This window comes from Boleophthalmus pectinirostris, unplaced genomic scaffold (genome assembly GCF_026225935.1).
Source record: "Boleophthalmus pectinirostris isolate CB_2022bp ecotype Guang Dong unplaced genomic scaffold, ASM2622593v1 HiC_scaffold_14, whole genome shotgun sequence".
NCBI classification, from domain to species: Eukaryota; Metazoa; Chordata; class Actinopteri; order Gobiiformes; family Gobiidae; genus Boleophthalmus; species Boleophthalmus pectinirostris.
In genome coordinates, this window is record NW_026571047.1 from 11,849,233 (window position 1) to 11,993,411 (window position 144,179).

General features: G+C 39.7%; 8 protein-coding genes across 8 annotated transcripts in view; 2 read left to right on the forward strand and 6 right to left on the reverse strand.

Annotated features, from left to right (window-relative positions):
* Nucleotides 1-993: 993 nt before the first annotated feature.
* On the reverse strand, nt 994-3,230 carry dlx3b (distal-less homeobox 3b). Its single transcript, XM_020924215.2, has 3 exons — nt 2,814-3,230; nt 2,213-2,397; nt 994-1,798 (listed from the first exon to the last, which is right to left on the reverse strand). The coding sequence occupies exons 1-3, from the start codon at nt 3,139-3,141 to the stop codon at nt 1,466-1,468; spliced, it is 846 nt and encodes a 281-aa protein (XP_020779874.1). The 5' UTR covers nt 3,142-3,230; the 3' UTR covers nt 994-1,465.
* An 18,823-nt stretch (nt 3,231-22,053) lies between these two features.
* itga3b (integrin, alpha 3b) lies at nt 22,054-57,472 on the forward strand. Its single transcript, XM_055150475.1, has 26 exons — nt 22,054-22,458; nt 43,564-43,691; nt 44,033-44,118; nt 44,220-44,469; nt 45,011-45,112; nt 45,195-45,399; nt 46,206-46,399; nt 47,323-47,411; nt 48,192-48,325; nt 48,428-48,511; nt 48,605-48,672; nt 48,747-48,892; nt 49,318-49,464; nt 49,554-49,651; nt 50,223-50,391; nt 50,497-50,571; nt 50,647-50,726; nt 51,815-51,892; nt 51,967-52,069; nt 53,119-53,295; nt 54,098-54,226; nt 54,321-54,434; nt 54,856-54,954; nt 55,031-55,156; nt 55,329-55,477; nt 56,384-57,472. The coding sequence occupies exons 1-25, from the start codon at nt 22,289-22,291 to the stop codon at nt 55,437-55,439; spliced, it is 3,162 nt and encodes a 1,053-aa protein (XP_055006450.1). The 5' UTR covers nt 22,054-22,288; the 3' UTR covers nt 55,440-55,477; nt 56,384-57,472.
* A 266-nt stretch (nt 57,473-57,738) lies between these two features.
* ace (angiotensin I converting enzyme (peptidyl-dipeptidase A) 1) lies at nt 57,739-73,788 on the reverse strand. The gene is made up of 24 exons (XM_020924184.2): nt 73,472-73,788; nt 70,147-70,402; nt 69,058-69,201; nt 68,785-68,976; nt 68,619-68,716; nt 68,372-68,541; nt 67,652-67,875; nt 67,140-67,284; nt 66,704-66,802; nt 66,253-66,375; nt 65,981-66,186; nt 65,245-65,381; nt 64,822-64,980; nt 64,069-64,156; nt 63,851-63,994; nt 62,592-62,783; nt 61,913-62,010; nt 61,555-61,724; nt 60,894-61,117; nt 60,660-60,804; nt 59,666-59,764; nt 59,422-59,544; nt 59,125-59,318; nt 57,739-58,253 (listed from the first exon to the last, which is right to left on the reverse strand). The coding sequence occupies exons 1-24, from the start codon at nt 73,706-73,708 to the stop codon at nt 58,063-58,065; spliced, it is 3,858 nt and encodes a 1,285-aa protein (XP_020779843.1). The 5' UTR covers nt 73,709-73,788; the 3' UTR covers nt 57,739-58,062.
* An 8,453-nt stretch (nt 73,789-82,241) lies between these two features.
* abi3b (ABI family, member 3b) lies at nt 82,242-84,829 on the forward strand. The gene is made up of 5 exons (XM_020924370.2): nt 82,242-82,449; nt 82,705-82,872; nt 82,937-83,116; nt 83,195-83,265; nt 83,336-84,829. The coding sequence occupies exons 1-5, from the start codon at nt 82,306-82,308 to the stop codon at nt 83,958-83,960; spliced, it is 1,188 nt and encodes a 395-aa protein (XP_020780029.2). The 5' UTR covers nt 82,242-82,305; the 3' UTR covers nt 83,961-84,829.
* Nucleotides 84,830-90,924: 6,095 nt separating this feature from the next.
* On the reverse strand, nt 90,925-119,227 carry mpp2b (MAGUK p55 scaffold protein 2b). Its single transcript, XM_020924108.2, has 12 exons — nt 119,140-119,227; nt 109,194-109,294; nt 102,906-103,058; nt 101,895-102,050; nt 100,592-100,819; nt 97,120-97,251; nt 96,921-97,023; nt 96,054-96,122; nt 93,892-94,053; nt 93,606-93,808; nt 92,570-92,698; nt 90,925-91,918 (listed from the first exon to the last, which is right to left on the reverse strand). Exons 1-12 carry the CDS (start codon nt 119,225-119,227, stop codon nt 91,742-91,744), a joined length of 1,701 nt encoding a protein of 566 aa, XP_020779767.2. The 3' UTR covers nt 90,925-91,741.
* Nucleotides 119,228-129,644: 10,417 nt separating this feature from the next.
* On the reverse strand, nt 129,645-130,922 carry LOC110159647 (peptide Y-like). Its single transcript, XM_020924236.2, has 4 exons — nt 130,902-130,922; nt 130,643-130,830; nt 130,100-130,177; nt 129,645-129,669 (listed from the first exon to the last, which is right to left on the reverse strand). The coding sequence occupies exons 2-4, from the start codon at nt 130,828-130,830 to the stop codon at nt 129,645-129,647; spliced, it is 291 nt and encodes a 96-aa protein (XP_020779895.1). The 5' UTR covers nt 130,902-130,922.
* Nucleotides 130,923-136,233: 5,311 nt separating this feature from the next.
* Nucleotides 136,234-141,468, reverse strand: tut1 (terminal uridylyl transferase 1, U6 snRNA-specific). Its single transcript, XM_020924280.2, has 10 exons — nt 141,236-141,468; nt 140,734-140,924; nt 140,454-140,660; nt 140,211-140,325; nt 140,014-140,141; nt 139,705-139,931; nt 139,527-139,636; nt 138,892-139,014; nt 137,814-137,906; nt 136,234-137,729 (listed from the first exon to the last, which is right to left on the reverse strand). The coding sequence occupies exons 1-10, from the start codon at nt 141,315-141,317 to the stop codon at nt 136,648-136,650; spliced, it is 2,358 nt and encodes a 785-aa protein (XP_020779939.2). The 5' UTR covers nt 141,318-141,468; the 3' UTR covers nt 136,234-136,647.
* Nucleotides 141,469-141,604: 136 nt separating this feature from the next.
* Nucleotides 141,605-144,179, reverse strand: part of mki67 (marker of proliferation Ki-67) — an 8,022-nt gene continuing 5,447 nt past the window's right edge. Inside the window, exons 14-15 of the mRNA XM_020924202.2 lie at nt 143,790-144,179; nt 141,605-143,705 (exon numbers count right to left, since the gene is read on the reverse strand). The exon at nt 143,790-144,179 is cut by the window's right edge and continues 183 nt beyond it. Coding sequence (XP_020779861.1) covers nt 141,985-143,705; nt 143,790-144,179 — 2,111 coding nt within the window. The 3' untranslated portion in view covers nt 141,605-141,984. The remainder of the gene's footprint in view (nt 143,706-143,789) is intronic.

A 144,179-nucleotide genomic window follows, 5' to 3' on the forward strand; every position in this document is an offset into this window, starting at 1 on the left:
CACTACATTTGTTACAAATTCTCAGAATTTGCGCATATTTTGTTTAAGAGACGTGACCGACTTAACACATAAGCTCTCAACATACGCACGCCTTAAAGTTTCTTTCATCCAAAGATTCTCCTTAAACCTGTGTACAACCTGCGTCATCCCTTGGACTGGGTGAAGGTAATAACCTGCTCTTCTGGAATTTAGATCGTTTCAGTTGGATCATCTTGCCAACCCCAACAAAGTGTTAACAACATCCAAAAACCAACCAAAAATCACAAGGGTCGTTTTCAATAGTTTAGACTTCTGGCAACTTTTTATTCATATGTCCTTCTGTGTGCGTACACGCACCCCATTTTGGCTGTGCGCTCCTCTCCGCCCTTTCTCTCTCTCTCGCTCTCTCTCCCTTGTTATCTGGCAACAGAATAGTAATAAAAGAGAGTGACTCCAACATGTCTACATGTCTGCGAGTGTGTCGCCTCCTACTGCAGTGCTTTGCACGCAGCTCAGAGCGCCCACACACGCATGCACACATGCCTTTACTCGGGTAGTCCTGAAATGCACCCTTAACTAGGATAAATTAAAAGAAAAAATAATAATAATAAACTGGGAAGTGAATCTGTATATGGCAAGTGATTAAAATATTTTCACACAAAAGGTAGGCCTAAGTTGTTTGACCATAACTTAAACTTTTAGACAAATATATAGCCTATGCGAAATCAAATGAAAGAGCAGCGTGTGTGTTTTTAAATGAAAGATGTATGCATTTTGAATTATTTGGTGCATACGGAATAAGATTTGAAGAAAAAATGCGTATAGGAAGCAAAATGTCTTTATGCGCACGTTTACAGTTTGAACTAAAAGGTCTTTTGAGGTACAGCAGTAGGCCTATTATCTGACCTACATTCAGTTGTAACTAATAAAATCGAACATTTGGTTATGATGTTTATTGGAGTTACGTTGCGCCAGACGGTTGATCAGGTTAAAGAAAGCGCTAGACACACAACATCTAATTAACAGCTTTATTCAGTTGACAGAAAGGCAACAAGTGGACTAATTACATGAATATAAAAGGAAGCACCACGGTGCTCAAACGAATAAGATCATAGTGGTTCTCATATAAACACATATTTACAACCTTCGACGTTATCTTTGTACAAATCCATACAGTATAAATAGACCTGAGTTTTTATGATGCCTCGTCACAACCCCTTATGTAGGACTTGAATTAATTTCATACACTGGTAAAACTGCTTAAAAAAAGAATACAACAGAACATAAGCGATAAATAATTTAATAAACCACGCCATTGTCCTTTAAATACGCTGCCACGAGCAACAAAATCACGTATGTGCTTTTCAACCCAGTTCTGAAACAACGAGCCCAGATGATCCAAAATCAAAGGCGATGTTTCATGTTTGAGGCTTGTCCCGCTTCCTCTTAGAGTCTCTACGGCAAAAGCACATATCTGTTGAGTCCCTCAGTATACGGCCCCTACACTCTGCTGCGGCACGGCGTGGTGCACGGTGCCTGGGTGCTGTAGGTGCGTGGATCCCTGTTGGTACCAGTGGCTGCTATAGTCCTCCATGTAAGGCGGCGAAGGGCTGCTGTGCGTGGGCTGGGGCGCTACGGGGGCTCGGCTCAGCGCGGTGCTTTGGGGCGTGCTGCTGCTGCTGCTGTCCCACACAGCGGGAGAAGGGGGAGAGTTACACGCCATGGAATCGCTGGCATTGGGGCTGTGTTCCAGGGGAACCTCGCCGTTTTTGTACAGCTTCTTGAACTTGGACCGGCGGTTCTGGAACCAAATCTTCACCTGAGAACAATGAGACAGGGTGCACATTAGTATAGCTGAAATATAACTTTCATTTGGTCAGGGACGAAAATTGTTGGAACACTAATTAATAAAGGTTAGTTAATTTTAGCTTATTTCATTATTGAATGATACTGCATTGCATGTTCTATGCACAAAATACATTCAGTGGCAAAATAATAGAATAATTAATTGTCCTTCTCTATCCACACCTTTTTATATTGTGCTTTTGCCATGACACTATGCTCTTTATTAATAACACAGTTTAATGTGCACAAATCCAATTGATAATAATAATGATTGCATTTGAACTGTCCGCGTAATTACGCGCGTGGCTTAGGACACATATGTCTTTATATGAATTGTATTTAAAGGATAAAACAATGGGGACTTGTGAAAGAGAGAATGTCCTGTTACCTGTGTCTGGGTTAGGCCCAACTGGGCTGCAAGCTCCGCTCTCTCGGGCAGCGCGAGGTACTGCGCCTTTTGGAAGCGTCTCTGCAGAGCGGCGAGCTGGTAGCTGGAGTAGATCGTCCTTGGCTTGCGAATCTTTTTTGGTTTTCCGTTCACCATTCGTACTTCTGGCTCTGGCTCCTCTTTAACTACAATGAAATAATAACCACATCATTTATTATAGTTTGATATATGCGCAAACTCTGACAGTATGTAAATACATCGTGGTGTTCAGAGAGACGTGATATTTCCCATATTGTTAAAATGTGGTAAAAATAAAACGTATCAAAACAAAGGTTTTCAAATTTAGCAGCATGCCTCTAAAGTTCACCCCGGAGAAAATTATCATTTCAACTCATCTCATTATTGTTTTATGACCTGGTGCTAATGATCAGAGGTGTTAAAGTAAAAACATTAAAACTGATACATATCTGTGTGCGTACACAGTAAAGAACGCACAACATCTTAAATTCGCATTCTCATATTTTATGCACTTACATAGTCATGGCTAAGATAGAGATTTTGTTCACAAAGCTGGAACCTTAGGTTTAAGGTGAATTCTTACCTGAGATTGGAGGCGAAGCCTGGAGGTGGTCTCTGTTGTAATGTCCATACTGTCTGTAGCTGTTCGTGTATGGATATTCTGATTTAGTGGGGTAGGCTCCGGCAGCCCCCATCCCGTTCAAGTTAAACTGATGGTGGTATGAGTTGATGGGCTGCCCGTACGCCTGACCCTGGTAGTACTCGTGGTGGCCGTTGTAGTAGCCCATATCCGTTACGGAGGACTCGGGCAGAGTTGGGGAGTCCTTGGAGCTTGGATGGCAACCCATAGATCCAGGTAGATCTGTCAGAATGCTAGAGATCTTCTTCTCGTAGGTTTGTGCGGCGCTCATGGTGAAAGCAGCCCTTCCAAAAACACAACTCCACTGGTAGCTCTTAACGCGCTGTGCTGGTGTATATTCCAAAGTAACTCTCCTAAGCTGCAGTGACTCGGTTGTGGCATTGCTCGGTTCTTGTGACACAGTTATAGAGCGCTGGGCTGCACGCTGCCTTCTCATTGGCTGTTGGCTTCACCCCTCCTTCTGGCGCTCCAGGCAAGGTTCGTGGTAAAAGCCAGCCTTCAGCGAAGAGCCAATGCACGCATACTTTACCATCACTGACTTGTTTCTACGCACCACATTTGCATTTACCTGTCCAGCAGACTTGTATACCGTACCTCATCTCTACTCTAACTGTATGTAGGCCTAAACACAAAATGTCCTTGTACTTGTACTTGTACACATAAAAATCCAGTTGGTTTTCAGCCTAAGTTTTACATAATAAGTCTTTAATCCTGGAGCCAGACCGTCTCCTTACGTTTTTTATGCAATGTTTTCTTAAGACCAGGCGCAGACTACACCGTATTGAGCCCATTCAAAGACCTCCCACTGTCTTCCATTGTGATTCAATAGGTGTTGGCGGACAGTGAACTTTAGGTGAAAGAGATGGGCAGATAGAAGATCCTGTGCGCCCGGGGGCTGTTGCGTGTGTCAGTGCAATGCTAATGTAAACACACGTTTTGCAAACAAGAGTATTTATTTTTCCAATTACCACGGTTAAGGATGAAACAGCGAGTGGTTATCAAAATGGAAGATGTAGTCCTGTTTGATATGATCAAGAACTCACTGACATGAAAGACATGGTGAACAGCGCCACCTACTGCACTCAATCTATAACAACGCGCGTGTATCTCTTTTGCTTGGAAAAAGTTGAAATACCCCGTTTCAAAATCATAAAAAATGTGTTTTATATTTAATTTAATAGTGGCCCACTCTTCACCTGACCTGAGTCAAAGGAACGTGAAGACTCAACTGTGACATGAGAAATGAAGTCCAAACATACAACTCTACTGCCCTCTTTGGACATGCTTTTGTATCACAACTTTTTTTTCCCTTTTTAATCTGGGGTGCATGCAGAGGCCATATACAATTTGCCTCGTTCCTCATGTAGAAGCTCAGAACCTCCAGAATTCACTCACTGAACAGCAGAGGCTGCACTAGCACTGATTATGAATTGGCTGATTAATAGGTGAGACTCAATCTGCTTTGTCTGAATCAAAACACCAAATTATAACATGACCAACGCGCCCATCATGCCCAATGTTTTTGTAACTAAGAATAAATGAGCATTAGTATTGTTATCACTATAAACTACATTTATATCTATATTTGCATGTGTGGACACCGTTAGGTCAAATTTATGGCGTTTAAAATAAAAATCTTACATACAGTACTCATACAGTTACTTTAGGGATACTCCATGCTGGCCTTACTGTTTAAATACTCACATACTACATGGCTGTCGACTTCTCACGTGATCCCATTTAGCTGCTTGGTTGTTGACAAGTTTGGTTGTAGACAATTACGCAGTTATGTCCTTTAAAGTTTAAACTTTTTAGTACATAGTAAAATGTGTCATGGCTTTCTCTTGATTTAATTAAAACGCCACATTGTTGCACTACATTGAGGCGCCACGAGGCGGGGAGTCACGTTCCAAGTCCAAAAAAGTGCAAATTTAAATGAATGCACAAGAATGTCACAAGTGCTGCAAGCGAAGGTATGTCACAAGTTACTTTTAGGTGCTTTCGTTTATACAGATGTACAGACGTTTATACAGATACAAACAGGACGTAAAAGTGAGCATCTTATTTCTTTACACCTTTGAAACTTCTAAACTCCTTTAGCATAATCATGATTATGCCTAAATTAAGGGAACAAGTCCAGGCACGTGTATACAAGTACGAGTTCCCACTAATCACCACGAGATGGCAGTATTGCTCCAAAAAAGACTAAAGTTTGCCTTTACGTCCACATAAAAACATAGTAGCCATCTCAAAATGCAATAGATGATTTTACATGTAGATTCTAACATCATATGCTACGTGATTTGGTTTTATTGTGAAATATTGTACAATATAAGGGTTCGTACTGTAGTTGCAATAGTTGCAATAGTTTCCGCAGCAGAGGATAGCAGTATTCTGTTTGTAACACTATATATACACACCTACACTGCAGGATGTTTGGACTTGAATCATATGGGACAGGGCCGCAACAACAAAGAGCTCCCCTGCCTCTCCCTTGGTCAGACCCTTTTCCACAGTTCCATGGGTCTTTGTAAAGTCCAGATAAAGAGTAGTACAGAGTGAGATAGAGATGGTCTGTGTGCTAAAGCAATACATCTGTTCTTTTGTAGTTCATTTTAAGTAGTAGTAGTAGTTTTTCAGTTTGTTCACTTTTATGCAATACTTGAACCTGAACTGAGACATTTACAGGCATGTTTTAGTACATTTCTGATGGATTTGTATAAAATTGTCAAAATTATGAAAGAATCTCAAGATACCTATACAAATACTAAGATACCTATATAAGTATTTGCTTGTCAGTTCTCTAATTTAGGACCTGTGTCATCATTAAAGGTCCTATATTTCACAAAATTGAGTCTTGTGAGCTTTCAGCCATGTCACAATTTTGTTATCTCATCAAAAGCATAACTGGTGTTATGTTTTGTTTCATTCACACATATTTGAGTAATCCTTTATTATTAGTCTGTCTGTGTGTAACATAACGTTTTTTGTTTTTTTTTACAGAAATTACAGACTTGTGAACTCTTAGTAATGTCACCCTTTTGTTGTACCAGGCTGCTCCACTGGGTCAGCTTTGCTCAGATGTGAACAGCTCTCGACTCCAGGTACTTCGCCGAGGGTCCACCCACAGCTGCCAAAGCGTTTACAAGCTAATGGGACACACATGCTCACAGATGCTAAAGGCCATGGGCTCACTGGCACCTACACACATGTTAATACACACATGTAAATACACAGGAGGAAGACATAGTGAAGCTCGATGGTCCCCTGCAGCTCAGAGAGAGCAAGAGAGAGAGTGTAATGGCCCCGGTAATGACACTGCTCTAACTGATGTCATGCTCTGTAGTTATAAATGGTGTAGTGTGGCAGGCCTGCTGTGACACTCTCCTAACACTCTGTTACATTAGACATCTGGAAAAGACTTCAGAGTCACTTGTAAGTATTTAACCAGGCTGCAAATGTTCTGTTCTCACTGAGTTACACAGTACAATGTCTGGTGTTTGTCAAGGAAATAGCTACATCAGGTTAGTTAATATGAAAAGAGCAGAGGTCCATTAAGGCATTTGCCCTATCTCGCAATTGTCAACATTTAGTACCCTAACTTGGACATCACACAACAATAACATAGTCAAGCATTTTTTAAGTTCCTATTACACAGAATTGACTCTTGTGAGCTTTAAGCCATATTATAATGTTGTAAGTGTATCAAAGACATGCCTGGAGTTGTATTTTGTTTCATTCACATGTTTGAGTAAGTAGTAGTCTGTTTACATCTCTAAAGCTCAAAATGCTTACTTCTACCTTGTGATGTCACGAAGTGGTAGTTTTCAAGTAAACAGCTATCTTTTACTTTTTGTTCAGTATAGATTAACAATTTCAGGTCTGAAATTATCCAACTGATTCTAGTGAAGGTGTATGAAGTTTTAAAACAAAGTGGAGCATTCTCTGCATTACCACATGACATCACAAGGTGGAACAAAGAGTTTATGTTTGAAAGAAGAACTCAGCCTAAATTTGCAAGGTTTATGTGTTAAACATGTGTGAAGGAAACAAAACAACTCTACTCTGGGTATTTTTTTGTGATGAGTAAACAACATTATAACATAGATCAGAAAATAGTGTAATATGGACCCTTTAATATATCAAACATATTACAATTTTGAAAATGATGTAAGTTGTCTAACTAGTAAGAGAATATGCAAAATGGTTGTGCAAGTGTGCGCATGCATAATGGGCGCTTGATGATAATAATGTGCTTATTACGGAGATATTAAGCACTGGATTGTGGGTAATTGGACTAATGTAGTGATGTAAATGCCAAACCAGGAAACAGAGAGATGGCTATCTGTTATGAAGACAATGTTTCTACACATCCTAACTTTTGTTCATTTGTTTGGTAATAAGGCAACAACAAAAAAGCATGTGCAGAAATTACTCACATTTGATGTTAAATGTGGTGCATTATGTAACTTTACTGGGGAAAGTCTACTACCGGCCTGTCTCCATGGAGATGTCATTGCTTTGTCTGGATGGCTGGTTTCACAGTTTGGCATTAAATGTATCTATGTCTATGGAAACAAGCTAATGGCACCGGCTTCATCCCTTTGAGATCCTGGTTTTATTCATATACTTTGCAGCTGATGTCATCAACATTTCCTGGGGGTGTGTTGCTAACTGGAGGCACTGCTCTGTCTGAAACTCTGTTCCTCAAGGTAAGATTTATTTTAACATAATTTGACCACAGAGAAAGCACTTAGTTAGAGACAGTGGTGTAGAAGGGATTTTTTTAAGGTGCCAGCCCAGTAAAATCAGTAATATTTGATGTTTTTACTCAAAATGATACGGAATCATGTTATAAACATTATCGCCTTTCATAATCATCTACAGAACATAAATTATAGGCTACAACACGTGCACAGACCTGAACCAGGACTAAAACAGGACTAAATCAGGTCTAAACCAGAACTGAACCAGGACGAAACCCAGATTAAACCAGGTTTATACCAGGACTAAACCAGGACAAAACCATGACTAATCTTAGACTTGACAAAAACGCTGAGCTCATGGAGCAGGGTGTCTGTAAAGCACGATCGGGCTGCAGCTGCGCTTATCCCCGTGGAGCGGCGAGCTCTCTGCCGGTCCTTTCTCCTGTGGTCACCCGACGATCTACAGGGGCGCATCTCCGGGCCCGTCCCAACACTCAGGCCTGGTTCAGTTCTGGTATGTTCCTAATTTAGTCCTGGTTCAGTCCTGGGTTCAGTGGGTGGATGGCCTACCCCTGCATACCACACCCACTACACCCCTGGTTTGAGCTGAAATAGTCTTTGTGCTGTTATACAAGTCTTTCTCAAATACATCTGAATATATTCCTGTAAATTTCTCTTCAAGCTAACTTCTACTCTCTTAATCTATGCAGTCTGAGGAATAGTTTATTTAATGCAGTCTGTATCTTGTCCTATTGTGAACCACTCTCACTCAATCCTCAGAACCTGGCAACCCTGCTCTCCATACAAGATTGCAGCTCCTCTGCATTAGTGCAGTGCTGGCAGTAGCCAGCTCATGCTCCCAGCTGTTCAGCCTGATCAAAAGAAACTCCAGATCTTCTTTGATTACTTCCTGCTCTCAAAAAACACAAAGAAACAAGCTTGTACTATGATTGAGATAAACTATTTGCACTGATTACAAAAAGACAGACAAACACGCATACAAATTTTGCCTGATGTTGTTTTACTTAAGTGTATCTGTTGTCATGGAAACAGATTAGAGTAAACGCATTGTGCTGAGATGTCCTCTTTCACTCCCAGGATTCATCACGAGCAGGAAGCCCCACCCTGATCTGAACGTGTTTGTATTGGCCCACAGTGCAACTTTGGCAGACAAGATGAAATTGGGCCCTTCCATCATCACTGCATGTGGAGAAGACAATGCTCTCTCTTCAGCCAAACTGGTATTTCCTTACACTTTCGTTAAAAAATACAATAAACTCTAACTTACCACTTCAGAAACTTGAAATATTTCAACAAAGACATATCTTTTAATATATCTTTTAATTTAATTGTTTGATTTTGAAGACCAACATTTTGAAGTCTGTGAGTGGCCTAAACTGATTTCCTTGAGTAGAAATTTGGAAAAAAAAAAAAAAACTAAAAAGACAGATTTGTTCAGTATTAAACTCACTTACCTTATGCATTCAGAGCATCCTAATTATTCACCACTACAAGTTTATAAGCACTTTTCACAACTCTCTAGTGACCAGTGTGGAGTTTTGTTGTGATGGAAATCAACAACTAGCATGTTAACACACACTTCCTAAATTAAATACTTTTTAATTAGCTGCAGACAGCATGCAGCATGTAGGATTAACTCCAAAATAAAGGAAAAAAATCAAGTACAGGACTTTAACAAAACTTTACAAAGCTGAGTGGATCTGGAGTCATATCATGTTTTCCCAATTTCAGAGGGCGTGATTGACAGGCAGATTAACCAATCAGAGAAATGCATACACACAAATTCAGTAATTAGAATTTGAATTTACTACAATATGTATGTTTTGATTACAATTCATTCCTTATTGCACTGTCTCAACTCAACTCCCTCATGATTTGGTACACTGTATATATTGTCTTCTTTGAGCTTACAGACACAGTCGTATTTCACAAACCACTATCATAAAGCATTTAAACACATTATCCAAATTGACTTCACTTCTCTGAGCCTCTGTTGGGTAAAAGCACTTAAAACCGCTGCAGTCTTGTCTCACTGTAGTACACCTGGTCATTAGGTGGGCTTGTTCACACAAAACACTGAGCTGCGTAGATCTAACATGTCTGAGCAGGGCCTTGTGTGGGAGTTTACAAGCCTTATACCAATCCAACCCACTGTCACTGCCTTATGCGTGTTATTGTGAATGTGAGGTAAAGTCAATGCAAAGTGACTCAGATACATGTTAGGGCCAAGTACAGCGCACTTTATTAAGTACTGCATAAATATTTGGCCTGGGGTGGTGAGTTTCTCCTCCCTCTCTACCCTGTGTCTCATCAGGGCTTTTGTTCTGGATGTGGTTTCCTTGGAGAGCTGATGGCACAGCAAAATGTAGCACAGTAAACTCTAGAATACATTAGATAAACGTAAGTGTCCTATATTATACAACATGGATTCTTGTGAGTTTTAAGCCATGTTTTAATGCTGTTACTGACAATATTTTACATTGAGTAGCATTTTGTTTCATTCACACATGTTTGAGTAACCCTTTAGTCTGTCTTCATCTGAAATGCTCAAAATGCTTTGTTCTACCTTGGGATGTCATGAAGCTGTAGTTTTCAAGTTAATAGCTATCTACCTTTTGTTCAGTGGAGACTGGCAATTCCAGGGCTGAAATTGTCCAAATGAAGTTTGGTGTTTTCTTTTTGTTGTCTTCACGGCCTTACAGGCTTGTCAAAGCCTGATCTTGTCAGATCTCTGAAGCTAAACAAGGCCGGGCCTGGTTAGTACTTGGATGGAAGATCGCTGGGTATTCCAGGTGCCACAGTGGGGCGCCAGTGGCAAAAACTGCCATTGTGTCCTTAGGCAAGGTACTTCACCCACATTGACTGGTATGAAAGTGGTGTGTGCGTAAGTGAATGGTGGTGGTCGGAGGGGCCGATGGCACAGATGGACAGCCTTGCTTCTGTCCGTCTGTGGCAACTATAATAGCTTACCTTAACCAAGTGTGGAGTGAATGAATAATGCTCTACAAAGAGTCTTTGAGTGTTCAAAATGTGATACATAAAACTGATCCACTATTGTCTTTGCTAATGTTTGCCTTGTATTCCCATGGTAACACCTTCACATTCTTCCACAGACATACATGCAGAACACCCCCGGTGTGATGTCACTGATGACCCCATGCTTTCAAATCATGGTTCCCCATTGGCTAACAGCAGGAAAGTTTATATAACATTCTATGAATCTGAACTGCTTCTTTAAACAGCACTACAGTCCATTATACACTCCATTATTCATGTAGTTCCTATCTCAGGTGCTTCAGTCCAGTGCCACCCACCACGGACCATAGCCCCCTTTGTGAATGAGTCAGGCCCCCTCTCCAGGCCTCTCAGTGCACCCCTAGTCCCCTGCACTGTCCCTCACTAATGAATGGACTTTTAATGATCTGAGGGCTCTATTCAATTGAGTGGAAAACGCACAGGTCCGGAGAGTGCAGCTCCTCTTGTGGTGGGGAAACAAAAGAGCAGGCCTTTATATTCACATAACAGAGAGGAGAGGCGCAGGCTGAGAGGACGTATTCACACACTCGAGCACCACCACTTGTAAACAGAGTCTGTAATTCACTTGCTATTGTCCACTAAAAAGTAATTAAAGTCTTTAGATCATTACGTTGTTTGATCTTAAGCTTTATATTCTATTTTATTAACCAAATTTTAGCTGGAGGAATTGTTCAGAGGAAATTACATACACAGGGAGAACATGCAAACTCCACACAGAAAGGCCCTGTCTGGTCCAGGAATGAAAACCATGTGCCTTCGTACCTTCATACTGATAATTAAGGGTGTGCAAAAATATTGAAATATCTTAATGCTAAATATAGTGATATTTTATCATTATTGTGAGCTGCTGTATCAATATATCACTAAGAGTATTTTGGAATCCTATAGCATTTTTTGTGACAACACTACAATTTTGTTGCTTATTTAGTCAAAGGAAACTTGTTTATGCAATACACTGTTTTGATGATTAAAATAGATGTATTTCATATAAAGTTAGAATTATTGGTAGTTGAATACAGAAATATTGTGGCCAAAATGTATTTAGTTCTTAAAAAACAACAATATATCACAGAGTATCATGTACAATATATTGATTATCGCATGTATCACCATATCTTGATAATATTGTATTGTGAAGCCATGAATCGTATTGAATTGTGAGGGACCCAGTGATTCCCAGCCCTACTGATGATAATATTGTAACTATTTGACTGGACGTAAAACATGTTAAAGTCATTGAATTAATTAATGTAAAAGAGTTCAGTACAATCACTACATAGGCCGTCTCTGGATTAAGTCTAAGTCTTAAGTCTTTTCAGTAGCATTCAAGTACATCCTGTTATCTGCTGTCTTTATCAGTTTCTTTTAGATACGTAGGTTGCTAAAATTGTCCCTATCTCGCAATGGCACTCAGTACGTGTAGTACTCAGTTACATTTACTCAAGTATACTTATCTCAAGTAACTAATACAATAATACTAGTACAGTTGTCTGAAAATAGTTTTTATACACCATACGTTTACTCATACTTTAGTAATATATTTTGTACCTGAGTAAGAGTTGTGGTTACTCTTCCCTCTGTAAGTAGTGTACAGATGACAAAGCTTTGGATTGAAGATTTGATATTAATTGAAAATTTGTATTTCCTTCCAGTTTCATTGACTTCAAATTATAAATCAAATGTTATGATCCTTTTTTGAGTATATATGTTTTTTACTCTTATTTAAATCATTTCTTGGACTAGTATTTTTTTTGTTGGCTACTCTACCTGGCCAAAGCTCCCAACTCTTAAAACACAACTTCACCTACTATATTCAGTCATTATAATTCAGTCATAACATTAATCCCACTGATTCTCTACCAACGTATTATCCTCACCACAACAGATTTAATCCAATTATCTCAAACAAAACAAACAATATGCCCACATGTTTTGACTGCTCTAAACCAACACACCTGTGTCTCATACTGCTCCTTCTTTTCATCTCCTTGTATTTATTTGCAGGACACACATGTTGCGTCATAAACAAAATAGCCCCTTGTGGTTCCCGGGGACCCACTGCAAACTCCCGATCAAAAGAGCCATTGGAAAAGACATTACTGAGACTGTTTACATGAAGGATGAGTGGAGAGGTTAGCCTATAGGTCAAGGGTCCACTCCGAGCGGGCAGGAAAGAGCTGTCCGAAGACAGTTATAAATTAGAACGGAGGAGGGAGGAGGACAGAAGATGTGGGAGAGGAATCACACAGCGTTTTACTGCGGTCATCTCCAGATTGTGTCATCATTCAGCGCCTGTCTGGGAGATTGCATTATAGGCCCGGGCTCCTCTCCCAACATCAGCTTTATATTAGCCTATTATGTCACAAAGAATAGCAAGGACAGCAACAATCAGATCATGGAGATGCAGCTAGAACTGTAATCATGTGTGTGTTCTAATGAGACTTGTATCAATGGATGTATAATGCTGTTTAAAATGGTATGAATTTAAAGCAGGGCTATGTAACTTTTCTGAAGGGTATGCCACCTGCTTGTCTTCATGGAGATGTTATTGCTTATCATTTATCAGTTATCTGTCTCCATGGAGGTAAGCAAGTGATGACACCAGGCCAAGTTAGTAGTAAGATCTGTGGAGAGGTGACAGTTGTTCACAGTAAAAATGTAATGCAACATAGATTACTTAATTGACATACTTTGGAACATTCTTGGCAAAGTAATAACATCTCCATGGAGACAAGCAGTTGGTAAACCCTCCACCAGAAAACCAGAGCTTCTTTAAAGTATGAAAAAGAACAGTTATTGGACATATATGGATGTATGCATCACTGGAAGTTTATTTAAAGCTGGCCCTGCAATGTATACATAGAAAAAACATTCCCCACATCGTTTACATTAGTTCTTAATCACTTTTTACCATGGATGCCCTTTCATAAACCCTTCACATATTTGGCCATCTGATGAACACACACAATGCAATCTTCTCCACCACAACCAACCAAAATGTAACTGAAACCAAGATCAAAAATATCTTTCTAACATAAAATAGCTAGTGATATGATTAGAAGTTAAAACAGAAAATTGTTGCTTAAAGGTGCACTGTGTAACTTTTCTGGTGTCTCTTGCTTGTCTGCTTGGAGATGTTGTTGCTTTGTCTGGAATGTCCCTATATAGCATTAAATGTATCCATCTTGCATTTACTCAGTAGCATGGGTTTTTATTGATTTGCATTCTTACTCTGAGGGCTCGACTCTGTAACTGGTCTTATGACACTACTTGTTGTTTTGGTAGAGATAAATAAGTGTAGCATTCCAGGAAACATCTCCATGGAGAGAAGCAGGTGACGGACCCACTGCTAGAAAAGTTACACAGTGCACTTTTAAGTTTACAAGTTCCCATATACATAGAAGACAAAGATTTCTTATTGAGCTCTAAACGTATAGTCGTTGAATCCTATGCATTTCAAAGCACTGTCAGAATGCCCGTAAAACCTCTGTGTGAAAGACTCTTGTGTTTAGACCCAGCCAGCACACTGACCGCTGCCCCTTAGGTAAACATGACCATCAAGTGAGTGTGCGGGCTTCACAGGGTTGTTAAGTATCACAGTTAATAAGTCCCTAAGGAGGAGGAGGAGAGAGGGAGGAAGAGTGGAGGAGAGGAGGGCACAGGGCTGACCGTTTCAAGCCAATCGCAGCGTGGTCTGTGTAAAAACAGACCTAGGCCTGGTGCACTCTTTGGAGACATATTTCACATAGTATAACAAGTAGACTTTATATTTGAGCTATTGTTCAAGCAGTAGTGGGAGAGTGCTTCTGTGCAGGCTTATATCTCCCTGGGCACAGAGCCAGGGCAGGCTTCAGAGTGGTCCTCCTGTGCACACGGTTACAGTGAACAAAGCTCCGGCCGGGCAGAGGAATGTGTCTCATGCATACTCCCTCTAAGTCTTAAGCGAGGAGTACAGCCAGGATATTTCACTTTCCTTTTATCAGGAGTTTATTAAAATGCTTTTAAACTTAGACAAACTTTACTGCTCCACAAGGGAAATGATCTGGACGCAGTAGCTCACATGTCACAATATATCATAATAACAAATGTGACTCAACAATTATAAATGGTAATACTAAATTCTCTAAGTAGCAAAAGAGCGAGAGACTAATGTCAAATAAGGGATAATTATATCAATGTATATGTACAAGTAAAAATAAAATATAGAAGTAATACAAGATATATCTGGGCTATAGACATAAGATCGTGAGAAGAAATAAAAATGAAACAGTGACTGACATGGCATAAGAATCTGTGCATCATTTGTTCATTCATTTTTCAATATAAAACCAACAATAAGACAATGAAAAAGCAACTATTTTCGTCATTATTTGTCTTCAAAACCAAAATGAAAAAAAAACAAACAAAAAAAACGGATAACGATTCTGTTTTTTGTTTTTTGTTTTTTTTCTCCAGTTTCCAATTTTGTGTTTAAATGAATAATGGAAAAAATGGATAACGGCAGTTTCCCGTTTCTGTGACTTTTACATAATCAGAGGTGTAATACTCCCTACGATAGAAACAAAGCTGGACTATACTGAAATAGACAATTCTATCACAGTGTCTTGAGGGTTCATGCCAGTACGGATGATAAATAAACGTTTCCTGCATTAGAACTCCAGCACCATGTCTACTTTAACACGGATATTTTAACGTGCATTCATCCTTTCACTTCCTTTTTTGGTCCTGGTTTGGGCCCTGTTTTAATCCTAAAGGCTTGATTCTGTTTGTCTTGGATTAGTGCTGGTCTAGTCCAGGTTTATTTCTGGGTCAAGATCCAGTTTATGTGTGGCGTATGAAAATGTACTATATACATACATACATACATACAAGCATTTTTAGCTGCAGAATTTGTCTTACAAAATAATAATAATAATAATAATTTCACATTTTTAAATCTATACCTTTCAGGTAGTTAACGTGAATAATCTACTTAATCTTTATATGATTTTGTGCTGTATTACTGTTCAGTCAGTTGTTGTAAAATTGAGCAATTTATTTATTTATTTTCATTTGTATTCATTTTTTTCATTAAAAAATTTAGTTTTTATTTAGTTTTATTTACTTATTTATTTAGTCTGCTCTCCAAATCTCCATGTTCCCTGATAACAATACCTCATGTTCCCAGTTGTTCCGGCATTCCTGTATGTTTCACTGTTCTTAGCAGTGTATTTGTGTGTATGTGTGGAGCAGCTGTTGGGCCCCTGTGCGTATGGGCCCCTACAGCTCTGAGCACACAAACAGGTGCCACGGGACAGTGCTGAGAGAGTGAGGGGCCACGCCTTCACCTCTACCTCCTCGGGCCATACATTCCTCTGCACACAACAAGACCAGAGCAGGCTTCAAAACAGACGACAGCTCAAACTTATGTGGTCAGAAAAATCATGTAACCACATCTTTTTGCTTGTACTGTGAGGATAGATTAAAGGTGCACTATGGAACTTTTCTGGTGGAGAGTGTGCCCCCCACTTGTCTCCTGAGTTCCAGATTACATCACAACATTCATTAGACCAAAATTTAAAGGTCCTATATTACGCAAAATGGATTCTTGTTTTAGCCATGTTATAATGTTGTTGCCTGCTCAAAAACATTCCTGGAGTTGTGTTTTGTTTCATTCACACATGTCTGAGCAACCCTTTATTTTTAGTCCGTCTACATCTCTAAAGCTCAAAATGCTCTGTTCCACCTTGTGATGTCATTAAGCAGTAGTTTTCAAGTAACAGCTACCTTTTAGTTTTAGTTCAGTAGAGATTGGCAACTGAAGGGCTGAAATGATCCAAATGACATCACAAAATAGTCAGATATGGGCTAAACAATAACACCTCCATCTTTAGATGCAGAGAGATAGAAAATATTCTTGATATGGAAAAACTTAAAGCCACAAGTGCAAATTAAATGTCTCTAATTTAACTGTTTCACTTCTGTTTAATCTTTTGCTCAGAGAACGAGAGAGTATATTCAAATGTGACTCTCCCTTCTTCTCCATATGTGTTAACCAATGATGCATGCATGAGTACTTCTGCAGAGAATAAGTAAACAGGAACTAAAATGTGCATTCATATACATTGCCTCTATTCATATATTTTGAGAAATAAGTCAACATCTTATAACATTTATAGTTAATTAAACTTCTAATTAGGAGTCCACTTTTTAAGTTTGGACACAACTGCAAGCATTTTATTGTGTGGTTGATCCTACAAGTTGCATTCACGTGACACCACAACTTTGTAGAATAACTATAATTTAAATTTGAGCTGGAGGACAGGTCACAGTTCTGTAGTAGAATTTGCTGTATGTTTGCCAGGCTGCAGATTTATTGTTCTGTTTTATGGCTAAAATTTCTATAATTACCAAACCTATCCAGTGAAACAAAAACTGGCGCAAAGTTTGTCTTCTCTGTCAGCATGAATAAAAATTATTTTGCCAATTATTTTTTTTACTATAGCACTTTGAGCCACAATATTAATATAGCAGGTTTATGGCACCAATCAGGTATACGTACAACAGATATAAGTAAGGTTCAGGATATTTGTCTGTCATCTGGAGATTTTTTCGAAAGGATTGTATAGGCTCCTGCCCTCTATTTGAAATTAGAAAAAAGCAGTAGTGTTGCAGTGCTTTGGTGGTCCCCTCATAATCATTCTACTATGCAAGATAACACTTAAAAACGATGACTATTATGATAATGAGGACACATATCTTGTCTGTCATCTGGGCCCAGCCTGCCCTCTTTCTCTGCAGATGCTCCACTGGTCGACATAGCAGCTCCCGGCGTCATGGCAACGGCTGCTGTGTCTCCGTCATGCTCCACGTCCCCATGTGAGAGAGCTGTGTTCAGAGCCTTGGCCTCATGTGTGTTGTGGAACAGAAGAGATTCATATTCAGGGAAACTCAACAACACCAGCTTATGTGGTCACAGCTCTTCCATGACATAGGTTTTTTACCAGAATGGATTTAACAAGTGTTTCCTCTGACAAGGCGGGCGTTCTTTACATCTTACAATTGTTAGAATCAAAATTTAAAAGACAACATAGTATGTTTTTTGGTATTTAGTTTTACACTTTGACATGTATTTCATGTGTGTACATAAATTATTTACATTTTGTTCTTTGTAAACTGCAATATTGATATGAAATGGTCTATAAATGTAATAGGTCCTTTGATTTCCTGTCAACCAGGAAGTCCAAGCACACATGTCCTGTGCTCAATTTTCTGCACTGGCTTCCTGTGGCTCAAAGAATAGACTCTCTGTTGCACCTTTGTTTGTGTACAAGTCTCTCTATGGCTGAGCACCAAAGTACATCTGTGACATGTCAGTGCCATATAAACCATCTCAGACTCTGAGGAGGTCAGGGACCAGCCTCCTGCTGGTGCCCAGAGTCAGCACTAAACATGGGGAGTCAGCGTGTCAGTTTTATACAGCTACAATCTTCCCGAACATAAGAGACAGGCCTCTGTGTTTGTTTAAATCCAGGCTCAAAACTCTTCTGTTTAGCTGTGTGTGTGTGTGTGACTGAAAGTTTTTTTTATTCTGACAGAACAGTCAGCAGAGATAAGAGATAGAAACTTACTTTCAAACTGAATTTAACCTTTTCTGTGTCCTCAAACCTCAAAAGTGGGACAATCCAAAACAAAAACAAAAGAGTCAAACATGCATGAATCAATCAAAACACAGCTGTGAAGAGGTAACACCATTAAAACATGATTAGAAGAAAAAAGTCAGTGAATGGAAACAGTTGATAACTGGTGTCATTGGTGGGGTCTTGGGGTTTGTGAGAGAGGGATTTCCCAACTGAAATAAAGTTATAAATATATTCAGATTCACATAGTTCTCCAAGGTCATTTTGACTCCTCACATCTGGAATCTATGCCTCCCACGGGCTCTAAACATTGTCCGAATGCTTTAATAATGTATGATGCTATTTGGGCTTAAAGAGTTTTGTGAAATTGATATGAAGAACCATAATGAATTGAGGAGTGCAGTGGTGGGAGTACAGTAGTGGTTAGTGGAGGAAGAGGAAATGGTGAGATAAATAACTAATTAGGTTCCTGGTGTATGTTGTGTGGGCTGGGGTTTGGGGCTGCAGTCTCCGGGGGCAGTGAGAAGTGCAGCTGGGCCTTTGTCCTGTTTCCATGCACTGGTGTTGGCTTACACTCCAGTACAGGGAATAGGCTTCTGAGGCTGCAGATCTGCTTTCTACTGTACTGATGGGAGGGGCCACACGTGAACTCACTGCTCCTAAATACGCATATACTCGCAATAGTCGCAATATCTAGATGCATCTATAGCTAAACATCTGACGACCTAATTGATTAAATACTGCTCAGTCTTTTCAGGAGCTGAGGCCTGTTACAATGATGTAATGGCCAGAGGTGGTCTACAGTCTATAGTGTAGTATAGTTTGTATCGAGACCAGGGTAAAGACACAAAATGTAAAGATTAATCTGCATTCATTCATTATTGTACTATAGTGTCTTAAGAACAGGCCACTGTTTTTATTATACCTGTAAACACGCCCACCAGACTGTAAGTCAGGACGAGGGGGCATAGCCTCTCTCTCACACCTGGGATACAGTTCTAAAGAAGTCAGACTGCAGGTGGCGCTGTCGCCACCTGCAGTTAATGCTATGCACCTGCAGTTTAACTTCAAGTAGCAAGACAGTGGCAAAAATGTTTAAATCAGCTGATCAGAGACACCCCATATCACAGCACTCAACAGAGTGCAGTCAAAACTGTTAAAGTATGAGTTTCCCAAGGCACAATAGTACGACTATATCAGAGCGAGCCTCATCAAAACACCATTCATCATGTCTATGGTGGGACTAAGGGGACAATGTAAGCTCCTTTAGATCCAGTACTATTCTGCACATTGTTTTTGCAATAACATGGATACAATTTTTATTTGTATAACTAGCCCTACTGCAATATCATTAGCATGTATTCACAACTTTTGTCTGTTATGTTCTACTAAATAAGTGTGAGTGGGAGTATGAGTTTTAAATGTGTTTGTGACAGAAGAGGCACCTATCAGTTATCCCTTTTCTCAGAGTGTCCGTCTTTGACATGTCAGGGTGGGTCTCACCCCCAGAGGCTCAGGATCAGGTAGTCCTCTGTCTCCTGCACACATCATGGGAATCCTGCACAGACCAGAGGGACTTTAGCTTGTGCGCCGCTGTGGCCTGTGAAGATACTGTGTGTAATGTTTTTGCTAAGGACATCCATCTTAAGCCGAGTTAAGCCTGGTCTTTATTTAGGATCTCTGCTGAGCATCAGTGCAGCACTGCAGTCGTGTTGATAAGGCAACAATGGAGGGGCGCCTCTGTTGTCGTTGTACACTCACCTCCAGAACCACTGACCTTAAAAGTTCAACAGGATTAGCTCTGTCTTAATGCATCTCATTCACCTCACACTTGAGATTTCTCTGTAAAAGGAAGCCGCACAAATATACATACATATATACATACGTATACATTCTATATATGGAGATAAGAAACTGAGATTTTACGGGGCTACAGGCAGTGTTGGGGTGTGGCTCTGGAAAGACCCTAACCACAAATAACCACCACCCCCTCCTCCAGTACTTGAAGAGTAATTGCTTCCACTGTAAAAGATGGTGCTGATTTTTGTCTGTTAGTAAGATAACAGTTTTTGGCATATTCTGCACCATATATTACAGTATAGGGTTTATTATAGGGTTATTAACTTTGGCTATACAGAACAAGTAAATAATGACAAACAGTTCTTCTGTAGCTTCTAAGTCTTCTCTATAACTATAGATTTTGGCATTAAAGGGGCCCATATTACGCTATTTTTGGATCTATGCTATAATGTATAATGTCCTTGTTAAAAACATACCTGGAGTTGTTTTATTCACACATGTTAAACACACCAACCCTGCACATTTAGGCTCTGTTCAGTCAAATGAAAAACTCTGTTCCACCTTGTGATGTCATGTGGTAATACAAGAAGTGCTCCACTGTGTTCTCCATACACCTTCACTAGAATCATTTGAATAATTTCAGCCCTGGAATTGACAATCTCTACTAAACAAAAGGTAAAAGCTGAAAACTACAGCTTCATAATATCACAAGGTGGAATGGTGCATTTTGATCTTTGGAGACGTAGACTGACTAATAATCCAGGATTATTCATGTGTGAGTAAAACAAAACACAACTTCAGGTATGTTTTTGAGGAGGTAACAGTATTATAACATGTCTTTAATTACTGTGACCATGTACCCTGATCTAGAAAAATTCTATGAACAAGTAGGTATGGTCTATATGTACAATATCCATTCTATATTCTCTTTCTTCATGTTTATTATCTTAAACATGTGTGAATGAGCCATAATCTTTGAACAACTGCTGTGTTTTAGCCTGTGGAATGTGCTAGTTCAATTGTAACGCATTATTTGACCAAAGGTTATGGTCACGATTAGCTCTGGGTGAGAGAACCTCCTGGAGAAAGTGGAGATGAGAGGCAGGAGTCGGCTTGTCAATTAAACCAGGTCAACTGTGCAGGAACCTGGGCACAAGAGTCAGCCAATAGATCCAACACAATGAAAAATACCATGCAGATACAGGCTAAAAGAGAGAGGATGGAGCAGCAGTTGGTCCCTATATGCACTTGAGGGGGTTTTCAGTGAGGAACAAAACAAGGGGAAAGGGCGGGTGGAGAAAGGATACTTTAAAAAACCTACTAAAGGGATTAGGGGTTTAATGAAGTGGGCATTGGAAGGCAGAGGCTGGACGATCTGTAGTGAGGGAGGGGGGACTTGTATTAGCTGCTGTGGTTGAGTTTGTTTTCCTTTCACACAAAACACTGCCCTTGCACCATGTTTAGTAAAGTATACAGAGGCAGAACTCTTACTAAGAAAACTTTTAATTTTGAGGATTAAGTTCGAGGATTGTTAGAGGAAAAATCCAGAGCATGTGACAGCTCTGGTGGCTTTAGTGATGTGGAGAAATCATATGCATTCTTTTAAGTGGGGTCGATTTAATCTGGACAATGTGACTCTGGTGACTGGATATATTATATGTTTTTATGATGTTGGGTGGCCCAGTTGAGAATAGAGAGAGAGAGAGAGATTATTACCTAGGCTACTATACTTGTATTTAATTTTCAACTGGACTTATAAATGTATCATAAATAGTCAATAGGCTATAGTTTTGCACGTAAACTCTCAGCTGTTGAGCCGGCTATTATGCTGTGTAACCTCATATTTTTGGTAATAGCAGTGTAAACAAAGCAACAGCTCCTTGATTATTCAGGAAGCGGAAAACACGGGTCACGCGCACTGCCGTTTGTCAGTGTATATATATATACTTAATTTTGTCTTGTGAAACCTCAGTCACTAGGTCGAGGTGCACTTGTTGAGAGGATGTGTGAGTCCACAGGAAGAAAGGGGCGGGGCTGGAGTGAGGCGGGGAGGCGCACTGACACCTAGGCAGTGAGCGCGGAGAGCTCGGTGCGTGCGTTTCTTCTATGGAGAGCTGTGCGTAAAGGTGCCGCGGCTGCTAGGCTACCTGTTGGACTTGGGACTTCCGCGGAGCTGCAGCGGGAGGGAAGGGACAGAAGGACGGCCTCTGCTCTCGAGGGACTAGGAATCTTTAAAATGTCCCTCAAACTATTGACTGTAGTAGCGCTCTATCACGGGACGCTCCTGTGCTGTGGATTTAATATAGATGAACGCTTCCCCGTCATCAAAAAGGGCTTCACTAAAGGCAGCTTTTTTGGTTTTTCGGTGGCTCTGCATGAACAAACGCTGGGCACACGAAAATACCTGTGAGTAGCATTTTAAACCTTTTTACCCTCCACCTGTTAGTGCGTAAAAGAACAGCCATGTCGCAAATCTCGGTCCAGTAACTGCTAAACCGCTAACACCGTAAATTCGCCTCCTGCTTGGCTCCGAGGCACCTGTTGCATGAATATAAACTGATTTACGCAGTTGTTAAGCGGTTCCAGCGGTTCTTTCTCCATCCCTCACTTCTCTAAAGCTCTGTCTCTGTTTCGACACCTGTTAACGGGAGAGAGCAGAGTCCATTTTTAGACTTTGCACACGTACGGCAGCCTGCACTGATTCTTTCTGCTGCAAGAAATACTTTGTTGAGGCATACCTGATCATAACAGTAGACCTAGTGGGAACTGTTGACGTAGGTGCTTTCACAAAAACTGTAAAAAGCAGTGTGGTCTTTTGAATGAACAGTTGTGCAGTGGGTTTAAGCAGCTTCCTGTTATTCCTGTAATTAGTTCATCATTGCCAAGCTTGCCTTTTTGTTTTAACTAGTAATATTAACTAGCAAGTGAAAATAAATGTCGTATATTCAAAAAAAAAGTACTCTTACAGGCCACTGCTATCCACTCATGCATATTTGTGTAGACTGCACTATACAGTTAATCAATAAGTACAATACACCTATCTTACTACGAAAAGCAACTTGAATTATACAAAACTTAATATTACTTTCTTTATTATCTCAGCTGCCCTCTACAAAGTTCTACAACATTTGGACAGGATGTAGTTGTTGTCTCTGTAATAAGTAAAACACTAAGTCTTCTATAGTTTGATATATTTAGGTAATTGTCATCTGCGCTCCATAATTTGTGCAATTCATTCATTCCATCTTTCTAGCCTCCTTAATGAGAGATCTCAAAGTGTATCATTGTTTAGTGTAGGATTTCCCTCCGTCAATTACAGAGCCCCCCAATCCTTCCGCCTGCATGATCACACAGTGTGTTCAAAATGTGCTCTTATCTCTGTCCCCTTCTCGCTTTGAAGAATAAACCAGGGAGAAAAAAAACTGTAAACTAGCCCAAGTAAGTCTCAGCAGTCTCCCCAGCCACCGCAATAGATAGCGGTGTACAGATGACACAAGATCAATGGCCCATATTATCTTGTCCCGTGAGGGCTAGTGTCTCCTGTCCCAAATGCAACTCAAGAAGGGGGCTGGACTGGACATGGTAATGGTACAGAAGCCCACTGGGACAAAATGCTTCAGACTTTTTGATGATTTAAATGGGTTTATGTGGGATTGGAGAGATTATGAGATGTATAAGTCAGGCTGATGAGAGCTGAGAGGGGAGACGGTGCATTGATTTGCTTGTAGCGACATGCCACAGTCAATTAAAAAGGCAAAGGAGTCAGCCAGATGCTATGGAGGCTTTACTTTGGAGGATTTGAAGCTTCATGGAGTACTGGAGGTGTGAATTATGAAAATAAAAGGTTGTGTTTATGAAGTCGTAATACAGTGAAGTAAAGATACAACTTACATACTTGAGATCAGTCAATGTCTGATCTCTAACATTAAAGGATAGTTCAAATCCAAAAGTTACATATCAAAAGTGTATGCTATTCATGTGTCCCTGGGCAAGACACTTCAGCTACATTGCTCACACCAGTCACAAATTTGATAGAGAAGTTTGTTAAAGGTCAAAATGAACACAGCATGCCAATGCCAAGTTACCAATAGATAAGATAGTAGCTCACTGTAGCACAGTGAGACAAAATTTTTTTGATGCAAATATCTAAACTTAAACCAGGATTTATGTTTAAAGAGACAATGTTCTTTTATGGTTAGACAGTGCATGAATATTAGTGGATTTGGATGTAAACTAATCTTTTTGTCATAGTTTCTTGTATTTCTTAAAGGCCCAATCCAATCTTGGTTGATGAAATTGAGCAAAGTCTACTTGCCTCAGTACAGATATATTGTATAAGCAGCTGTTGAGGTCAAAATATGTCTGTGTGTCTGTGATGTGCTGCCTTCATCTGATTATAAAATGTGTTGTTGTCCTATAATCAGGAAGTTCACATTAGCATGCCAATTGTTGTTAACTTTACTTCCCCTTTGGTATCTTAAAGTTGTGGAAAGTTCTTATAAACTATGTGTACTGAGTATCAGAAAGTACAACTTTGAGAGCACATAGACTAGTATATGCCCATGGCATCTACCATACATTACACAGACTACACAGATATAAGACCACTTGGGAATGTTAAAAAAAAAGGTGCCAGGTCAGGGGTACCTTTTGACCACTGCAAGCTGTTAACAATGAACTAGTTCTGCTTCCAATGTTAATAAGACATTAAAATCAGGTACAGGACCTTTACATTTTATAGCTTTATATTGCGTTATAATCTTGTGTAGACAGTTTGCACAGGCTGGCAGCAGTAGCCCTTCAGTATCTGTGAGAATCTCCCTGTGTCCTGATGATACAGTAGAAGAATGCACCTATGTGCTCTCCATGTTTGCTCTGGAACCCTTTTACAGTCTCTGCAGTTCGCTCTATTGTGGTCATACATTTGTCTCCCTGTACCATAAAAACCTCTTTATTATTGGACTCTTGGGAGTGTGAATATTTGAGAAATGCCAGTACTAAGCCTGTACGTGACATGTTTAAAGTGGCCACACTTTGTACATATATGACTCAGAGAGACAGAGGATGAAAAGTGGAGTTTTCCATTCCCAGCAATAAAAGCAACTCAATAAAGCTCGTGCTCAGATGCTTAAGACTGTTATCCAATTAGACTAAATTTGAACTTTCATACTGAGACCTATGAAGGCTTTAGCAACAGAGGTTGGTAGTACTCACATTACTTTACATTTACTTGAGTAACTTTAACTTTTTCAAAAATGTATTACTAAAATAACTACTTTTCTGGTATCATACTTTTACTCTTACTTGAGTAATATATTTTTCAGTGTAACAATACTCTTCCCACTGTGAGTCTACATGTGACAAAAAGCTTTATGTTGATGAAATGATCTGAACTTTTGTGTTGTCCTTAAAATACGATTTGTATGATTGTATAATTTTTATGTCTGTCCTTTGAAAACCAGATTTTTTGCATTATTTAATACTTTGTCATTCAGATTACATTAACTTCAAATTATAAATCAGATATTACGTCCCGACAGTTACTCTTGAAGTTACTTTTCTCAAATACTTTGGACCACTACTTTGTACTACATTATTACTTTGAAGTAATGCTACTCTTAGTTTAGTAAATCTTTTGGCTCCTCTACTCACTTCTGCTTAGCGATCAGTATTGCTTCTTGGAAACAGCTGTACCCCCTAATCTGCTAACCTACCCTACCTGAGGCCAATTTGTACAGTCTATTTACCTCCTCGCCCCCCTCCGGTGGCAATTAGCACTCAGGGTCTGGCAGATATTTCTTCACAGAGGGCTTTTTTTGTCCCATCTTGGAGCACGGCTAGGTGGATGAGGAGAAGGGGTGACGGTGGGATGGGGGTGGGGGGTCCTGGGACTGTCAGCTGGCCACCTATTGGCTCTTCCAGTCCCCTGACCTCACGGTATGCCTGGAATGCACCGGTCTGCTCTGCACAATCACAACCTGCCAGGCTTCAGGTCGAGACAAGACAGGAGTCGCAGTGATGATGATCTAAGGGACCATTGAGGAAGGAACACACGCATTTACAGCACTACTATTGAAACCTCTCTAGTTCTAGTTTTGGTTGGGAGTCCATCACCTGCTTGTTTCTATGGATATGCCATTGCTCTGCCTGGAATGTTCCACAATATTACATTGAACAGCTCTACCTTACATTTATTCAATTACAGGTGGTTTTATAGCTCTAAAATACCTACAAAAACAGACATTCTGATTGTGAACGGATTGCCTCTTCACAGATCTGACCTGTAACTTGATCTGGTTTGGTCTCCAAGAAGATAGAAAGGTTATGAAAGTAATAACGTCACGGAGAAATGCATATGGCAGACCCTCAATCAGAAAAGTTACAGTTGCAAAAGTTGTACCTTTAAAGAGGGCATACTGTGCAAAATTATGAACTTTTAACCATGCATGTTATAACTGTGTTGTTGTATTTAGATTCATGCATGTTTCAATAATCTTGTATTATCTGTATTTAAGGCTTGAGTGCTCAGAAAATGTCTGTTTCACCTAACCCCTACATCCTCCCGCTTCCCTATAATCACTTACTATTACTCAAAATCTGACTCCAGTACTTGTATAAAGTTCAAAATGTTGTGTAGCCATTTTTCATCAATAAAAACTCGTAAACATAAATTAAAAATACATTTCTTGCAAGGGTGAATTGAAACAAACTTCTCGATTAGTAAATGGTTCCTGTTCATTTTGTAGTTTACAATTAACAAAATGTAAAATAATGATCCATGTACGTTGTAATTTATTACTAAGTACTTGAAATAAAGCATAATATGTCTTTAACATTATGAGACACACTTTCACAGCTCTTCTTCTTCTTCCTCAGCAGTGTAATTTGCGTGGGCCCTCCTCCTCTGAGCTATAGGTGTGCATCATGGAGGGGAGCAGTCCGAACATGCACAAAAACATGCCTTAGATGTTATGACGGAATATTGCTCCCGAAGCCATAAAAATGGCTGCACGAGGTGAAATAGAAGTAGAAATTATTTAGAGCTTCAGCTTAATCACATAATTGAGGATAATTGTTGCTAGGTTGGTGGTGTGGTGGATGAAAGGCTAGCGCTGACAAGTCTCCCTGAGTCATTGTTGAAGGATGGGTCAAATGCATTTAATATTCACTCATGTCTTATTGTTAGTGATATGTTTGTTCAGTTGAGATCTCAAGAGTCAATCCTCTGTCAGTAAATGTATGTACAGAAAGATTATTTTAGCTCAGATGTAAATGATTCAAAGTTTGTAGTGTTTATGTTCACAAAATTAATATTAAATCCGCTTAATTTGCTTCGTCTACCTTAAAGGGCCTCTTCCATGATTTTCTGATCTGTGTTATTGTTGTTTCCTCATCAGGAACATATCTATAGCTGTGTTTTGTTTCATTCACACATGTTTAACACACAAACCCTGCATATATTTAGGCTATTTAAGTTCTTCTCTCAAACAGAAAACACTCAATTCCAGCTTGTGATGTCATGTGGTGATACAGAAAATGCTCCACTGTACTCTTAAACTCCATACATCAGGGGTCTCCAACCTGTTTTCCAAGTAGCTCCCCAAGAGATTTATGAATTTTATGTATTGCGTATAATAAGTTAAATTTGATTAATCACCATTGCAAATGTATCAGTTTGATGCCTAACTTTGTGCACCGATAAATGGATAATGGTTTGTGTTATATAAGCATCCAACTGTTCCCTATCTAAGGCTCGCCGTGGCTCTTATATTTACTCAGTTTCTTTGGGGCTGCTGAAATTGGTAGCTCTCTGGCATTTTTGTTTTGTAAAGGTAGCTCACTGGAGAAAAATGTTTGGAGACCCTTTCGATACACCTTCACTAGACTCATTTGGATTATTTCAGTCCTGGAACTGCCAATCTCTACTGAACAAAATGCAAAAGGCAGCTTCAAAACTACCACTTTATGACATCGCAAGGTGGAACAGAGCATTGAGCTTTAGAGATGTAGACAGACTAATAATAAAGGATTACTCAAACATGTGTGAATGAAAGAAAACATAACTCCAGGTATGGCTTTGATGAGATAACAACATTCTGTCATGACTTAAAACTCACAAGAGTCAATTTTGCGTAATATAGAAGCTTTAAACAACATATTAATCATGCATTACTTACATGCATTTTACTGCAGTGGCATGTTTGAAGATTTATGGTACAGATACTATGGAGTGACACAATAGAAAATGCTGTATTGAGTATCATGTTGAGTGGATGACCTAATGTGCTCTGTGACTGTAGAGAGCTGAGCTAGTGTAAAAGGTGCAGGTGGGCTCGCCCGCATTGGCCCTGCTCCAACATTCCTCTGACAGAAACAGTGTCTGAGGTGCTGTGCTGTCTCTGCACTAGTGTCTCTGCTCACTTAGATCACAAGCCCCAGTCCATTAAGAGCCACATAGAGCGATACATGAGAGGGCCAGGAAGTAGTCAGATACTTCTCCTTCTGATAAACGCCACAGCAAATTGCGTTTGACATTTGAGCTGTAGACAGTGACTCCGTGAACCTGATGCCGATATTTTTCCTTTTTTTAACTATATATTGTCTTGCTGTTGTGGATGATGATCAAAATTTACCAGTTAAGCCCACCCATAAAGTAAAAGTAAAATTATGATTTCATTTGGTAATGTTAGGGTATTTTAAAGGCACACTGTGTTAACTTTTCTTGTGGAAGTTCCTCTAACTGCTTGTCTCCATGGAGCTGTTATTGCTTTGCCCGGAATGTTCCGCAGTAAAGCATTAAACTCAACGATGTACACGAAGATAAGCAGAAATGAAACTAGGCCAAGATGCAGGTCAGACTTGTGGAGAGGCATCTGAGTGTATCATGAAAATGTCTGTTTTACCTGGTATTTTAAGCAAGAAAAACATTTGTAATTGAATAGATGCAACAAAGCATCACCATGGAGACAAGCAGCTGGACCCTCTATCAGAAAAAGTTACACAGATCACCTTTAACCATTGTGCTTAAAAAACTAAAAACAAAAAAACAATCACTGCATTCTGTATATATTTTTGGCCCCTGTATAGCACTAAGACTAAATGGGTACATTCTTAAACTTTTTTTTTTTTTCAGTCAACATCACAGACTTACATATCTTAAGGAAGTAAAACTGCCTTGTTGAATTTGAACTTAACTGAACCTGCAAATGTCAAGCGCTTCTAGTGACGGGCCCTAATCTTTGTGTTCTTTATAACCTGTATCCAATCATTTCGCAACGGCAGGATTTTCATTTAGTGTCCAGTCTCCAAGAATGACAGCTTCTAATAACTCGCTGAAATAGATCCCTGTGGGTCTCCGGGCCCCCTGCTAATCTGCACACTGGCCCCCTCGCTGCTGGGCCTTTCACTGGAGGTACCTGCAGAGAGGAGTGTCACTGCGCTTACGCTAATGTAACAGATCCGGCTCTTGGCTCTTGTTCTAGCACAGCGGGGCTAGCGGGCTGTGGGGCTAGTGGGCTAATAAGGTCACCTGTGGCCTGAAAAACTAGACGCCTCAATAGCTTTCATGTCATTTTTGAACTTAGCATGAGAAATGAACTTGGTTATACATTGTGCGGTGTCGGGTTCCCATTGTTGTCTATCTGCAGGAGGACATGATGTATAGACTTACATAGACGACCAGCCATCCTGCTTTTAGACCGCCACCAAGGCATTGATTTTATCTTGCTATGCATACAAGCTCCATAAAGATCAGTGGATTTAAAAAAATGCATAATTAATTCAGCACGTTTCTCATTTTAATTCACCGTTCCATCAGCTTTACTTAACGTTTTAAGCATGATATATTGCTTCAGCGACATACTCCGATACTATAAATGACAATATTGAAACTACTGTATGCCACTGACACAATAACAATAATGTAAAATAATCTCAGTAAATCATTTTTAAATACAACGTCATTTAAAGGTATGAGTTGCAATGAATAAACAGCCAAATTAACCAATAATTAGCCATAGAAGTGACTTATTCAATCCCCTACAGCTCAGATCTTATTGTATTATAACAGAAATTCTCCCGTACACATGATAAACAGTGAGCCCCAAAATATACTGTTCCAGCTTTCATATATAAGATAAGTCAATGAAGTAATAAGTCGACGTATCATTCCAGGCCGTCCTTATTATCAGTAGTGTCTTGCTCAACAGCAGCTTGTTCTGGGAAGAATGAGAATTGAACCTATGTGGCCCGTATACTATCAACAATCAAAAAATTTTAATGTTGACTGTAAATAAAGGTATGATGTTACCATTTTGTTCACTGAAAACAACAATTTACAGTACTGTTTGTTAATCCACTTAAAATTGTTACTTTGAGTTCACTTAAAAAATTGATGTACAAATATGACATAATTTATCTGTGTAAAGCCAACATCTTTTTAGTGTAGATAGATTTGGATTCACAGATTAAGCAAAACAACTTAAAGATTGTATGAGGAACTAGAAGCAGTAATCAGTAACTTTTGTCCCATGTTATTTTCGGTAACTCCACATCCACTCATCCACACCTGCTTCTCTGTCCTGGTGACTGATGTTCCAGTGAAAGCCAGGCACGCTAACCCCGTGTCAGCCGTTTTTATTATCGCTCTCAGGCATGTCCACCTGTGATCCCTCTCCTCATCTTTGTACTTCTCCGGGGGTCCTATAGTATTCATGGAAACAGTGGGAGTGATGCTAGTGTTGTAATTGTACTATGACTGTATCAGAACATGCCCGGTCTTAAACTAGCTGTGTAATCGCTTTTCAAGACATGTGTTTTTATAGCTATTTTTTTGTAATTTTGCTTTATGGAACGATAGCAAAATAGTTTTTAGTTTTAGTTATAGAATGCCCATTGCAAAGAACTATGAGTCTTTTTATAGATGTTGCTGTACGTGTACTTTAGACTTTTATAAACATATTTGTGAGATTCTGTGTCCCCTGTTCCAGCAGATTTGTCCAAAACCACTGATTTGTCTCAGTTTTATACCGGAATTGTCCAAAGTGTCTGTATTTTGATCTGATATGTATCGGTCAAAATATATTGTGATTTGTTTAGCTATAAAACAAAAAACATTGCTTGAAAATGACCATAAGGCAAAAAAAATGCACAGAAGTTGCTCAGATCATGTCCGGCAGAAGCACATTATTGCTTTAATGGTATTGTAAAAGGGGGTGGGGGCAAATCAGTGTTTGCTTCTCTCCACTCCTTTTCGGAATGATTGATTTTATTTTTTTTTTTTTATATATATTTGTGATTAGTAATGTAAAATAACTGCCTTTATATCTGTTGATTACTGTTGGGACATAATGCAGTTTATCATTTATGAAATGTCTGAATAAATGTATTATTATTATGACTGACCCACAAGTGAGTCGAGAATGAACAATGTTATGCTCTCTTTTCACATTTTTATTTATGCCATCCAGCCCGGGTGTGTCCCAGTTTTAAATGTTGAAATTCTGGTCACCCTGTTCTTGTTTTAGTTTATCAGTTCATATTTCTTCTCTCAAATGTTAATGCGTTTGGGCAAGTTTACAATGTGTACTCTAAACTGTATTTTTTTTCTTCAAATATATATCGCATTTGTTTTCCTTAAAATCATGCAGTCTGTTTTTACACTGTTTACGGCATGCTCAACCCATGGTAAACTGTGGGTGGGCAAAAATCCAAACAAGTGCTAGCCTTAAGTTGTCACATAGGGGTTAGGTCAGTGTAAATAAAAAGCAAGTTAGCCTCCATGTTTGAGCTGCCACACAGGGCTAAATGAGTTTGCTGTGTGCTTACTGTGTCACTGTTGGCAGATGGTGGTCCACAGACAGGATGTTTGTCCAGCTGAGATGCCCGCTGGAGTGGACGCAGCACACCGGCATGGGCACTTATCATCATTAGACTTGAGTAATACTAATCAGAAAGACAACGCAGTTTGCTGGTGTGGCATAGATTTCTGTCATTGTTAGATCTGGGCTTTGAAATGTGATCAGAAAGGAGCTATTGTGGAGTAATGATGAAGTGAAGACATTTCCTGAGCATGTGATCGAGGTAAAAAGGTGAAGACAACAAAGCTTTCACCTTCAGCGACTGTGAATGGACTTTGGAGTCAGGCAGTTGGATTTTATTCTGAGCAATATAATGGAAATACACTGTGTTTTATGCATACTTGGTGTAAAAAAATTGACTTTAGGGTTTAAACATAGATTGTGAATGGACATAGCGAACCTGCTTGTCGCCACTTTCCAAATAGGATGTGCACTTCTGGTTCCATCGACTCTGGCTCCAAATCACTTTGTATGGAAAAACCACCTCCTGTCTCTCCATAGCTGCTGTCAGGTTCCTCATTTGGATCTTAAAATGTTTGTATTAACCTGCCCTACATGATCTTGGTGTTTTTACTTTGTTATTTTGTCTGTAAATCAATTCCTTTTCCTAATATTGAACTTGACTTCAAATTCACCCCATAACTGTATGTTTCATTTATTCAATTAACAGTGTTTAATAGCATATTCTTGATTTGGGGGAGTCATATGTTGGTCTTACATACTTAGTAGGGATGTAACAATAACCAAATTATCGTAATATCGTATCGTCAGAGGTCTCTCAGTAATATCGTGGGCTGTCACAGTATATCAGATTATAAGTTCCTTTGCTTAAATGCATTGTTCTTTAGTAGAAACACCAGCTAATAAACATAGGGAACTACGTGTCCCATGATTCATTTCAGCGCAGACAACATGAAGAACTGTTTTTTTTACTTGAATTCTTGAGATTCTGACAGTAATAATTCGCACCACAATCAAAAAAGTGTCCTATCTAGAATTATATTTGCCTCTCCAAAATATTGCAATAAATATCGTACCGTGAGCTGCATATCTTGATAATACCGCGCCAAGAGATTTGGATATCATTACATCCCTAATACCTAGCACTTTACCACTTTAAAGTTTTGAAGCGACCCATTAGTGTGTAAGGACTTGAGATTAGCCTGCTTGTGTTTTTATCCAAACGTATTTTAATTTCTTTATTTTCAAATGAGGAAACTAAGCCCGTCCTTTGCAACATTTCGACAAAGCACCTGTACAGTATCTTGCTGTCGCTCGATAACTCAATAACCCAGAATCCCACTTCCTTTCTCTTGCCTGACACAATGGTTGTGTTAATCATTACCAGCACTTGGCAGTTATTCTAAAGAGTCCAGGTGAACCGGGACACTGCTCATAAAACTGTGCGTTAACCTTTACATGAATCAGTCTTCTAGCGCGATGTTTTTGAAGTATTTATTTGATGGCTTTTCTTCATTATTATTATTTAAAACTATCTTATTAAAGTAGCATTCATTCTGTCTGGCAGGTTAACCATCACACAGCCGACTCACGCTTTAACCACGCTCTACACTTAACACCTTGAAAATGTGTTAACAGTTAAGCGTGTTTCAGCGACAAGGCCAATACCAAAGTATGTGCTCATAGTCACACAGTACAATAAAAAAGAATCCTGAAACTAGACATACATTGCAAGAAACAGTGCACTTATCTGTATTCGACATGCTGTGGTTCCTTAAAAAGCCTATATAGGTCTGTGGTTACAGAGAAGTGACATCATGGCAGGATCTGAGCTTGTTCCTGTGTCTAATCGAATATGAAAATTGAGTTGCCATTCAATATGATATGCATGCAGTACTTAGTGGTCTTTTCTACCATCAAAAATACCTGGATTCAGACATTTTTAACATATATTAACATGAGTTGACAATGCATGTGTAATGAAATACATTTTAAAAACAAAACTTAAAAAAAGTTTGTGTCACTAACTGTCAGTGTAACTAAAATGTGCTATACTTGTACCCACATTAAAGGGCGTGTAGTCATTTTTCCTATGTATTTGAGAGAAAGATCTGTTTTGCCTCAGTACAGATTTGTAAAAGCAGCTTTTAAGGTCAAATACATCCACTGTATTCTCTCTGCATTAAATTATATAGCGTTTTATTGTCTGAGATGCAGATACCATGACAGCAAAACTCTGCTCTGGTCTCTCTAGGTTGTGAAATACTTTGATAAACTCATTGCGGTGAATAATTAGAATGTAAGTGAGGAAAAACTGCAAATATTTTAATGACCTAGTTCTGTTTTTCATGTTCTTAAGACAGTAAAAATCAGACACAGCCCCTTTTACAGCTACAGATAAAGCCAAGAGCAATAAATAAATACATAACTGTTACATCCTGAATTGGTTTATTTGTAATTTTGTATTTTAATCTCCTCCTTGTCTCAAAAACTCCTCTCTTCAACCCCTTTACATTTTCAATCCATTCTATACCTTGTGACCAGGGGGTTGTGCATGTCTGTGCTTGTTACCGATCATTTTGAAGAAGTGGCCTGAAGCTGTGCATTTTCAGCATCATAAAAGCCACACAGCAATGAAGGTGCACTATAATTACCCCAGCATGTAGCAAAGGCTTGTATGTTGATATTGAGATAAAGGAGAAACTACTCTTGAGTTTCCTATTGGGGTGTATATATTGCCTGACTGTAAGCTTAACTGCAGTGGAGTGTTTTGTGTAGCCCGGGGCCAGAGCCACACCTTTGGGACAAACACTTTATCAGGGCCTATCAGGATAGTTGATCCATCACACTCTGTTTTGCTTTGTGTTGTTCCTCTGCACACTTGCGACAGCTGGATACAAGCATGCACTCAAAATAACTCCCTTAGTGTTAAATGGCCCATATTACCCTACTTTGAGATCTGTTATATCTAGGGATGTAACAATAACCGAAATATCATGATATCGTATGATCAAAATTCTCACTAATATCGTGGACCATCACAATATTTTGAATTACAAGCCTCTTTGCTTAAATAAAGAGTTATGGTGCAGCAATAGCTAAAAAAAAAGACAGAGAGAACTATATAGACCATGATCCTTTGCTCCATTTCAGATAGAATACATGAAGAAATAACAGTTCTAAGCACTTTTAAATCTTAGTTCTTTGGATTAAGTCTTGTCAAGGCATTTTAAGAGGAAAAAGTAGCATATTAACAGTTTTGTTAGCCTCCACAAAATATCACAATAAATATTGTACCGTGAGATGTATATTGTGACATTGTACTGAGAGATTTGGATATTGTTTCATCCCTAACTGTGAGCCTCCCCACCATATCGTGAGCTTTCCCACGATATCGCACTATATATCATACCGTGAGGTTCATACGGTGACAATATCATATCGTGAGACCTGGATATTGTTACACCCTTAGTTATAGCATTGTTTCCTTGTCATAAAACATACCTGGAGTTGTGTTTTGTTTCATTCACACATTCACAAACCCTGTATATTTAGACTGAGTTCTTCTGTCTTCTCCCTTTCACTAAAATAATTTGGATTCTATTCTATTAAATTTCAGCTCTTGAATTGTCACTCTTCACTAAATAAAAGGGAAAATGTTAACTGTCTGTTAACTTGAAAACTACCGCTGCAGCTTTGGGGCTTTGGAGACATAGATAGAGCAGCCAAAAATTGCAGGATTATTCAAACATGTGTGAATGAAACAAAACACAACTCCAGGTATGTTTACGAGGAGGTCAAGTTTATATAATATAAGACCTTCAAACCACCATATGTCCTCATTATCACTTATCCCACTTACATTTTTAAATATTTACCTCATTCCATTTTAAACAAGGTCCAAAGACTGAAAGGGCCTTTCCGATTAGTCATGTGCTTCATCATGTTCCAGCTAGCCCCTTATATGAAAATAGATACATGCGAAATGGCACTTCTTCATTCTCACTTTAAACATGCCTGACGAGCTGCGTACTTTGCCTGTTTGTGCATGTTTGGGTCTGTCCAAGGCTTTTAAGAAAGAGAAAAATGTCTAGCTTTCTCTAATGAAGGTGTGATTTGTAGAGTTGTGTTGAGTCTACCGGTTTAGGAGTGTAAAGAGTAATTATGATGATGCTGTTGTAGCCAATGTCTGACTGACAAACCCAGCAGACCCAGACTGTGAGGAAGGGAGCGGCTTCTCTTTCATCTGCACCACATGGACTCTTTTTATGACACTTGAGTCTTCATCGCTAATGCACCTTTCTCAGCAGTGATAAGCTCCATGCTGTGTACGTGGGTGACGAGACTCAGTACATGTTATGATAGCAAAAGCACTTCTCTGTAGTTTTGATGTGAAGCAAAGTCAGCGATTTACTGCAAAAACTAAAATCTAGCCAAGAGGAGATTACTTGATTTAAGAAAGTTTTATCATAATTTGAGTACATGTCACAAGTAAAATGATCTACCAATGGAAGCAGGCTTTTTGTACTTAAAATGTACTTTTTGTACTTAAAGGTGCACTATGTAACTTCAAAGGGGGAGGGTCCGCAGTATACATTAAACATATCTGTGTCATGTAGAAACAGAAGGAGGACCCAAAATGCAGGATTGCTTTAAAGTATTTAATAACAAATCCATAAATCCAAAAAATCCAAAACTCAAAACTAAATTGCTGTGACACGAGACAAGATGAAACTCTGACATAGACAATGGACCAACAAAGGGCAAAGGAGAACACAGGGTATAAACGCACACAGACACAGGTGAAACACATTAGGGCGAGGCAAACAGTCAAGGCAAGTAAAACTCAAAACTACAAGCAGACACGACAAATGTCAAAATAAAACACCAAAATGAGCAAATACAACCAAGACAAACATGAACCATGACAATGTATTTGTTCAGTTACAGGTATTTTATTCAGCAGGCTGGCGCCACCTAGTGCTTCCGCTCAATTTAATTTCTCTCCATCGACTAGGTCAGCAATCGGAATACACTAGATCAGACATGTCCAAACTATGGCACAAATTTTTCTTGGCCCTCAGGCTTCCAGGTGAATTGGCCCAAATTACCTTGCATCTATTAAAAAATATTTTTTACTGCAAGTTTTTTGAAAATCTACCTTAATAAAGCAAATGTTTAATATTTAATTTGTGGTTTTAAGGATCTTGGCATGAATAAAGACTGATAGCTCATTCTAACGTGTTAAACATGCACATATTTCAATTATTCACTGTACTGAGCTCCAGTCTATAACCCTCGATCGGCCCTTTGCTTCATCTGTGTTTAGAGATGTGGCCCTTGATGAAAAAAGTTTGGGCACCCCTGCACTAGATGGTTCGCGAAGTGCAAGTTCAAGCACCAGCCAATCAGCGAAGAGCCATATATTCTGTGTTATCAACGATTCCCGAGATTGAGGATTTAAAGCCGGAACAAAGAGAATATTTGGTGAATTTTATCAAGGGGAAAGACGTTATTGCCCTTTTTCCTATGGGATTTGGAAAAAGCTTAATATGCCATTTAGCCCCGTTAGCGGCGCATTACATACGTCACGACTAGGGATGGGCATGATTAATCGATAATTGATCATTAAGAATTTCATCGATTACGTTAATTTTAATCGACAAACCGAATGTAGGTTGCTGTGCGTAGCGTGACCAAACAGGGGTCTGTACATGTGTCTCTCTGCACTCAGAAGGAGCGAACAAACACAAACAGTCGGTCAGTCTGCAGCGTACCGAAGCACAAAGGTGTATTTAACGATGATTTGTACAAGAAATTCCATGTTTTCCGTTGCGTTCGGGACAAGTGTGAGGCCATGTGCACAGTTTACAAAGCAGGAACATGTGTTTCGGTGTCCAGTGGGAAAAAGTTTTGCCAGGTGAGAGTCGCTCAATGTCGATGACGAGTCCCCACCTCCCTCCCCCCGTACGGTGTCCTGGTTTTGTCAAACGCAAATCTGGTCACACTAACCTGTATTCCACTGAGTCATGTCTTTTAATCCGACAGAAGTTGACCGCATCAGCGACACAAGAGCTGTAGTTTTATCTTCGCTGAGTTTATGCAAATTAGCGATGCGGTTTTAAGTTTCGTTTTTGTGAGAGTTGCGCAAAACTGAATTAAACACATTATAATTTCAAACGGATTGATGTGGCTCTAGAGTCGTTTCGGTTTATATGTCGTAAAGTTGAATTTATTTATGCAGATTAGTAGTGCAGATAGTAATAATAATGATGATCATTTTAATATAAAAACGTTAATGACTAATCGATAATCGATCGTTAATTCTTGCAACGATCGATTAAGAAAATTTCATCGAATGCCCATCCCTAGTCACGACCAATTGCAGCGATTGGTTAAATGAAAAAAAGCACCCACCTACCATCGAGCGAACAAATTCTAACTCTTCGAGATCAGATGGTTTCTACGAAGTGAAACCAACTAATGAATCAGGCTAGTGTTTTATAGCTTGAAACACATGAATTCTTACTATGTGCAGGCTTGCTTCTCCATAGATCTGACCATTAACTTGCCTCCATTATGATAATCAAGTTTATTTCCATACTTTCAGATAATCAAGGCGAAGCATCTCCATCTCCATAGAGACAAGCAGGTAGCGGACTCTCTACCAGAAAAGTTACACAGTGCACCTTTAAAATAAGAAAAAAGAACAACTCTTAAAATAAGAAACTAAATTTAATGTTGTTTCAAGTAAGAAAACACTCATTGGTAGATAATTGTACTTGTCAAGTTGAATCTACTCAAATAAAGTCAAATGTTCTTAATTTAAATCATTTTAACTTACCTAGATATTGTTTTTAGCTGTCTTCAAATAAAACAAAATTCAAAGAAAACTCAACTGGGGCTACAAATCAAATTGATGAGTTCTCTAGTTCTAGGAGCAGTGGACAACCATCGTGACTGACCTAACTACAAATCCTGAGCTATTATTGTCGCTTTTGCTTTACTGAAGAATTGCTCGAGATTAGCAAACTCAGCACAGAAAGGCCCCATGCTGACCTTTTAACTTTTCAACATTTTATACTAACATTTCAAATTCTATTTCGATAGCAAAAGAAAATTCATTTCTATTCAGTTTTCCTAACTGGATGACTGAGGGAACACACAGACATCTATTTTTATACAAAATAATGAATAGGCTCCATACTTCATACCAACTTTGAAACCACAATAATAAACTCTCTTTTTAAACAAAAGAGTGTGTGTAATTTTGAACTCCAAGTATTAGCGGGCCAAATGTACGTGTGTATGGATCTTTCACTTCCAACTCCCCTGTCAGAGTAACAAGTAACACAGCCTCATGACTCTAGTTTGTTTAGCCTATCCTACTATTATAACTTTACAGCGGCCTATTTTCCATTTCCTTACAGTGCACTCTCCTGTCACTCTGAGATCAGTCAAAGGGCCAGAGGGGGCAAATTTCAACATGTCCCGAGAGCAGGAATGCAGCAGTCTCCCATCTCTGTCCTCTCCTCTGTTGTCTCTGTGGAGTGGTTATGAGGAGGTGATGAGGACACAGAGGCAGAGGACATGGGACAGTGGTTGTGGGAATGGGACAGGATATGAACTGCGTTGTCAGTGCTGAGTCAATCTGTGTAGAACATATGTGGAGCATTCTTGGCATATTTGAATGCTTTTGGGTATATTTCAAATTAAATAGCTTTCAGAGTATTTAGATAGTGGGTCATGTCATTTGTTTGGGCTTATGAGCACAGTTTTGTCCTGATAATTTGAAACACCCTTGGGCCTTATTGTGTATAATACAGAAATTCAGGGGCCCAGGGCAAGAAGCCTCACATGGCCCCTCTCTAATATTAATTAATTGGCAGAGGTTCCAATTCTGAGGTTCCAAAGATCCTGGGTCCTGGGACAACAGACCTCACCACTGTTGACTGCTCTGCTTTTAACCTGTGAATACCAAGACATACATTGGCAGACAGTGATGCATAGACTGCTGGTAATTTCGATGATCCATTCTGAATGAAGTTTAATTTAAAGGGGCTCAGTGCCATCTGCTTGTCTTCCTGATGTTACTGCTTTACCTGGAATGATCTACAATATGGCATTAAACTTGTCTATCTTCATGGACACAAGAAGGAGACTCCACCAGAATTAAAGTTACAGGTCAGATCTGTGGAGAGGCAAGCCCACTTACAGCACAGATGTCAGATTATGGAGCATTCCAGCCAACGCAATAACATGCCCATGGAATAAGAATAAAGAATAAAATATGTCTACTTAAGCACATTGTGGGAAGAACTACGAGACCTACTTGATGAGAACATGAGTTGTAAAATTGTGGAAGTCTGAAGACTACCATTGTTGCATGTTTTATTCTTGTTCAACATTTTTTGCTACTTTAAATCTGCAGCTGGTATAATCAAAAGACAAATAGTGGTCTGCTTGTAATCTCCTAGTAGCTAACTGAGGCCATTATGAAATGCTACGTTATGGCTTTCATTTCAAATTTCCAGCACCTGGTTTTGCAATAATAAAATACCAGAGTGCTGCTCACATTGGCCCGTGTCATTGCTATTTGTCAGTACTAATGCCATCTATCAGCAAAAGAACATTTCCACAACAAACAGTGAGATACACGTGGGTCACAGAGACACACAGATCAGGCCAGTGTTTACTACCGCACAGAGCTGACAGCAGTACTACAAGTCTACTGCACACATACACAAGACTGTTTTGAATACTCTATAGAACATGGTATGAATGCTTAGGAAAAATATCTTTGGAATTACTGAGTTTATTGACATGAAACAAAAATGGGCAGAAAGTTCAGTGTTTTTTCTGTAGTATTGTCATGATACTAACATTTGAACTTGATTTTGAAATAGACTTGATTCTAGTTTCTATTCTGATGCCATGATGATAACTAAAAACACATTTTCAAATTCATTTTCAACATTAAGTAATAGTACTTTATTTTATATTGCCATGTGGTCTTATATTTGTGTAATCCATCAGTGGTCCAGGTAGGTTCCATAGCGATCCATGGGCGTGTGCTAGTCTGTGTGCTCTTGTACTTGTTCTGATACAGCTCAAGATCATTCTAAAGCTATTCAGGAAAGGTTCATTTCTGTCCTGTGAATCTGACTTTTTTGTATCAGTACCTGCTCAAATGTAGTTTTTACACTGATTAGTATCTGATTTTCCCTACGTCTCTGTCAGCTTGACATAAACTAGGTCCAAACATCAGCAAACTCAAATAGGCTCTAAAATAAGACATCAAACACCACACACCAGCACTGTGACCTTTCTACTTACCTTTAACTAGTAACACTACTAATACTACTAACTACTATACTACTACTAATTACTACTACTAATTACTACTACTAGGCCTACTACTTATAATGCTGCATTGGATTGTATACTATATCAAGAATATGTCCATATAAATATGCTATTACCTTATCACTGATTCCTCACCTCTTCAACCCAGTCAAGTGGAAACTGCAGCCTCTGGGCAGCCATGTTGGCTCCTCTCACTTGTCATCAGTCTGTCAGCTAATTGCCCCAGTGCTGATAATGTCTTTGGCAGAGGAAAGAAGAGATCATTTCACTTGAGAAATGTAAATGATGCAGACATAGGGTGGAGTGAAGGGTCAGTTTGAGACCAGCGTGTCTCATACTAACAAGGTAACCTGATAAAGCCCACAGGAAACTAATCACATGACTTGAACAGATCATAGCTGGGACCTATGGGTTTGGGGAGACATCAAAGTCCTCCTCCTGAGATATTTTGATTAGATTGTCTTGGATTGTCTGCTGTGTAGACATTTGGTATGAGGAGATTGTGTGAATTAAACTGGGAATGAATGGAAAGAAGTGTAGCAAGTGTAGCTTTTTAAAAATCTAGTTCGAGACAACCCTTTTTTTGTCAATTATATGCTTGGATCTTTTTAATCGTATTGTAATCCTCTGTCTCAGTAAGAGCATGTGATTTGGAGCAGAGTTCAGACTTTGGAGGATAATTTCTTAGTTTATGATGATATGTTTATGTTCATGAAATTCAACGAGAAAATCATGATTAATAATTCTTTACGTATCACCCAGCCCTACTTAGCAGTTGTCCAAGTTTAATTTATGAATGAATGAAAACATGCTAATACAAAACCTTAGTCACAAATTTGACCTTCCTGTGTGAATGACTTCTGTCTGAACAATGTGATGACTCATGTTTGATTTGACCACAGTTGTGCCTGGTCATATCCACACCTATGAAGTATTTGCTCTTACTTATCAGTGCTTAAAGGTAGCTGCCCACAAGATGACTAATTTCTTAACTCCTCTCTCTTCACTTTCCCAAAATGTCAACCATCATCCTGCATTTGAACGCTTCCACAGACGTTTTACCATTCTTTCTCCCTCCCTTTCTCTGACCATCCCACCAGGGCTTTTGTTTCATTGCACAATACTGACGTGCACGGGTGGCGCGCACTGTAAACACGCCTGTCTGCACCTTCCTCCTACAAAGTGGAGCTAATAAATCTTGTGCTGACAGTAAACAGTGTCCCGGTGCAACGCTGTGGCCAAGGGGTCTAATCCTCCTCTTCAAAGTGTGACTGTGGGAGCTGCTGATGTGAGGAGGACGCCTGAGTGGGCAAAAGGGCTGCTCCATCACCAGCTCTGCTCTGTCACTTAGTCTGTGTAGTCCAGACTTGTCACAGGTCCAGATCTGACCACACATTTCTTACTATGTTTATCTTCTTCAGTGTTAAAATTTATTCTTGTGAGCTTTTTACCATTATAATGTTGTTACCTCATCAAAAACATACCTGGCTTTGTGTATATTTCATTCACGTTTCATTCATGTTTGAGTAAACCTTTATTACCAGCCTGTCTACATCTACAATGCTCAAAATGCAACAGCTCCTTTTACCTTTTGTTCAGTAGAGAGAGGTAATTTTCCAAAGGATTCTAGTGAAGGTGTATGGAGTTTTAAAACACAGTGGAGGATTTCCTGTATTACCACATAACATGAGTTTTCTGTTTGAGAGAAGAACACAGCCTAAATATGCAGGGTTTGTGTGTCTAACATGTGTGAATGAAATAAAACACAACTCTAGGTATGTTTGTGATGAGGAAACAACATTATAACATAGATAAGAAAAGAGCTTAAATAGTTTAATCAACAAAAGCACCTCTAATGTAATGGTAATAATAACTGACTGTAATAACTGATGACTAAATCAGTAGCAGCTAAATCAGTAGCCAAGATAAACAGTTAAGGTTGCTGACTAATGTTTGTATGTATCAACCATAGATGTAGTCATTGGTTTAATGTGTAATGTTAGGTAGAAACTAAGAGATTTGTTGGCCATTGTTTTGGTTGGCTGGGAACTTTTCCCTATTCAACAGAAACAATATGTAGATTTAAGTTGTTATTTACCAAGGCAACAATCCAAATTTTCATCAATCTGAAACCCATGGATATATACCTAGGTTTAAAGTACATTTTGGTTCTAGGAGCTGGTACATGTTCGATTCGATGCTCGATCCCATTAGACAAGTCTGCTGCTGCACAAACAACACCACAGTTTCTTTTCTTGAGGCTTTATCTCTATAGACTCTTGTTTTGTCTTGCAAACATATCATGTCATATCTGCTTTCTGCCCAGACTTCTGGCTGGAGCTCCGAAAGAGAAGGCCCCATCCCTCCCCAATGTGAACGAAACTGGAGCAGTGTACTCCTGCCCCATCACCACAGACATCAATGACTGCATCCCCATGGACCTCCTCACCTCAAGTAAGCAGCGGATTTGAATATTTGACTTTCATACAACCAGAGTTAGCAGATCAAATATTAAAAGTTGACTCAAGATTCAATTCAAGAAAAAAAGAACCCAGAGAAACACTGAAAGCACCGTTCGTCTTTAGATGTAAATAGTGCCGTGCCTGCCCAGATTTAGTCACAGGGCTCACACTGGGATACTCTTCTCCCCTAATCTGGATTATAATCTGGTTTCATTGGGTAGACTACATAAATCATTTCAAGTAACAGCATGTATGTATCACCATGTCCATTTGTCGTTGATAACCCATATTATTGAATCACTGACAAATATTTTATCATTTGAATCGTTCCAGCTGACCCTTCTTTAGAAATGGTGGAGGGAATGTGGCTAGGAGTGACTGTGGCAACACAACGGGATCAACAGCCCAGCCGCATACTGGTAGGATGACGAAAACATTCAAATACTCTTTTTTTTTTTTTTTCCCCAAATGCATATTATTCACTGTTGCCCTGTTTTTCTTTATTTTCCTTGTTTTTCAGGCATGCGGTCACCGTTACGTGAAGATCATTCCCGGTGGCACAGAGGAGCAGTGGCGCATGATTGGCAAATGCTTCGTCAGAGGGAACGACCTGACCTATGACAATTCAGACGACTGGCAGTATCGCAGCTACGAGATGTGCGACCCCAACAGGGACTTTCAGATGGAGGGCATGTGCAATATGGGCATCTCAGGGGGCATGACTGACACGGAAGTATATCTCGGAGCAACTGGAAGCTATACGTGGCAAGGTAAGGTTTTTTCAATATACAAAAGTTTAAAATTGGATACAGTTAAAAATACATTACATAACAAAAAATAATACTCAGTGTTATATTTCTATTGTTCGTCCCGGTCCTATTTCTGTTATTAAGCAAGCCATGCACAAATTGGCCTGTAAGTCATTGCACTAGGACTTATTTTTACTGTAGAATAATGAGTCATCAGAAGCATTAACAAAACTTTAGCCTCATCGTGTAATTGCTAAGATTTTCAAGGAAATACAAAACAGCCTAGATCAAAAAGATGACTAGAGAGGTTAGTGTTTTTTTGTTTTTTTGTTTTTGGATGTAAACATTTTTCTGATTGGCCAAATGTATTTGGCCAAATGAATTTATTGCAGCTATGAGACCCCCAAAAGTAGAAATCAAAATTGAATTAAAGTTTTGTACTTAATATGTGAATTCAGTCTGATACTGGTATAATAGTATAAACAATCACTAATACAACACAATATTCCCTGTTCATCAATACAACTGTCACCAACAGTTTTATTATTGTGTTTTTACGTAGGAGATGTTCACATAAGATGGACAAATCCTAGCGAATCTATGCACTGGGACACCGCAGACAAAAAACTTGGACAGTTGCTACGATACAGACAAAGCTATATTGGTAACTATTTTCTCGAGCTCTTTCTAAAACCCTGGAGCTGTAACAATTAACATTTAACTAACGTTGAACTTTCTTCATTCAGGTTATTCAGTGCTAGAGGAGAAAAAGCTGCTGACTCTTGACGACTACACAGTGGTGTCAGGGGCTCCCAGGGACGAGTCCAGGGGTTCGGTTCTGTTTATAAAGAAGTTGGACACTTCCACAGAGATAGTTCTGGTCATCCCTGGGGAACAAATTGGCTCTTACTTTGGGAACAGTCTTGCAGTGACTGACCTCAACAATGATGAGTAAGTTTTAACCACTAAAAATGTAAAGCTAGTGTGTTTTGTTCTTTCATGTCAGTTAATAATGAGAAGAGAGAAAAAATACATTCCAGTGTAAGACAGACTTCATACAATTTACCAAATAAATAGCCTTCAACAGTTATGTAACAGAAGTTGCGCAGTAGTTTTTCAGTAACGTAGTAGTGTTTTTTTATAGTGAAAACTACTTCATAGCAGCCATTCAGATTTATTTTTATAACACATTCCTAACATCCGAGTTACTCAAAGCGAATGATGTATAACTTTCAGAGGCCAGAGCAGGGTTTTGCTGCTTGGATAATGGTAACAACAACTAGCATGCTAACAGTGCATCAGCCTTACTTCCTGGTTCACAGACAATAAAAAAAGCTTTATAATTAGATACAGACAGTACATAAGCACCGTGGCAAGACGTAATACATTAAAAAAAAATGGGTACAGCAACTTTTAAAAAAGTAGTATAAAGAAAATGTACACATGATAAATATTTACCCCCAAAAATACTGTTCCATCATCATATTGAACAATAAGTAAATATAGTATATATTATGACAAGCCTAGTCTATATATTGATGTTGTGATTCTTGTGAAATCAGTGTCCTTGGATTTTATCAGTGGAATAAAACTACTTAATGCTTGGATGCTCCGTTACTGTAATCTTGTGAGGAGAATGCGGTGATGAATGATAGAAACCACTCCTCTCTTACCAACTCAGATAATCTTTTCATCATGAGTTTTTATCTTGCTGTGAGTGAAATGCCTGGACTAATGTTGCTTGTACATTTTTCCAGCTGGAACGACCTGATAGTGGGTGCCCCCTTTTACTTTGACCGGATGAAGGAGCGAGGTGGAGCCGTGTACATCTATATGAACGAGAACGGCTCTTTCCAGAAGACCCCCACCCTGGTCCTGACTGGTCCTGCCGCCTCTGGGTTTGGCTTTGCCCTGGCTGCTATTGGGGACATAAATCAAGATGGCTTTCAAGGTATTACTGATGCAAAAAGTTCCATTTAAGTATGCGTACTCTACATAACGAAAACAATCAACAAATGTGTAAAAGGAATTAAACTATGTCATTTCCCATTAACTTTTAATATTGTAATGCTGTCACTCTTCTTCAGTATTTAACTTAACAACAGACTACAAGTACAGTGCAGTAGTAATCAATACCTTGATAGTGCTGCCATCTAGAGGGCAAATGTAGTATTGATAAGAACAAGAACCTTTTATTCTCACACAATTGGGGATATCTCAGTGTTGCAACGCAAAGTACATGAAGAGCAGGAGAACTAAAGTAACGTGTGAGCTTTAAGCCATGTTATAATCTTGTTTCTTCATCAAAAACATCCCCGGAGTTGTGTTTCGCTTCATTCATACTTTGAGTAATCCTTTATCATTAGTCTGTCCACATCTCCAGAGCTCAAAATGTTCCACATTGTGATGATCTTGTAGTGGCAGACTTCAAATTAACAGCTACCTTTTACCTTTAGTTCAGTAGAAATTGACAATCCCAGGTCTGAAATTTTCCAAATGATTCTAGTGCATGTGTATGAAGTTTAAAAACACAGTGGAGCACTTCCTGTATTACCACATGACATCACAATATGGAACAGAAGGACTCGGCCTAAATATGCAGGGTTTGTGTATTAAAAATGTGTGAGTGAAACGAAAAAACTCCAGCTATGTTTTGATGAGGAAACAACATTATATTTTTGTTCATAATCAAAAAGAAAAACTAAATAAAATGTGCAACAGCAGATAAAGTGACTGCATTGTTAGTAACTGTGGTGATTCACACAATGATAAAGTAGTGAACGTGATTCTACAAGCAGGTGACACATGTACAGAACTAGCAGTGTCCATTGTATTGAATTCACATCTGATCAGTAATAATTCTTTTCTGAATAGATTTTGCTGTGGGTGCGCCATTCCATGCGACAGGCCAGTTGTACATCTGGACTGGGAGTAAACAGGGGATCTCAGAGAAACCCAGTCAGGTAATATGATGGCAAACAAGAGTGAATGAGGTCTGTCGCGATACTTATACTATACTTATACTTACTACTATATCAACTTGTCCTCCATAAATGGAATGGAATCATTTTTGGGGACAATATTGATCGTGTGTCATTTTTCTTTGCAATATGATAAGATTTGAGCAATAGAAGGTTGAATTATGAACTAAAATTACATAAATTACTTATAGGTGCATTGTGTAACTTTTTGGTTGGGGGTCCGTCACCGTTTCTATGAATATGTCATTGCTCTGTCTGAAATGTTCTGCAGTATGACATTAATCAGCTCTATCTTACATGTATTCAATTACAGGTGGTTTTATAGCTCAAAAACAGGCATTCTGACTGTGAATGGGGTTGCCTCTCCACAGATCTGACTTGTAACTTGGTCTGGTTTGGTCTCCATGAAGACAGAAAGGTTTTATACCATTCCGTTAAACATTCCAGACAAAGCAATAAGCAATGAGTTACACAATGCACCTTTAAGTGTTGCATTCTTCTATTTATTTTAGATGAGGTGTTATGCAAAAAGGTAATGTGGTGATCTAAATATGTTATGTGTTAGTAGTTAATATCCCGTAGAATTAAAATACCTCCTCTGTAACAGTTTTGTACTTTTTAATGTACTTTTTCATGAATAAATCTGGTTTGGTTTTAATATTATGGGTTATCAGCTATATTCAGCAATATATGCACTTCAAAATGTATGTGAAAGGCCTATTTAGTTTGTGATAAATCATTAGTCTTTGTCTCCCCCTGCAGGTGATTGAAGGTAAATCCATTGGAACTGGCTTTACAACGTTTGGTTACTCCATCAGCGGGGGCATGGACATGGATGAGAACAGTTATCCAGATATTTTAGTGGGTTCTCTTGATGACCACATTGCTTTATTAAGGTACAGTAAGATAATAACAATACAATAACAATTTTGCTTCAACATTGTGATTTTTTTTTTTTTTTTTCATTAAATGCTAAAGCTTTGTTTTTCTTTTTCTAGATCAAGACCTGTTATCCATTTAACAAAAGACGTAACAGTGGAGCCAAAAATTGTTGACCCTAATCAGTGTTTAAACCAACCATGGTAAGTAGTCTGGTCATTTCTTTGTTAAAAGGAAATGACAAAAACAAATGTAACTTTTTACTGACTCTAAAATAATATTTCTGAATTTTACAGCATTACCGCCACTGTCTGCATGTCTTTTACACTGAGCAACGGTAACAAAAACTTCAAGAGAACTATCAGTAAGTAAAAAGCATGTGAGATGAAACCATACACTGTAATATTGGTACTAACTATTTTTGCTTGTTTTCTGCAGATGTGAATTACATGATTGAAGCGGACATGGACACAAGGAAGAGCGCCCGTGTGCTGTTCCAGGACAATAATTTAGACACCTACACTGGCGTCCTAGCTTTAACTGCTTCACAAACACAATGTCAAACTTTGAAGCTCTCTGTGGTGGTAAGATACTTATACTTACAGTGGGACAAAACAGTTTTTAAATAGAGCTGTTAAACTAGGCAATGAAGGACTAAAGAAGAGAGTGAGGGGGAGGAACAATGTGATTGGTCTAACACGTATCCATACTTCAAATTCTAGGTGTTTGTATCAGAAATAACTGGTTGCAAGCAGGGCAGATCTGTGGGTTGTCACCAAGTACCTGAAACTGCAGTCCCACTGGAGCTAGAACATGCCCATTTTTGACCACAAACCTTGTTTTTTGCACTAAAAATTACTAAAACAGAGTCAAACACCACATATACACTTTAGTGTAAAAAGTGTAAAGTGTAGATATAGAGTTTAGATCCATTTTATTATAATACTTGATGTAATATCTTTATTTATTTTCATAAATGAAAGGCAAATGACAATTACGTTTTTAACAGGCTCCACTACGAGACAAACTTGAGCCAGTGGTCTTCTCTCTGAACGTTTCCATAAGTGAGCAAAAGCCAAAAGTAAGGCGTTCCTTACAGAACTTGGATGCATACCCAATATTCAGCCAGGAGCAGAAACTCACACAGAGAACGGAGGTACAACATTATATCATAGATTCAAAATGTACATAATGTAGGTCCTTTAGAGACAATACATCGAATTATACTTAATTTTTTTGTTGTAGATTAACTTTCTGAAAGAGTGTGGCGCAGACAACACATGCTCCAGTAACCTGCAGCTGACAGCTCAGTATGTGGATGACAAGGAGACCCCCTACCCCAGGTAATCTAACCCTGTCATTAGATTAACTGTAATTTTGTGCAAATTTTTATTGAAAGTATTATTTTTATATATTTTAAATGATTAAGTGGCAGTGCTGCAAGTTGTTTATGCAAGAGACTTGACTTACCCACTGTTTTGATGATTAAAATGGTGTATTTCATATTAACTTTGAGCAGTTGGCAAAGTGGTTTTAACACAGAAATTGTGGTATTAAAATGCTTTTGGTCTTAATAAACTGTGAGATATCATGAGAAATGTTGATTATGATTCAGTGTTTGCTAGAATGATATATATTTTGGGGTTCAATATTTATTGTGTGCATTTTTTTGTTGCAGTGGTGGGGAAGCTTCTAGTATTTGTTATGAAAGTAAAGGCATGAAAAAGTAACTTCCAGGAGGGATAATGCTGCTTTACTTTTTATTGTGTCATAAAGTAGTTTCAATATTCTCGCTTGACAGGACCCTGTGATTCGATCATGTGATTCTATTTCAATTTTTATTATTTTTTTAATATATATCAACATAAAGCACCTATAACCTGTTCCAACCAAGGTTTACAAATATATTTACAGACAGGGAGACTTCCAGGTGTTCCAGTACAGCAGTGACATCAGGTACATCTGGCTGTTGGTGGAGGTGACCAATGTGCCCTCTGGTGGTAAAGTGGCAGAAGACGCTCACCAGGCCGAGCTGAATGTGACCATCCCAGAGGCTCTGAGGTACTCTGGGGTCCGATCTGAGGTGAGAGTCCACCAGGGGGCAGCAGAAGGCAACACAAACTACTTCTTATCACTAATGGCCATGACTGGACTAATAGTTGTTTTTCATTTTCTCAACTGTGTATAGGATCACAGTGTTGAATGCAGTCTGGAAGAAACTCTCATGTGTGAACTTGGCAATCCACTCAAAGGCAATCACAAGGTAGGATTTAGTTAATAGTGATAAAATAGTTTTAACATGAATAGCAGGCTCATTTTTCAAATTTTGTGTCACCAGGTATCACTGATGCTCATATTTGAGACATCTGGGATTGATCTGTACACACACGAAATTATTTCCCAGCTGCTTCTTTCAACGTGAGTTTTTCAAATGTCATTATATTTTATTTTAATATTATGACAAGATCTTTCAGTCTTTTTTCTATGTACTTTCTGCACACTTACATGTACCTCTCGTTTTATTATTCCTCAAACTTACACAGCTTGAAACTTTTCTTTACCTTCACTCACCCCAAACCTGAAAAGTGAAACACCAGTCAGTCATAACATAATAGCGATTAGCCTTCAGTTCAACAAACTGCACTCATCTGTGTATTCTGAAATAAAAATCAGAGCCTGAAGTCTGTAGTGGCTCTTTGATTTGGCCCACACTGTGTTATTTGAAATGGCAATGAATTCATTCACCTTCTGTACAACACAATGACCTCCTTATGGAAAGTTAACAACAAAAAAAGTATTTATAGCAATAACTGTAGACACTGAGAGCCCCATTTCTCTATAAACATATAACTGTGCTGGTGCATTATGTAAAGTACCCATATTACACTATTTTATCATCTATGTTATAATGTTGTTTCCTTATCACAAACATAACTGGAGTTGTATTTTTTTATCATTCACACATGTTTAACACACAAATCCTGCATATTTAGACTGAGTTCTTGTCTCAAACGGAAAACACTCTCTTCCACCGTGTGATGTCATGTGGTAATAAAGTGCTCCACTGTGTTTTGAAACTCCATACACCTTTATTGGAATCATTTGAATAATTTCAGCCATGGAATTGCCAGTCTCTAGTAAACAAAAGGTAAAAAGTATCTGTTAACTTGAAAACTACTGCTTCATGACATCACAAGAAGGAACAGAGCATTTTGAGCTTTGGCAGACTAATAATAAAAGGTTACTCAAACACATGTGAATGAAATAAAGCAACAACAATTCTGAGTATGTTTTTGATGAGGTAACAATATTATAACATGGCTTAAAGCTCACGAGTGAATTTTGCATAATATAGGAACTTTAAGAAGTGTCAGAAGACAGATTTGTAGCAATTAATAATCAGTAATAATATTAAGAATCAGTGGTCATGCCTTTGTGTGTGCTCAAGTTTCAAACATCTGTCTATGGTATGTCAAGATAATGCAGTACTTTCTCTTTCTTTCCAGTGTCAGTGAGCAGAATGACCTGTTTCCTGTTCCCATTGGCCTCCTGATTGAAAACACCATCCGCCCTTCATTCTCAATGTAAGTCCATACCTCTGAAATACTCAAAACAACTATATCCACTATATACATTCTATTTCCCAATCTCCCTTTAGAGTCAACCCTGTGGTGCAGACTCAGTTCAGTGGTACGGTGAAGGGCGAGTCTGCCATGGTCAACAGCAGTGACGTGGGCAGCCTGGTGGAGTTCACCTTCAATGTGAGTCACCTCAGCTCATCTATATTAAGACTGCATTCACAATACATCCACGCCCAGGCTTTCATGTCTCCACGCGTCGCAACTTTAATACTGCGTAGGGGGAAACGAGCCTTGGTTTTGGTGGCATGTGACTGAGTGGATGCTTTTTTAAAAAAAAAATCTTTTTACAGTTTCTTTATGCTATTTTCAGGGTATTATTTAATCATTTGTTTATTTATTCTGATAACAAACACAAACAACAGTGACATTAAAGGTGCAATGTCCATTGTTCAACTTGATGACATTAGACTTATCAAGTATGAATTTATTAATTTACAGGTGTTTTAATTGCTTGAAAAATATGCCTTCTGGCTGTGATCACCTCTCCACAGACTTGACCCGTAACTTGGCCTAGTGGCAGTTTCTTATCTCTTCTTATCTCCATAGAAATAATAAAGTTAGATGTCATATGTGGAATATTCCAGGCAATATCTAATTATAATTATACACAACTTAACTTACATAGTTTTTATAAATTTTCATACTCCTTGATATTATTGTTACTTTGCAGCTGATGTCATCAACATTCCCTGGGTGTGTGATGCTAACTGTAGGCTCTGCTTTGTCTGAAGCTTTGTTACTCAAATTCGTCTTTAATCGGAGCTTTGTTTTAACACATCAGCACATCTGACCAGAAAGCACTGAGTTAGTTGGAACTACAACAAGTGAACAAATTTTGTGCTGTTTAACAAACTGTTAAACTCGAATAACATTACCGTCAGTTAGTCACATTCACCTTTTTGTTGAAAATCACATTGAACAGGATCATGAACTCTTGTATTAATCATGTGCTCCTGAAAATGAGTCCATTTTGTTTTTTGTCCTGAGTTTTCGGACAATCTTACAACTTTTTTGACAGTGTTTGCTAATGTGTGCATTTTCTCACCATGGTAACGTCTGAACATTCCAAGTAAACATACAGGCGGAACACCCCCAGCAGGAGGTCACTGCAGAGTATCAATTGACTTGATTTCTGTATTTATGTAACAGCATTTTTATATTATTTGTAGGTGAACATTGGAGGACAGCCTTTGGGAGACCTGGCTACGCTGGCAGTGGAGTTTGAGTGGCCAGCTGAGGTCACCAACGGCAAGTGGCTCCTGTACCTGACCAAGATCACCGTGGCAACCGACTCTGAGACAGAGTGCACCCCGCCCGGAGACATCGTCAACCCGCTCAACCTCACTGTAAGCATGCACACACAGCCAGACTCCCACATAGTACAGAATAGAAAATAAATAGAGGTTTTGAAATTTTAACAATGTATTGTGGTCAGTATTCAAAAATAGAAAAAGTTTTAATAGTGTATTGTGTTATATGTACAGTAATAGCTTCTTAATCTAATATAATTTTTCTTTATTTTGAGTGCACAGACCAATTTCTATTTTTGTGTCATTTTTTGTGTCATTTTGATCTTGATTAGTTAAATATTTGTTGTTTATTGCTTGGGAAAACAAGTTATTTTTTACTATAAATTTTTCAATCCTAAGATGCCCCATATTCACATTTTTTATAGTACATTTTCTCAACTGCAGTTAGCTTTTGTTATTGTTTGTACTTTTCTGTTTACAGACGGGTTGCTGTGGCCCAGTGTTCACCACCAACCATCCTGTTTTTGGTTTAGTTTAGTTTTTTTTACATAACTATATTTATCGAGAGCAGTATAAATAAAACATAAACTCTGCATGTTGGTTTAGATGAGTTTCAAAAATAAACTTGAACTTACGAATAAAAGTCCACAGTGAAATGTTGGTGTGAATAAGACCCACTGCCAAACCACAGAATACATTTGTGCTCCCCACATCTAAACACCACAGAGCCCTGAATAGCCCATGTTAATGCCGACATACAAGAATAGACAATGGAAATGCTATTCTGGCCCAGATTTGGTAATGTCTTTATCACAACTAGTAATTACCGAGCAGCTCTCTGATGTAACGTCTCCTCCACTGTCTGTGCTCTTCCCGCTTTTGCCTTGTTGTCTGGCAGTTGTCAGAAAGCCCAAAAAAGCGCACCAAGCGTCAGGTGGTGGTGGATGATGAGGACAATCAGCCCGTCATTATTGAACCACAGGCAGCAATCACCCTGCATGGCCCCAAGAAGGAGAGCTTCCTGCTGGTAAGGGCCACAGCGCCACAAGACCACACCCCACTGTCTTATCACTGTCCTTGTACTTTGTCATCTGAGTGTCCATGTGTTTGATTTGTTAAAGGACTGCGCTAAAGGGACGGCTCGGTGTTGGACCTTCACCTGTCCACTGAGCAACATGTCAAACTCAGCCAAGATCTATGTGCGGTCACGCCTCTGGAACAGCACAATGTTGGAGGTCAGTGCAGAGTGATGACACATAATGGTATTGTTATGGTAATCTGACTAGCAACAGCATTTTCTTTCTTTCTTTTTTTATTTTTTACTTTATTTATTATTGTGGGTGCCAAATAATCATTACATACAACAAATATAATCTGTAGCATTGCATAAAATAAAAAGTATAAATAAACATATATCATAAAAGATATAATATATAAATAAAATAACACACACACACACACACACACACACACATATATATATACTGTTACAAATAGAACTACACAATATAAATGTGCACAATTACATTATTTGACAATGCAGTGTTCTTTTTCAGGGGTCCAAAATGGGTCTCCATACATTATTCACTCTCTTCTTTCAAGCGTTGCATCTCAACAGAAGACTAAACAAATGGTGTGTTTTTACTGTTCTTTCAGGACTATCACAATGCTCTGAGAGTGGAGGTCAGAGGACATGCCTTCTTGAAGCTAATAACTGATAAACCAACCATCAAGATGGACACTCAGAGCACTGAAGTATGTGAAAAAGTATTTTATTATGATCATTGACATGTATATGAGTATTTGACTGGCCCCTTTCATCCTTGTTTAGTTCCGAGTGCAGATAGACCCTCTGGAGGACGTGGAGACACAATACGAACTTCCTCTGTGGATCATCATATCAGCTGCAGTGGCTGGGATTGTCCTATTAGGAATTATTATACTTATACTCTGGAAGGTAAGGCACATAATATTTCAGCACCACTGTGTCCTATACATGTCTGTGAAGTCATTGTTTCTTATAGGCAACATACTATAGCATCTTCATTAGTCCTACATATAGCACCATATATCATTCATACACATTCATCATGTATTCATTGACTTATGAACCCCCCGCCCTCCACCAGTGCGGCTTCTTCCAGCGGGCCAGTCGCAGAGAGATGTACGAGGCCAAGGCGCAGAAGGCTGAGATGAAGATCCAGCCCTCAGAGACAGAGAGACTGACGGAGGACTACTGACCCCTCCTGTGGTGGGGGGCACATACCAGGGCAACTGGGTAAAGCTGCCCTCACTATAGACTCTGCCTTCTGGGTGTGGTTCTCTATGAGTGTCTGGGAAGGATGTTGTGTAGGTGGGCTAAATGCTTAAGTTAAATCGTCATCGTTTAGAGTTTTGGCAAAAAAGGTGCAATTTGTATCTTTTCTGGTGGAGTGTCTGTAACTACTTGTCTTCATGGAGATTTTATGGCTATGTGATGATGACATACTTCCAGATAGACAGCAAGATCCTACTGGAGTTTTCCATATTGATTACATTGTACTTTACCATGAAAACTGTAAAAAAAAATTGAAATTGAACTACATTCATTTCAACTGAACTCATCCGTATAAAATATTATTGGACTAGAATGTTGTGTCATCTGAAACCCAGCATTTAAACTAAACTATCTCAATGACTAGCAGGTGGTGCCATCAGGTCAAATTGCAGGTTAGATCTGTGGAGAGGCATTTCCACTTACAGAGCACTAAAACACCTGCAATGAAAATAATGCTACATAGTTATTTTCAGTGCCATACAGTGGGACACTCCAATCAAGGCAGTAACATCTCTCCAGAGACAAGTAGGTGCTGGGTGCTGTGCCAGAAACGTTACGCAGTGCACAGCCAGAAAACAAATCTTGAGTCAGCTCTAAATTTTATGGGTAGGAAAATTATATAGCCCACCTTGTCCATTCACTGACCTCCCAATTGCCTTTGAATAAACCTTTCTCACCTTTAATCATCCAATCATTTCCATGCATCTAACCCCTGCCTATCTTGTCCGCTCTGCTCACTGTGGGTTTGTTAACATGATTTCTTCACTCTTCCCAATCCAAAATGCTTCTCTCTATTTGCCTGAACACAGCATCCCCTCTCTCCATCATCTGAAATGTCACCATCGTCTGTGTCCTCTCTCTCATCAGCTCGGTTTCTTCAAGCGAGCAGTGTACTACCGCATAATGCCAAAGCACCGAGGGGTGAAAATACGCCAGGCCGAACGCTATCAACTCAATCTGGGATATCAGCCGGAAGAGCCACCCAGGAAGTACTGGATCACCAGCTGGACCGAGATGCAGAGATATTACTACTGAGGCCTGGGCTTGGAGGACACTCGCTCGAATGCTAAGCTATGGCCACAGAAGCCATCAAAAGACATTATAATGACAAGTGAACCACAGAGACTGAAATGGACCAACATTGACATTGAACTTGTCAGTGCAATATACTGAATGTGTGTATAAGAGACTGAAATTTGTTAGTATTTTTTTTACTAAATGCAGTGTTGTATATTTGGACCACACAAATTGTACATTTTGTAATTTTCTTGTTGGAGATTTGAATGTGTTTCCAGACGTAGTGGCTGCCTTTTCCTATAATCAAGTGAATAATTGTACACTGAAAGTTCATCATTTTGAGGTCAGTGGTTGTTGGCACTGTGGGACTCCTGAACCAGCAAATGCAGTAGGAATATGGCACAGAGATTTTGGGGTTTGTTGTGCCACCATCATAGACCAGACATACAGGCACATGTCTTTATCTGTGGATTTTGCTTCATTTGACCCTTATCTTAAAGTACATTTTTTACTATTTATTTGTGACTTGTTTCAACAGAGCCTTAAGATTTCACATACAGGGAGTCGTGACACTGGATTGAATAATATTGAACTAAGATTGTGGTAATGCATTTCAGTTTGTAGATTTTATGACTGTCAAATGTAAATAATGGTACTGATTTCACAAATGCATATGTTGTCTTATATGTTCCGTCATCATGTCGCTTTTAGTTTTTCTATGGGAAAAAGGTGATACTTGGACCGTTTCCAAGGCAACGTGGCCCCCATTGAGGTCAGCCTACAGCACTGAAAATCACTGAACATGGAACGAGTGTTGCTTTTCAGCGTAATTCCGTTGTGGGACTGGCGCCATTAACATAAAAAGGGAATGTGACTGGCCATTGTAAAGACTAGTGGTGTTTTTTACTGTGCACACTCAGTGGAATTAAACTCTTTGTAAAAAAATAGCTGTGATTTATTTCAAACCAATTTTTCAGAGTGGCAGAGTGGTTAGCAGTTTTCATTTTAATATGACTCAACTGTCATATTAAAGAGAATTTACAACACTAACTTCTATAAGAAAATGTGGTTAACTCTGGTGTGCCTTTTCTACTGATGAGTCACTTTCCAGAGCAACATTTAATCAGCTGAACTGAGAATTCTGCTAGAAAGAGCATCTTCAAATTAATAAAATATTCACTGCATATACTGAGACAGACATGATGAAAAGTCAACAAAAATAAACAGTGTTTTTATTGTAGAAATGCAAACAATTGAACAAAAACATCTTTAAAAAATGTTCACAATTAAGGACTTTACAAACATTCATTTCACGCATTTCCTTGCTAAACATTCAAATATTACAAATAAATTACAAAATTGTAATGTTCATTGCATAGGCAAAATAATCTGACTGGATACACAATAAATATACAACACTAGAGGCAGACTCAAAGCAAATGTGATCAGATATACACACTAGTGTGGGTGAGGCAAACACTGACAATATTCACATTGAGGTGGTTCTTGTGGCTGCTGGACCCTCAGAACTACGATGTGGACTTGAGCTCCAGAGTGGATATGGACTTCTCAGGTTTCTTTGACTTCCTGTATTTATACGCTAAAAGGATTGTGGCCACAAGGAGGACCAGACCAGCGACAAGCAGAATCCACTGTCCGGCAACTGCTGAAGAGCTGTCCAGATTCATGCCGAGGAAGTCCACTTTACTCTTTTCTTGTTCTGTGGGAGAGTGAGAGATGCCTGTTACTCAACACAACTGAATCACAACACAACTGAATCATCTCATGTTACGATTTGTCCATAAGGGGGCACAATTTGGTTATCTACTTTTTGTGTAATGAAGGGAGTTAATCACAGCAAAAAAAATCATCACACATAATAACTATATCATATCATAGTTAAATGTATTAAGTTTGTTTCTTCCATTTTGACAATCAAAGTTCTCTAAAATGTAAAATGTGCCTATTGTAAATATTGTACTGTAAAGGTGCAACTTTTCTGTTGGAGGAGATACCACCTGACTGTCCCCATGGAGATATCAGGAATGTACAACATTAAAATATTACCTTACATTCAGTTTTATTGCAATGCATGCATTCTTACTGTGCGTGAGATTGATAAATGTAATCCCACACTCTGGAACATTCTTGGTAAAGTAATAACATCCCCATGGAGACAAGCTGATGGCCACTAACTAGTACACAGCTGTCATCCCAGTCTTTACTTCAGTCGTTCACAGAACAGAACAGTATAAATAATTTGTGCAGATTCTTGTTCATGAGTATCTGCAGTGCACTACTAGTATTCTATCTTTAAAACACACATGCTGCAGATGTGCAGTGTACTCGTCTGTGGTCACAGTGCACTCCATTTCTGTCCAGTTTAGATTCATGTTTAATTTCTCAAAGAACCCTGTTTGCCCTGACGCAGCCTCAGCTCTTGCTTCTTCCTGTTTCTAAGAACCTCATCAATCTAATCTGTATACAAGCTTTCAGCAGAGTCTCATCAGCAGAACAGGAGAGGTGAGATCAGTTTCACTATAAGCCACAACACAGCACAACTTCATCTGTACAAACTCAGACAAACTCACTTGACACCACGTAGGGTTTCCAGTCGTACTCGGGCCATCCAAGAACATCTCCATTCTTGGCATTCTCCTCCTCCAACCAAGTGATGAGTGGTTGGAAATACTCCATGAGCGGCAGGGCGCTCATTTTGGGCTGACCGGTGATCATGGCCATAGCTTCAGGCCAGGGTTTACTGAATCCTAGCTTCATTACGTCACTGGAGGTGGTGAGTGAAGAGAGGGATTTGTTTTATGACACAAAATGAAAAGTGGTATAGACCCACACATATCCTATAATGATATACTGGTCAGTGTACTCACCCCATAAGCTTCCCAGCCTCTTTAGATTGGTAAATATCACATGTATGAAGGGGACCAGTGTGTTTGGCGGCATTACACAGAGCTTTGTGGAACTGAAACTGGATCACGAAGCTGACAAAATACCTGGTGACAGATGCATACAAAGACTACATTATGTTTTTGCCCTCTCATTGACTCACTGATTCACCCTTGCAGATATAGGGGACAGTAATCAGTGCTGGTGATAAGTGGTACATGTGCCTACCTGACATATGGCACGTTTGCTGGGATGTGGAACTTTGCACCCGGGTCAAAATCTTCCTCGGTCCGGGCGACAGGTGGACACAGACCCTGGTACTTCATTCTGGGGACATACAATGGTGTCATCGTTAATTATTTTACAGTCTTGTTGTCAAACTGATAAACTTTACAGACATGTTTGAAACCCTTACTCAGCAAAATATCATTTACACAAGATACCTTTATGTGATAACCTCTATGTATTTCAGTGGTTAAAAGGGGCCTTTTGAAGAAAAAGATGATTTTTTAAATTTTATTGACCTTCATTATGCAGGATAGTTCCACTGAGATTAAGAAACTCTTCAGGGGAGTCCTGGCCCCACAGGGGACCCTGTTGTACATGCTTTTAGTGTTAGGGGAAACCAGAGCACCTGGAGGCAACCTGCACAGGGAGAATATGCAAACTCCACACAGAAAAGCCCTGCACTGGCTCAGAATGGAGCCCAGAACCTTCTGTAAGGAGAGAGCGCTAACCACTTTCCCACCGTACCACCTAATAAAAATAATTGCACAACTAACACAACTTACTTTTTTTTTTACATGCACAACTGCTACATTAATACTACCTCTACTGTGATCAACACAGATTCTACAGACAACTTTCTACTATTAATACTAGTTCTACATATTATTGATTATTGACACAATAAAGAGTTATTAGTTTCCTAAATTAGCCTTGTTTTTATCTTGGTTGTGTTTAAGTCTTGGTCATGTAAAATGTAGGCATGCTTATTTTAGTTTCAGTATATTTTGCAATAATCTGGGTATTGCAGTACTTATTGCACTTCACAATCTTGCATTGTGCAGCTCTTCTTACCACAACTGTTACTGATGAAGGCATTATCTGAGCTGTTAAATAGTTTCCCTTTGCCAGTATGAAGAAATCTATTCTCACAAATGATCCAAACATACAGATAACCTAAATAAACACAAGCCTTTTGACTGACAGAGGCCTTTACCTGAGGTTCCACCACTCTTTGTTGTACTCTGTGGGTGGGATGCGCCCATCAAATACTTTCCATCTCCACTGGTCCATAAGGTAACCAAAAGGCAGGAAGGCAATCTTATCAAGGGCCATGCTCATCAGGAAGTTAATGTCACTCTCTGGTTAGAAACAAAACAGAACATTAGCTTTAGACTTCACATATTACTTCAGCTTTTTTCTACATTGAACAAACAGTAAAGCTGCTGACCAGAGTTGCTTTCCACTTTGTCCAGCAGACCAATGCTCTGTAGATGTTTGGGAGTGGACACAGACAGAGCCAAGACATCCCCGATGGCCTCGTGGAACCCGGGGTTAGCTCCATCCCGGAAGGACACCGGCTGGTCCTTGTACTGCAGAAAGTATTGCACATGTCCCATCTCGTGATGCACTGTGATCAGGTCGTCCATGGTGATCACTGTGCACTGTTTGATTCTACATGGAAATACACAAAGAAATATAGGAAAGACAAATTAGAAATATGCCCTTTTTTTCATTTCATATTTTTCCCACCCTGTGTGTATTTAAGTAACATCTGAGAAGACACCTGCCTAAAATGTAACTTGTTCAGTAGAAATTTTTTTATCCAAATCTATCCTTGCATACCCTCAAAGACCGGTCATACCCATACCACAGTTTGGGAATCACTGAATTAGATAAGCGTACATTTAAATAAGTGTTGTAAGCTGTTGTTACAATGGTTCTCACAGAAAGACAAACTGAATGGGAGAGGTTTCAGTCTCACTGCCACGTTTAAAAGCCTCTTTGAACTTGACTACTGAATACGGTGATTTATATTTCTTTCTCTTTTTACATATATAACTTAAATTCTTGGCAAGAGTATAGATTAAACAATATAAAAGAATTTGTACCTGAAGTCCTTTCTGTTGTAGAAGTCCCATGCTGATGCGTGGCACACCACTTTGCGATCGGAGGGTTTCTCCAGCATTGACTTGTCCCAGAACTCTGGTGGCATCTCCATCAGGCCCAGAGAGGTGAAGAAGTTTTCTGATTCCTTAAACATTCTATGAGCATCCCATTTCTGCAAAAGAAAAAAAAAAAAAACTCCTATGCATTTTGCTAAGGTCAATGTATAACTCACAAGTGTTTATAGAACTTTATTGTATTATAAACTCAAACTTGAACTCATCTGACCCTCGTGAGCCTCGTAAGGTGAATGAATAAGCTGTTATGTATTCAAGTCTGTCTCCTTATGTAACCTCTCCTTACCTGAGCCACCATGGCCGGAGTGGCGTCAACTTGTGTGGCGTCTGGGTAGGGCATAACCAGGTCCATTATCCCCGACCACGTCTGCGCCCACATGTTCCCTAAAAGCAAACAAAACCTCAGTCAAATTTTGGTTTTCAGAGCAGAGGAAAGAGTGCGTAGTTGAAAGAATGTCAGATTTATGAATGTGAGTGTGCCCAATCCCTAATGCTGGAGAACTGTCATAGAAAATCTCACGCCTGACGCAACTCAAATCCTGATTAAATCCACCTGGAGACTTGGGCTTGTGCATACATAAACAATGACAGAATGGTTGAAATTCCGTAACAATTTGTGTGTATATAGAATTGCTATAATTTAATATTGAGGAGCCTATACATCTCTATTGAAGCTTTATACATTTTGTAAGAAATGTATAAAGTAAAAATCCATAAACTTTGAACCTCAGCTCAATATGTGTTAAGGATTGACTCCACAAACTTATGTCATAATCTCATAAATGATTTAACTTTGGTCTGTTTATGCTGAGAAATTATTATTTTTTGATTCATGTGGATAGATGCAGAAACCAGGTCAACAAATCTGTCATTTTCCAGCTCACTTTCAGTCTATAGGGATTGTTAAAAATGTTATGATGCCATGTGAACGTAACCTATACTTTTAAAATGGTGATCTGTGTTACCCAGTAAGTGAGCGGGGATGGGCCCTTTGAGGTTGATGTGCTCTGCTCCGTACTTCTTGTAGAGTGCGCGGCGGACATAGGCGTGCACGTTGTGATAGAGTGGCTCCAGCTCTTTCCACAGCGCCTCCAGGTCTTGCTCAAAAGTGGGAGTTTCATAGAGAGAGCGCCAGAATGCCCCGTTATCACTGTGACCTGAATGTGGCACCAGGAAAACACTGATATTAGCAACATTTTCTACATCCAGTCTATACAGTGTGATAGAAAAGGGTGGATACAACTGTTTATGTGAACGAAAGGAGAAAAATGAAGCGATTTAATCTGTTTTTCACTGGAATATTGTAAAGTCTCAAAACTCACAAAAGTTTCCTGTATTACGCAAAATTGACTTGTGAGCTTTTGGTTATGTTATGATGTTGCTGCCTCCTTGAAAACATCCAGCGAGTTGTGTTTTGTTTTATTCGCACATGCAACGATCTATCATTGGTCTGTCTACATCTCCAAAGCTCTGTTCCAACTTGTGGTGTCATGACTCAGTCAAGTCAGCTACATTTTACCTTTTGTTTGGTAGAGATTGGCAATTCTAGAGCTGAAATTATCCAAATGATTCTAGCGAAAATGTATAATTTAAAAACACAATACACTTCCTGTATTGCCACATGACATCACAAGGTGGGGTGTTTTCTGTTTGAGAGAAGAACTCCTAAGCCTAAATTTGCAGGGTTTGTGTGTTAAACATGTGTGAATGAAACAAAACTCGTGATTCCAATATCGAGGATTCAAAGGCAGAACAAAGAGAATGTATGGGGACGTTTATTGCCCTTCCTCCTACGAGATTTGGCAAAAGCTTAATATACCAGTTAGTCCAGTTAGCCCCGTTGGCGTTAGCGGCACAACCAAATGGCAGCGATTGGTTAAATGAAAAAGTATGAACAAATTCTAATGCTGCAAGGTCAGACGGTTTCCACAAAGTGAAACCGTCTGATGAATTAGGCTAATGTCACCTGCTTGTCTCCATAGAGATAGAAAGATTTAAGGACATATTGTGGAAAATTCTCCAGAGAGATAGGACCCTTTAATTTTCTAGTGGCAATAATTAGTATTAGTTACGGCTAATGGGAATATTTCTAGCAGTTACTCAATCATTTTAAAGAGAAAAGTTTCTAATAATATGCAGTGAAAAATTGAAAAGTGCTGAAATATTTACACAGCTTCATTCACTCCACCAACAATGAAATTCCTAAATATTTCATAAATCACACCATTGAGTGTGGCAGCCTTGTTGGCCAGCTCCACATATCTCTTGTAATCCTGACGGAGGACTTTGCCTGCAGCATCTCTCCATCCTTTCCAAGCAAACAGCAGCTCATCGTAGTCCCTGGACTCGGCCATGATCTTCTGAAGATCTATAACACAGTGCGGTCAGCCATACTGGAGCAGTTTTCAGAGCCACTTCCTCTCTTAGAGCTTGTGACGTTACCTGGGTCCAAAGGATGGCAGGTATTATTGGCTCTGCACACCTCTGCCACACTGTACTTGGTCTCCATGTTGGACAGCAGATTGTTGTACTAGAGAAAATATGGACCTCAAATTAGAACTTCACACAGCAAAACATGTTTGTAGTATAAATACCTTCAGGTCCTCGTTTTCAAACCTTATTAACCAATTATACTGATTAATCATACATATACAAATATTTCCTGGCTCTATTTTAATTGCTGCTGAAATCTGAATAAAGATTTTGTTGTTGTTGTTGTTTCAGATTTAATTAAATATATTTTATGCCAGTTTCACCTTTGGGTACTAGAAGGGCATACATTATAGGAAATACATGTACTAAAAAAGTATCAATAGATATTTTTGTTTATTGTAAATTTTAAGAACTTTTTTTTACGAAATCCGAATCCATATATTATGTTTTTTGAATGGGAACAGGTCCTTACCTGGTCTTTAAAAACTACTTCAAATCAGGAAGGATTTGTTTAGTTTCAGAATATAAAAATGATTAACCATTGAAAACTTAACTATATCTTTTAAATGGTACCATTGCGAATAATGGTAATCTGAAACCTATGAATAGCAGAGTTGTTTAAATTTTTATCAAAATTGACATTTTTTAGTAGGTGACAAATTATTATGAGTAGGATGTTCATTTCCACTGTATACACTCTCTAGCTTATGATTCATTTACTGAAGGACCATGATTACGAGTCATGTCTTTTGCCTTGCGCACCTCCTCCAGCTCTCCAGAAGACAACGCAGCTCTTTCGATGTCACTGAGTTTCTTGATGATACGTTTGACCTGCGCGTCCTGGAAGTCCGTGGTGTCAAACTGACGCGCCTTCTTCCCGTACTCTAGCGTGTGGGCGGACATCTCCAGGTTCTTTTGGAGCTACAGGAGAATAATGCACACTTAAAACCTTCTACTTTTGTATGTCACATGAGTTGATGATGATGAAGAGAGCGGCATGCATTACAAAAACAGAGACAGAAAAGTAAAACAGATTGGTTTATTTATTTTATTATTTATTTATTGTTGATTTAGTGTCATTGTGCAAACTGATCACAGTGTTAGTCATTCATACTTGTTATTTTAGAATCAAGTGATTGAATGGTATTAGTAAAAGATGATGTCTGGTCAGTTAGACGGTCTCACCATGGCCTGCTTGTTGGCCTCATTGATGTCAGTGTTGTAAGCCCAAGAAGCTTCGGTGTAAGCGTTCCACACAACTTCTGCAGTGGTGTTGTATTCGTCCAATAGCATCTTTGCCTTGGCCTCATCCGTTTCCTTGTCTGTCAACAGAGATTACAGAGATAAACATATGTACTCAAAGATCCAAAAATGACGCAGACACAGAAACTCCACTAGCAAAAATAACAATTAATATTTTTTATTCAGTTTCTGAATTTTGTCATGGCCTGCATTCATGGCTTCCTGTTTTCACTTACATCCTAATGTCAAAAATTAGGACACTATATGATAAATGTAAGATTTTAAACTTTTTAAATATACATACATGAAAATAAAATCTTCAGCTTGTTACAGTCAAATGCCTACAGATCCATTTTCCCTTTTGATTTGGAGGTCACTGGATCTGTTTCTACTGTTTTAAGATCAATATTGTGGTTTACAATGAGAAACATATAAAATGACAATTACTTATATAATACAGTCTTTACTAAATACCTAAATACCTAAACACTAAAATACTAAATAATAATCACAATGTTTTGATTTTTTTAAAATTAATACTACTTCTGTTTCACCAAAAATGCTTAAAACAGGAACATAACTAGAATAAAGGGACGATAACTACATCTTTCTGATTCGATAACTTGCTCCTTTTTTCTTTTCTAATTGATTAAAAAAAATTGACTTTTGCTGGTGTTACCAATATCTTCTGGGTATCCCTCGGGAACAGGGGGAGTCCAGTCGAAGTCGGGCCAGCCTAGAATCTCGCCTTTATTCTGCTCCTCCAGCCAGGTAAGGATGGGCTGAAAGTATCTGATGAGTGATGAAGAATCCATCTTACTAGTCCCTAACGCATTCAGAAGAACCTCCTCCCAAGCCTGGGAAGATCCCGCCTCAAGAACCTTCCTATAACAATGAGAAATAATGATCAGTTATGATACACTAATTTGTATTTTATTTTGAATGCCTTACTTCAAAATGGCTCCAGCTTCCTTTGAGCGGTAGATGTCACATGTGTGCAGTGGTCCAGTGTGTTTAGCGGCTTCACAAAGTTTTTCATGGAATTGGAACTGCAAAATGAAGCTGACAAAATACCTAGGGGGAGAGCAAGAATGTCAATAAGTAGAATCATGTATCATCAGGCATAATGCAGACTGCCATTCTTGCACTGTGAATCAATGTGAATGGGATCAAAGGCTTTTCTCGTCTGAGTTTCCTGCTCTTGAAGGATTACGATGTCTGTATTGTTCAGCTACATCTGAGTGCCAGTTATTCACTCCAGATTACAGCAAGCACAATACTTGAGCTCACAAATGACCACTATTTTTCACTAAAGTCCCATAAAAACCACAGCTCTAAATCTCCATGCCTGCACTAGAACGCCGGTATAGGACTTATGTAATTCATTATGGTGGGACTCTACCTGATGTATGGTGTGTTTCCGGGGACGTGGTATTTTGCGCCTGCATCAAAGTGCTCCTCTGTGCGTCTGGTGGGTGGGCAGATGCCTTGGTATTTAGTTCTACAAAATGAAATCCAAAACACATGGGTTAAGAATATGGTGGTTGGCTGGCATAGTTTTTGAATGCAGTAAGTCATGGAAAATAGCTCATGTTATGACTAAAGCTTTTCCCGTTTTATGTTTTATGTAACTTTTATGGATCAGCTGGGCACATCTGTTATGCCTTTCCCAGACATCGTGGGACATAAACACTCATAAGTCTGACTGGTGGCCAGTTTGACCACAAACTTATGAGGGATAAGTCACACCAGGTGGAAAAATATATGGATACTGAAATATAATATCTAACCAGAATATAGTTCAAATTAATAAATTAATAAAATAAAAATAAGCCCACCTGAGGTACCACCAGTCATAGTTGTAACGATCTGCTGCTGTATCTCCACTGAAAACGTTCCATCTCCACTGGTCAATGAGGTATCCAAAGGGAAGGAAAGCTATTTTCTCCAAAGCCATCTTCAACAAATAGTTAATGTCGGTTTCTAGAAGAATTAAACATTGTGTAAATCAATAGGCCTACATTAATAATGGTAGCTGACCACAACAACTGAGTGTTCAGTGTTTTTGAGTGTTTTTTTTTTTTTATCAACAGCAGATTCTGGTAGGTCTATTTGCAGCAGTAGTAGTTAACTTAGACAAGAGCAGTAGTGTTACTGTAGTAGACAAAACCCCTACTCACTGACCCAGTTTTGAGTGATGTGCAAAGATTATTTAAAGATAGTGTTATGTGTGTTTTTCTTTTTTGTGTTTTCTTTAGAAAACAATCAAAAAATCCAGTGATGTAAACTATCTTATCCATGTGTATACTGGCTTTTCAAATGACTCTACAGGCCACAGTGAGTTCATTACCTGTGTCAGATGCACTGGAGCCCAGCAGGCCGATGGTGTGCAGGTGTTTTGGGGTGGACACAGATAGAGACAGCACATCTCCAATGGCCTCATGGAAGCCCGGGTTAGCTCCACGCCTGAACCCTACAGGTAGGTCCTTGTACTGCAGGTAGTACTGCACGTGTCCCATCTCATGGTGCACAGTGAACAACTGCTCCATGGTCACTGTGGTGCACTGCTTGATCCTGCGCAGGTAAACACGGCCAGGGTAACAGTCACATTCACACTCATCCCAGTTACTTAGTCCACTATGCTATAATTTAATTTTTACAGCTAGCTTTATTATTGAGCTGAACACGAATCAAAAAGTATATGGGCAAATATAACTGTACCTTGCTAATATTCTAAAATGTGAATTGACATTTGTGATTGTTGGTAGGCTAACATTTCAGGCTACCAAGATATGTAGAGCATTACCAAAGTTAAAGCTGCTCTCTTTGGGTGGAGTTTCTGCTAACTGCTTACGTAAATGAAAATATGATTGCTTTGTCCGGAAAGTTTCACAATATGGCATTAAACTCAAGTCTGTCCATGGAGACAAACAAGTACTAATGATATTATGATATCAGGCATCATATGTTTGTATGCATGTTCATTATTGACAACTTTATACTTTATAAAGTAGTTCCATTCTAACTTTGATGCTCTCAATATCAATATAACTGTTTTCCAGTTGTGCACCTGAAGTCTTTCCGGTTGTAGAAGTCCCAGGCTGAAGCGTGGCACACCACCTCACGACCTTCAGGCTTCACCAACATGGACTCATCCCAGAACTCCTGTGGCATTGGTTCCAGGCCCAGAGAGGTGAAGAACTCCTCTGCTACTCTGAACATGTGTGTGGCATTGTAGCCCTGTACAAAACACATCATTTACGTGAACACTGTGTTTTTTAGCATTTGACCGAATTACTACTTTGAACAGTTCTTACTTGTCTCTCCATTTCAGCTGTCACATCTAGGTTAGGTTTGTTTGGAAAAGGTATCATCATCCCATAGATGTTGTTCCACGTCTGAGACCACATGTTTCCTACAGGGAATCAAAAATAGGTTAAAACTACTTTGTCACCAACACATAAAAAAGCGATGTTTTTATACCGAGGAGGTGAGCTGGAATGGGCCCTTTGAGGTTGATATATTTGGGGCCATACTGGTTGTACAACTGGCGACGCACAAATGCATGAAGATGCAGGTAGAGGGGTTCCACTGTTTGGTAAAGACTCCTCAAATCCTCTTGAAAGGTTGGGCTTTCATACCAAGACCTCCAGTACGCTCCGGTGTCTTTAAAACCTGGTTAGAACAACAATAGATGATGTTACTCTGTTGTTAAAACTGTACAATAATTATTACATTCCATCTATCAATCTTTACCATCAGCTACAGAGCCTTTATTGCTGAGTTCCACAAATCTTGGGTAGTAATTTTTGAGGGGAACCCCGGACGCGTTGTGCCAGCCCTCCCAGGCAAAGAGGAGCTTTTTGTAGCTTCTAGAATTGGCCATGATTTCTGTCAGTTCTGCATTGTACAAAATACATTGATGAGTAAAAACAGAACTAGATCCTTGGTCATATCAAATCAAAATTGCTATTTCAGTTGGCACAATTACCAAAACGCAAATGCAGTTTTTTTTTAGAGCATTACATCACAGACTGTCCTCTGCAAAGAACAAAATATTCTGTCTTTTCATAGCAAACTTCTTTAGTTTAGTTTAGACCTTTATAAACATGCTCTAAAATGTGTGAGATTCTTGTATTAGTTATCACATCGTATTTCAATCTTCTCTCAAATGCATCTGGAGTTATTAACAATGAGCTGAATCCTATTTTTTAAACATATAGCTCAAATCTAAACACAATTGTAATACTAAAAATTACAATATTTTTTTTTCCAAAATTGTGAGAACTAAAGGGTTCTGTTACTATTTTAGGCACGTAAATGTTTGGATAAGTTAGCACTCTCCTCATCCAGGAATAGGAAATGAAGGTGAGCAGAGGTGGACATTGGCTGTTAAGTTTTTCCACATTCTTCCACTAACCCTGTTCCACCCTGGACTGAACATAATGGATACAGGCACAACAACTTCATAGCACTTTAGAAACAATGGATCATTTCATTTAAACAGCCAGAGTTTGAGGCTAGTGTTGACAGCTGGTGAAATGCTGACAAAGCGTATAGCCATTGTTCTCAGCACATCTTGGAGTGTAAACCGTAACTTAAATCAGGGCTCCTCGCTCCATACTCGAGGGCACATGCATAAGACTTCCTCTTCAAGGCTCTCTCAAGTCGTTTAGCCCATCCTGTCCATTTTCTCAGAAGTGATAACATCAAGCAACTGTTTTCTCTTGCTTTTTGCTTTTTTTTTTTCATAATTTTATTGTGGCTTTACGAAATAATTCACCATCTGTAGCGCATTTGCATTGTGTAATTTGCAGTTCTTTACTCAAAACATGTTTAACCCACCTGGCTCCAGACTCCAGCTAACATTTTCTTGTGGGTGGACTTTGGCTGTGGAGTAAATGTTGTCCATGGTGCTGAGGATGGTGTTGTACTCCTCTCTTTCGGCGGTGGGCAGGTTGGCAGGTCCCAGGACAACGATCTTGTCATATAATTTTTTGTCTTGTTTGGGAAGAGAATTCAGCACTGCAGCAGAAAATGTGGTTTTGGCTTTGTGACCCCAGGCTTCACTAAAGGCCTGCTCATCCATGGAGGCCTGGACCTGAAGAAACGCAAAAACAAAACATGAGCTGTGAGCTTTATCTGTTGTTAAAGGGCCCATATTACTCTATTTTCTGATTTATGTTATAATGTTGTTCCCTCAACAAAAGCATACCTTGTTGTGTTTTGTTTCTTTCACTTATGTTTAACACACAAACCCTGCTTTTGTTCTTTCTTGACTTCTTCTCTCAAACAGAAAGCTCTCCATGTTCCACCATGTGATGTCATGTGGCAATACAGGAAGTGCTCCACTGTGTTTTAAAACCCCATACACCTTCATTAGAATAATTTTGTTCAATTCAGCCCTAGAATTGCCAGTCTCTACTGAACAAAAGGTAAAAGGTAGCTGTTAACTTGAAACTGCTTCATGACATCACAAGGTGGACTAAAGGATTTTGACCTTGGAGACATAGACAGACTAATAATAAAGGATTACTCAAACGTATGCATAAATGAAACAAAGCATAACTCCGGTATGTTTCTGATGAGATAACAGCATTATAACATTGTTTAAATCTCATAAGAATCTGTTTTGTGTAATAGAGGACTTTAATGTCTGTGTATGTCTGCTGTTTGTGGCCATTATGTAAATGTGCATTACATAAAATCATTCTGTTTGTGTGCTCTCTCTCTCTGCTCATCTTGGCATGGAATGAACATGCATCATGTTTAAGGTTTGACACAACACACTCCTCTGCTGCTTCTCAACATTGTATATTTATATATCTATGTGACAAATGCTTATTTCTCTTCGTCCACATCTTTGTAACAGTATTCTCTTGTTATTCCAGCCTCATACTCTGTAAATACTACATCATGTTTCCATTTGTGATTTGATAAGTTCCCCTCCACTGTGCCAACATTTCACAGGGATCAATATCTTGTGAGTTGCAAAAGGACAGGTCGTAGCTCATGCTCAAGGATAATACTTAACACATTTCTCTCCTAAGCAGAAAAATACAGCTCTGTGGCAGGTCGAAGATAATCACATGATAAAGAAAGAAGGCCATGGCCTTGGTAGAACTCTGTTCAAACTGAAATATGTTTATTCTCACATGAAGTCCTCTTAATCATCAGCTTATGTCTTTCAAAACAAACGGAACCTTAAAGCCCTTCAGGTACACACTAGTGTTATGTAAAGCCAGTTCACCAGCTCATCCTGACATCATTATTTAAAACAGGTCAAAACAGGCACTGCATTGTTTTAACCCCCTGTTAAGACAGTTTAAGGCACAGTTCTTGTTGTCTTTCATTGCACATGAACATCTTTGTCATTCTCAGTTTATGGACAGGCCATGCCTTATATGAAAGCTCAGAATCGCCACAATCCACTCACTGAGCTGCAGAGGCTGCAATAGCTGGAGTTTAGGTAGTGAGGATTCTGGTTTCACACCTGATAACACAAATGAGTGAATCATGTGATGCTCATTCTGCTTTCTGATTGGATAATCATATTGAAGACCAAAATGAAAACATAGATCATGTAGATTTTTTTTTTTTAGAATAAAGAATAAATCAGCATTACAGTTGTTATCATTAACAGCAACATTTGATTGAACATGGTTACATCAAGTTTGGGGACATAGATATGTCATGTTTATAACATATGAAATGACAATTCTTCATAACCTCCCTTTAAAACTCCTCTTGCCCTTTATTTCACATAAACAACTTCAGCTGAATCAGCTGAATGGAACCTGGTGATAGTGAGTGACGCATAAACTCTGACCTTTAAATTTCTCTCAATAATTTCTCTCAATCTGCTTAGATAATCACATTTACAAGACTGTAAAGATAAATAGTTTTTATGGTCTTTACAGTTATACAATGTGCTACCATTTGTCCAATTTAGTGAACTCTGGTTTGATGGGAGAGTTGAAAGGAGCTGGAGGCATTAGGGTTCAAAGGACAGTGAAAGCATGATTTTCTATTCAGCCTAATCAGCAGCCCGTGATGTGATCTCTATTCTGTTTGATCCCTACTGTTATCTCCAAGGCAGCTGCATGCACAGTATAGCTCAGCTGCTATGTGAATATACATATCATTTGGACAGGGTTTGACACCTTCCATGAATTCACATTTAATCCAACAGCACACTAAGCCAAGTTCTCCTTGATTCCAGTTCTGGCTCACAACATTGTGCAGGCCGTCATACGGAACAGTGCATGTCGGGGGGCCATGACTCCACCTGTTTAAAGTGTGTGGACTGGCCTGTGGAATAATGACGTCCTGTTGTGACAGCTGTCCAAGCACACGCGCATTCAGAAAGAGCCCAGGCAAGTTCCCTAACTGTATCCGAGCTGTTTACACAATGGGCGGATTAGAAAACACAAACGCATGTTGAGACTGTTCACTTGGATGGCACTAATAATCCACACCTCTGCAGATTAAATTACAGGATTTCTTTTCATGCATGAGATACTGTGACTCTGTGAGATCTGCGTGGGTAAGATGTCTTTGATAAATGCAGATTTTTTTTTCACTTCAATTCAATGAATTTTTGTGTAGCTTTATATCACAAAATTATTGATTTAACCAACAGAAAAAAGTTTGGAAACCTAACATCCAGCATCCACAGGAAACAAGCAAAACTGTCCCAGGGCATTCCCTGTGTTTAGACTCTTCTCAGAAAAACTCAGGGAGACCCACAGTGAAGGAGAAGTGCTCTCAATGGATGGATGGGCAGTAGAAGACTTTTACAGAGAATTTATTTACCATTGCAGTTACTTTTGTTTTTCAAATTTGTTTTAATATTTTTCCTACATTGGGCAGATCTTAAACTATCCATGCCTGTGATTTGCACAGTGCTGTATAGTAGGTGAAAGACAGTTATGAACTGATGCCCTCCTGCATTCATAAGTTTACACCCCAGGCTTTTTGAACTCTTTTGTATTTCTAGACACAAGCTGAGTTGGCTGCCCTGTGCTGAAGCTGAGCATGTCATTCTGGAGGGGGATGAATGATGAGAGAGATCCAAGTCAAGCAGAGCGTGGCGCCGCAGAACCCTCTGGCAGACGCACCTCCCCAGGCCACAGAGGGTCAGGCGCTCCCCCCTCCCCCCGGCTCTTACCTGCAGCTGTGAGTTGTGCGCCGTCAGGTTGGTGTTGTAGTTCCATGATGCCGTCACACTGTAGTAAAGCACTTCCTCGGCCGTGCTGTTGTAGTCACTGAGAAAAGACAGCACTCCGGCCACTGTGTCTGGATAGTTCCCCGGCAACCACTCCGTAGGCAGAGCTCCACAGAGTCCCAAGACTGGCAGGAGCAACAGCAGAGGGCGCAAGGACCTGTCTCCGCTGGTGGCCATCATGACAGGACCCAGCCAAATATCAAGAGAAAATGCCAGTCAAGTAAGTACACCTCCTCCTGTGTTGCCCTTCTCTTCACTGCTCCTGCCTCCCAAATGCACAGAAGCCAAGTGCAATCTTCTTTTTAAGTGCCTGTTTAGAGCCAGCCCACAGCCTTAGCACTTCACACCACTGGACATGTCTGCCTCTCTGCTCGCCTCCTCCCCCTCCCCTCCCCTCACACACTCTGCTGCTCCTGCTGCTGCTGCTGCTGCTGCCCGTGCTTGCATTCACATCCAAATTTGAGTGAGAGATTAGATATGACACACTAGTGCGCTCTGCAGCTCAGTGTGAAGTGTGGACTCCTTGTAGCAGCACCAGAGCTCTGGGAGAGAGTGTGCGGACTCTGCCCTCCTTCAGTGCACTGACAGCAGAGAAAGAGGTTAGGAAAGACAGAGGAGGGGGTCTAGGGGGAATAGGGACAAACACATCAGGCTTATTGAAGCCTCTCAAAGTGCTACACTGTAGTCCTTATCCATTTACTCCATACTTGGTGGTAGTAAACCACTATTATAGCCACAGCTGCCTTGAAGTAGACTGATGGTAGCAAAGCTGCCAGTCTGTGCCATTGGTCCCTCTGCCACCACTATCACACATCCACATTTTCATACTAGAAAAGTTCTACGGATGTAACCATAGAACTGGGTCAAAGCAGGAATTGATCCAACAACCTTCAGGTTAATACACTAATCTTAATTTTTAACCCTAACCCCCCTTTATTTAAGTAGTTATTAAGCTTGAATAACTCTTAATAAACAATTTGTTCATAATGAATGAAGTCTTTATTCATGCCTTTTTAACATTGCGAAATAACATTACTTTTTTATTAGAAGTGAAACTGAGGACGAAGCAGTTTCCACTCATCAAGTTGAGGTTTGTGTGATCACATGCCAAGAAACTTACAATAAATCAGCACTGCCTGTAAAAATCTATCACACTGCTGTGCTGAAAATACAAAACATATCATGAATTAATTACATATGCAAGATAATCATATTTTGTGCTTCTCTCATCAGTGCAAGCTCTAACAGAACAGTTCTCAAGTGTGATTTAATGAGCCTTCAGATTTACAGATGATGGATTACAAGCAGAACACAGGGTCATTTTTATAGCAGTGTTTTAGTGCTTACATTGATTGTTAAACAGATTGTGATCAAACTAAAAGAATACAAAGTGTTGACATCCTCTATAGATATATATAATGACTGATGAGCTAACCACATGAACTGAATGGAGTCATAAAACCAAGTGGCAGGTGTTGAGTTTCAGATAACATTTAGAACCTGGTCTCATTCTGTATCTTATTTATTTTTCTATACAAGCTACTATAATATAATGCAAGTGAAACATTCTATTGATCAACTCTTTGGAATCAGAACTATGATTGTGACACTGCCAGTGCACAGGTTCAGTCTTGTTACCTTTTTATTACAAATTCTCACCAAATCTTTCAATTCCTTTTAAGATATAAACGTTACAAATGTCAAACCGGCTTAGATTTAATGCCAAGGTTTTCGAGTTGCATAAAAAGCATTCAATATTCAAAACGTGTTTATCAAAGTGTTTATGACACTGTTGTTTACTCTGGTCTCGAGTCATAGACTAGAACCTCACATGTAGACTAGATTAGCATTTATGGCTTTTATGGCTGCGTCAAATAGTGCTATAATCTAAAAGCCGCTTGAATGGCCGCTTGAATGGTAGAATAAATGATAATGTGGTCCGCTGATAAGACCTCCCCTCTGGACCTAATAAAGATGTAACTGAGATAGGCTCTGGTGCAGATCAGCACTGTTCGCAATGAAATATGTCAGAGGCTGGGGACTGAACTCGAGCAGTGAAATATGTAAATGACCACTGAAATTTAGACGGACGGAATTTGTGTTAATGTCCTATACGGGTTTAATCAGTACCACGGCCTTAGGGGCCAGTCATTACTGCAATGAGATGATTGGGGAGAGGTCAGGCTGAGTTCACTGCTCCAGGAGGCGAACTTCTGCTCTGCATTCACCCACCATCTTGATGAACTGCCACCTTGAGAAGATAACCGTTGTGTTAGAGGTGCATTGCGTAACTTTTGAGGTGGGGAAGACGCTACCTGCTTGTCTCCATGGAGATGTTATTGCACCTGAAATGTAAATGACAGGTCATGTGTACAGAGAGGTGACCCTGCTCTCAGTAAGAGAGTGCATGTTTTTCAAGGTATTAAAGATCCCATATTATGCAAAATTGATTCTTGTGATTAAGTCACGTTAGAATCCTGTTACCTAATACAAAATATACCTGGAATTGTCTGTTTCATTCACACGTTTGAGTAATCTTTTAGTCTGTCTACATCTCCAAAGCTCAGAATGCTTTTTTCCACTTGATGTCATGTAGTGGGAAATTTTAACTTAACCACTACCTTTTACCTTTAGTTCAGTAGAGATTGACCAATGATTAGGGATATAACAATAACTGAAATACTGATTATATTGAAATATCAAATATATTGTCAAAAGTCTCACCATAATATCGTGGGCTGTCACAATATATCAAATCACAAGTTCCTTTCTTTAAATGCATGGTTTTATAGTAGCAACAGCTTATAAACATAGTAAACTACATATCCCATGATTCATTTCAGTGTAGACAACATGAAGAAATGTTTTTTACTTGAATTCTTGGAATAATTCACAATAAAATCTTGTCAAGGTGTTTTACAAGCAAAAAATGTCCCATCTTTAATTATTAGCCTCTTCAAAATATCACAATAAATATCGTACCGTGAGATGCATATCGTGATAATATCGTACTGTGAGATTTGGATATTGTTACATCCCTAGAATATGATAATAAATGTTGTACCAAATGACTGGTCAAAGCATTTTAAAGCCTCTCAACCATATCATGAGCTTTCCCACGATATCGCAATCAATATCGTACCGTGAGGTTCATAGCGTGACAATATCTTATCGTGAGACTTGGACATCGTTACACCCCTATAGGAACAACATAGCCCATGATTCATTTCAGTGTAAACATGAAAAGATATGTTTTTTACTTGAATTCTTGGGATTATGACAGAAATTATTTACACTAAAATCTTGTCAAGGTATTTTAAAAGCAGAAACGTGTCTTATCTACAATTCTATTAGGTTCTTCAAAATATAGCAATACATATCGTACCGAGAGATGTATATCGTGATATCATACCGAGAGATTTGGACATCGTTACATCTCTACCAAAGATTCTATGATTCTATGAAAATAATTCTAGAGATTCTAAAGACTGCTGAAATTACACAAATGATTCTATTGAAGGTGTATTAGTTTTAAAAGGAAAGTGGAGCATTCCTGTATTACCACATGACATCACAAGGTGGAACAGAGTGTTTTCCATAATATGAAAAAAGAACTCCATCTAAATATGCAGGGTTCGTGTTTTAAACATGTGAATGAAACAAAACACAACTCCAGGTATGTTTACGATAAGGAAACTAAATTATAGCATAGATCAGAAAACAGCGTAATACAGGCCCTTTTTTGCTTTTCTCCAAAACATAGAAGACAATCTTGCTCTTATAAAAAGTTCATTAAGTGGCAGCAGGTGGTTCAATAGAGTTTGCAATTGTTTCCAAGTTGGCTTTTCCGCAGACAATTGAAAGTGTCACATGTAGACTTCCCAGTGTGTTTGTGTGTGACGATGGCCTCTTCCTGCACAGCTCCGAGCTATAATTGAATTTGGCTTTCCCTTTAATGGAAGTCTGTCAAGTGTGGAGAGACAGTGATAGCCTGCAACATCCAATCTTCAAACTGGGGACAATGGACAACGCCATGGAAACAGCCTGAGACAGTATGCGTGAGGCGACTATGCGCGTGCAACACTGTTCTAAAACTGTCCACATGGATAATACAAGATGAATATTGTTAGTAATAATATCATATAAAAACATAATATCTGGAAAATGCAAGCTAACTATTATTTCTCCAACAGTGACATCAAGTGCTATAGGAATATCTACGTCTATCTAAAACATGTGCTTGTTTTATGAAGCTTCTACAAGGTTTATTGAAATTTCACAAAATATGCTGTGAAATACAATATGCTTTGAAATGTATTCCATTTGTGTGAAGCAAAAATAACCAAAGGACTTTCTCCTCATTTGAGTTCTAGTGCAGGCAGTTGTTAAGTAAACAATCATGAAATCTTGCATTAAAGCGCCCATATTTGGTTATTTTCTGTTATCTATGTTATAATCATCACAAATATACCTAGAGTTGTGTTTTGTTTCATTTAACACACAAATCCTGCATATTTAGGCTGAGTTCTTCTCTTAAACAGAAAACACTCTGTTCCACCTTGTGATGTCATGTGGTAATACAGCAAGTGCTCCACTGTGTTTTAAACTACATACACGGTCAGCAGAATCATTTGGATAATTTCTGCCCTGGAATTGCTAGTCTTTACCAAGAGAAAGGTAAATGGCAGCTGTTGAAAGTGCATGGCTTAAAGCTCACAAGAGTCTATTTCGTGTAATAAAGGACCTTTAAAAGTGCCAGTATAAAGTTTACAAAAAATAAGAATGTGAGCCAGGAGATCGTATCAGAAACATTTGATACAGTGTTGTTCTCATGGGGTAGATAGCGATGGCCAACCTACTTTTTAAAAGAATGAACATGGGTTTTAAATTTCATCTATGAAAAGTTTAACAGGAGTGGAACTAGGCCACTGATATTTTTGGTTATACATTACATTGTGCAGCAACTAGTGAATAATTGCTTTGATTACTTTTGAAAGAAAAAAAAAACATCTCAAATCCTGCCACAGAGATTGTTTAAACAATGATTTCAAATAATGAGTCAAAATACAAACAGAGGACACTGACGATCAACCACTCCCTTACTGTGTTTTTTCAACTCAAACTCGTTAAACACTAATCATAACCTGTTTGTTTTTTTTGTGGTTTTTTTTTCAAACTTAATTTCAATATTAAGGAATAGACTCAGCACTCAATACTGTTTCAAATACCATGATTAAAAGTAAAACTTTTTTTAGTATCAATACTTGGTTAGTTTTGATACTAATTTTAGCATTGATCAGTATCTGATTTTCGATACTTTTGACCCTCATACATTCATACTTTGAGTAAAATGTTAATGTCATCAAAATCAATTTTCTGGTGGGAGGTGGGAGGAAGCTAAATTCACAGACCATTGGAGATTATATGGTGGCAGACTCCGCACTTTGTAATGGGTCTATTAAGACGTGTGATAGTTAAACAAAGACATTGCTGAATCATCATTTTGTCAGCATAAATGACAGTTATCTGGAGTATTCGGAGGTGAAGGAGCCCTCACTTTGTGCTGAACACACATCAAAAAATCAATACACGTGATAAGGGAGTAAGTAAATAAGCTGCTTATCGACTAACTGATTAGTTTTTATGAGTGTTAAGGCAGACCCAGCACATGGATGCCCCTCACGTTTACAGATATTACATGTTCAAGCCACTCAATCACCTAGGAAATGTTTTTAAGAGACAGAACATACACCTCAATGCTTAACTGTAGTAAAAAAAAAAAAAAAAAAAGATATGATTTGAGAGATGATTTTTTAGATGAGATCACCATTTAATTTTCATCACAATTCATGCTCTAATTTTCTTTTATTCTCAATTAAAGGTGCACTGAGCGTCCAGTGTTATTGCTTTGGTTTAAATTGCCCATAGTATGGCTTTAAACTTATCTGTCTTGTATTTATTCAAGCACAGGTATTATTTATTGCTCAAAAATATCTTAAAAAACATTTATTCTTACTGTGAGTAGGGTTGCCTCTCCACAGATCTAACCTGTAATTTGTCTGGAAAGTTTATGGGGTAAAATGTGGAACATTCTAGGCACATCTCCAAGGAGACAAGCAGGTGAAGGACCCTCAACTGGACAAGTTACTTCAGACAACTTCAGACAAGCTGCTTCAAACAATTCATACTTCACTGCGATTGGTTGAAAACAGCTGTCACTCACTCAGGTCATGGCAGAGGTTGACCAATGGGAGGAGTGGGTCGGGAAAAGTGTCAGTTTGAATCAACAAAGCTGCATTTAAGCACTAAAACACAATATGGCAATCTCATCAAAATTTTAGGATTTGTTCATGATTTTTAAAGATTTTTATCACTATATTATCCAGCCTTAATCTTTGTCCTTGGGTATGAACAACAATTATATACTGTAATCACTTATGAGTAAAATCCAATATACAGTAAACCCAAACTAGTATGATGTGATGTGTCTTCACTATATGCCCCAGGTTCAGTTTGGTTTAGGTCTTATCAAGTTCATATTTACATAAAGAGTGAAAGCTGTTTTTTCTAAGGGCGTAAACTTAACACTGAGCTATAAACATAAGGAGTGTCCATACCTCCGTGTTTGTTACAGTCTAAAGACATACAGGCCCTGTAATCATGCCACTGTGACCCTTTGCACACAGCGCACTCAGGGATGTTATGGAATGTACTATGTTTATACAGGACATCCTAAACAAGGCCGCATTCTGGCAGAGCATGCTGTAATTAAGAAGCCATTTCACTTTTAACCAGGAATTATGAATTCCAGCTGTCCACGTCCGCACCATCACCTTTATCTGATGTTAGTATAAATAGGGACAATGGGGAGTTATGTAACAGAAAGTACATTAGACTACATTAGGCCAACTGAGGAAAACCATAAAAAGAGGGGCAGGGTCATGAGTAAATTGTTAAGAAAGTGTACACAATTATTTGAGGAAACTGTTACTTAAGAATATTTTAGTCTGAAGTACAAAACAAAAAGATTGGAGGTCATATAAGGAAAATGAGAAAACATTGTAATACACATGTTCAAATTGCCTGGCAAATCCAGAATGTGTCTGTATTTTCTATACAGATTCATATAAAGTATGAAAGAAAAAGAAATGTGTGTTCTGGATCCCAGGCAAATCATTTAGGCCCATGTTGTCACATAGAGCTCATAGTAACCAAAACTGTTATACTATCACACAAAATGGACTCTTGTGAGCTTTAAGACATTTTATAATGCTATTACCACCTCAAACCACTCCTTTATTATTACACTGTCTACATCTGCAAAGCTCAAAATGCTCTGTTCCACCTTGTGATGTCATGTAGTGGTAGTTTTCAAGTTAACAGCAAGTGCTCCACACAGTGGAACACTTGCTTTATTACCACATCACAAGGTGGAGCAGAGTGTTTTCTGTATGAGTTGCAGTAAGTGTGTTTAACATGTGTAAATGAAACAAAACACAACTTTATGTATGTTTGTGACAAGGAAACAACATTATAACATACATCAGAAAATACTGTAATATGGGTCTTTTAAATGTGTTGCTCATGTAGAAATGTAGGTTTTCAGAAAAATAAAAGTTCAGTAAAATTTCATGAAAAATAAATAAATGTAACTGAGTGCTACCCACCTCCGAAAAGAACTGTGGAAGGCAGAGAAGCTCAATCCCGAACTGACCAACACACACGTGCTCCCCCACATGGTGCTCCCACACAGCCCCAGTACTCCCACAGCCCCAGTACTCACACAGCCCCAGTACTCATACAGCCCCAGTACTCCCACAGCCCCAGTACTCACACAGCTCCAGTACTCACACAGTTCCAGTACTCACACAGCCCCAGTACTCACACAGCCCCAGTACTCACACAGCCCCAGTACTCACACAGCCCCAGTACTCACACAGCTCCAGTACTCACACAGTTCCAGTACTCACACAGCCCCAGTACTCACACAGCCCCAGTACTCACACAGCCCAGTACTCACACAGTTCCAGTACTCACACAGCCCCAGTACTCACACAGCCCCAGTACTCACACAGCCCCAGTACTCACACAGTTCCAGTACTCACAGAGCCACACAGCCGCGCAGCCGATCATTATTGAACGGGTTACCTCATTATTAATTTTAATATCCATCCAGTCACATTATTGCACTGATTTATCTTTGTCGCCACTGTGCACATAGTGTTTGTAGTTGTTTCGTATAGATAATTTTGAAATACGCTTAAACTTTTTTTCCCCTCTCTCTCTGTTTGAAGTGCAAGTGTGCATAGTGTCTAAGTAAATAGCTGAAACGTGCTTTATAAAGTTTTAAGTTGGGTTTAAGACTGATAATATATTTAAAAAAAAATACTTGCCATTTTGATTTTACACAAAGAAAAATGTACTTTTTGTTATTACTGGTTTGATTTGATTTTGAACATTTACAACACCACACTGCCCTCTAGTGGGCCCTAAAAGTGTTACATATCAGAAAAGCGCACTATCTCGTAGGATTTGGAATTTTACTAGTTTAATGAACAAATATATTTTATTTTGATTTTATGAGGCCAGTTTGATAAACATGTGTACATATTTTCTCTAGAGTTTGCTCCTCTTTATCAGCTCTTCATCTGACTGGAGAATTTGTAGCCTGCGGAAATTCCGCCTTCATCCTAATCTGTACCTGGACGTGGACGCGCCCCTGACAGAAAGAGTCCGTGTGAAAAGTACGTACGGCATAACGTTTAGAAACCTGCGCCATGGGAGAGTTACCGCAGCAGAACAACTTTACGCAGGTCATTGACGACATTTTACAATCGGCACCAAAAGCGAGAAAAGAGCTGCTGGACAACCAGAGTAACCTCTTCAAGGTGGCGGAGTACTGCGAGAACAACTACCTCCAGGTGAGCCACACAAGGCGAACTTGTATTTGTATATTATAATAGAAATAAAAACGGAACTGCAGATTTACTGAAGAACTGTTTCCATCTGTTTAGTGGTTAATGCAATATTTATTCAATTCTTTTTATTTGTATTTTTGTATGTATTTTAGGACGTTTTATTTTACTTGTACACTAGGCATGCTCACAGGTAGCCTACAGTGTGTTTCCTGCTGCTGTCTAAGACCACCACATGTAATACAGTCTTCTGTCCTTTAGGCAGAGGACCAGACAAAGGCTGTAGATGAGGCCAAAGCTCTGGCCACTCAGGCTCTGGCCAGTGTGACATATCAGATCAACAGTGTGGCCTGCACCCTGCTCAAACTGCTGGACTCTCAGACCTCTCAGGTCAAACACATGGAGTCCTCCATCAACCTGCTGTCACTGGTGAGGCATCATGAAACTCTAAAACTGTCATCTCATGTATCTGATGTACCATGTTCTTGTCCAGGCTGCAGCATTCCACTTGGAGAAGGTGGCCCGCAGAGAGATAGGAGTCTTCACTTCATCCAAAAACTGTGTCCGTGCCAAACTCATGGCGTCCCCTCCAGGAGGCATCGAGCCAGAAAGGAGATACTCCAGAACACCTATTTCATACAATGTTCTGGACAACATAGGACACTGCTTCCAGGTCCACACACAAGTCTATTATATGATGTAGACGTATTTAAAGAGACACAATACACTCACACATGATTTCCTCCGGCAGGTGTCAGGGCAACAGCTGGAAAAGAAAGACCAGACAGCAGACGATAAGAGCAATGCTAACACCACCAACATGTAAGTACACAGAGCCCCCAACTATTTTTTTCAGTTTACAACTACAATATTTTGGTCTTGTCTTTTACAGAACCAGTTTTGGCATTGCCGTCCCACCGCCCTCGGTCCCAACTCTGCCTCACAGCTCTTCTGGTGACTCTCTGCCCCCTCCTCCTCCTCCGTCCATGGCATCAACTGAGCCCACACTGACCTCCACCCTCCCCTCTCCTCCTCCACCGCCTCCTCCTCCATCAGCCCCCTCCTCTATGCTCTCCCCTTCCACTCTCCCTCCACCGCCTCCTCCTCCATCAGCCCCCTCCTCTATGCTCTCCCCTTCCACTCTCCCTCCACCTCCTCCATCAGCTCCCTCCTCTATGTTCTCCCCCTTCCACTCTCCACCTCCTCCATCAGCTCCCTCCTCTATGTTCTCCCCTTCCACTCTCCCTCCACCTCCTCCATCAGCTCCCTCCTCTATGTTCTCCCCTTCCACTCTCCCTCCACCTCCTCCTCCTCCAGCCATGAGCCCCACGTCCTCCAGTTACCCTCCTCCGCCCCCACCCCCTGGTTCCATGTCGGGGGACAGCTCTTCTCTCCTTCCGCCACCTCCTCCACTGTCACATATTGGGTCCTTACCTCCTCCTCCTCCCCCAGCCTTTTCCTCTGCCTCAGGTGCAGTGCCACCTCCACCACCCCCTCCTCCACCTATTCCTCTGTAATGTTTTTCTTTGCAGACATGTTTAATTGTTAAAGATTTTATTTTGGGACAAGCAAATGTGCTGTTGCAGAAATTCATAAATAACAGGGATCAATGCAAACGTTTTTGAGAAGTTACAGGACATAACCAGACTTGAGCTGAGTCTGGTTCTCTACTGTATATAGGTTTGATTATTTCCCAATTAAACATTATGTTATATAAAATCTATACTTTTATTATGCAATCCCTTATTTGTCCAGGCGTGGTTAAATGTAGAGAAGGTTTCAGCAGTGGTCATGTGGACAATGTCACTGTATTCAAGATGTTTTGGCTCGCACTCAGAGTAGGATTAATTCTAGTGCTTCAGGTCAGTCCCATCGAAGTCAAAGTGGCTTCTGTATGAGAGCCGAAAAGTCAGTTTGTATGTCTTGATTGTCCAGATGGCAACCAAGACATAAATACAGGGACCTTTATGTTTGCCATTTTCAGAACACCTAAATTCACTGGGTTTATTTGTAACTATTTATAATATAACAACTAATCATTTAAACAATTTGTCTATAACACACATTTTTTCATAATAATAATCATTTAAACAAATAGGTCACCAAGAACTTTACAAAGAGCATGGAAGAACAAACACCAACGATGTTTCCAGTGAATGTAAACAAATCTGTTTAAAGTTACTCTTCATCAGTATTGTTCTTTCAAATGTGCCCATGACAATAAGCAAATGTGTGTTTCTGTTATTACTACTGCTTATACACAATACAAGTTGAGCTGTTTCCAGACCTCCTGTGTGCTGCAACAGAGCTATGAACAAACATGGGTTTAACTGAGGTGTGTCCAGGCCTGTTATGACATCTGTGTACGCACAAATAAATACGCAAAAATCACAGCCTCTCTTTGTCTTGTGTGATGCATACGCTCAAGTGATGTTTTACATGTTTTAAATTCTGACTTTAATTTTCACCTCCATATAGAATCAAAAATGCTGACTTGTCTGGACAGCCCCACAGCAGCATTCCACAAAAACAAGCTCAAACATGGCTCCGTCTTCTTCTGAGATAGCCTTATATTTCACTGCCTTAAAGCATTGTTTATTCCTGACTTTTGGAGAGGGATAAGTCATCAGTCGTCTTCTGAATAGTATTGAATCAGAGATAAGTTACTTCACTGTTTTGTCTTACTTCATCCATGCACTCTTATCTAGGAGACCTACATTTGAAAGCTTTTGACGTGTGTGTAATCTAGGCTTGAGGTAATGGTCATTGATAAATGATTATATGGAATTTATAGAAGCACTATGTAACTTTTCTGATGTCTTGTCTCTATGGAGATGTTGCTTCACTTTGAATTTTTACCACAATAAACGTATCTATATTACATTCATTAAAAAAAAACAAAAAACTCCAGAGTCTGATGGTGTCATCTGCATGTCTTCATGAATTTAATGCCATACGCTGAAACATTTGAATCTAGCCAATAATATCTCTATGGAGACGAGCAAATGATGGATCCTCCACCAGAAAAGTTAAAGTAAAATAGTTGAACCTGATCTTAAAACCTAAGCCTACTTATAGAGTATTAAACATTTATTCATTGTACATGTGACAATACAAACAAAGTTTTGAATATAAATATGATTTATTTTTCTTAATTTTACAGCCCCTTGAGTTGGGTGAAGTAGTCACTGTTGACTCAAGAAGAAGTCAAGTTAGTCATGTAAATGAGGAGGTCAGTGAATTACCACAAAACACAATAAATAAATGGCCAGTTATTCCTGGTCTACAAATAGTAACAGAGGCACAGTTCATGTATTGTTTATAACGTCCATCCATCCATTTTCCTCCACTTACCAGGGCCGGGTCGCAGGGATAGCAGTCTAAATAAATGGAACAGATGCCCGAGCAGCGAATCTACTCCAAGCTCCTCCCGTGTGGTCGAGTTTCTCAACCTATCTCTAAGGGAGCACCCAGTCACCCTGCCAAAGAAACTCATTTCAGCCTGCTTGTATCCACAATCTTGTCCTTTTGGTCATTACCCAAAGCTCATGACCATAGGTGAGGGTAGGAACGTAAATTGAGCAGTAAATCGAGAGCTTTGCCTTTCGGCTCAGCTCTCTCTTTGCCACAACGGTCCGATACAGTGACCACATTACTGCAAACGCTGCACCAATCCGCCTGTCTATAAGAGTGGTTACTAAAGTGGGGTGTGGGGAGGGCCTCAGAAACATTGCAGGAGGCCCCAAAAGGTTGTCCACACAATAAGTGAACATAGAATTTTAAATCAGCTTAATCAACAAGGTATTTCTTTATATTACTTTATATGAATATTAAAACACAGGAATGTATTGTTTTTTGTTTTTTTTGTTTTTTGTTTTTTCATTATAGTTTTGTCCTTCCTTGTTTTATTTAAACATTTATTTTAATAACAAAAAGTTTAACATTACATATCTCAAAAGAAAAGAAAACATGTAGATGTCGTTGAAATTTTTCAATAAACATTTAGTTTGGTCCATGACTTCTCAGTTTTTACATGCACATATTTTATATATACATATATATATATATATACACACATACACACGCATATATATATATACACACACACACACATATAGATTTAGATTTTATTGCATTTTATTGCACTAAAAAAAAACAACAACAACAACATGCGCCCATACTGTTACCAGGCTTGCATCTCCACAAACCTATTTGGCAGGAAGAGGACCTCTTACCTTTTCCTGCTTGTTTCCACGGAAATGTGGTTACATAATCTAATCTTTCACAGTATGGAATAAAACATATATGTCTCCATGGAGAATGTTCTGATGAAATGTGGTTTTAACTTTATTTCCATGGAATCATGCAGGTGACGTGCCACCTCCAGGAAGTTACATACTGTAGCAGCTTAAAAAAAAGTTTTAGCAACAATAGGATTTTTATGTATGTATGTGTCTTTAAATAAATCAAATATGATTTCATTTACAATAACAGGCCTAGATTAATATTAAAGTAGTCAGCTGTTGCTGACCCTTGGTGCCTGTTATAACAAATGTTTCAAAGGATACTGATTTAGGTTAAGTTATGTCACAGATCACACACATCCAACGTCTTCAACCTAAAAACCTAGTGTCTACTTCTGATACCCTACGGTGAAGGGTTACACACTCCTGAGGCATGGAGGTGATATCTGTGACCATCACACAGTTGTAAACAAAATGACACAATGTCTAAATCCAGACAGTGGGTCAGCTGTGATGCAAAGCCCACTGAGTTATTTATTGACTTGGATCAGACTCTTGTCAATGGAATCCCTTATTGATCAGAGTGCATTGATGAGAGAACACTACTCTTCCTCATATGCCTCTGAAACACAACTATAAAACGCACCTATAAAACACCATTACAAACAATGACGTAAGTTACATAACGTTACGCTGGTACCGTCTCTGGAGTTCACCACCTATACAATCTACACTTGTGAAATGTGAATGTGTCCTAACAAGAGGTAAGTGGGTCAGACCTAGAGTTCTACTGTCCTGTCTGTCATGCCTGCAGAGACAATGCCTTTATAACTGAGGAGATAAAACAGGCAACCTTTGAACTTCTGTTAAGATAAAACTACACAGCCAACTGGACTGGCATTGCTCGGACCTCCAATCACTTTTCTTCATTAAATACTGAACGCTACTGAAGCTTGTCAGATATGTCCAACTATTACTTCATAGAGTAAGTATAAGTAACGTGCCATTATTTACCAGATTTGCCATCGATTTTACTGTAAGCTTCTATCTATTTTTAGGATCCCATTGTTTGGTGTGAGTATCTCGATATGGATTTTCTGCTGCTACTACATGAAATATCGGAGAGAGAGGGAGGAAGAGCCGCTGGTGCACAGAGAGCCTCCATCAGTCTATGTCATCCCTCTGTACAACGAAGAGCAGGAGGGAGCAGGGGATTTTGTGTATGACTGCTATGGCGAGCCCTGCACAGAATCTACAGAGTGCTGTCACAGTGAGCTGGGCCTGCCTCCTCCATACAGGGTACATCAAAGTATTTTATAATCAGAAATGTGTAAACTAATAGTAACCATTTGAAAATATTTGAATCCAAAATTGATTTAGGTTTCACATTAAGTTTTACTATGAAGAAGAGTTTTGAATGACAACTTATAAGACAATATATTTTACTCTTTACCAAAACACAAACAGTTACATGCTATAGCAACAGTATATTTGAAATTAACATACTAGAAAAGTTAAGATTTGCAATATTTTGGACTGGTAAAATTTTACTATTATGAGCCATGTGAAAAAAACAAAAACAAAATGTCAATCCAAAGTGGGTTTAAGATTGACTACAATAAGGAAGCTTGCCCTGAACTTTGTAGACATATAAGATAAAACAGCATAAAACAGATAACTTGTACCCACTAGCTATATAATAATGCTATAAAGATATTGCTCTTGAACTGCAGTCATGATTTGTAATCATCTCCGGCCACACAGTTTATGCACAGCACTCTCCCATTGTTAAAACTAAAAGTAATACAAGCTTAGCAAAGGGAATTCAGCATTATTCTGAACTAAATATATGCCATAAAAGTTGTATTTTTATTATTATGTATTTTTGACTGAATTGTGATTTCCTTGTTCACAGTTGGAGCCCCCTTCATACTTCGATGCTGTCCCTCCTTCATACTCAGATGTGTTCAGAGACAGCACCGGGCAGACAGTCACCTGAACCTCCTCTTCATCGCCCCATCCCACTGTTCACTTCATCATTTTTAATTTATTTCAGTGTTATTATCAAGTCCTTAACATGTACTGCCCTCAACATTGTTCATATCATATAAATGTATAGTATATGATATATTTTGTTTGATAATAAAAGCTTAAGAAAATGTTTTGAGAAATGTGTTTTAAAGTTGAACTATTACCAGTGTAATTCTGCATGCCTGTTGCTTTAAATACATGAGTTATGTTGTAAATGGTCATCACACTAGTTACTTCCCTGAGTGACACTGCTCTGAAAACAACCAGATCAAAACTTATGCTCAAAACTATAAGGTAAGAAGATGATTATTATACACACATGTTCCCACACAGCATTATTTTGATGTGATCTCTTGTATATGTAATGATTGTATTTGTTTTAGAGCAACAGAAATGTGTCGTAGTTTAAGGCTGAAAGTCCACAGTCTGAAATCAGCTGAGCACTATAAAACACAGGCATGTTCTATCCAAATGGAACAATAGTCACCTGAGAATTTCCTTTAATTAATTTTATTTATTTATTTTTTTTGTACTTTTTATATTTTACATTAATATCATTAACTCATGGGCTCATTAGGAGAGTGTACTTTTTAAAAGCTATGCGACACAAAGCTGTCTTAGTTAATGATTTGTTACATCACTTTTTATTAGTACAGATTGAAGTGTCATTTATTTATTTATTGATTGATTGATTTGGCTTCATTTCCTGCTAACAAGGATATCCAGATGCTGCATACTACTACCTCAAGCCACATGAGGTCAGTAGAGCGCGATTACTGTTATGTGTGTTTCTATTAACTCTGTTGATCTCACTCCTGAACTGAACAGGCAATTTTCTGAACTCTTTTGTTAATGAAAATGACTTTTGTGGAGTGCTTTGGTACTATTTTATAATCATGAGCAAGTATTTTGAAATTAATGATTGAGAATGAGTAACTACTTAATTAGGGGTTATGGTTAGGAGTTAGTTATGGTATTAATTAAGCAATTATAAGGCCTGTCATGATAATTACTATTTCAACTTTTTTTGCAGTAGTGGGGAGATCTTTTTTCATTTTAAATTTGAATCAGATTTAATTTTTAGTGTTACAATTGTAAGAGTTGTGCTATTGGATTGAAAGAGTAATTTTTGTAGCTAATAATTGGTTCATTTTGCTATTTAGCCAAAAGCTAAGCACATGCCTTTTTTGATGGTTTACTGGGATTATCTGGCATTATTGTTAATGTGTCAGTGGCATAAAGTTCTTTCAATATCAATGCTTTTCTACAGCCATATATCATGCTTCAAAATTTGTCATTGTTATGAAGGTTCATTACAGTGTAGTTATTAAAAAGTCTTACCAATGCTTCAAAATAAATGAATTAAAAATTAGTATAATATATAAAATCTAATTAACTGTCACTTTTCAGATCTAAAAGCACCATTTTCAGAGACTGGGTATGCCTGCAAGTTGACAGAGCCCAGTCATGACCACAGCTGAGCATCTCTTGCAGTATATGTGAGTGGACAGTAATATTCACAGGTGTTAGTCTAAGTTAGATATTCATTGTGCTAACCATGTGATTGGTCAGTCTGCCGGTTTTGGTCGTGTCCATAGCTGTGGTGCTCATGTGCTACTACCACTACTCCAAAAAGAGGAGGGGCTCGTATGATGTCACCACGCCCCCGCTCCGTGTCCACACTGCTGTCCAGCCAGAGGACGGGGCAGAAATGGTGGTATTTATTACCAACGTCCCCCCTGGATACAGCACCACAGACCCGCCTCCTCCATATTCACCGGTCAGTTGTCACAAAGAACACCAGGAAATAGCAAAATATTAATGACATTTACAATCACACATTTACAAGTATTGCTATGTGTTTTTTTGTAGTTTGATCCTAAACTTAGCTTTGTGTGGTCGGGTGGAGAGCCTCCTCCATACGAGATGTACCCTTAAAGTGCACGGATGGAACCTCGTGTGTGGACCAGTGACTCACCCAGCCTTTCACACTCATAGAGACACTTAAGCCACTTGTATATAGAACATGTTTTAATTAAAAAATCCTTTGCATCAATAGTGACAGTTAACAGTGAAGCAATATTCTGAAGATACATATGAACATCCAACTACAGTGTAGTTCCCCGACTGCATCTACACACCGGCAGCACCCAAGTCTCTCTATGTTATACTATACATTTGATTACAATACAGTACTTACAGCTTTGAGGGAACAGAAGATAAATAAGTTTGTTTCTTTCTAAGAACATTGACACAAGATCTCATGAAGATAAAATGGTGCGCTTCCTTGGCGTCAGAACCATGTGATTATTATTATTGTAATTAAGGCAAAACTTCAAAGCCACAGGTCAATATTTATACAGTGAATCCATCTTTCCAATCACACGTCGAGTTATACAATAGTTGCCTTGTTATACAGTCAGTGCATATGAAGGCTACTGCTCGAGTTTGAGTTGGTGAATGTTAGAGGCTCTGCTACAAGTATAACTGAAGATGTGCAATACATATGATGTGTTAATAAGAATATAGTCATTTCCAATGTTATTTTTACTCACAAACAGTGCTTTATACCTCAGTCCGAAGAATGTATTGCATTGAGCAGGTTTTATAATGGTCTATTGCTGTTAATTTGTCAGTTTAACGCAGACAAAGGAACACAATGAACATTTGAGAACAGATACAATCATACTGTAGGAAAGACAGTAGTGGTAGAGATGGCATTTGGTATTATCACTCTAAGCAGTCACTCTTGCCAGTCCAACTGTAAACATCACACTAAATAAATTAAACATTTGAAAAGGTTTAAATAGAACATCCTTCAAAGAAAATGTAGATAACTTCCACATTTATGAGAACACACACTCAATCACACTATTGCACTAAAGCTCACTCTAAGTTCATCTCCACAAAGAAAAGACAACATGACAGAGGGACACTAAATTTGTACAAAAATGTTGGCCGTGAGGTTGGAACTGAACAGTGATGCTTCCTGCCCCTCCTCTGCCAGAGTGTGTCCTCTGACCTCAGAAGACCCAGCTGACCGGGACCCACTGCTGCTCTGTGGACAGTTTGTCCAAAGCTGAGCGTAGACTCCGAAACGCTGCGTCCAGACCATCATTTACAATGCACAAGTCAAAGTAGTGTCCATAGGCTCGCTTGATTCGCTCACTCTCATCTACTGTCCTCTTTAACTCAGAGTCCTGTGGAAGAAACAAGCCAATATGTGTAAAATGTCACTGTGCCTGATGTCTGTCAGCAGACAGCAGACTGTTCGGCTCACTCTGTCTCTGTCAAAGATGCAAATATCTGTGTGTGTCGTAAACTAAACTGTTAGACAGAGCCGGTAGCCAAACGCTTTGAGCCATGAAACACCACGTCTGATTCACAAACATCTGCTCAGCTCCATCCTGACAGAGCGCTGCACCGCTCAAAGCAGGATACAGACAGACTTTACCATAAGTAAGAAAATGCATTTAAGATAGTCAAATAAAGACATGGCTCTGGGCTCAGAAAATGAAGTAACTTCTGGAAGGATAATCTAAATGGATCATTAAAGCTTGAAATCAGATTATATGTGAGTTGATGAGTTGTGATTGTATATTATAATAAATATATTGACCTAAAAAATGATTATTAAAAATGTGTTATATTGATAATAGAATGAAATTCCAACTAAAAGCACAGACCACCATGAAAGAATCACTGTTTTACCTGTAATCTAACACTAAATAAAAGTTGTACGTACCTATAGATTGCGCTTTAATGCATTCCTTTCATTATTCCCTTTAAGTTATGTGAAGTAACAGTACTAAAAGTGCTAAGCCTTTAATAGATTATTTGTTGAACCTCACCGTGAGCTGTTTAGTGACCACTCCAGACTCGATGGCTGTTCTGTTCATGGCTTTAAGCACCTCAAAGTCCGGTGCTTCAATAAACACCACATAGGGCAGGAACTCGGAGGTCCGCAGTACTTTAAGAGCCTGCACACACCAGCACACTCAATAAGCCTATGCAGCTGTGAATGTGTGAAGAGCCAGCAAACACACTCATCAAGATAATGTGTGTAAATAAAATTAACTAACTCTGTGTAGCGGCTAATGCTGTCATTACCACATGACTTTTACTGATGATGTACACAGACAAGACTTAGCGCCAATAAGCCAAAACCCCTAGAGGATTTAAAAATGTTGCAATCACAGAAGAAATACTTACTGACAGCGCTATTAACATAAAGTTATTAGGAAGGTAATTAAATGAGCACATTGTCTTTCTAAACACACACATAATGCTAGAAGACCTTCTAGCACTGTGGATGTTATGTTTGTCAGTGTTTTCCTCCTCTTTGGTGCTATGGGATTCCAGCATAAGCATATTCCACAGTGGTATAACAGATGTAAATTGAACCACATGTCGTTGCTCCAGAGACATATTGTTTAAAACAAAGTGGAAAAGCAGGAGCTTCGTGTTAATGTTTCTCAGTGGAGGGCCTCAGAGTTCTGCCTCCTACACAGTTGGCTAAAATGAGTTTTAGTCAAACAACCACTGAGCATCGTGTGGCTCATAGTTTTAGTTCTCCTGTTACCATGGCAACAGATGATCAGGTGGACTCAACTTCTATATATTTAGACATGGTGGGACCAGACTGATAATTAATAATAATAAAAATGTAGTTGGTCCTTTCAGTGTAATATAAAAGTTAAATGTGTTATTTATCATTATATAAGTTATACAAAAAATTGTGTAGATCAGATGATGTGTAGGATCTGACCAAGTGTAATTATGCACATGGCCATTATGGTTAGCCTGACCTGCATGTAGCTGGAGATACAGGAAATCAGAATGAGAACGGAACCGAAAACTCTCTTGTGATAGTAAGAGGGCTCATACCTGGGGGTTGACATCCAGTATACAGATTTTCCCTGTCTCGATGACTTCGTGAATGGAGCTGATTTTGGTGCCATACAGGTTTCCGTCGTATTCGCCGTGCTCCAGAAATCGCCCATTTTTTATGTCACACTCCATCTCGTGTCGGGTCATGAAGCAATACATCTGGCCATCCCTCTCATCCACTTTAGGTTTCCTGGATGTAACTGTGCAGTACAAATGGCTTGGATTAGTGCACACTCAGCACCAGTACATTGTATGGAGAGAGCAGTGATAAATGGAGGCTCACAGGGGATGGTGGTGCCGTAGCGCTGGGAGTCTGACACCAGCAGTTTGTTCTTTAGACTGCGACGGCCCACTCCCTGAGCCCCGATCAGAACCAGCACCTTTCTTCTGAACGGAGGCACTTTGGCCACTTCCTCGTAGATTCTTAACTCATGACGATCAAACTCTGACAAAACAAAAGTACACATTAACATCACATTTCCACATATATCTTTGACACATCTTTATAATAAAATTATATTGTGACCCTTAAAAATAGTATGTCACCAGAATGCTGAACACTCCAGAATAGAGGCACCAGAGGTCAAAAGTGAAGTACTGCATTATTTGTGGTACATTAGATAATAAACTTAGGGGTGTCAAATTATCACGTTAATTGCGATTAATTAATTACAGTCATATTTAGCGCGTTATGTTTTTTAATCGCGTTAATCTCATTTTTAATCTCTAACTTTAGTGTTTCTGTATGCGAGTTTCTTTGTTATAAAACCTGTTTTTATGTGTTGTTGGGACAACAACAACACACACACACACACACAAAAAACACATTTATACATTTTTTTATTTCGGTAATTCCACTCATTGCCGGAAACCCACACAAAACGCGCGCAGTAAGAGCGACTTAAACGTCATGTTAACGTTGGCGGCGTCAGTCGCACAATTGACGAGGTGGAAGAGCCAGTAGAACAGAGGCAGCAGTGCACAGGTAAAAACACATTCGTGTCTTGGAAATTATTCTCCCGACATGAAATATAAAAGAAAATAACAAATATAAAATCGCCTACAACTTAAATGTCACTGGTGAAAACAACCTGCATAGACTCATGATGTCTGCACTACTGTCCTATAGTGACCTGCCACATGAGGGGACACGCACACAAACACACACAAACACAAACACACACACACACCTTCATCATCGTCATTAACCTGAGAACGCGCGGACCACGTTTCCTTCCGTAGTTACTGCGCGGACACCGCTGTCCTCCCATGAGCCGCGTGTGGATCGTGTTTCTCGCGTACGCTGCCTAAACCGCGCTTCCTCCCGTGAGCCTCTAAACCAGAACTAACACCAAGACTAAAACCAGGACTAAACCAGAACTAAAACCAGAACTAAAACCAGAACTAAACCAGGTCTAAACCAGGTCTAAACCAGGACTAAACCAGGACTAAACCAGAACTAAAACCAGAACTAAAACCAGGTCTAAACCAGGTCTAAACCAGGTCTAAACCAGGTCTAAACCAGGACTAAACCAGGACTAAACCAGGACTAAATCAGAACTAAAACCAGGTAAACCAGGACTAAACCAGGACTAAATCAGAACTAAAACCAGGTCTAAACCAGGTCTAAACCAGGACTAAACCAGAAATAACACCAGGACTAAAACCAGGATTAATCCATTCCAGGACTAAACTAGGACTAAAGTAGGACTAAAGCAGGTCTAAACCAGGACTAAAACAAGGACTAAAACCAGTGATCTCATATATAAAGCATTTCTCTATCAATAATATTTTTAACATGGTTAAGGAAAGACTGGACTTTTTATTGTCTTTAAGTAGACAAAAGTTATTATGTTCAGATTTCCTCGTCTTTGCTACTTTACAGCAAACAGTTTCTTATTCATGGAGACTTGGGCTCAACAACCAATTTGGAGAGATTTGTTAAACAATAAATGACTTTATAAAGTCACTTTTTTTGTTCTATATCAGTCTTTTGATCTGCCACAATAATGTAATAATGAATTTAAATGAAAATACCTCAAATTGAAGGCTTTTCTCAGCAATTTTTAGGTGAGATTAAAATGAGATTAATTAGATTAATTCATTACAGATCATAATTAATTAATCTCTCAATTTTTTTAATCGCATGACAGCACTAAATAAACTATAAGGGTTCTGTATTTGTCCCGTAAACCTTCAAATCAAGATTTTGCCTTCATCCAAAAAAGTGAATGTTTGATAATCACCAATTAAATAAACAAATACACATGTGTTAGCATTTTCTTTCCAGGCTCTAACATTACATTACATTACATTAAAAGCACCAATTTTCACATTTTGTAAAAGTCTGTGACTCATCCTAAGTGTCCATTGAAAAAGCATGTCCCACTTCACTTCAGTTTCATCCCTTCCAGAGTTTATAATGTATTTGTTACAAACTTTTACCTGCATTTTTGGTGGTCAAATACATCATCTTTTTCTTCTTCTTGCCACCCATGCCAGCACACAAAGGCCCTGAAATAGACCAAAACAAAAACCATACCTCCAGCATTGTTCGGACAAATCCTCACTTAAAATGATCTACTGTAAAGGTCAGGTGTCATTGAAAACACTACTGCCTCATAAATCCACTTAGATTGAGTTAAAGTGAGAGCCAACCACTAGATGGCACTGTGCATCTTTACCCATATGCGCTCCTGCCAGGAAACACCTGTGACCAGCCAGTCTCATTGACCATCTGTTCAATATGGCATTTTGACAAGCCCTGGGACACATCTACAGCATAGACACTGCACCTTCACTGTCTTTTTAAGGTGAACTTGAATATGTGGCACAAAACATTATTATGCATGATACAAACAGAATGCTAATTACTTACAAAAGGTGGAATATTAATTAGGACGTGTTTTCTTCGAGAGATTAGGTTTGCTGAGACTCCAAGGACATTTTTTCGATTGAATGTTATATTGCTACCTTTGAGTCACTAGCTGCTTGGCTCTATTCCGTTTGCACTTCTGAACACCTTAATATTGATCGTCTTTACATCTGTACAGATTTGCCCACGGTTCTTTTGCAATGAGCCTATGCTGCAAACTAAACAGCACTCTTGAGTCATGGCTACTCTCATTACCGCTTCTTCTCTGCCCGCTGATGACAAGAACAGAGCAGAGAGGTGAGAGGAGGAGGAGGAGGATGGGCGCCTGGTTACATGAAACGCTGGTGCACAACAGGAGCAGATGTTGTCTTTGTCGCTCAAGTGTGTGTGTGTGTGTGTGTATTCTGCATAATGAGAGGTGCATCACTGTTGTGTACCTGTAGTCGCCAGCTCCAGATCCCTCTTCACGAACGCTTTCCTCTTCTCCTCCAAAAGCTGACTAGGAATGAGCCCGGCGCTGCCCCCCTCTATGTGACAAGCCTGCAGGGGAAACACACCGAGAAAACAAAAACATACTCAGATCTGATATCCGTTTGATGCAGAAGAGAACATGTGAGGAGAGCCGTGCATGCAGACCTGCCACCAGTTGAGGTCCTCCTGGTTGAAGATCTGTAGGATGTCTCCGCTGTTGAAGCTCAGGCCGGCCTCTTTACAGGGGATCAGATTGTCATGGGATGGATCATAGTCAAAGTGGCACTTGACAAAAGCCTACAGAGGAGAGATGCAACAGGCAAAATAAATAAAAGTACAAAGTATGCAAACACTGAAGACATTTAGTGTTTAATGAAAAACATGGGCATAGTTAACCCACTAGGCACCACAGGCCAAATAGAATGTGGGCATGCGCGCACTTCTGGTTCGATCAACACCAGCTCCAATTCACTTTGTATTTAGAAAATGTCGCCTCTCTGTCTGTAACTGCTGCTGTCCGGCTCCTCATTTTGATCAGAAATTTTCTCATTAACCCACTCTACATGATCATAGTGTTTTGATTTTGCTATTTAGTCCATAAATCTATTCCTGGTTCAAAATTTACTCCTATAACTGCTAGCCTTAGCAAGCTTTGTTTGCTATGGGTGATGTCACTCTCTTAGTCTACTTCACAGTCTAAAGATATATTTAGTTTTAAACTGTTAATCACTAAGGCAATGGGCCTAATTTTTTACCATTCTCAAACCCACAGATGCGTAGATGCTGATGATGCTAGTCAGTAAATCTAGTGCACACAAATTTATCAAAACCAATTCTTAACAGTTTCCTTCCTTAATAGGTACCTTTGTGATTATTATTATTCCAAGACATCATCCAACAATATTTAGAGCCAATCATTTTTTCCTTGTGGCTAGACTGAATTTTGGTGGAAAACAATAAAATCTGACCACAAGATCAGTCAATGAGGAAATACAGCAGGTAAAGTTAATGCTGAAGTAAAGCACTGCAAGGAAGTAGGGCTAAAAAAGCTCATTATATCTGTGAATGAAATGAAACTGTAGGCTTCTAATGGTCCAATCTGTCAATTGTGTCTGCCCAAAATTTTTATTAGTTGACTACTCATTTTATTTAGATTATGAGGATTTTATAATAGCAGAAAGGAGACATTAGTGCCTTAGCTGATGATTTGGAATTCTTTGGTATTTATATGTAAAAAGACAGATATAATAAATTATATAAATACTTGTTTCCTAATTTTAGCATAAGCAGTTGATTTTGTATGGACTCCTGTGCAGGCGTAGTCCTGTGAGTGAAAATTGGGTGAGAAGCATAGATAGGCAGGATATGTCTTTAGTCGACTAAGAATTTCTTGAGTTGACAATAATACGACGAAGTTCATGGGTGAAGAGGATATGGATAGATAATTTATGCAAAAGAAGAACACAAAATGACTGATAATAAAAAAAATTCTTAGAAGTGATCAAAGTGTGCATCACATCATAAATGCTAATGACACAGTTGAACTTGTTTCTGAAGTTTTGTGTCTAAACTGCAGCTGCGTCTAAAGCCTGAAGCCTATGTTACATGGAGCTGGTGACTAACCTTTACTGACAGCTGCCTATGGCCCCTTCTAACTGCAACTGTGTGTGCGTCAGCCCATGTCCCTGCAGACCCCGCCGCACAGCACCACCCCAAAGACCCTGTTTTAAGTCCACACTGCCTGTCAGCTCAGGCAAAAAACGTCAAAACCAAAAAAAGGGGGAGGAGACGGTTGCTATGGATACAGAATTTTAGGTTCTGCCTGTGTCTCCCTGCGCGCGTCTCCTTGTCCTCCTCTGCTCCTTCCTCCTGTCAATGAGAGCTGGCTTTGCTCTACCAGCCTCGAGATGTGGGGAAAGAAAGGGATCCGGGGGAGATGGAGTGGGTTTTAAGTGCGCTGCTTGCTAGTGATGGACTCTTTACTCACACAGTTTGCAGAGCCGCACATCACACGCTGCTCGTTGGCTACAGTTGAGCTATCTGGCTACACCATGACACAAAGCCATTTCATCCCCGTGAAAAGCCCAGTGCACGTATAAGAGCGCCCCAGGAGGCCATGTCAGTCACACCCAATGGAGCCATCTCCTCTGTGTGTGCGTGCGGGTGCAAATAAACAGCTGCTACATACATGCGGCACAAATCTTACTGTTCTTTCTTCACTCTCAGCTCTAATAGTCTCGCTCATAAAACATTCACAGTGTGCTATGTATATGCTAGGGTTGTATTCGACTAAAGAAATTCTTGGTCGATTAGACCAAGACATATCCTGATGTTCATAGATTAGTTAGTAGATTAGCATAGATTAGTGGCAAAACTTTCAAAACAATTATGTATTTCTATGTACCTGACCCAAAGTGCGCTCACAAGATTACACCTGCATGGGAGTTCATGCTAAAACAACAATTTATGCAGAAAAAAATGACTTGGAAATATATTTTAATCTAATGAGAGATTAAATTTCTTCATGAGTTTAATCTGCCTTTTTTTTTTACACATAACTTCCATGAGATTCCAAGTCTTCTTCTAACTCACTCTCTCACCCACTTCTCCTGCTGTTGTCCCATATAAATTCTTATAATCTAAACAAAATCATTAGTCACCTAATACAGATTTTGGTTGACTAAGACATCGTCAAATACTAAATGAGTATAACAGATACACAGTCTAGAGCTGTAGAGATCTAGTTTGAGGTTATGAAAACTTGACAATCTGAGATGTTATTGGAGTTGGTTCATTTATATTATAGACTACATCCCCAAAGAAAAGACAAGGCGCTCAAGTTCACTAAAAGTGCCCTAACTATATATTTTAAAAGTTGACGTGGAATAAATGAGGCTGCGCTGTTAAAGATAAAATGCGAAAATTAGCTTTTTAAAGTCCGAACAATTTAATCGTGAGGATAGCATCGTTCCTTTCCAACCTCAGTAATGTGCCCAGCATAAAAGTGAGTTACTACACTTTTGTTAATCAAAACAGCAGAAAGAAAACTTCAGTCCATGAATCGTGTTTATGGTAAGAGCTTTGGCTCACAAAATGGCCATATCTTTGTCAAACTATTATCTTTTAGTATATCTAGCATCATTCATTGATGCGGTTTCTTGAGAGCTACTGTTCTTTGGGCTTTGTGTTTGGCATACTGCTCTCTCTCTTCCTGTTGGCAATACATCAGCAGACAGATCGCCCGCACCTCCCCGTGCTCAAAGTGGGTCAGCCCAGCAGCCATCAGAGTATCTTCCACAGACACTGGCTCTAACTAGCATCAAGAGACAGACACAACTAAGCCAACATAGCTCAGAGGAAGAGAGGACAAATCTAAGAGACAATAGATTTACGCAGGAGCAGACAGGCCTGCGTTTGGATAACTGACAGAGCACTCATTTAGATGCTACGGCCAAAAAGCCGATGTCATCCAGAAAGTCCTTCAGTCAGATTAAATCTGGGATACTTGGCATGACTCACAAGGTTGCAGACTGAGGAGAAGCCAAAGAGGACAGCGAGCGGGGGTGGTTAGAAAGATGGAGATGGCTGCACACAGATGAAGAGAGGACAGTGGAGGGCAGAGGGGCAGGGGAGTGACCTGTCTGGGCGTGTGGGGCTCCTGGTAGCTGGGCAGGATCTTGAGCACCACACTGCCGCTCGCCTCCTTCAGCATCTCCTGCAGCACCTTGGGGTCGTTGCCCACCTCTTTACCGTTGACCTCTTTGATGATGTCGCCCACATGGAGCAGGCCCTGCTGGTCAATCATCCCACCGTGGAGGATCCGGGCGATCACCAGCTCGCCACTCTCCACGCGGAATGTCACGCCCTGAATGCACACACACAAACACACACAGACACAAACACAGGTGCACACAGAGACACAGACACACACACACACAGACACAATGTTAACAAAGAGGGAGTAAATAAGGACAGGGTCCAGTAAAAGCATTTGCAGCTTTTAAAGCTTACTTAGAATGAGCTGTAAAAGCAGTGAGGATCCATACTTTGATCCCTTCTTTTGCCTTCAAATCTCCTTAAGATATATAGCTTTTGATGAGTGCAGTATCTCTTTCATACTACTACACTATATTGTAAATAGCTTGTTTCTTGTATTATATGCACTGTCACTCTCTCGCTCTCTTGTGCTACTGCCTCTTTATCAGGCTGTCGTTGTAAAAGACCATTAGTTCTCAGCTGACTTCCCTGGATAAATAAAGGTTAAATTAAGTATAGCGTACAATGATTTGGGCTGGGCTTAAGATAGACTTAGTTCATATTTAACTGATTGATTGTGAACATTTCTGTTCCAGGTACCCCCATCGGGAATGGATATCTTAAATGGAGAAAAATCTTTTCAAGCAGAGGTTTGAAAATATTATATTGAAGTACAAATTCACTGATCCCTGTCTGTTATTCATATCAAGAGTCTGCCTGGGTGACTATACCAGCCACAATCACTCACTCTGACATTCTGTCACTACTGAGATCCAACTGCAGTTAACAGAAAATCATAGAGTCATTAAATAATGCTATGCACCAAAGAGACGGTCTTTCTTTGTTCATTATCATCAAACCATCTAAATGACTTTAGCCTATTAAAAGATATCCATCTAAAGGATCTTGCCTTCAAATCCAAGACACTTGGATTGCATTACAGCATTCACATCTAAATTGTACTTTGGCAGGTGCTGCTCTCAAACCTTTTAGGCTTCATTAGATTAATCCACCTGAGAACTTTCTGTAGCACCAGAGAACTGCCATAAATGCATTTTCAAAACTGCATATAAAGAACGCAGCCCTTGGGTACGTCTGTCTGTCAGCTAGAGCTATTTCAATGATATATTCAGATAAAGTAGTCTCTGCATACTTGATGTTATTAAACAGGGCTGTAGACTTACCAGGTGCTCCCCTGAGACCTTCCGTATGCCCACCATGCGCACTGCATCTGGGGGCACAGGCTGGTTGTTCAGGGCTGCGTCCATAAAGGAGCAGGGGCTGGGCGGAGGGGTCTCGTAGTTTTTGGACGCCACTGAATCATGAGTTTCTAGCAGGGACTGAAAGTAAAATGTTATGGCAGGAATTAGATAGGGCTTTTTAAATGAGGCAGTAACACTAAAGACTTAGCAGTTCAAGCTCAATTTAACCCAGTCTTGCATAATTAATAATTTCTCTCATCAGTTTGACAAAGCTGTTATATTACACACTTTGGCAGCTCAGAAAACTTATAACAACCCAAATAAAGCAGAAGAACATTTTAGGACATTTTAGGAATTCTTGGACATCTTGGCACAATTCCTCAAAATAGCATTAGATAATTATCCAATCGAGTGGTCTGATATTGCAACCTAATTGTATCATAGACACAACAACAGTAAAAGTAATGCTTCTTTTGGCAAAGAAAGTATCACTTTGTTTGGTGCACTTTGAGAACATTTAGCTTTACAAGGACCAGTGAAACTAAACCAGGTCTTGAGATAACATAGGGATTAAACCAGAGGGGGACTATATCATGTCAATAACAGAATGAAACCAGGCCAAACCAGGAAGAATTATACCAGTTGTTGTCAACCGGTGTAGTTTACAGGAACATTTTAGAGAAGCATGTACTCCTGGATGAAGTTTCATGAGTTATCATATTTCAGATATACATATTTTTCTAACTTAACTTAAACTTAAACACAACATTTTGTCCATTATAATATAGGACCTCTAATAATAAAATAAAGTATTTCTAGCTCTCATGAACTGATCATATGGTTGACTATAAACTATCAACAGCCATTTGAAAACCACTGGACAATGCAGTAACTACAACAAAGTAATGTGGCCATGCTGAGGACCCACAGTATCACCAGAATTGTGGTAGTATTATATGAGAAGCCCAGTCCAGATTGTGTATGAAGTCTGACCTGGAAGTGAGGTTCCTTGAGGATGCGCACCAGCTCGTCTGCGGCCTGGCTCCTGTGTGTGAGGGGGCTGAGCTCTCTGAGGATGTCCTGCACCAGCTCTACGTTGTTCTCTCTCACCGCCTCCAGTTTGGGCTCCTCAAAACGCTCGTGGGCCTGTTGAAATGAAACAAATCTCTAATATGAAAATGCCCCGAACATTTGAGAACAGTTAAAAGAACAAGTATCTAAGTGTACGGCGTGCCCCTTGCTGTGTTATGATACAATGTTGGCTGCCTCGTACAGTACGCTGTTTTTGATCCAGTCAGTGATAATAACAGGGAACAGACAAACTGGAGAGTGCACCCGGGCCCCTGCTGTGAACACTAGCTAGTCCACTGTCTTGTAAGTGTAACAATCCTGAGAACAAGAAACAGCACAAACTCCAGTCAAATCTTATGCCCTGTAGGTTTTTTGGGGTTGGGCAGTGAGACATCAATATTTCATACAACATTAAATTTTCACTGTCTGCTGTTATTGGATGGGGAGCGTGCACTTCTGGTTCAGGGTCAGGGAGAACAGAACACATTTTTACAACATTTGGGGAAAACCATTGGCAGGAAATAATAAAATGGCTTTGTGGGGTTCTATCAGTTTTAGAGTACAAATAATACAGCAATGAATAATAAAATGAAAGTGCTAAAAATCTTTGAGGCTGGGCAAATCCTACACAAGATGTTGATGCAGATACCCGCAAAGGCACAGGCCAAGACTCGCAAAGGGAAAGATGCAGACTTAGGTGGTTCAGTTGATATTTTGCAGCTGATTTTTCCTGGAGGTGTGATGCTAACTGTAAGCACAGCTCTGCCTGAAAGATTGTTACTCAAGTTAGTCACTCTCACCCTTCTTTGTTGAAAATCAAACACCTAAATGGGACCATGAACTCACAGGCTCCTGAAAATGTGATGTTTAAATGCATTTTATTTTTCAGTTTTCAGACACTCTGTACATTGTGTCACCATGGTAAGTGCTGAACATTTCACCATAGACATGCATGTAGAACCTCTCAGCGTGATGCAGCTGCAAAGTATTAGTTGCTTTTGTTGAATTGAGTGCAAAAATATTAAAATACAAAAGGAGAAATCAAGATAAATTGTACCCAAAAGCTTATGCCCTTGACATGATTCTCAATTATCACACACTTTCAGATAATAGTCCGTGCTTGGTTTTAAAAATAGCTGCTGAACCTTGTCTGTTGAATCAAATTATCTAATATTTCCTGATCCCTCTGAGAAGTTTGAATAAGGAGCAAGTAAGTACAACTCTGGCAGCTGAGCACTTTGTATGAGAGAAAGAGGAAGAGCCCCCGCTGTGAGTCGAGATCCTGCTTGTAGCAAACAACTCACTGTCTCCACGGAAACATAAATTCACTGTTTACGACACTGGCTGTTTTAGCAGATTTACTTATCATTATTAGCAATTACTGAGATGGATCATTTGGAGCCGCTTGCACCCGCAGGTCAAGTGCTTGGACACAAAATGGATAGTATTGTTATGGTGCTCTAAACAGGGCCTGAGAGTGCAGGGGGTGGGACGGTGGTGCAGGTAACAGCGGTAACCAGGCTGCACCGTTGCCGTGGTGGGGAGGAAGATGACTCAGCACTTTGTTTATTTGTTCCTCGACGCGTTGGCTGTCCTTTCTATGTCCTGGCTGTATTTGAAGAGACTGTGCTTGATCCTGTGTGAATACATATACAGGAAATCTGATGTGGTTTGAAAATATTTGTAGCAGAGATGTTTACATGCACACCAAAATTTGAACTCTTGTATACCCTTGAGATATTTGCATTACTAGATTTCTATATTTTATTTTTACTCTCTTGCTATATTTGCTACGTATTTTGAATTTATTATTACCATTTAGTTTTTTAGCTCTGTTATCTGCTGTGACCAAATAATTTCCCTTGTGGATCAAGTTCTTCTCAGATTCTTTTATTTCTCTGTTTGTTCACACCTTTGCAGGTTTGGATAAGGAAAATTATCCAAAAAACATGAAACTAATGTAACAAATACAAATATGAAAAAGATACTCTATGTTCTTTACCTTTCAAATACAACAATTACTTTTATATAGCTTTATATAGGGCCTAGCTAATATTACTGTTAGAGAAATTGCACTCATCACAGGTATAATACTCCCTACAACAGACTGAATTGCACTAGACTGGAATGAACAATACCATCATAATGTCTTGAAGGTTAGGCCTGTCGTGATGAATACTATATTGATATTAACAATAATTTTGGTGGGTCAGTGTTTATTGTGAGAACGTTTTCTTTGTTCTAGTGGGAAAATGGTGGTTATTTTTCCGTACTAAAACCAAAATTTGAGCTATAGACTCAAATTTTGAATTATGAACTTCTCTGACTCATTATAAATACAAACTAACTACTGAAGTGTTGCTTTCTGTTATGTACTTAGAGCAGATCATATTTTTTAACAACATAGTACATTTAAAATACATTTGGGGCGTAGTTCTTCTTTATGGTTTGGTGTCAGTATTTTTTGTGTATAGTCTATATTTACTTCACAAATATATATTGTACTTCAGAATTTTGTTATCGTGACAGGCCCATTGAGGGTTCATCATGTCTCTGGGTCCTGGGTCCTATATTGATGGTAAATAAACTTTTCTTGCATTAGAACATCAGAAAAGCTTCATGCCTCTCAGACTACTACAGTGTTTTCTACTATTACAAGTATATATTTATTTCATTTGTTATTAATAGGCCCAATGTCATAGCTAACACATAAAGCAACACTCTATACAATTCTGTAATACTGCAAGAGTTCACTGGTGTCATAGATGCCATTATATTAATTAGGAAGATAACAAGGAAATAGCTGGAGACTGCGAGCTTATCAGCCGAGTCTCAGGCCTGTAATGGATAGAAACTGAAGACTGGCACGCTTTAATAGAAACCCACATCTCCACTTGTCTAGCTTGGCCTTGGTATTTGCTGCAGTTGCCATCCTTCACCCAGACTGCAGAGCCAGACTTGGGCCGGACACAACAAAAGTGTATGGGGGGATAAAGAGTGGGCTTATTTAGCTCTCTTCTAAATGCTTCCATCGTCCGGACGGATACGTCTGTTGGATACGCAGCCAAGCATGGATGATAACTGAGGGCTCTTTTGCATGATGATAGCTCCTGTTGTCAATATGTGCTCAATGGGCTCCTAATCATTGTTCACTTGCATTAGACCAATTTGGTTTGCCCAGATTGCATCATTTAGCGCGTGTGCCACTTCGATTCGCTCGCTGCTGTTGCAACTCAGTCTCCTCTGGGTGTAAAAGTTGCGGGGCTTGCTGATAAATGATAACATCAAGAGAAAAGCACAAATATGGAAACAACTTTTTATCATTTAAAGGTTCTATATTACGTAAAATTGTGCCATGTTATTGTTACCCCCTTGAAAATATACTCGGCCTTTGTGTGTTAAACAAGAATGAAACAAAACACAATTTCGGGTATGTTTTTGATGAGGAAACAACATTATAGCATAGATGAGAAAACAGTGCAATATGTGCCCTTAAAGACAGAAAAGTTAGGTCAAAATAAACACGGCAGAATTTTGTAGCAGTATAAGCTCCTGGCGAGAGCTCCATGTCTGATTCTCTGGAACAAAGGTGTTGAAGAATTACGGTGAGATTTTCTGCGGATTTTGAGTCCCTCTCTTTGGAAATGTGAGAAATTGCCTCCAAACCACAGCCTCTCTTGGGACGGAGCAACCTAGTGGACAAGCCCAGCGTCTACACAGAAACACAGATCCATACTAATGCAGCGCTCACGGCCCTAACAAAAAGATATGTGGACTGAATGTGCACGGCTTCACAGCAGGCATGGGCCGCACAAAACTTAACTCTGAAAAACGATGTTAAGTATCCTTGGTAGTGCAGATAAAAATACAGAAACAGCAAGGATCTCCAGTTTGTTACTTGGGAGAAGGAATCCATGTCTCTGAATGAAAAAGCAAGAAGCCATTGGAATACAATTAATGAAAGTTTATCCAAGATCGAGCTTCAGTCATCTCTAACTGCCAGTTAACAGCTTGGGTCTTTTAATCAAGAGGTCTACAGCCAGTCCTCTGTCAGTAAAAGAATGTGAAAAATGTGAAAGAGAAAAATGTTTTGTTTTAAATGGCAAATATTAATTTCAGTCTTCTGTTTTTAGGTTTAGGAAATTAGTTTCGGAAGACATTTTAATTATAATAAATAAGAACAAATTTGATGAATGAATATAAAGGAAGGAATTTAAAAAGTGGGGTAAAAAAGAATACAGAAGACGCTTTAAACTTGACTCTACCCATCTATATAAGAGTCATATAATTGTAAACAAAAAGTCCCACAGCAGATGTTGACGTTTTCTTACTCCAGGCTGTGTGTGCTTTGTGGAGCTGTAGTGCACACACCAGCCCCAAGTTATAATCCATAGTCTAGGCAAATTCCCAACTAAAATATGAGCAACTGGATTAGAGCACTTTGTATGCATAATGATTCTTACAATGGGGGCAACAGCTACAACAGTGCATATGGTCAACACACAATGTCCCTTTTATTCTTCCCAGGGGCGACGCAACAAGGGACTGATGCTCTGAAACACTGAGTGAAACACAGCCTGTTATGGTCATTTGTCTGTGTAATCATAGACAATAAGATAAGAGGGTTTGAAATGTGAAAGCTGTGATTATGTAATCTCAAAACATACATACTCTGATCTTCTGGACACAACAACAGGTGACATCAACTATCCCCAGAGATCTGACCAAACTACTGAAGAAATACTTTTTAGCAGTAGTAGTTTTTTGAGTAGAGATTTGTATTATTGATATACACAGTGAGGTGACAGTAGATATTGATTTGTGCATTTCCCATGTGGTCTTGTCAGCTGTATCAGAGGTACATGCTGTATGCTGTAATGGGGAACACAATCCGGAGAAGAGCTTGTTAAAAGTGACTGACAGATGCACGAACAACACACCACAGCAGAGCATTTGTGTTCAAATGCTGCTGTTTGTCCACTGGAAGTCTCAATGCAAGTTTGGTCTAAACTCACATCTGAGAGAGGCTTGGTGCAGCGTTAAAACAATGTGCTTCACTTTAACAGCATAGAAGTCTTTTTATAAACAAACATGACATTTATTTTAAAAGTGCATTATGTAACTTTTCTGGTGAAGTGTCTGCCACCTGCCTGTCTCCATGGAAATCTAATTATTTTGCCTGGAATGTGCCACTGCAAAACATTATCCATTTCCATAGAGGGAAGCAGGTGATGCCAAGATACATGTACAAATGTACAGAGCAAGCCTGCATATATGTTTTTCGAGTGTAGTTTTGAGCAATAAAACACTGCGATTGAATAAAGGCAGGGTGGACATATTATTACCACACTGGGGAACAATCCAGGCAAAGTAATAACATCAAATACATGTATCTTTAAGTATCTAAAAGATAAGATGGGGTATCATTTGTTATAACAAAATTACTGAGAGCTGTATCGATGTGTTATGAGTTACTTCGATGTGATGATGATGTCCTCATTTGAATTGTCAGACTAAATCATTCATGGTGAAATGTGCTACTGATAAAGGAGCAAATGTCTTTTTAAACATCGTACTCTATTTGTGTTGATTACCATCACAAAGACTCTTGCTAATTTAGCTTTATTAATGGATCTATTTGTTTATGGGAAATGAACAAGAAGTCAAAAAAATGGCAGCAGTAAAAAGGACTGTGAAATAAATGATTGTGTATTTGGTGTGGGTAAGGGACATTCAAATTCTACTGAACTACTTCAATTTGTATAGAGCTTAGAAACTTGATAGATTCAGCTTGTGGTTTAGAGAACCGTGTGAGACAAGACGAGTGTGATCTCCACGGAAACATTTGTATTGTTCATTTGTACTTATCATAAAAAGGAAGTGAGTGTAGTCCTGTGTATGGACTAATAAACATGTTGAATTACACCCTTCTGTGAAGCCAAGCAGAATGTCTTTTTGCCCACTTCTTGGCTAGTGCACCACTTGTACAAAGTTTCAATGAATCAGTTTGAAGTAAGCTAAAACTAAACTGAAAAAGTGTCTCCTTACTCCAGCCCAATGCAGCTACCATGAAAAAATGCCTTCAGTGAAGATTAGAGAATATGACAGTAATAACTGCACTGAAGGCCTGTCAGAGAACTATTTTAGGAGAAAGTATAGCTCACTTACTTTTCACATCCATATTTAGTACAACAGGTAGAATGTACTCACCACAGGGCTCTCCATGATGCCTTTGAGGAAGATGAGGTCCAGGTCGTTGGCTGTGGTGGAGCTGGTGCTGTCACTCAGGGTGTCCAAAGCCTGGTGCATGGCTGAACATACAGAGAGAGAAAAGAGAGAAGGAAGAGAGGGAGGAGAACAAGAAGGAGACAGAAATTAGAGATTAGAGAAAGAGAAAAGTTAGAGCGAGAGAGAAGACAGGGAGAACAGGAGAGAAGAATCAGAGAGGAGACAGAGGGAGAGGGTAGAGCGAGAAGAAGGGAAAAGAAAAAGATGGAAAGAAAAAGAGAGAAAAAAGAGGAAGAGAGAAAAAGGGAGACTTTTATTTACTCCTCCTGGTCCACATTCTGCACAGCCTCATGGGAAATAGACTGGATAAAGGGAGTTTACACTACACAGCAAAACAACCATGTGGAAGAGTGAGAGAAGGAAGAGGAGGAGGAGTGAGAGGGGGAGAGGAAGGGAGGGGGCTCACATCCTTTCCCAGGCAATTTCACCTCTGTCACTCAGCTTCTTGTAAAGTCTGTCACAGCCACACTATCTGGCTCCCACAACTCCCAACGTCCTCCAACAGAGAGAGACACACACATGAACACGCATCGATCGAGGAACCCGGTGACTGCAGATCTGAGGAACTGAGGCAGCTGGGAGAGAAATCATCCTTAGAATTCTCACACATTTTGCAAAAAACTGCCTTGCAAAATACCTAAATATGTTTTTGCATTTTCCACATTATAAATTAATAATAATAATGCATCAGTTTTATTTATCGCTTTTGCGGACACTCAAAGAAGCTTTACAGAGCATTATTCATCCACGCCGTACCCGGTGGTAGTAAGATACTATTGTAGCCACAGCTGCCCCGGGGCAGACTGACAGAAGCGAGGCTGCCAATCGGCCCCTCCGATCAGCACCATCACTCTCGCACACACCACTTTCATACTAGGCAATGTGGGTGAAGTGTCTTGCCTAAGGACACAACAGCAGTTTTTCCAACTGGCGCCCCACTGGGTTTGACAAATTGTTGACAAAAGTGACATGCAAAACCTAATTTCCTGCATCTTGCTGACATGATGTGACACGATAATTCATCTCATATGAAATGAGTAGGATTCAATTTAAAAAATGCAATTAAAATTTTTATGGAAAATTCAATGAAAATTTTCAATCAAAGTTAGATAAATAAAAAAAAATTTAAATAAATAAATTTAAAATAAATAAATAAAAAATAAATCTGTGCCTGAGGCTTTATAGTTTGGGACAGCTGTAGTGTGATTGTATTTCAATACTAAGAAATAGACTCGATACTCTATGTCAATTCCGTAAAGATAACTAAAAACACTCTTTATTTAGACAATAAAATGTCATTTCCAACATTAAATCATTACTACTTTCTTATTATCACAAAGCCTTATATCTGTGTATCTTCCATAGTGGTCCATGGGTGTATACTGGTCAGGAAAAGTTCATTTCTATAAAGTGAACACAACTTTTTAGTATTGAAACTTGATCAAATGAATATCTAGTTTCAATGCTAGTTTTAGTATTGATTACTGTGCACAAAAGCCACACATCTCCACAGTCTGAAAGCTACCTCCAGTCTAAATCAATACAAAGTGCACTGGACTGCCCCACACAAGCTCCAGTCAACAGTTCACTGAAGATTGGCCCAAGTCTGCACAGTCCAGACAGACTTACATTAGGATGCATTCAGGTACACAGCGCAAACACACCTACCGCCAGTCCACATTAATCACAGCAGATAGCACTGTCACTATGGGGCCCCTTATGCACAGCCAGGTCCAGCCAATCTCATTTAGCCAATACATGCAAGTCGCAAGTTGTTAAGGAAAGTTATTACGCAACAGTAGCTTCAATTTAGCTTGGAATAACAATAAAGATGTAACCGAACATTTTCTTACTACAATATTAAATGAATAAATCACTTGTTTCCAGAGACTAGAGATGATAGTATGTAACTTGTAACTTGACCAGCCTCTTGTGTAACTTGTAGTATTCTCTATTCACTACTGGGCTGTTCTGATTGGACACACCAGCAAAATTCAGATGTTGAAAGGTTTGAATGTGATTGTCAAGTAGTATGTTCGTGATATGATGCAGTTAAAATAGCAGGTATGGACAATAGGAGAAAGCAAACTGCATTAGAAAGAAAAAGCACTTTTACTTCTTCAGTAAGTGCAGGGAGCTCTGTAATATCCAGTGCTCGATAAAGGCGGTCTGTTTATGAAAGGCAAGCGGATAGATAACCAAGACAGGCCACTAAAAAGCCACACTGAGCAAGACACTATATGGGTTGTCTTCATTGAGTCGAGTCAGTACTTCCCTTCCTGCAGTAAGAGCTTATGTTACATTTTCGTACTACAAAGATGTGAAGTTCAAGTGTATCGTCTATTCAGAAAGTGATATCAGAGGATGCAGAGGCAACAAAAGTGGCATTTTAAGCTGAGGCTGAATCTGAAAGTCTTTTTAAGTTCATAAAATATACTTAGAACTTGGAAACTAAGGAGGTTGAGATTTGTTTTGTCAATATAATGTTGCTGAAACCTAAAAATGTAAATGTAAATTCCAAAAGCAAAAATGATTATTCAGTTTCAATTAAATTTCAGTTCAATCTATATATCAAAATTGTAACCTGAAATGCAGAATGCTTTTTTTTTCATCTTTAGCCACGAAAATGTTATGTAATGATTCAGAAAGCTTAAATACCCATGAATAACGGTTTAAGTGTTATGTGTCTTGTCTCGCTCACAAAAAAAAAAAAAAAAAAAAAAAGACAAGATGCTCAGAATGCTGCTGTCTGAAAATTATAATTAAATAAATATTGCATCAGTTTTTAGCATTTGTTTTTAGTGGTGAAGCTGTGTTTCCGTGTGTTTTCTCCGTGTGCTGCTTGAGAAGGATGGGTTGCCAGATTTGCGTTTGGCAGTCCTTCAAATCAGCAAGCACGGCGAACAGGTCCTGCATAATTCTCTTTAATCACTGCAACTGTATAGAGCTGGGGTCGCCACATAAGCACTTCTGGCTTGTCCATTCATGCTTTCTGTGTAGCATTTCTAACATTTTCCGAATCCTGTTGCCGTTACATTATCCTCTATTGTTAATAAATATTTAACAGGGAAAGCTCGAAAATTCAGCCGAAAAGAGAATTAAACATTTTTCCAAAAATCACTTTCTATTATTCATTACAAAAATCTTGCCCTACTTCTCACTCTTCCTCCTCGGCTCCAGACAATTGCATCGGGTAAATCACTTTCTATTGACAGACAACAGACATCAAAAGGTTGCCGTTGACAACGCAGCCGACTTAAATTCTATTACGGCTCCATTTGTTTCTATGGCTCAATCCAGTCCCGTGTAGACAGTGGAGCTAATATAGTCTCTTATTCTCCTTACAGGTTACAAACAGGGCTAAGTCATTTCTCACTTGAACGCGTCTAATTTCTTTGCGCTCAGGTGTAAATTGATACAACTATATGGCGGCGTTTAGCAGGTGATGGCTGGGAGCACGAAAAGCAATGAGGAAATGAACCGGAATGATGTGATGTACGTCAGGTGGTCCGCTAAGCCCACCTCCAGAAACCCTCTGCTCTCTTTCTGCTCCACTGAAGATGACAGGGGAAAGGATGGTATGTGGCCTGTTTGGTTTTCGCTGGCTCAATGCAACTAGTGTGTACTATAATCATTTGGTAAAAACATAACAGCTCAAAACGTGCACAAAGGGGTGATATTCTAGAGCTGACCAAAGCCATAAGATCTACAGATGGGTCCCAGATGGCTGTGTGTAGTCGCCCACTGCTCATGACAGGGTGTCTGGGTGACTTTTCCAGCTTCAAGACACCCCAAGAGCTATATATCAAGAAACTGCTCACCCATTCTCACACGCTTTCATACACCAGTGTACGCACTTGTCTGGCTTAAGGATACATCAACATTATTCACCCGTGAGAGCTAGAATCTACCTGCCAACCTACGGATCAAGCGAGACAAACTGTCATTGTTCTGATCCCGGGTTGCTCTAGCCTATTTACAAGTTAAGTTCACGAAAGGTGGGGGTAATCAGGAGGGAGTTTTGTGCCTTGAACAATCCTTTTTTTTTTGTCTCTCAAATAGTTGACTGCAGTTCAATCCTGCAATGCTCTGGTTGCCTGATCGCGCCACTCTTCTCATCACTACTGATAGTTTCCCCCTGAATGAAAGCTGTTTGCTCAAGTTGCTGCTGGTGTGAGCAACTGTCACTCCAGGGGAACTTTAAGCATCATCATCTCACTGTTACTGACTTCTAGAGGAATCACACAAAACACCAGACAACAAAGATCTCCTGATTCAGAACTAGGCTTGTCATGATAACAAATTTTAAACGCTATGATAATGTAGTTAAAAAACAAAACAAAAACTGAAATAAATAACAAGCAGAATTAATCTCATTATTAGTTAGTTTGTATCTATAAATAGCGATAGAAGTTATTTATTGCTGGGTTTCAGTTGACACACAGCACAGCATTCTATGATTAAATATAATAATTAAAATATGATTTAACACAGATGGAGGCAAGTCAAATGAATATTTTTTAAATGCAGGATTTTGTTGTAATACAGTCAGTTCTTGGGTCTAATCAGTAACAGAAATGATCAGGTTCAACATTTGTGAATTCACCTTCTGTATATTTCAGTGTAAAGTACAGGGAAAACTGGCTTCATTCTAGAATCGGAAAACTACCAATTCAATCCTCCACAGCTCAAATCTGACAATAGTACAGAAAAAGACCCAAAAGTTCCTCAGTAGTACAAAGAAAATGTCCCCAAGATAAATATTGACCCCCAAAATGTGTTGTTCCATCTAATATATACTGAATGAAAAATCGATATAGTAATTATCGTGACAGGCCTATTCAGAACTAGCTAGGCTGGAACCACCTAGTACCTCTGCTCAATTTCATTTCTCTCCAGTGACTAGGTCAGGAATCTGAATACACTAGACGGTTTGCAAGAACTCAGGAAGTGCAAGTTCGGGCACCAGCCAGTCAGTGAAGATCCATACATTCTGTGTTGGTAACGACTCCCGAGGTCGAGGATTTAAAGCCGCAATAAAGAAAATGTTTGGTGAATTTTATCAAGGGGAAAGACATTACTGTCCTTCTTCCTACGGGATTTGGAGAAAGCTTAATATACCAGTTAGCCACGTTAATGTTGTATTATATACGTCACGACCAAATAGTAGCGATTGGTTAAATTTAAAAAAGTACTCGCCTACTGTTGAGCGAAAAAATTCTGTGAGGTTAGACGGTTTCCACAAAGTAAAACCGGCTGATAAATCAGGCTAATTCAGAACATAAAGATGCTTCAGATATTCTGTGTCCTAAAAGTTTCAACATCCTCTACCAGTATGCCAATGGCTCATTTCCAGAACTGCAATATGTGTTGTCATTCTGCAAAGTCAAGACAACAATCTTTCTAACAGTGAGTTGGCAAACAGACCACTGTCAAGGTGTGGAACATTTCCCCACAATAACCCTTCACTCCACTGACCTAAAGCTAAGATGTCCGTTCTAACCGCCTCTGCCAGGAAGAAGCACAGAGGACAGCTAATGACAGACAAAGCAAATTAACACTGCTTTTGTCTTTCCAAGTCTCATCTGCTCCGCGGCTTACCTCAGAGGAGCGCTACAATTAAAGTCAAAGTCACAGAGGCGGCCAAACAATCGGCCTTGTGATTGTTTGCGGATTGGACCGAGCGCGGTGGGAGCACACGGCAGAAGCTCTTAGCCAGCACTTAACCAAGGTTGTGCTGTTGCCATGGCGCGCTGCGGAGGGGGGGGGGGGGCGGCAACGAGGGGGAGAGCCCAGGGAGCACCCACACGCAGGCCGATGAGGGACTTCACTTCAGTCCCAAGCTCCGTGTCTGTTTGCGGACTGCACCTAGACAAATAGATCACATTTGTTTTGTGATTGATACAAGTCGGACAGAGAGAGACCTTTCACATACTAATGACTGAAAGCACATACAGACAGCGCTCTCATAATCAGGCACATTAAGTTGATGGAGGAAATTAATGAATCATTTTTAAATAAACTGCACTCACGAGATCTCCTCCGTGTGGATCTGTGCTTCAATACTGTAATCACCCATTTTCTAATAACATATATATGTGTATATTTTGAAGACCTTTAGGAACACTTTGTATGCAGCAACACTCAGCACACTTGCCAACATTGTCTTATCTCAGCCCGCTCTGTGCCCAGCCTGGGGGTATTACATTAAGTAGCCTACCTTGATGCCAAAATGAGAGGCATTGGAGGGCACATTTTCTCCATATTACAATCATTAATCTAGCCTCAATACTTGGACTTAAATTAAACTGGAGATCTGTCATTTCTTTCCTTTTTTTCCATTTCATTTTTTTATTTGTCAGTAAAAGTAAAAGCATCGGTTTGGAGACTTTTGGAGCAATCAGACAATAATTAAATTAAGGTTGATCAATTCATTTTCTTTCAGATATACAGCTGCCATCATCAGTTTTATTTATTACAGTGCTCACAAACCAAGCAAATGCAAAAATCTAAAAAAAAAAAAAAAAAAAAAAAAAAAAAAAAAAAAAAAATCCCACACAAACTAGATTGTTCCAGTATTCAGTCTTGAAGCTATTTCTGAGATTGGAAGAATAGTGTTGGGCTTGTGTATGGTGTAGAATAGTGATGGCCTCGACTAATCAATATACATAAAGTGCACCTACTGGAATCTTCAAGCGGGATCCAGCAGTCCCTCATTTAATCAGCTATAAACATCAACAAAATCTTAGCCTTCACCAAACCAGACAGAGCATTTGTTCAAACTTAAATTAAACAGCATATATTATATTTGCATAAAAATAACATTATGTGATTCTCAAATATCTAATTGTTTCAGTAGGATTCCATATAAAAATAAAGTGTGTGTTAATCACAGACACCAGACACTGTACATAGGGTCAATGTAACAGCTTATATTGACGGCGTGCCATTTTCAAACAGCGAATATCTTCATGATGTTGTTTACCCGTAGTCCTTCAGGAGTCAGTAGCTCAGTCAGTAGACGTGACAAAGCACAATGTGTTACAGCTGTAGTAGAAGTCCCTCCTGGGCTGAAGCAAACTTTATTAAATGTGTGGCGTCTCTTCTTAGATTGGATCCTTCAATAAAATATAATTAGATGCGGCCTTGAGGTGGAAGAAGATGGAGGTGTGATCACAGCGTGCACAGTCAGACTTGAGCAGACAATATTCCTTTGAGACAAAGTTTACCACGCCTGATAAATGATATGTGTCGCCGTTTACTATTCATTTGTCTGCGCGCGCTTAGAGGCGGTCTCCTCCTGTCGCTCTGTGGAACTCTGGGAGATTAAAAGTCTTTCCTCGTCTCACGATTGGGTTTGACTGTGACAAACTTTGATGGAGTGTCATTAAAATGATCCAAGTGAATGTGTTTAGCAAGTACAAACAACAGGGATTTTAAACAATATTTCTCCCATTTGCTTGATCTTCTACGCTCATGCTATGTGATTTGCTGGAGTGACTGCTGGCTTGGTGGTTGTGGTTTTTCAACAGGCTGAGAAAATATGATCTAAAATCAAAACAACTGGAATGTCCAAAGATACTGACTTGGCCTACTCAGTAATGTATTATTACTATGGTATTACTGTTACTGCATACGTGTGTGTATTCGAAGAGGAATAAGAGACAGGTATATGCTCTGCGCATAATCATTGTATACAGGTCAGTACAGAGACTGTGTAGCTGCCATAAGTCCCCCATCGTCATGGCGATGCTGATTTCAAGCTGTGGGGCTGGATGCGCTCATTAGCCATGTGAAGGTCACGGCTGGAGACAGCACTTGTGATATTTGTTGACATTTTGCAAATGGACACCAACTCCCATCAGGCCAAGCTCACGGCTGCAGAGTCTGTACTAGAAGTTTATTGACTCAGCTTGGGAAAATATAACATTGACTTGAAAGGTTTTGTCTAAATGAAAGCACAAAAACAACTGTGATGACATGATCCACATAATAATAAGTTGTGTTATCCAAAACCCTGTTGTGTAGGAGAATTTCCTTTGACATCCTAATCCTCCTCACACTGTATTCAGTGATGCATCATGTGTGTACATGGCTTCATTAGTCCAGTGGACGCTCACAATGAAGATATTCTCAAAAGGCATTAGGGTTCAAAGGCTCAAGGAAGAGTGAGGACGAGTGAGGAAAGGTGGGCAAGAGTAAGGAAGAGACTGGAAGAGTGAGGAAGAGAGTGAAAGAGTGAGGAAGGGTAAGGAAAATAGAGGAAGAGTGAGGAAGAGAGTAGAAAAGTGAGGAATAGAGAGGAAGAGGGAGAAAGAAAGAATGAGGAATGAAGAATACGGTAGACTGAGGAAAAGCAAGTGGAGGAGTGGAGAGCGAGAAAGAGTGCTGAAGAGTGAAAGAGAGTGAGGAAGAAAGAGGAAAAGTGAAAGAGTGAGCAAGAGTGAGGAAGAGAGAGGAAGAGTGAGGGAGAGGAGTTTTGTGAAGGTTGTGCGTCTGTCACTTGAAGCGTGCTGTCTCTGATCAGAACCCTGTTGCATATGAATGACCCGTCCAAACACACTGTGAATTAACAATGCAGAGGAGGTCTCTGTGTATCTGTCCCCAGTCTCCTCCTCTCTCTCTCTCTCTGTCTGTCTGTCTCTGTCTCTCTCTCTCTCTCTCTCTCTCTCTCTCTCTCTCTCTCTCTCTCTGTCTGTCTCTGTCTCTCTCTCTCTCTCTCTCTCTCTCTCCGTCTGTCTGTCTCTGTCTCTCCTCCACACTTGTGCAGAGTGAGCTGATAGACAGCGCGTACTGGCTTTGACAGAAAATGTGATTCATTATGGCTGTCACTGCTGTCTTGTCAAGCTACATCACAGAGCAGAGGATATCTTGCAACACTCTATACAGTGTGACACGCAAGTGACGGAGCACTGCTATAATGACACCCAACTTTCTGGGTATGCTTCAACTTGATCTGTATTCATATTAAACTTACATGATTAACTGTGATCAATTATCTGTTGAAAGACATTTTACTCTTATTGCTCTAATTTAGAAGAAAAATATTCCCTATTTGACATTTTGATCAAAAAACATTTTCAAACATTAATTCCATTCAATAGACAACTGACAGGCTTGCCTTGAATTGCATACAGACTCAACAAATCATCATAAAACAACTTCACTAGCACAGAATGTTAATGCAAGGAGGAAAGTGCTATTGCTTTTGATCATATTTATGAGAAGAGCCAAGAAATGAAATAAAAACAAGAGAAGGCAATTTTACCACGAAGGTTGCGTAAAAGATGCAATGTTTCTTATTCACTTAAGTCAATATATATACTTGGCATTGATAATCTGTAATCAACTCTGACTATGTGAAGTAAACAACGGCATCTCAAGAGCCCGGCAGAGGTGGTCAAGCATTAGAAAACATTAGTGTGTACGAAGCATCCCTATGTAATATGAATGACCTCATCTCTTATGAATGAGATGTATGGGACTTCATGCTCCACGCTGTGAGAGCAAACATCATGGGCACATTGTAATTCAGTACAAGTGTTGTGGCAGCCTCTCCTCGGGCTCTTCCTCTGTAGTTAGTTGCAGCTCAAATATTGTCACAAAGCAGACTGCTCTGATTAGGTTAGTGCTATAGCTTAGCTCACTGGGCTCTGCTCTCACATTCCTCTCCTCACATGTATCCTGACATGTCACTGCTTATCTCCATCAGCCTATGGAGAGTTCAAACACAAGGAGCAGGTGCACGGGGAACATCCGCTCGCCTTTACACACCACTATACACATCATCAGAGCTGCTTTCTTTTTCCACAACAAACACCTTTAAAGATGTGTAAACTCAAAGCCCAAACGGAGCCTGCGGTCCTACCTTCGTCTCCCTGCTTGAGATCCAGGCCGTCCAGGGAGTTGGCTGAGTCTTCCTCCAGGGACAGCCTTCTGAAGAGGCTGCCTGCCATAGTGAGCTGCACCTTACTACACTAACACACCCAGACTACACTCCCCGTCTGCGCTCTTCCGTCTTCCTCCTTCCTCCCCTCGCTCCTGACCTGAACGTGTACATATACGCGCTGCTCCGTCCTCCTCGTGAATGAAGCCCAGTGGAGTGGGGCTGGTGTGCGGAGACGGGAGGAGGGGCAGGGGGAGGAGGCAGTGGTTTTCATGGCTACAGGCTTCCCTTTGGGGAGGACCGCGTGGGAACAGTGAGGGATGAGGCTGCTTCATGGACACCATACACACGGGGACAAATGAACAGAGCCCTGAACGCACAGCTACAGACACAAGCGAAAGAGGAAGTTATTAAATATGCCTGCAAAGCCCAGGAGTAATGGTTTGTGAGAACAGATGAGTAATATCCAGCGTAGTCAAATATAACACACTGAGATACGGCGGGTGTTTTTATCCGCAGAGCCCGGACTGGGGGAGTAGATAAAAACACAGTCTCTGACTTCATTACACTGATCCCATTTTGGATATGGAGATTTTTATTAGGCTTCAGGTAGCTCTATTAAACTCCTTCCATTTAGGATATGAGTCAAACGCCTGTTATGCCATAATATGACACAAATGAGCATACTGTATAGCCAGCATTTGTTAGCTGATTTGCAGTGTCAGAAACAGCCTTTGTTAATGGTCAGATTAGATGGTCTGATTAGCAATTTCCAAAGATGAAATTATATTATTTTTAATGCTTTAGTGTCTGGGCAAAAGCAAGAAAAATACTATTTACCTTCAGTGGATTTGGGGCTTGTTGAAATTGCACATTCATTTCTACTAAAAAGCCCCAAAAACAACCCATCTTTGGTAAAAATGTGCAAATTGGTGTTTTTATCATATCTGAGTTACTGTTGCTAGCAGAAAAAAAACAAACTCTCTTGCAACTTGAGGAATTTCACTGAAAAAGGAAATGTTTGAGGTTGATGACATGCTCTGACAAATGACTCCAAAGAATGTTGATATTTTAGGACCTTTTCTAAACTGAAGCAATAATAGCCTTGGTCAAAAAGCTGTCTTTAACACAGCTGCACTGTAGACAGAGCCGTTTACTGTGTGTTAGTCCAGATGCCATTCACTGAGCCTGCAGCCCTCAGCTTAAGTGTACAAATCAGGACTGACTCAAGGCCCATTACCACAGGCTCTCCACGCAACTGTTCCCTCTCTCCTCAAGCTCACTGCTGCAACAAACCAGAACAGATAACAATTTTTTCAACATTTTACCAATGTTCAACCAACTGAGACATTTTTAAAGCATCTCATGGTTTACAACAGCACAACTAATTAACTTCACAGCTAATGAATAAACATTGTATAACAAATACAGACATATGCCTTTTGTCACAGTTTGTTGGCAAAAATACTTGTCCATCTTTTAGGTACCATTACAAAGCTCCTAAGTACATGTGGCATATGTTTGATTTGATGACATAACAGCAACACATCACAATAAAAGTAAGGGATGGCAAAAGGGAGGTCTAGCAATTTTTATCAAATTGCAGACTATTCCTCCATTGTGAGTTGTGTCTACTTTCATGCAGAAAGGTTGTTTTTTTACATTAAAAATCGAATCGATTTGAAAATATGTAGTAAAATTTGGCACTGGGATGTGGAGCAGCAATAGTCTGTCAGAGGGTTCTAAAAGGTTGTGTGGGGTCATAAAAGGTTAATTGCCGTCACTGGGTTTAGCAAATTCTATTATGAGAACATTGTTATTTCATAAATCAAATATATTATTTTACATAATCTCTTTAAGTCCCATATTTAATCCCAGCTCTGTGATGAGCTTGATCAAGTCCTCACTAGTTTGTCTCTCCTTTGGTGACGTCCCCGTTCATTTGGTAGCACCAATGTAGATGCGGGCGGCAATGGTTTGAGTCGACCCTTTGGGCCGTGACTGATCTAGTGCAGGAGTTTAAGCGCTCCATTAGCGGCTCATTAAGTCACATTAGAACTGGGCAGATGAGATACACGACTGTGACGAGCACGCAGCATTTTGCTGCTCCTCCTCCTGATTCTTTTTCTCCTCTTTTCATCGTCCTTCTGTTCCTCCTTGTGCCTCTACAGCTGCCTCTCCTCCCTCCTTTCCTCCTCTTGCGATTTCTTCCCCCTCTTCCCCTCTGTCTCTCCTCCCATTCTCTTCCCATCCTCTTATGCCTCCTCAATCTCCTCATCCTATCTCTCCTACTCCTCTGCCTCTCCTCTCCAGTCCCCTCGTCTTTACTCTGTTCCCTCTCCTCCCCCCTCACAGACGGAGCAGAGCCGGATGGAGTGCACTTACCAGAGTCGGAGCTGGAAGTGGCCACAGGCATCTTCAAAATGAGCTTCTCCCGATATCGTCCACAAAGCCTGATAGGTCAACTGCAATGAGAGAGATCACACAGAAGAAAGAAAGGTTCAATATATTGTATACAAATGGGAGAGAGCACACAGAGGAAGGGAGCGTTCAATACACTGTATACAAATGAAGTATTGATAAATAATACAAATGCAAATACCACTCAAAGTCAATGCAGTGATTCAGGAATTAGACAAAGAAGGAAACCTATAGAAGTCACGTCAAAGGTATTACAGTATATGATATTTAGTAGTATTAGTGTGTGCAGTAGTTGTAATATCCCATTCAAAGTTAATTCACAGCATATTCCAAATCACCTCTACGAAGCCATTCATTTAGATCATGTTTCCTTTTTTGAGAAATAACATTTATCAGTACTTTAACCTGCACAGATTTTCTGTTTTCTGATGATAAGACAGGTCATAATCCAGTCATAACAGACATGTCTTTTCTGAGCTGCGGGGGAGCACAGTTCATTACTCACTTGTGTAAACATGCCTCCAGACACATGACAATGGGTTTCTAACTTTATTATTGACTATAAATAGAACATTTGGTTGCTGTGGTGATGCCTAAACAGTCATCTGTCATGTCCCTGGAGACAGCAACAGTTGGAACAACTGCCTGACCGAGTGAGTGGGCAGGCCAGCTAACATTAGCTTAGCCAGGATCTTTGCTGATTCTAGTTGATCCACTTAACATTATGTAGCGAGGAAAGGCACCCGGCAGCAGAAACAACACTGGAACATAAAGCTGTTGCCTGTTGTCCAGAGATCCAAATGTGTATTAATCCTTAAACATTGACCAGCAATCAGAGATAAACAACACAAGATGTTAGACTGGCCACAGAGTTTGGTTATGTGGAGTGAGAAGTCAGGGTGGAGAACAAGAAAGAACAATGGTGAGGAAGAGACGAGCACAGCAGGAAGACATGACGCTGATGCTGGGGATCTGGGGATGCTACTGCGCGGTTGCCATGGTGATATCCATGTGTGATGTACACGTCTAAGCCCAAGTAATGTGACAACCACTGTCACACAGGTGAACATTACCAGTTTGTACAGGTTTGTTCTCCTCTCAGTGATATGAGCTGACGTCAGAACTTACAAAGTGGTGTCCTCAGTACTTTAAGACCTTCACTAGCTACAGGAAATATTTAAGTATTTCAGAGTAATGTTAACGTTTTTTTTTTTCTTACTTTATACTGACCAGTGAATAGGAATTTTAGTGGATGCTCAGAGTCCTTATAATGTCCCACATATTTATAGTGCAGGTGAGGTGTGAGTAAAACAAGTCATCTAGCTAGCATGAGCACAGCTGAATAATATCTCTATTCCATATTCCATTCAGATGAAACTTTGATGAACTCCTGAGTGTAAATTCAAAACAGAACCAGGACAAATGTTTTATTGGACATAAAGCTGTTCTCTAAGATTTAAGACTTCAGACTTTTGTTTAATAATCAATTAATATTTCAGATTGTCATTAAAATCTCCACTGGCTCATATGATCAATCATTCTCTAAACCCAACGAGCTGCCAGCTAATATTTAAAACATCTCCACCTGAGTCCAGTGACTCACAGGGAAATCTGCCACATTTAAGAGCTCTTTCTCAGTGTATTAATTACAGAGTGTGGGCTACAGTATTGAGAAGGTGATAATTCTCCCTCTGATTATAGAGTTATGCAAGATCCTTTATCGTTGAAAAGTGAAGCTGGACATTGTTAAGATGTGTAGGTACCTGCTGCTGTCAGTGTCATTAAAACATACTCCAGGTTTACCCCGCCTCTCCTTAATGCTGCATACCTAACCTCCGGCTTATCCAGCGCATCCCATGTTTGCCCTGGGAAATAACCGAGCCTGTTAAAGTATGCAGTGACCACACAGAGTTTAGGAGCTGAAAGCCGATTGCCCTGAGCTCAGAGAGACGGAGCTGGCCTGGCACAGCGGGGGGGCGGAGAAGGAGGAGTGACCTTTGCACTCATGAGCTGCTGTTGTTGTAGTAACCATTTATTTGAGAGCTAATTATGGTGGAGCAGGCATTGCCATGGGTATCTTTTTCTGCTATATTTATGGATATAACCCAAAAGAACATCAAATTGTAGATGCATATGAACTATGAAAAGACATATTTTGTTAAGACAAACTTCCAAGATGTTCAGGGATGAAGGCTCAGTATGGTACCCCAAAGCTCTTAAAAGATTTGTGAGTAAGATTTAGATTTTCTATTTCATAAACTTGCCCCATCTGTGTCCCTAGATATGAGGTAAACAAATAAAAATCAAATCTAACTTTTGCTGTTAACAATTCTAATGCTGATTTATTGTTAATTACAAAAACATGACGTCCTATTAATTTATGTTATACTTTGGTATTTTGGTTCATTTTCTCATTGTTTAAACCTCAAAGGGCTCTCTCTGATCTAAATCCTCAATAAACCCCAGCATGTTCATTACCCATTGCTAGTGCAGCCTCTGCAGCTCAGTGAGTGGATTTAGCATTTTTGACTCTTAGGCTTTAATTTATAGGGCAGACTAGCAAGAAATAGAGGCAAAGAGTGAGGTCGACATTCAGGTAATTGCCAAACCAGGAATCAGTCTCACAAAAAAGACTTTCTATTTTAACCATCAGAGCCAGTCTTACTACTCCTGCTAAGAGACAAATCCACCATCTCCAGCTAAACACATTTTTATACGGAATGAAACTACAACTTAGTGAAGGTTTTGGGTCAGCCAGTGTCTGCCCTGATGTACGCTGAATGTCTCAGAATAGTGGAGGAAGTGGCAGAGCTCTCAGAGAGCCTTAAAGAGGACATTTCAAAAGCCCAGCTGCAGCAGCATTAGACGCACAGACCTGCTATTACTGCCACCCTCTGCTTAGAACAAGCAACCAGCTGGTGGAGAGGGCCGCTCTGGAGAGAGGAGGACGACATTCAACACACTTCAGTGTTACAGTGGGACTAAATGCTTAAACTCTGCCCACAACCACATTTTAAACAGAGCTGGTAAACTGGGCAGTGCCAAGAAGAATAAAGGGGAGAAAGAGGGAGGAGGAGTGACGGGATTCGGCGGTCTAAAGAGGGAAAAAGAGGGGGGAGGAATGGCGGGGTTTGGAGGTCTAAAGGGGACAGTGAGGAGGGGTGGGGTCTGGAGCTCTAAGGAACAGCAGGATTGGTCTGACAGGCACCTACACTTCAAACTCCGACCCGGCATCCAGGTGTTTGTGATCATAAAAACCTGCCAGTTTAGTATAAGATCACATAGCACTTGAAACTAAAATTTACCAAATTACAACACCATGTATACAATTTAGAAGCAAAAGAAACACTGATTTAGTGTTTAGTTCCACTTTTACAATCTAACTAGAGTGGATAATTGTTGCTTTGCCGAATAACAGGGGCACAAAACATGGATTTGTAGTCTGGGGGGTGATCAGGACTGAGCTCCGGGACTAAATTTTCTCCATTAGAATAGCTTATAATTCTAATGTTCTTCACGGAGGACTTTGACTTATTTGCCTTGAATTGATCTTTCTTTCCTCTTCGTGCTCTGAAAGTGGCTAACCTTTAACCATACTTTAAGCCCTGTTCTGTGCCAAATGGTGTTAGCACACATGGGTCTGGTTCAGGCATCCCCAACAGTGCTAAAGGAAGTGCTGTTGTCCTTGAAGGTGGTGATAAGACGACAGTAAACACTGCGAGTGAGAGGAGGGCGCATGGAGAAAAGGTCTATTTGTGGAGCCAATCTTTGAGCGCCTCCTGGACCCTGAGCTGTGACACAAGCGGTGGTCCAGGTGCCGGCACTGAAGCAGTGTTAAAACGCCTGGAGCTCTTCCCACACTGAGAGTGCTTTAGAGGCTGAGGAGTGGACACACACACACACATGCAGACACAGACACACACACACACAGACATGCACCAGTGACCAAACAAGTCTTAATCCACACATGCGGGCTGGCGTCAGGCCTAAAAATAACCCTACGCTCCCACAGGTTCAGCACCTCTCATTACTTTACAAGGGAAAACTGTTGTATCCAAGACAACCGCGTGAGCAGCCTTGTTCCCAGCCGCTTCACCATGGCAACAAGGGAAAATGCGTAAAATAATAATAAGTCGGAGCTAAATATGGGGCTTTCAATTGTTGGAGCTATGGTGTCAGCAAATATCAGTGCTTTTGGAGAGTGATTGTTTTATAACACAGTTTGAAAAATTGGCATAGCTGGACTCAGGAAATCAATCAATGGATCGACAAATAAAAACCTAGGGTTTGGAAATGCCGCCAACACTAAAACTGTGACTAAAATGAGCAGAAAACATGCTCCATCTGATCTGAACCAACACCAAGTCCTCCACCAGAGACTAAGAAATCATACTGTGGCACTCAAGGTCAAGAAAGTTCATTTTTATTCAAACATTAATGTTCTGTCTTGTCAAAAAAATAATTGGATTTGTAAAAGCTCTGAGTTGAATTCAGAACAGAGGTCAATTTGCACAGAATCTGTAAAACACCATTGAATGAGGTTGGTAAATTCATTTTTACGTCCCACAGCGGACACAGACAATACAGAAAAATTATTGGCAGACAATGTTCCCTTACAAAACTTTGATTGTTTCTTCTTAATACCATACAAAAAGCACTTCCTTCCATTGTGAAACTTTGTCAGAGAGTGAATCAAAGCTCTTAATTTTATCTTGCCTTCAGGGTCCATACAAACAACTCAAGTCTGTACAAATGAATGCACAAATCACAACACACTGAGGTCTTTTGAAGGAGAGCACAGATTGGAGCCCTGTTCAAAGCCAGTCTGCCGGTGTCACGGCCCAGTGCGCCCAAAATCAAAGGTGCGTCTCCTCCCTGCTGCATATTAAGAGACTACAGGTGTGTGTGTAGGGAGGCACTTTTGTTTTATCAGAGGGTGGAACACTTTACTGCTATACATTTTTATGGCAAAGGAAAAGCCAGATTTAATATGGACCATTGGAGAATACAGAGATGGTTACTAAAAATAAATGCATGGCTCCGTGTAAAGCAGTTTTTCTCAAGAGTTTTATAAGTACCACCTCACAATCTTGTTTGTTTTAAGTCCTGGGGGCACTTCCTAAAATAAAGACCACAGACATACACCGTTGTTGATGCCCAATCTCATCTGATCTTGGAAGCTAAGCAGGGTTAAGCCTAGTTCATACTGGAAAAGAGAACAGTGGAAATACCAGGTGCCAGATAGGGGCAGCAGCACTCTACTGCATACTGTAATTGTGTCTGTAGGCAAGACACTTGCCACCCAAATGGCCTGTCATGATAATTACTATATCGACTTATCATTCAATCTGTGTTAGTTGAAACAATATTTTTGTGAGTAAATATTTATTATGTGTACATTATCTTTGTACTACTTTGGTTTATATATGTAGAATTGAATTACTCGTTACAGATGCAAAACTAAGAACTAAAGAGTTTCGTTCTCTAATTTTTCAATTGTAGCTCATATTTTTTTAACAATACTGTAGGTTTAGAATTGTTTTTGTGGTATAAATCTGCTTTTAAGATTTTTGATGTCAGTGGCATAAATTAGTTTGAATATAACAGTTTATCATCTATATTTATTTCAGCAATATATCACACTTCAAAATGTGCTATTGTGTCAGACCTAGGTATAAATATGGTGTGTGAGTAACTGGAGATGCAAGTGGCACAGACTGGCAGGTTTGCTTCTGTCAGTCTGTCTCAGTGCAGCTGTGTCTACAGTGGCAATACCTTAACAAGTACAAGTATGCAGTGAATGCTCCAAGTTGTAAAGCAACATTTGAGTGTCTGAAAAAGCACTAAATATGACTAATGCATCATTATTATTATTATTATTATTAATCTGAGCTGGCAAAGCACCAAACTTAATTATTACAAACCCAAGTCTAACACAACCAGGATAAACCACAAATTTAAAGCAGGACTTTTAGATACACCAAGTCCTTTGTACTACTTGTAAATGCTAATGTATTTTCAGGTACTACTATGGCAGTGTCTCTACAAATAAAGAAATGTAGCAGGTAAAGTAACACCTACCACACAATATCTCCTCAGCTTAAGCCGTGTAATAATTCCTGATGGCCCTGGTGATCCTGACCCTCTGTTCCCTTCAGCCAACATGTACTATAATTATAGTAATTAAAATTAAATGTCAAGCAACGAACCACCAAGAGGCTAAAGGACGGAGGCAGGGCGCTGAGAGACACTCGGTGAGAGGAGACTGCAATCACTGTGGAGGAGGGGTCTCATTAAAGGCTCTGCTCCTCTGTGTCCTTTTCACACAGAAACGCTGCTATGACAGAAATGAGAGACGCATCAATGTCATGTTTCACTATGGCACAATATCTCCTGGGTCAAATACTCCAGGGGTATATATATAAAACATGGAAATAACATTTAAAACTTATGTCAATGAGCGCAAAACGTACAGTACATCACCAATAACGAAGCGAGGGGCGTGTATTGCTTTATCAAGCCAACAGGAATTAAAGCACCAGAGCACCACCCAGCACCTTGGTTACAGTGGATATGGGCACTGCAGTCAGATAAGCCCTGAGCACGTGCTGCTGATGTATTTCGAATGTACGGTCACTGTGGTTTTTTAAAGTAATGTAGTGTATCATTTTATTTGAACACTGCTGTAAAGATCTAGCCCCAAGCTCTTAGTATAAAAATGTGCGATGAGAAGTTTGCTGTTCAAAAGGGCTCTTTCAGTTTTACAGTAGCTTAGACTAGTTAAAGGGGAAGTTCATTCTGCACACATTTCTTTAGAAAGTTAGAATTGACTATGATCTTGTGTGTGCAAATGGTACATCTCCACAGAGCTCTGGTTAAACAGACATAAAACGTGGTGCCTGCCCTATCAAACCCATCAGCACCATGGTCAGCACCTGTGCCCGCTGTCGGCATATGGGCAGCACGCCTCTCACATCTGTGGGCGCACCGCTCGCTCTGAGCATGCGCAGTGGCTGTGAACAGGTGCATGACGTTCGTCTTTGTTTTCATTATCATTTTTTGATTGCCTAATTTATAAACTCTAATATAAATACTGGAAAGGCACTGACCAGCGTATGTATTCGCCTCTCCATCGAAATAGCTATGCTAGGCCAAATTAAGGCAAGATTAAAACAATGTGTGGCTTCTAATTGAATCGCTAATATGTATGTAAACACGCGCAGTAACGTAAAACAGGTTTATGTTGACACTCATACATGTCAGCGGACATATGCCACACGTCTGCTCTTTTAACACGCTAGATGGCTCAAACTCCACCTGAAGGGCGAAGGTGGACTCCGCGTTTGGAGACGCTTTGCTTGAACGCGGTGATTATTACAAGCACATTGTTAGCATGTCTAAAGTCTTTTTCTGGAGTTCAAAACGCTCACCTGCTCTTGTCCACCTCGGTGTAAGATGCGGCCACGGGGATGTACCTCCTCTGACTCGAGTTGTGGCAGGTCTTGTTTAATCTATGCAGACACTTTCAGCACATTAACGCTTCGAGAAGCCCGCGGGAACTGCGTACGGAGAAACCGAGAGACCTGGGTTAAAACGGCGCGCCTGCTCCCACATTCACCTCCATGGACCTAAAGCCAGACATCCGAGTGCTGTGCCGATGATGAATGCCCTTCTGCGCGGTACCCTTGTGTGAAGTTGAGGACCGTCGATGTAGCAGCTCTGAGACATTTACGCACGATAACAGAGCAACAGCGACATCTCGTGCTCACAAGCGTATGTGCATATATAGTTTTATAAAATAATGAGGACACTTTTATAAAAATCACTGGTAAAATATTTTTGAACACTTTATTAGATTGACATAAGTATTGAAATTAAATAGTTCTAGTTTAATCACTTTTAATATAAATTATTTACATTTTTGGCCAAAGGCAGTTTTACACACACAGGGAGAGAGAGAGAGGGGGCTGGGACTGCATGCATATTCAATAATTAGGGTAAGAGTTACATAGTCCAGTGCAGGTTGTCTTTGGAGATCCCTTTTTTTTTCATCCATTAGAAGTGATTTACCACTGATCGCTGTATTCCGGCCTGCCAATGGACAAAGAAAAGACTAATTAATTCATTGACAGCTGCATAAAATGGAGATGGCAATGTGCTCTTGCCCATTACATTTCTTGGCCTGAAGAACCAGTAGATGTCCAAGCCCAGAGTGAAATCAAATGCAAATCAATACTCAGCAGAAATGGGGTATAAAGACACAGCTCTCAGCAAGTGGCATAAACATCAATGCAGACACTCCAGCCAACAAGAAGCAGTTCATCAATTTATTTGAGAGATTGGGGAGTGCTATTACAAACATTTAATGATAATATTATAGATTAGGCTATAATGAGTTAAAAGTTCAAAGTCAAATAAAGTTTAAAGATGACGAAGAACAAATGTTTTGAAACCAGAGTGAAGGTACAGAACCGCATCATTGGATTTCACAGAGTATTCAAGACCAGTTCTGGTCTCTCACCGTGGTTCAGAGTCTTGGTTAGAGTCGGCTCCAAAAAGCAGCCATGCCATCTCTTCTGGAGTAGACCTCTTCCCGTACCTGTGACACAGGAACACAGCTCAGCGCTCAAGCAGCGCACACGCGAGTTTGTTATTCATGCGAAAAGCCGCTGTGCTCCACAACAGCAGCCACTCAATAGGTAACAGTGCGATTGAATTGCAGCTGCTTGGGTGAGACTGGCAGCTTGGCAATGCATTTTAACACTTATCAAAGCACATGAGTGAAGATAGAGTTAAATATTTATGACAGAGATTACTTTGGTTTAATTAGCTAGCCCGCAGTTGTTTAACCAGGACTTTTTTCCCTATTTTTTTCTTCTTGTATTTTATTTATTTATTTATTTTTACATAAAAAAGAAGCAAGGAAGAAAGGGGAAGAAAACGGTCCATTTTAAAGCACTTTTTCAATGACAGATGGTGACGGAATGGGATGGAATAGAAATACGCACACAATAAAAAATAGATGCATAAAGTTTTGAAAGTTGCGGGCCGCCCTGAGACTGACCTCTGTCTGGTGATGAGGTTCACATAGTGTCTGACGGCTGCGTGGTACTTGGCCCATTCCTCGGGAGGTGCGTTATTGTTCGGCATCACGGGTTTAGCGGGGTACGCGTCTGAAAAGCTGCTCCAACACAGCAGCAGACACACGACCAGAGCTGCAAGCATCGTCCACGATCTCAGCATGGTGGCCATCTGGAAGAAACAAGAGGGACTACTTGGACGCCCCTGGATGAAACAAAGTCTAAGCAAAGAAATTAACTTACATTTGACTTGTCCTTTGTGTCTTGAGGATGTTGCTTGTCTTTCTCTTTTCGCACTCCAGCATTATATAGTGTTGGAGGAATACCTGATGTGCGCTCACTCCAAACCCCTCCCCTCGCGTTTCCCTCGCGTTTTAGGAGAGGTCACTCACTACTATCTATCTCCCCCAGTGACCGCGTACTTTTACTTTATGACTCTTTGCTTGCGCATTGCTTTTACGCACACGTCTCCAAACATGACGGTAAGTATTTAATGGATATGATTAAAATACAGTAATATACATTTATGAATTATTAAGTAATCCCCACCAACAGCCTATCACGTCCGTAAGACCTGATAAAAGAGCAGCCATAAAGCACCCCTTCGTTTTATGTGCTGAAAATCTCACCAGGCAGAGGAAGACATTAGCCACAGCCCGCTAATCTTAATGCTTAAGCCTCTGTGCGCACTTGGTTTACTAGGCCTTTCTTTCCAAAGAAGTGTGCCCAAGTTTACAACTTAGTTAATGAAAACTCACCAAATTCACTAACAAAAATGTGCTGAGGCCCCATGCATTTGCACACAAATGCCCTTGGTGTACCCTTGGACAGAGTGTAAAATTAGCCAAGGAAACAAGTTTATCCTGCCAACCATCATGGCTCGCCACAGCTCTCTACTATAATAATACAATGACAAATATTTATCAGTTAATCATATTTAGCCTACTGGTCACGTTATAATTAACATAAAATCATTACTAATCTGCTTGCATGTTGCTTTTTTTTTGGTTGTTTTATTCTGATAGACAAGTAGGCCTACGGGGTGACATCAAACTAAGCAATTTTCTTTATAATAGTATCTCACCCTTAACCTCGGCTCATTCATTACTACAGCATGCATTATTTAGTCCAGTCAATAGGGTTTATTTTAACATGAGTTAGAGGTCATAAGCCACGAATGGCACTAATCAATAGCAATACTGTGTTTTATATGCACCCTGAAACACTACATATTTCAGTGAAGGGAAATTCATTAGAGCAATTTTTGCATTCTTAGCATTAGGCCTGCAACTAATGATTGTTTTAGTAGTCCACTAGTCAGTCACCAGTTATTTTTAGTAAACTTGTCAAATAATCATTTCTATTGTACATTGAGATTTTTTTTATATATATTTTTGACCAAATAAAGATTAAAATATGGTGAGTGAAGTCTTTTAGATATATAGAATATTCATGAGTAAAGTGTGTTATTGATAAAAATCGAACTATCCTTTTTGTCATTTTGATTTATTAATGCTCTTGTCTTAGAACATTTTTTTTTGGCATGTTTTGATCATGATTATCAAAATAGTAGTATTTTAATTGTCAACTAATCAGGATTATTTCAATTAATCGTTGTAGTCCTTATGAACATTTATGAAGCAAAGTGACAAGTGATCAGCCATGCCCTCAGCCCCTGTCCACAGTGAGATGTCAGGGACTGATGGAAATGGGTGACATATCAGCAAATAAACAGGAGCTGCACTATCTTCATGGTCTGCTGTGCACTGCGCTCTCCCTGCCTGCATGTACATTTTCTTATCTTCCAAAGAGCTCTTAAGTGTGTGTTTTATGGGCTATGATCAATATGGAATCAACATTTGTTGATCGTGTTAAAGTATGACTTGAAAAGATCACAGCAAAAATCTGCACATTAGAGAGACAAAATCTGTCTGACATACTGTATGTCTGTAGGGCATTTAGAATTTAAGCATTAGGTTTGGGAGTGGAATCTAGTGCGATTTTAGTTTGATTCAAGTTTTTCTCAAAGTTGCGTTGTCACAATACTAAAATTTCAAACTATTGAAACTATTGATATTGATACTAAAAAATAAACTTGATACTTGATATAGATTTTGATATGCAAACCCAAATGATAATTTTATTGTTTTTTTTTTTTGTTTTTTTACTCATTGATTTTTAGACAATACTTTCGACACAGAATAATTGTATTTGTTCATTATACCATATGGTGTTAGACTAGCTCTGACAAAAGTCAAGATGAAACTGTTCAGTATCGATACTTGCTTAAATTAGTATTTAGTTTCAGTACTTGTTTTAGAGTCAATTGGTATCTGATTTTCGACACCCAACAAACCAAGCCACACAAATTTTTGATAAACCAAACTACTGAACATCACCTTTTTTATGGAACAGATATAAAATAAATATTGTACAAAATTATAGCGGACAAATTTTTAAAAAAATCTTTGTTCATGTTCTACACTGACCTACTTTTGACGGTGACCTACAATTTACAGTTACTTTTTTTAGAGCCTGGTTAGTATTTTCAGTGCCATCCTGGGAGTATACAGGTGTCCAGCTGTTGCCCTCCTCCCTGCAGAACCCCCCCCCCCACACAGTCTGTTTAAGGAGCCATAAAACAACGGCTTTTGCTCCGAGTTCAGTTTGTCAGTCTCTGGGCTCATGTCTAGAACACACTTGATTTGGGCATAAATCGGACTGACGGGCAGCAGAGACGCTCTGCTGCTGCTGCTGTTGCTAATAAAACCCTGTTAACGTGACCACTTCATAAGGACCAGAATATTACTCATTGATTGTACAAACCATCCAGGGGCAATTATTGTGCCATAATTCAAACAGTGACTCTTCCACCACATTTGTCAGGGCCACTTATATCCCCATTTGCTAAACTGTAGAATGAAATGCTAATGCATTTTAGACTGGAAAACAGTGACTCCAGTGATTTAATAATGGAATGATAAGGTCCCATACATTCAATACTGACACTTTCTTTTGTAATCGTACTTTTCCAGAGCTAACAGTGGCTCTCCTGCACATTTTGTTAGCTCTTCTTCAGTAATCAACCTCTTACGGGCCATAAAAGTCAATGACAAGAAACAACAACATGCACAAGATCAACTCATTAGTAAGGAGCAGCATTTAGAAGGCAAACACTGAGGATAAAGGAGGGGGCCACAGAGGCGTCACAGTCCAGTAGACTTCAGATAATGTACTCCTAAATAGGGCCAGAGCTCTGAGCGCACAATCTGATACAGTAGAATCAATATGAGGAGCATTAAGCCCACAACTCGAGATCAGATTGTTGCAGGTCCATTTCAGTCAGAATCAAGTCTTTGGGTCATTAGGGCCAAAAAATCCAAGCAAGTCGTCTTAAGCTAAACACAAGTCCAAGTGCATTAAATGCTAATCAAGTTCAGCCTAAGTACAAAGCACAAAAATTAGCCAACATTAGGAAGAGTTCATGTCATGTGGAGGTCCAGCAGGGTCAGGCCTCAAGTCTCCAGTTCTCTGCATCTCTGTGTTAGAAGCAATGATGTAACCTTTGTAAATCAGTGACCGATATTGTGAATCTATCAGTTTTACGAACTTAAGAATGCAGTCTGGTTTTCTATACATTTTTTTCTATAACAAAATCAACTGTACATTTCAAATCTAGTTTTAAAAGCCCCATCTTCACTTAAGACCTTCAATTTCAATTTGCATAACACATGTGGCTGAAGCGGGAACAAAGCAAAGGTACACGTGGACAAAGAGTCTGAGGGGCTCCTGTGAGGGGGAAATGATGGGGCCTTTTATTTGGTCTTATCTGCAGAGTGGGGGGCACTAATATGAGCAGAGTGCTTTGGAGAAGGCCAGACCTGTTTGCACAGAGCACCAGCAAGCAGCTCATAATGTGCTTCTGATGAGCACACACTACCACTGAGCGCCCATTCACCTGAACACACAACCATCACAAGAGCTCCAGAGACCGACAGCTCTGAGCCATCACTCACATGTCATCCGCAAGCTTCTGCTGGACAGGGAATACTACAACAATTATTCATAACACTGTATTAGATTTTGTAGTTTTTGTATTAACCTTTTATTGTGCTCTCAAAAGGTTTGTGCTTCCAAACCTACTCCTGAAGTACAGAACTAAATGAGGCATATTTTAAAAATCTCACATTTGTCTCGACTTGAAAAAGGTCTAGGTTCCACAGAGCATAGTAGATGATTGGTTTTGGGAGTATGAGATGATTAGAATCAGTCTTGAGCCAGTGTGCTGCTTTACGAGTCACCTGGTAGAGCAGTGATGACTTACTCAGTAGTGAGTCAGAGGTTTGTGCCGTAGGTCAATGTAATTCTCAGACATAATCAATGCTCAAATGAAGCATACATATCCTCATATGGGTTCATTAATGAAATAAACAAAAATATTATGACTAAATACAGCAAATCTCAGCTATGTACTCTTCCATATATGACTCATCTAAAGACTGCTGTATCAGTACATTTTCCCATTTTCAAAAACACAAAGAAATCAGCCAATGCCCAATTTGTAATTTTTGTACTATTTTGTAATGAATGATTTTCATGACTGGTGGTTGTGAATATGTAACAGATCAGCTTCAATAACATTTTCACTTGTAAAGTTAGAGGTCCGCTGTAAAAAATATTTCCTTTTATGTGTTTCAGGTAAGGTCACAAAGAAACCCTTGACTAAAAGAGTTTATAAAAAAAAAAAAAAAAGATTTCATGGGTTTCAGTTTCCTTACAGGCAACATTTTGAGGACATTTTACCATTCAAATTATGTTAAATATATTTAAATGGTTTAAAATTGTCAATGGCTGTAGCAACTGTCCTAATTTGTCATCATTCTGAAACCCATGGATTGGATGTTCAATATCTAATTATGCTTGCACTAGCTCAGGTGCCCCAGCACTGTGACACTGATAATAAATGACACAAATAAAAGTGTGGATTTCCCCATGAGACTTCATTAAACATGAACAACAATAATACAAAAAAACTAAGCAACACTGTGCACCTTTAAGATAAGCTAGAAAATAGTCAGAAATGGTGTTGCTTTGGCCACATTTTATCTGGTAGTTTCACACATTCTGAGTGAAAATTGATTGAATGACTGGATATTTATCCAGAAATTAGGATACAGGTGAAACATCATTTTAACCAATGCAAGATATGGCCGTTTTTCATCTGAGGTTTGTATTCTCAGCTGATTTTCAATTTTAATCTATTCAATTTCATTTGGTTTGGCAATACAGCATCTGATTTGAACTTTTCACTGCATATATTGAAATTACCATTTACTGAGCACCAACCTGCCTAGGTCCCCCTGGCCACACACTATGAGACGTTTAAGTGCAGAGATGAATGATGTTAATCAAAGCTAAGGTCCCTGGGCTGTGGCCTGTCTCGGTCTCATAAAGCAGTCAGCCTGCCTGCCGAGTAATGGCCCTCATTGCTCCAGTCACGCACAAGAAGGAAACCTGACCTAATGAAAAGCATTACACACAAGTAAACAAATGAAAGCAAACAATCCAAGCCATGTCTGCTGCTGTCAAAGCACTACCAAGACTTTTATTTAAAACTGTCGATGGTGGTCTTCATCAGTCGTGAGAATAGGTAGTGTCTGACAAACACTTTGCTAATTCATTCATTTCATGTCACATGACCACTAGAGTTTAAAGAGAAATGTCACAGAGAAGCATTATGTTAACAAAACATACTAAAAACATAAAATGGGCTTTTTAAGCATAAAACAGAATTTAAGCCATTCCAGACCTCAATGTTATACAAATAAACCAATATTAAACCTTATCTCTCAACACAAACACGTATAGTGAGGACTACAAAAATACTCTTCTGACATCATTTTAGGGACATGGTCCACCTGCAATAGTGCATATTAAGAAGTAGAAATACCACCAAAAAAAGTGTACATTGACAACAATATGTAAACATTTAGTTATCTACTCTTTTCACAAGCATTGTCTCTACCATCTTGGGCAGAAACACTTCCAGAAAATGGAAGAAGTCTTGAAAGAGTCCAGCTGAATCATGAATAGGCAGGAACTTCAGCAGGGTGCTTGTGCTCTCTTTCGCCCCCACCACCTGAGGCTGCAGTTTGAACTGCAGTGCCTCTTTAAGCTCTGGTTCTTTCTCAGTGATGTGAGACGTGACCTGTGTCTCCAGCTCCACACAGCTCCCTTCAGCTTTAGCCTCAGAGTCTTTGATCAGCTCTCGCCTCACTTTCCTCCTCCCCGCCCATACTATGTGCCTCTGCTCCCACAGCCAGGGAGACAGTGTGGTGCGCCCCCTTTTGGACAACCTTGGTTTCTTGCCATGAGGTGACACAGAGTCTTCACTGTCACATGACAGTGGCCTTTTGGTTCCTATGTTCGGACCAAGCTCAACAGGAGATTCTACACTGTTACCACTGTCATCCAAAGACGAGTTCTGTGCCTCCATATCTTCACCTGCGTCAAATACCTCAGGAGCAGAGACAAGGTGACACTTGAGAACATTCTGGAAAATGCCCTCTACTACAGCACAAACTCGCTGAAACCACAGTAAGGAGAACGCATCCTTGGCTATATGCTGTTGATTACAGAGGTCTTCTGGGAGCACGTCTGATTTGAAGGGAATACTGATTGTGAAGAGCTCAGCCCGGGTCTGCTGCACCTCACCGTGGGGGGTGAGCAGGCGCACCAGCCCCCATGACTTCCCTTTGCTGGATTTGCTCTGGTATTGCAAGCTGCGGCAGTACTTCTCCGCCTCTTGGCACTCCTTCTGAAAGCTGCGGGCTGTGCGGTCATTTAGGTTTCCAGCTACATTGTGGGAAAGCTCAAAAGGGTCCAAGATATTCATAGGGCCAATTTTTGGGCTGCCCTGATGAGGCTTAGTGGTTGAATCCTCTTTCATGACTTCATCTGCTTTTTTCTGAAAAGTTTCAATTGGCACTGACTGTCCAGATCTGAGGGAAATAACACTTGTGGCAAATTCAAACTTGGCATAGAAGCTGAAGAAGCCAGTGAGTAGGCCACCTGTGAACACAATACACAGGTTTAGCATTGTCATTAGAATTAAGACATGATGAGATACATGGAGTGGAAATTAATGCCACTAACAAAGATCTTGAGTGTTTTTGCTTGCAGGCACAGCAATGGCCTGGGTGGGGAAAGTACAGTCCCAACCCTCAATCACACACTCCTCCTCCTCACCTGCAAGTGTAAAACAGGTAAACAGAAGTTAGATTAACAAACCCATATTATGCCATTTTCTGATTATGATGTCGTTTTCTCATCTAAAACATACCCAGAGTTGTGTTTTGTTTCATTCACATGTGTGTAACACCTAAATCCTGAACCTTTAAGCCAAATTCTCCTCTCAAACTGAAAACAGCCTTATGATTCCAAATGATGATGTCATGAGGCAATACAAGACGTGCTCAAAATGTGTTTTAAAACTCCATACACCTCCACTAAAATAATTTGACGATTTCACGATTTCAGCCCCTGGAAGTGCCAATCTCTACTGAACAAAAGGTAAAAATGTCATGAAGTGGTAGTTTTCAATTAAACAGCTACAAGGTAGATATCATGGGGTGACAGTAGCTCAGAGTGTTTGTCCTCTGATCTGAACATTGGCGGTTTGAATGCTGCCCTCAACCTAAATCATTGGTCGAGTGGTCGGATCCACTGACTCACAAGTTGGTGTATAATTCTATCTTGGGCAAAACATATAACCCACCTCACCCCCAGGGTGACTTCTGGGTAAATGTGCCTTGAAGAAAAGTGCTATATAAAAATGTGACCATGATCATAAAAGAGCATACAGAGTTTTGAATGTTGACACAAAACAAACAAACAAAACACAACAACAGGTATGTTTCTGATGAGGTAACAACATTCTAACATGGCTTAAATCTCTAAAGCAGGGTGCCCACTGCGTGACTTTGCCATCTGCGATAAAACATTTCTGTTAGTGGGGAAAATGGCGAGTCGTAGAGACTGCGACAAAAATTAAATTGACAACTATGTTAAGACCAAAGACAAGCTGCGACTGATATCAAGGCTGTTTGATATTTTGGAGTGAGAGTGAGCCTATGATCAATCTTTGTGATCAACAGTAAGAGAGATACTATAAAGTCCTTTAAAAAACTCTTGTTTTTGAATAAATCAGACCGACTATCATAGAAACACTTACATGCCATTTGTCTGAGCTGGTCTACTGTGGGCAGAACTGGAGGGTCACAGTTCTGCAGGTAGAAAATGACCAAAAGTGTCAAAGCATAGTTGTTGAGCAGAGGGCCTGCTCCACTCAGGTTACCTACAGAGAGAGGACAGGATGAAGACACTGCAGAGAGATCATGAGCAAAAAGAATTCCACTTTTTAGTTTATTATTTCAATAAATCATTATGTTCATTAGCAAGCTTCCCATACAGTTAGAATCACATGTTGTTTTACTGACATCTGCAGACTAAAAATGAAACCACAAACATCTTACCCAGTTCACAGTGGTTTCCCAAAGCTTAGGCATCGTGCCTTACCTTGATCTGTGTGTGGCTAGGCATCCACATCATCCAAGTTCATGTCCTCCATGGACATATGTCATCCCATTTGTTAAAATGTTAGTAAACAACCAAGGATATATTTTTGTTTCACTGCCTTGCTCATACAAATTTACCCATAATGCACTCTGAAGGCTGTTTCATTAGCAGTTTGTTGAGGCCAGGACGGGACAGCAACCTCAGAATGGAAGGGAGTGATTTAGGAAGGACCCACTTCTATGGCAAGATCCCTAGGCTTTGAGAAAGAGCACATGCATGGGTGGAACATACCAGCCAACTGCTTCTGCTTGGCCCACAGTCGCACAGTGCAGACCAGCTGCCTCAGTCTCTCCTCTGCTCCAGAACACAGCTGAAGGAAGCGTGTGTTTCTCACTGCCAGCCTATAGTGAAAAATCACAGGTCACCATTTGTTTACAATGAACTGTAGTGGTTCAAAGTGTCAGCTGACCTGTTGTTAAGGGTGATGTCTCCCTGCAGATTGAGCTCTTTGTGGTGAAATTTGACCACAGGAAGCCGGGCTGTACTGACAACATGAACTTTGTCCACACTGGGGACACAGCGCTTCAAGATGGCAGCCACTAGGTCCAAAACTTCAGCAGGAGATGCTGTGGATAGGTCAATGTCAGATAATATGGAGTCTTCTGAACGGCCATCATCTGACATGCCCTCCCCGGCCTAAACAGTAACAAAAAATATTTAAACTTGAAAATGTTGTGATTAGATTTGAGAAAAAAATGTGTCTGTAAAACAAACAGACCTGTTCCAAGTTGGCTTTGGCATGAGCTTGGAAGACCTTGGTGTTTTCCAAGTCCAAAAACAGGTCCAAGTCACACGAGTGGATACCAAAAGTGTTGACAGAAGATCCAAAAGGTATAATTTTGCTGTCTGTAAAACGATCATTAGTAAATGAAGAAGTATAAATGTAAAGCTTGAGGCATACATGAGAGAGAATACCTGGGAAGAACTCAACAAAGACCTCTTGCAGTAGTTGGATTACTAAGGTTCTGGCTTTCTTTTCATTGTCTCCAAGCTGAAAACGCTCTACCATGTGCTGTATCTGTGCGTTTACCTGGAAAAGATTAGGTTAAGTGTTTAAGTGTTTTGTTAGGGCTAGAATAAACAAATATAAAAGATATATGCATTCAGATATTAAAGCAATTGCGAGATATTATTTTATTTTAAACAATAGTCACTTACAGACCCCAGCTGACACAGTTCAGGCTTAAGTCTGTCAAAAACTTCTTGTAGGTTCTGAAAGTCATTTTTCTTTTTAGGTATTAATTTAAACTCCTTCTTCTCTCTGGGTTTGACACGGAGCTTCAGGCCTTTCAGTCGATGCTCAATACAAGATAAAGCAGTGTTCATGCCATCAATCTCATCAAATTGGACAATGGCATACACACCCTATGAGAGCAAACAGATCAGTGCTGCTGTTAAATTCAGAACAGCATCTTGGATCTAAGACGGTCTGCCTAACCTTGTTTTTATCCATGATGACATCTGCGACAGGACCAAAGCGATGGAAGTACTCGGCTAGGTCAGTGTTGGAGATATCTGGCTTCAAACCGCTGACGAACACACTGCGCTCCTCCTGAGACCTCCTGGTGGACCTCACAGTGCTGAGCGTCTGGTGTTTGCGCCCTTTCACGTGCTGCTCCAAGCTTGGCTCTGGGGACGAGTAATATAGTTCTGAATGTTTTGCATAAACTGTGTGATAAACAGGTAGTGCATTTGCAAAGGGTGAAATAAGTTAGCTGTATATATGAAAATGTGTCTATGCTGATGTCCTTAAGATTACAATAATACAAGTTAAAGACGCTCAACTTGATAGAAAATACAATGAAAGTCAACACGTTGTGTCAGAGAACTAAAAGAAATAACGCTGCTCATCAGCATGTTTAAATAACTTATGGTTAGAAGCAAGCAATGCAGAGAAGACTTGAGATGTGGCTAAGGAAAAGTTAGCAAGTTTTACTTACGGTTTGGTATACTGACATTGCACAAAGAGCAATGAAAGCCTTTAGGTGTCGTTTTAATATCCGCCTCCATTGATATGGACATGGGAAGAGAAATTACAAAACTAATGTAGCAGAAATTCGTGCACTATTCCACATGCGCCAGACAAAACTGCATCCCGCGTCCGCTGTGCGTTTGCTACAATGTCCCTCCTCATAACTAGTCCGTGTGGCGTTTGACTCTACAATAGTTCCGGTGCCAAAATAACACTACTGCAGCATTGCAACTTTGCTTACGCAGTTTGATCATTTTTAATATTTAATGCTTAAATACGCATTAAGCAAGCGTTTAAAAATGTTTATTTATATATATATATAAAAAAAAAAATACAGTCACCATTGTTGTACCTTTATTTTCAGCATGAGTAATGATCAAAATATCATTTAAACTTTAGCTGCCATATGTGAACCAAGTAAGCTTGCAACATTGCAAAAAGCTGTCCATGTTTAAACAAATGATAAACACAGTATTCTTACATGTAAAAAATTTAATAAAGTTTGTTTTTTGTTCATCATATAACACTTGCAAGAAGATCCATGGGTTAGACACAACTAAACCTGATACAAAATATTAAGACAAGATTCCCTGCAGTATTCAGTGAAAAAAATAAAACAGTGCTTTTGTTTTTACACACTAAATGTTCTAAAATGCATATAAAACAAAATAAAAATAATTGGATACAAAGTCTGTTTAGCACCATTTACAAAAGGAATCATTTCTTAGCCACTCTACCTCTTCTGGTTTTGGGCTGCGTCTCAGCTTTTGTATTGTCCACATTGGTCTTGGTGGACTCTTCCTCCACAGCTGCCTTCACCCCTCGCCTTGCTCTCTTCACTGGTTGGGCATTTTCCGAGAGATCCTTCTCTTCAGCATTTGTGGCATTGTGTGGCACATTTTCAGCCTCATTCTTTTGAGCAGATTTTGTCTTTCTCCCCCGAATTGTCTTCAAGGGTGTAACTTCTATCACTTGAAAATCTGAATTCCACTTGACAGATCTTTTAGATTTGCCTGTGTCTTCCACTTCATTACTGAGTTCAAGAGTAGAGTTGTCTTGGCTTTTACACCCTTGAGCATATGCTGGCATCTTAGTTGCTCTTCTGCCCCTTTTTACAGGCTCGACAGTTACAGATTCACAAATCTCCTCTGTGGCCTGAGCAGGGCTCTCCTCAGAGGGAACAAGTGCCCCTCTGCGAGCCCTTTTAGCTGGGACAGCAGGCGCTGCAAGTCTGCCTCGTCTTCTTGTAGGTTTAGCTTGAGCAGTGTCATCTTCAGAAGCCTGCTCAGGAGCATTTACCTCTGATTCCTTGATCTCTCCTTTGGCCTCCTGTTTGCTCGCTCTGCCCCTCTTGGGTTTGTTTGTAGCACTACTCACAGACACCTCTTCAGTGTCTTCTTCTGGAGTGATATTTTCAGCCTCTTTTCGTTTTGGAGCCCCTCGCCGAGATCTGGGAGCTGGTGGTTCAGGCCTGACTGGCTCTGCAATGACTGGAGTCTTTTCCGCAGTCTCTTTTATCTGGAGCTCCTCACTTGGTTCTTCTACTTTCCTGATTCCCCGCATTTTCTTAGGAGGTTCTGGAAATATAACATTTGATGGCTGTTGCTCAGGCACTGATTTGTGCCCTTCCTCCAGTTTAGCAGAGCGCCCCCTTTTTTCCTGGATAGGATTCTGTGAGACTTCAGTGCTCTGAATACTCTCTGCAGGTCTAGCTCTCCTCCCTCTTTTAGGCTTCTCTGTCTGGGATTTAACAACAGGCTTACTCTTCACTTCTGTGATTTCAGTCTCAGTTTGGAGAGGTTCAGCTGCAGACTTGAGTTTTCTCCCTCTTTTGGGTTTCTCAGTGGGTACTGAGAGCTCCATGTCAACAGCCTCATCCACAGCAGGTGGGCTGGCTTCTTCTACAGCACTTTCTGCCTCTGGTTGGGCAGGTTCTTCTTGTGTCTTTGCTCTTCTCCCCCGTTTTGGTTTCTCATTGGGCACAGATAGCTCTAACTGAGCTGGCAGCTCACTTTCAACTACAATGATCTTTGGCTCTGGGTCAACGGGGGCCTTAATTTTTTTCCCTCTTTTGTATTTTTCCTGAATTTCTTCAGCAGGTTCAGAAACACATGTAGGATCATCAGCTTGTTCAGGGACAGACTCAGCCTCCTGTCGAGTTTCTTCTGGTAAAACATTAACCGTTTCAGTGCTTTTTTGGCCTTTTCCAGCTCTCCCTCGCCTCTGTTTGACAGCAGGGTCTGCTGGAGCTTCAATTTTCTTGCCTCGACGGCCTCTAACTGGAACAAAGGCTGAAACCTCTTCATTCTTTGCATCCTCAGCAGGCACTAACCCTTTCTCTGCGTCAGTTTCCATGACCCTTCTGCCGCAAGCAGGTTTTGTAAGTTTTTCAGGGGCGTCACCATTCTGGTTGTTACTGGGCATTATTTCATTTGATTCTGAACACAAAGAACAAATACATATTTTAGATACAGCAGAAGCAGTTCGAACATGCAGCAATAGAGTACCACAAATGAAAGTACCTGGAGCCTTAGCAGATGGTGTAGCATTGCTGGCTGCTGTCACAGTGACATCACAAGGTTTTGCAGCTTTGGTCTTTCTGCCTCGTCTTAGTTTCACAGCAGGCTGCTCTGATGCTGCAGGAATTTCTACCTTCTGGACAGCAGTGTGGAGATTCTGTTCACACTCCATTTCTAGCAGTGGTTCAATGGGAGAAATTTTTACTTCCTCAATTTGCTCCTGGGAACTTTCTTCAGATGTTTTGGGTATTACTGGCTTGACTGTGGACTCAGGAACACTTTCCTCATGAACAGGCTCCTCTGACTCCTCCTCTTTAGAGACCTTTGCAGTCCTACCTCGTGTTGTCTGTCTAGGGGCTGTACACTCTACTTTCCTCAATCGTCTGCTTTTAA

Bases quoted from the DNA above. Each gene is read 5' to 3' on its own strand.
- mpp2b (XM_020924108.2), bottom strand. From the start codon at position 119,227: ATGGCAGGCAGCCTCTTCAGAAGGCTGTCCCTGGAGGAAGACTCAGCC. The intron at 102,051-102,905 runs GTCAGACTTCAT...TTTTACTTTCAG, and splicing joins TCAAGGAACCTCACTTCCAG to TCCCTGCTAGAAACTCATGA. The intron at 96,123-96,920 runs GTACACAACAGT...GGTCTATTTCAG, and splicing joins TCTGGAGCTGGCGACTACAG to GGCCTTTGTGTGCTGGCATG.
- ace (XM_020924184.2), bottom strand. From the start codon at position 73,708: ATGATGGCCACCAGCGGAGACAGGTCCTTGCGCCCTCTGCTGTTGCTC. The intron at 63,995-64,068 runs GTAACGTCACAA...ACTGTGTTATAG, and splicing joins CTGCCATCCTTTGGACCCAG to ATCTTCAGAAGATCATGGCC. The intron at 62,011-62,591 runs GTAACACAGATC...GTTTGCTTTTAG, and splicing joins CATCCCCGCTCACTTACTGG to GGAACATGTGGGCGCAGACG.
- LOC110159647 (XM_020924236.2), bottom strand. From the start codon at position 130,830: ATGGCCACCATGCTGAGATCGTGGACGATGCTTGCAGCTCTGGTCGTG. The intron at 130,178-130,642 runs GTCAGTCTCAGG...CCTGTGTCACAG, and splicing joins AACCTCATCACCAGACAGAG to GTACGGGAAGAGGTCTACTC. The intron at 129,670-130,099 runs GTGAGAGACCAG...GTCCATTGGCAG, and splicing joins AACCAAGACTCTGAACCACG to GCCGGAATACAGCGATCAGT.
- tut1 (XM_020924280.2), bottom strand. From the start codon at position 141,317: ATGTCCATATCAATGGAGGCGGATATTAAAACGACACCTAAAGGCTTT. The intron at 139,932-140,013 runs GTCTGTTTGTTT...GTTACTGTTTAG, and splicing joins CCAAAGCCAACTTGGAACAG to GCCGGGGAGGGCATGTCAGA. The intron at 139,637-139,704 runs GTCAGCTGACAC...TTTTCACTATAG, and splicing joins GACATCACCCTTAACAACAG to GCTGGCAGTGAGAAACACAC.
- abi3b (XM_020924370.2), top strand. From the start codon at position 82,306: ATGGGAGAGTTACCGCAGCAGAACAACTTTACGCAGGTCATTGACGAC. The intron at 82,450-82,704 runs GTGAGCCACACA...TCTGTCCTTTAG, and splicing joins GCGAGAACAACTACCTCCAG to GCAGAGGACCAGACAAAGGC. The intron at 83,117-83,194 runs GTCCACACACAA...TTCCTCCGGCAG, and splicing joins ACATAGGACACTGCTTCCAG to GTGTCAGGGCAACAGCTGGA.
- itga3b (XM_055150475.1), top strand. From the start codon at position 22,289: ATGTCCCTCAAACTATTGACTGTAGTAGCGCTCTATCACGGGACGCTC. The intron at 44,470-45,010 runs GTAAGGTTTTTT...GTTTTTACGTAG, and splicing joins TGGAAGCTATACGTGGCAAG to GAGATGTTCACATAAGATGG. The intron at 52,070-53,118 runs GTGAGTCACCTC...TATTATTTGTAG, and splicing joins TGGTGGAGTTCACCTTCAAT to GTGAACATTGGAGGACAGCC.
- dlx3b (XM_020924215.2), bottom strand. From the start codon at position 3,141: ATGAGCGCCGCACAAACCTACGAGAAGAAGATCTCTAGCATTCTGACA. The intron at 2,398-2,813 runs GTAAGAATTCAC...ATTTCATTGTAG, and splicing joins GGCTTCGCCTCCAATCTCAG to TTAAAGAGGAGCCAGAGCCA. The intron at 1,799-2,212 runs GTAACAGGACAT...CATTGTTCTCAG, and splicing joins TGGGCCTAACCCAGACACAG to GTGAAGATTTGGTTCCAGAA.